The sequence below is a fragment of the Diceros bicornis genome, chromosome X (assembly GCF_020826845.1).
Source record: "Diceros bicornis minor isolate mBicDic1 chromosome X, mDicBic1.mat.cur, whole genome shotgun sequence".
Taxonomy (NCBI): Eukaryota; Metazoa; Chordata; class Mammalia; order Perissodactyla; family Rhinocerotidae; genus Diceros; species Diceros bicornis.
This window is the reverse complement of record NC_080781.1, coordinates 83,058,639-83,202,817: the sequence shown is the minus strand read 5'-3', so window position 1 is coordinate 83,202,817 and position 144,179 is coordinate 83,058,639. Positions and strand designations below refer to the sequence as shown.

The 144,179-nt window shown below is 34.7% G+C and overlaps 1 pseudogene; it reads left to right on the top strand.

The window, feature by feature from the left end:
* Positions 1–36,977: 36,977 nt before the first annotated feature.
* LOC131400308 (uncharacterized) lies at positions 36,978–127,664 on the top strand (annotated as a pseudogene).
* The last annotated feature ends 16,515 nt before the right edge of the window (positions 127,665–144,179 follow it).

Here is a 144,179-nt window from a genome sequence, read left to right as displayed (position 1 = left end):
ATATGAGTATGGTTACACCCTCCCTCTTTTGTCTACCATTTGCTTAAAGTACTGTCTTCTCCCTTCACTTTTTCAGGCTATGTTTGACATTAGAGCTGAGATGAGTCTCCTGGAAGCAACATATAGTGGCGTCTTGATTTTTAATCCATCCAGCCACTCTGTGCCTTCTGATTGGTGAATACAATCCATTTACATTTAGGGTGATTATGAATATATGAAGACTTATTATTGCGATTTTATCTTTTGTTTTTGTTTTGTTGCTGTATATCTCTATTGTTTCTTATATCACATGTTTTTTTCTGCCATTTCAGTTTGGCAGTTTTCTGTGATGTTTTTCTCAGTATCCTCTTCCTTTATGTTTTTTGTCTCTGCTCTGAATTTTTCTTTTGTGGTTACCATAAAGTTTGTATTAAGGGTGACGTCAGCATCATGGCGGAGTGAGCTTTCCCGTGAATTCTTCCCCCACAAGATACAACAAAAGCAACAGCCACAGACCAACAATGGAATCCCAGACAGTGAAAACCTAGAGCGGAGGGATCCACACTGCTGCACATCTGAGAGCGGAACGTGCTGCGCCCCTGGAGGAAGTGGGGAGAGGTAAGGAGAACTCCTCTCCCTCCCCATCAGATCAGCGATCCCAGTCCGCGTGGCTCCCAGAGAGGGGGGAGGGGCGGCCCTCGGCGGGAAAACTGTAGCTCTTCGGGCTCTCTCAACCAGTGGGAAACTCCCGCACAGAGGACTCAGAGGAGCCACAGGGCTACCATCAACATCTGAGTACCCCAGAGAGCGGATAAAGAGGGGCAAATGAGAAGCCTCCCACGTCAGGGACCCAGAGGGCAAAAGTGAGAGCTCCCCTCTCCCCAGAACCCGGAGTCTGCAGCTCGACCAGACCTAGCAATCCAAGGCAGACCTGAACAAACTGGACTGGACCCGTGGATCACAGCGGGAAAAAAAAACAAAAAAACAAAACTGCGGATCGCAGCAGAAAAACTGGGGCAGTGCGCAGGGGGCTTAGACTACACAGCCCTTTACCACCAGACAGTGGCGGCAGGTGGAAATTGCAACCAGAGACTTCCAGGATGAGGAAAATCAAAACCAACACAGGAACCACAATGCAAAAATATATGAAATCACCAGACCAGAAACAAAATGACAAGCACCCAGAAATCAACCCCAAAGACACAGAAATCCATAAACTAAATGACAGAGATTTCAAAATAGCTATCATAAAAACACTCAACGAAATACGAGACAACATGGACAAACATTTCAATGAGATTAGGAGTTTCTTCACAAAAGAGATTGAAGTCATAAAGAAAAACCAATCAGTGCTGATGGAGATGAAGAACACGATGGAGGAGATAAAGGAGAATCTGGAATATTTAAAGAACAGAGCTGACAATATGGAGGAAAGAATTAGTACTTTAGAGGATAAGAATACAGATATACTCCAGATGGAAGAAGAGAGAGAACTAAGACTAAAAAGAAATGAAGAAAGACTCCGAGAAATATCTGATTCTATTAGAAAATGTAACATAAGAATTATAGGTATTCCTGAGGGAGAGGAGAGGGAAAGAGGAACAGAGAGCCTATTCAAGGAAATAATAGCTGAAAATTTCCCAAATCTGGGGAAGGAGCAGGAAATACCAGTAAGCGAAGCCAACAGGACACCTATGTATATTAGCAGACAAAGGCCTTCACCACAACACCTAGTGATAAGGCTAGCCAGGGTCAACGACAAAGAAGCAATATTAAGGGCAGCTAGACAAAAACAAAAAATAACGTACAAAGGAACTCCCATCAGGTTCTCAGCGGATTTCTCAACAGAAACTTTTCAGGCTAGAAGAGACTGGAATGATATATTCAAAATACTAAAAGACAAAAACTTTCAGCCAAGAATACTCTATCCAGCAAAAATATCCTTCAAATATGATGGAGAAATAGTAACTCTCCCAGATAAACAAAAGCTAAGGGAGTTCATGGCCACGAGACCTCCATTACAAGAAATACTCAAGAAGGTCCTCAGGCCTGAAAAAAAGAAGAGAAAGGGAACACAAAGCTTGGAGGAAGGAGAAAAGTAGGTAGACAAAATCAGAGAAATAGTAGATCTTTACCGGAATAGGTTAGCAACCACTTAAATACTAAACTCAAAGATCAAAGGAAGAAATTCACCAAAAATAAATTTAACCTCATCACTGTAAACACACAGCCACAACACAAGATAGAATAAGGTATAACAAGAACAACTTAGAAGGGGAAGAGGAAAGTGACTGAATTGACTTAGTATAAGGAAATAGGAGGCTATCAGATAATGGACTATCTCATACACAAGATTTTTTGCCCAAACCTCAAGGTAACCACTAAATAAATAATCAAAGCAAAACCACATATGATAAACAAAGAGAAAACTAGAAGAATCATAAGACAGAGCAACCAAACTGAATTGGCAGTCCAAAACAAATGGGACAAGAAACAAAGGAAATGCAAAAGAACCAGAAAATAAGTGACAAAACAGCAACATTCAGCCCTCATATTTCAATAATTACCCTAAATGTAAATGGATTGAACTCTCCAATCAAAAGATACAGAGTGGCAGGATGGATTAAAAAGCAATACCCAACAATATGCTGCCTTCAGGAAACACATCTTAGTACTAAAGACAAGCACAGGCTCAGAGTGAAAGAATGGAAGACAATACTCCAAGCTAATGGCAAACAAAAGAAAGCAGGTGTTGCCATACTCATATCAGACAAAGTAGACTTCAAGATAAAACAGGTTAAGAAAGACAAAGAAGGGAAATATATAATGATAAAAGGGACACTCCATCAAGAAGACATATCACTTATAAATATATATGCACCCAACATAGGAGCACCAATGTACATAAAACAACTATTAACAAACCTAAAAGGAGAAATCAACAACAACACAATTATAGTAGGGGATCTTAACACCCCACTTACAGCAATGGGTAGATCATCCAGACAAAAAGTTAATAAAAAAATATTAGATTTAAATGAAAAACTGGACGAGATGGACCTAGTAGACATATACAGAGCACTCCATCCAAAAACAGCTGACTACACATTCTTCCCAATCGCGCATGGAACATTCTCTAGGATAGACCATATGTTGGGAAACAAAGCAAGCCTCAATAAATTTAAGAAGATTGAAATCATAACAAGCATCTTTTCAGACCATAAGGCTATGAAACTGGAAATGAACCAGGAAATAAAACTGGGAAAGTGACAAAAATGTGGAGATTAAACAACATGCTACTGAACAACCAATGGATCATTGATGAAATTAGAGGAGAAATCAAAAACTATCTGGAAACAAACAAAAATGATAACATGCCATATCAAACCATATGGGATGCAGCAAAAGCGGTCCTGAGAGGGAAACTCATAGCGATACAAGCCCACCTTAACAAACAAGAAAAAGCCCTAATAGGCAACCTTAAATTACACCTAACAGAACTAGAAAAAGAAGAACAAACAAAGCCCAAAGCCAGCAGAAGGAGAGAAATAATAAAAATCAGAGCAGAAATAAATGATATTGAGACCAAAAAAACAGTAGAAAGGATTAATGAAACAAAGAGTTGGTTCTTCGAGAAGATAAACAAAATAGACAAACCCTTAGCCAGGCTTACTAAGAAAAAAAGAGAAAAGGCTCAAGTAAATAAAATTAGAAATGAAAGAGGAGAAATTACAACGGATACCATGAAAATACAGAGGATTATAAGAGAATACTATGAGAAATTATATGCCAACAAATTGGACAATCTAGAAGAAATGGATAAATTCTTAGACTTATACAACCTCCCAAAATTGAACCAAGAAGAAATGGAGAATCTGAATAGACCAATAACAAGTAAAGAGATTGAAATGGTAATCAAAAACCTCCCAAAAAATAAAAGTCCAGGACCAGATGGCTTCTCCAGTGAATTTTACCAAACATTCAAAGAAGATTTAATACCCATCCTCCTCAAACTATTCCAAAAAATAGAGGAAGATGGAATACTTCCTGAATCATTCTATGAGGCCAACATCACCCTGATACCAAAACCAGACAAAGACAATACAAAGAAAGAAAATTACAGGCCAATATCGCTGATGAACATTGATGCAAAAATCCTCAACAAAATATTGGCAGACCGAATACAACAATATATTAAAAAGATCATACACCATGATCAAGTGGGATTTATATCAGGGATGCAGGGATGGTTCAACATCCGCAAATCAATCAACGTGATACATCACATCAACAAAACAAAGAATAAAAACCACATGATCATCTCAATAGACATAGAGAAGGCATTTGACAAGATACAACATCCATTTATGATAAAAACTCTCAATAAAATGGGAATAGAAGGAAAGTACCTCAACATAATAAAGGCCATATATGACAAACACACAGCTAATATCATACTCAATGGGAAAAGACTGAAAGCCATTCCTCTGAGAACAGGAACGAGGCAGGGCTGCCCACTCTCACCACTCCTGTTCAACATAGTACTGGAGGTTTTGGCCAGAGCAATTAGGCAAGAAAAAGGAATAAAAGGAATTCAAATAGGTAACGAAGAAGTGAAACTCTCACTATTTGCAGATGACATGATTGTATATATAGAAAACCCTAAGGAATCTGTTGGAAAACTGTTAGAAACAATCAACAACTACAGCAAAGTTGCAGGGTACAAAATCAATCTACAAAAATCAGTTGCATTTCTATATGCTAATAATGAACTAACAGAAAGAGAGCTCAAAAAGATAATACCATTTACAATTGCATCAAAAAGAATAAAATACCTAGGAATAAATCTTACCAAGGAGGTGAAGGACCTATACAATGAGAACCGCAAGACATTATTGAGGGAAATCCAAGATGACATAAAGAAATGGAAAGATATCCCATGCATGTGGATTGGAAGAATAAACATAGTTAAAATGTCTATATTACCTAAAGCAATCTACAGATTCAATGCAATCCCAATCAGAATCCCAATGACATTCTTCACAGAAATAGAAAAAAGAATACTAAAATTTATATGGGGCAACAAAAGACCCCGAATAGCTAAAGAAATCCTAAAGAAAAAGAACAAAGCAGGAGGCATCACAATTCCTGACTTCAAAACATACTACAAAGCAATAGTAATCAAAACAGCATGGTACTGGTACAAAAACAGACGCACAGATCAATGGAACAGAATTGAAAGCCCAGAAATAAAACCACACATATACGGACAGCTAATTTTCGACAAAGGTGCTAAGAACATGCAATGGAGAAAGGAAAGTCTCTTCAATAAATGGTGTTGGGAAAACTGGACAACCACATGCAAAAGAATGAAAGTGGACCATCTGCTATCGCCATTCACAAAAATTAACTCAAAATGGATCAAAGACCTGAAGGTGAGACCTGAAACTATAAAACTCATAGAAGAAAATATAGGCAACACACTATTTGACATTGGTTTTAAAGGAATCTTTTCGGATGACATGCCTACCCAGACTAGGGAAACTAAAGAAAAAATAAACAAGTGGGACTTTATCAGATTAAAGAGCTTTTATAAGACAAATGAAACCAGAATCAAGATGAACAAACAACCAACCAGCTGGGAGAGAATATTTGCAAAACATACATCTGACAAGGGGTTGATCTCCATAATATATAAAGAACTCACACAATTGAACAACCAAAAAGCAAACAACCCGATCAAAAAAGGGGCAGAGGAAATGAACAGACACTTCTCCAAGGAAGATATACAGATGGCCAATAGGCACATGAAAAGATGCTCAACATCACTAATCATCAGGGAAATGCAAATCAAAACAACACTAAGATACCACCTCACGCCCGTTAGAATGGCTATAATCACCAAGACAAAAAACAACAAATGTTGGAGAGGATGTGGAGAAACAGGAACCCTCATACACAGCTGGTGGGAATGCAAATTGGTGCAGCCTCTATGGAAAACGGTATGGGGATTCCTCAAAGAATTAAAAATAGAGATGCCCTTTGATCCAGCCATCTCACTACTGGGAATCTATCCAACGAACCTGAAATCAACAATCCAAAGAGGCTTATGCAGCCCTATGTTCATTGCAGCATTATTCACCATAGCCAAGAAGTGGAAGCAACCTAAGTGTCCCTCGACTGACGATTGGATTAAGAAAATGTGGTATATATATACAATGGAATACTACTCAGCCATAAAAAAAGACAAAATCGTCCCATTTGCAACAACATGGATGGGCCTGGAGCGTATTACGTTAAGTGAAATAAGCCAGAAAGAGAAAGACAAACACTGTATGATCTCACTCATATGTGGAATATAAACCAACACATGGACAGAGAAAACTGGACTGTGGTTACCAGGGCAGTGGGGGTGGGGGGTGGGCACAAGGGGTGGAGGGAGTCATATATGTGGTGCTGGACAAACAAAAATGTACAACCCAAAATTTCACAATGTTAGAAACCATTAAAACATCAATAAAAAAAAAAAGTTTTTATTAAGGTCTCATAGATAAGATAGTTCTTTTTCTGCTGATTGTATCTCATTTTCATTTGCCTGTAGAGGTTCTGTCCTTTTCCTCATTCTCTTCTATGTTTTAGTTGTCATAAAATATCTCCTTTTATGTTGTGAGTTTTTTTATTTTTTATTTATTGCAGTAACATTGGTTTATAACATTGTATAAATTTCAGGTGTACATTATTATTCTTCTATTTCTCCATAGATTACATCATGTTCACCACCCAAATACCAATCACAACCCATCACCACACACGTGTGCCGAATTATCACTTTGACCCTCCCCCCTCCCCCCTTTCCCTCTGGTAACCAGCAATCCAATCTCTGTCCCTATATGTTTGTTTATTGTTGTTATTATCTACTACTTAATGAAGGAAATCATACGGTATTTGACCTTCTCCCTCTGACTTATTTCGCTTTGCATAATACCCTCAATGTCCATCCATGTTGTCACAAACGGCTGGATTTCATCATTTGTTATGGCTGAGCAGTATTCCATTGTGTATATATACCACAGCTTCTTTATCCATTCGTCCCTTGATGGGCACTTAGGTTGCTTCCAAGTCTTGGCTATTGTGAATAACGCTGCAATGAACACAGGGGTGCATGTATCTTTATGTAATGGTGTTTTCAAGTTCTTTGGATAAATACCCAGCAGTGGAATAGCTGGATCATATGGTAGTTCTATCCTTGAATTATTGAGGAATCTCCGTACTGTTTTCCATAGTGGCTGCACCAATTTGCACTCCCACCAGCAGTGTATGAGAGTTCCCTTCTCTCCACAACCCCTCCAACATAAGTTGTTTCCCATCTTGTTAATTATAGCCATTCTGACGGGCGTGAGGTGATATCTCATTGTAGTTTTGATTTGCATTTCCCTCATAGTTATGATTTTGAACATCTTTTGATGTGTCTGTTGGCCATCTGTATATCTTCTTTGGAGAAATATCTGTTCAGGTCTTTTGCCCATTTTTTAATTGGGTTGGTAGTTTTTTGTTGTTGAGATGCATCATTTCTTTATATATTTTGGAGATTAAGCCCTTATCAGATGTATGATTTGCAAATATCTTCTCCCAATTGTTAGGTTGTCTTTTCATTTTGTTGATGGTTTCCTTTGCTGTGTAGAAGCTTTTTAGTTTGAGGTGGTCCCATTTGTTTATTTTTTCTGTTGTTTCTCTTGCCTGTCAGACATGGTGTTTGAAAAGATGTTGCTAAGACTGATGTCGAAGAGCGTACTGCCTATGTTCCCTTCTAGAAGTTTCACAGTTTCAGGTCTTACATTCAACTTTTTAATCCATTTGGAGTTAATTTTTGTGTATGGTGTAAGGTAAGGGTCTACTTTCATTTTTTTGCATGTGGTTATCCAGTTGTCCCAACACCATTTGTTGAAGAGACTTTCTTTTCTCCATTGTATGTTCTTGGCTCCTTTGTCAAAGATTAGCTGTCCATAGATGTGTGGGGTTATTTCTGGGCTTTCCATTCTATTCCGTTGATCTGTGTGTCTGTTTTTGTGCCAGTACCATGTTGTTTTGGTTACTATAGCTTTGTAGTATATTTTGAAATCAGGGAGTGTGATACCTCCAGCTTTGTTCTTTTTCTCAGGATTTCTTTAGCTATTCGGGGTCTTTTGTTGTTCCATATACATTTTAGGATTCTTTGTTCTATTTCTGTGAAAAATGTTGTTGGAACTTTGATAGGGATTGCTTTGAATCTATAGATAGCTTTAGGAAGTATGGACATCTTAACTATGTTAATTCTTCCAATTCAAGAGCATAGAATATCTTTCCATTTCTTTGTGTCTTCTTCAATACCTTTCAACAATGTTTTATAGTTTTCGGTGTACAGATCTTTCACCTCCTTGGTTAAGTTTATTCCTAGGTATTTTATCCTTTTGGTGGAATTGTAAATGGGATGGTATTCTTAATATCTCTTTCTGCTACTTTATTGTTAGTGTATAGAAATGCAACTGATTTTTGTATGTTGATTTTGTATCCTGCAACTTTACCATATTCGTTTATTACTTCTAAAACTTTTCTGGTGGATTCTTTAGGGTTTTCTATATATAAAATCATGTCATCTGCAAATAGTGACAGTTTCACTTGTTCCTTTCCAATTTGGATCCCTTTTATTTCTTTCTCTTGCCTGATTGCTCTGGCTAGGACTTCCAGTACTATGTTAAATAGGAGTGGTGAGAGTGGGCATCCTTGTCTGGTTCCTGTTCTTAGAGGGATAGCTTTCAGTTTCTCACCATTGAGGATGATATTAGCTGTGGGTTTCTCATATATGGTCTTTATTATGTTGAGGTACTTTCCTTCTATACTCATTTTATTCAGAGTTTTTATCATAAATGGATGCTGTATCTTGTCAAATGCTTTCTCTGCATCTATTGAGATGATCATGTGATTTTTATTCTTCATTTTATTAATGTGGTGTACTACGTTGATTGATTTGCGAATGTTAAACCATCCCTGCATACCTGGCATAAATACCACTTGATCATGGTATATAATCTTTTTAACGAATGGTTGTATGCGATTTGCTAGTATTTTGTTTAGGATTTTTGCATTGATGTTCATCAGTGATATTGGCCTGTAATTTCCTTTTTTTGTGTTGTCCTTGTCTGGTTTTGGTATCAGGGTAATGTCAGCTTCTAACTAACTAACTCTAGGGAGCTTCCCCCCCTCCTCAATTTTTTGGAAGAGTTTGAGAAGGATAGGTATTAAGTCTTCTTTGAATGTTTGGTAGAATTCACCAGGGAAGCCGTCTGGTCCTGGACTTTTATTTTGGGGGAGGTTTTTGATTACTGTTTCAATCTGCTTACAGGTGATTGGTCTATTCAAATTCTCTACTTCTTCTTGATCCAGTTTTGGAAGGTTGTATGATTCTAAGAATTTATCCATTTCATCCAGATTGTCGAATTGGTTGGCATATAATAGCTTTTCATAGTATTTTCTTATAACCTTTTGTATTTCTGAGGTGTCTGTTGTAATTTCTCTTCTTTCATTTCTGATTTTACTTATTTGTGCCTTCTCTCTTTTTTTCTTGGTGAGTCTAGCTAAAGGTCCAGCTAGCCAGGGGAGGCAGCCCACCCTACAGATTGGCCCCACCCAACAACAAGCCCTCAGGCCACTTGTGGGCCTGCATAGATTGGTGACTGGATTCTCTGCAGCCTGGCAACTGAGCCGACTTTAGCAGGGCAGGGTGTGCACAAGGCGCGGGTGGAGAGTGTGGGGCAGTGGCGGAGTGTGTGGGGCTCCCACCGTGGAGAGACTGGGTCCACTTGGGGAGGTCAGGGCATGCACACTGGGCAGGACTGTGTTGACTGTGTGTGGACCTGTGGGCAACAGGGCTTGTCAGCTGCAGAAGACTTGTGCTTCTCAAAGACCCACATAGGGGGTTTTCCCCACCTTCCAAAGCCTGAAACAATTGGGTGCTCCTGTGCCTGAGGCCAGCCCCACCCAGCTGCAATCCTCAGAGAGCTGACAAGAGACCTAATAGGCTAGAGGCTTACAGCAATTGTAAGGCCCTGAGCCTAACAACCTGCCACGCTGGGGGCCTACTCACTTAAAAGAAATACTGCAACACAAATGTGGTATTAGAACTTGCAGCCAACTGTGCTGGGGCTCCCCACACCTGATAAAGAGATTGAAGGGCCCACAACAACTACAAGCAGCTGAGCATCACAACAGCTGGCCAGGAGCATAACTCAGCCTCCCTGGGCGCCTACAGGGAAAGCAAACAGGCCACAACAGAAGGACACACGTAGCCCACATAGGGGTCTCCCCTGGAACATTGAGAACTGAGGGAAGCACACTGGAAGCCTCCTAAGGCATCACTTACATAAGGTCACCTATCCAAGTGCAGGAGACGTAGCTGACCTACCTAATATGTAGACACAAGCACAGGGAAAGAGGCAAAATGAGGAGGAAAAGAATACATTCCAAGTAAGGGAACAGGACAAAACACCAGAAAAGGAACTAAGTGAAACAGAAATGAGCGACCTACCTGACAGAGAGTTCAAACTAAGAGTGTTAAGGATGCTCACTGATCTGGGGAGAAGAATAGATGAACTCAGTGAGAATGTCAACAAAAAAATGGAAGATATAAAAAAGAATCAATCAGAAATGAAGAATACAATGCTGGAAATGAAAAATTCACCACAGGGACTCAAAAGCAGAGTAGAGGATACAGAAGAACAGATCTGTGAGCTGGATGAAAGACTAGAAGAAATTACCCAAGCTGAACAGGTAAAACAGAAAAGAATTAAAAAGAGTAAGGACAGTCTAAGGGACCGCTGGGACAACATCAAGCACACTAACATCCGTGTTATAGGTGTCCCGGAAGGAGTAGAGCAAGACAAGGGGGCAGAGAATCTATTTCAAGAAATAATAGAAGAAAACTTCCGTAACCTAAGGAAGGAAACAGACATCCAGGTACAGGAAGCACAGAGAGCCCCAAACAAGATAAACCCAAAGAGGCCCAAACCAAGACACATCATAATCAAAATGTCCAGAATTAAAGATAAAGAGAGAATCCTAAAAGCCACAAGAGAATGTCAAGTTACATAGAAAGGAAACCCCATAAGGCTATCAACTGACTTCTCAGCAGAAACCTTACAGGCTAGAAGAGAATGGCACGATATATTTAAAGTGCTAAAAGGAAAAAACTTACAGCCAAGAATACTCTACCCAGCAAGGTTATCATTCAAAATGGAAGGCGAGATCAAAAATTTCCCAGACAAGCAAAAATTAAAGGAGTTTGTCACCAAGAAACCAGTGCTACAAGAAACGTTAAAGGGACTGATTTAAGGGGAAAAGAGAAGACCACAAATAGGAAAAATTATCTGTTTCCATGATAAGAACATAATGGATACAAATGCACAAAAAAAAGGGTTAGATATGATATCAAAAACATAAAAGGAAGGAGGAGGGGAGTTAAAGAGTACGGCTTTCAGACAGAGGTCAAACTGAAGTGACCATCAATTCTGTATAGAAGAAGAAAGGAACAGAGAAGGACTACTAAAACACTGAGAAAAAAAAAAGTTAAAAAATGGCAGTAAGTACATACTTATCAATAGCTACTTTAAACGTCAATGGACTAAATGCTCCAATTAAAAGGCATAGGGTGGCTGACTGGATAAAAAAACAAGACCCATATATATTCTGCATACAGGAGACACACTTCAGACCTAAAGACACTCACAATCTGAAAGTGAAGGGATGGGAAAAGATACTCCATGCAAATGGCAATGAAGAGAAAGCTGGGGTAGCAGTACTCATATCAGACAAAATAGACTTTAAAACAAAAACTGTAAAAAGAAACAAAGAAGGGCATTACATAATGATCAAGGGAACAATCCAACAAGAGGATATAACGCTTGTAAATATCTATGCACCCAATGTAGGTGCACCTATATATATAAAGCAATTATTAACAGACATAAAAACAGAAATAGACAGTAACACAATAATAGTAGGGGACTTTAACACTCCAATTACACCAACGGATAGATCATCCAAACAGAAGATCAATAAGAAACATTGGCCTTAAACGACACACTACAACAGATGGACCTAGTAGATATATACAGAGCATTCCATCCAAAAACCGAAGAATACACGTTCTTTACAAATGCACATGGAACATTCTCCAGGATTCATCACATATTAGGCCACAAAACAAGTCTCCATAAATTTAAGAAGATTGAAATACCAAGCATCTTTTCTGACCACAACAGTATGAAACTAGACATCAACTATAGGAAGAAAATCACAAAAACCACAAATACGTGGAGATTAAACAAAATGCTACTGAACAACGACTGGGTTAACGAAGAAATCAAAAAATACCTGGAGACAAATGAAAATGAAAATACGACATGCCAGAATTTATGGGATACAGCAAAAGCGGTTCTAAGAGGGAAGTGTATAGTAATACAGGCCTATCTCAACAAACAAGAAAAATCTCAAATAAACATCTAACAATGCACCTAAAGGAACTGGAAAAAGAAGAACAAACAAAGCCCAAAATCAGTAGAAGAATGGAAATCATAAAAATCAGAGCAGTAATAAATGAAATAGAGACCAAAAAAACAATAGAAAAAATTAATAAAACCAAGAGCTGGTTCTTTGAAAAGATCAACAAAATTGACAAACCTTTAGCTAGACTCACCAAGAAAAAAAGAGAGAAGGCACAAATAAGTAAAATCAGAAATGAAAGAGGAGAGGTTACTATAGACACCTCAGAAATACAAAAGATTAGAAGAGAATACTATGAAAAGCTATATGCCAACCAATTCGACAATCTGGAAGAAATGGATAAATCCTTAGAATCATACAACCTTCCAAAACTGGATCAAGAAGAAGTAGAGAATTTGAATAGACCAATCACCAGTAAGGAGATCGAAACAGTAATCAAAAACCTCCCCCAAAATAAAAGTCCAGGACCAGACGGCTTCCCTGGTGAATTCTACCAAACATTCAAAGAAGACTTAATACCTATCCTTCTCAAACTCTTCCAAAAAATTGAGGAGGGGGGGAGCTCCCTAGAGTTAGTTAGTTAGAAGCTGACATTACCCTGATACCAAAACCAGACAAGGACAACACAAAAAAAGAAAATTACAGGCCAATATCACTGATGAACATCAATGCAAAAATCCTCAACAAAATACTAGCAAATCGCATACAACAATACGTTAAAAAGATTATACACCATGATCAAGTGGGATTTATGCCAGATATGCAGGGATGGTTTAACATTCGCAAATCAATCAACGTGATACACCACATTAATAAAATGAAGAATAAAAATCACATGATCATCTCAATAGATGCAGAGAAAGCATTTGACAAGATACAGCATCCATTTATGATAAAAATTCTGAATAAAATGAGTATAGAAGGAAAGTACCTCAACATAATAAAGACCATATATGAGAAACCCACAGCTAATATCACCCTCAATGGTGAGAAACTGAAAGCTATCCCTCTAAGAACAGGAACCAGACAAGGATGCCCACTCTCACCACTCCTATTTAACATAGTACTGGAAGTCCTAGCCAGAGCAATCAGGCAAGAGAAAGAAATAAAAGGGATCCAAATTGGAAAGGAACAAGTGAAACTGTCACTATTTGCAGATGACATGATTTTATATATAGAAAACCCTAAAGAATCCACCAGAAAAGTTTTAGAAGTAACAAACGTATATGGTAAAGTTGCAGGATACAAAATCAACATACAAAAATCAGTTGCATTTCTATACACTAACAATAAAGTAGCAGAAAGAGATATTAAGAATACCATCCCATTTACAATTCCACCAAAAGGATAAAATACCTAGGAATAAACTTAACAAAGGAGGTGAAAGATCTGTACACTGAAAACTATAAAACATTGCTGAAAGAAATTGAAGAAGACACAAAGAAATGGGAAGATATTCCATGCTCTTGGATTGGAAGAATTAACATAGTTAAGATGTCCATACTTCCTAAAACCATCTATAGATTCAATGCAATCCCTATCAAAGTTCCAACAACATTTTTCACAGAAATAGAACACGGAACCTAAAATGTATATGGAACAACAAAAGACCCTGAATAGCTAAAGGAATCCTGAGAAAAAAGAACAAAGCTGGAGGTATCACACTCCCTGATTTCAAAATATACTACAAAGCTATAGTAACCAAAACAACATGGTATTTGCACAAAAACAGACACACAGATCAATGGAATAGAATGGAAAGCCCAGAAATAACCCCACACATCTATGGACAGCTAATCTTTGACAAAGGAGCCAAGAACATACAATGGAGAAAATAAAGTCTCTTCAACAAATGGTGTTGGGAAAACCTGATAGCCACATGCAAAAAAATGAAAGTAGACCCTTACCTTACACCATACACAAAAATTAACTCAAAATGGATTAAAGACTTGAATGTAAGACCTGAAACCGTAAAACTTCTAGAAGAAAACATAGGCAATACACTCTTCAACATCGGTCATAGCAACGTATTTTCAAGCACCATGTCTGACTGGGCAAGAGACAATAGAAAAAATAAACAAATGGGACTACATCAAACTAAAAAGCTTCTGCACAGCAAAGGAAACCATCAACAAAATGAAAAGACAACCTAACAATTGGGAGAAGATATTTGCAAACCATACATCTGATAAGGGCTTAATCTCCAAAATATATAAAGAACTCATGCATCTCAACAACAAAAAACTACCAACCCAATTAAAAAATGGGCAAAAGATCTGAACAGACATTTCTCCAAAGAAGCTATACAGATGGCTAACAGACACGTGAAAAGATGTTCAAAATCATTAACTATCAGGGAAATGCAAATTAAAACTACAGTGAGATATCACCTCACGCCCGTCAGAATGGCTATAATTAACAAGACAGGAAACAACATGTGTTGGAGTGGATGTGGAGAGAAGGGAACTCTCATACACTGCTGGTGGGAGTGCAAACTGGTGCAGCCACTATGGAAAACAGTATGGAGATTCCTCAAAAAATCAAGGATAGAACTACCATATGATCCAGCTATTCCACTGCTGGGTATTTATCCAAAGAACTTGAAAACACCAATTTGTAAAGGTTCATGCACCCCTGTGTTCATTGCAGCATTATTCACAATAGCCAAGACTTGGAAGCAACCTAAGTGCCCATCAAGGGACGAATGGATAAAGAAGATATGGTATATATACACAATGGAATACTACTCAGCCATAAGAAACGATGAAATCCAGCCATTTGTGACAACATGGATGGACATTGAGGGTATTATGCAAAGTGAAATAAGTCAGAGGGAGAAGGTCAAATACCGTATGATTTCCTTCATTAAGTAGTAGATAATAACAACAATAAACGAACACATAGGGACAGAGATTGGATTGCTGGTTACCAGAGGGAAATGGGGGAGGAAGGATGGTGAAAGGGATAATTCGGCACATGTGTATGGTGATGGGTTGTAATTAGTATTTTGGTGGTGAACATGACGTAATCTATGGAGAAATAGAAGTATAATGATGTACACCTGAAATTTTTACAATGTTATATACCAATGTTACTGCAATAAAGTTTTGTCATTTTTGTTTATCTTTTCAAAGAATCAGCTCTTGGTTTTATTAATTTTTTCTATTGTTTTTTTAGTCTCCATTTCCTGGAGATTTTATTGACAGTATTTACTCTTGTAAAAATATTGGTATGAAGATCCTTTACTTAAATCTTTATGCATAGGTCTGATTATTTTTTAGAAAAAATACTTGGCTATGCAATTACTAGATCAAATTCTATGGACAATATGATCACAGATGCATAGTTCCAAATTTCCAAAATTTTACTGCCAACATCTGTCTATGATAGTATCTCATTTCCACATCAAAAATGGGAAGGTCATCAGGGTTGTGTAAAGGTAAATAATATTATATTGCTGTTCTGACTTACATTCATGTAATTATAAGTGAGATAATATTTACATTTCTTGAAAACTTGTATATTTCCTTTTGTGAATGGCTTTTTCCTGAATATTTTTTAGACATTGACGTTTATAATTAGGTGCTTGAAAATCAGGGCTGGCCTTACTCTTAGGACTAGTGGGTAGCATGCTACATATGTTCATTCATGTCAGGCTACTGGAAAATTTAACTGCCATAAAATAGATACACAATTGCTGTGGTAGTCATCTAAAATACTAAGATGATCTTGCAAAATTCCTGGTCTGTGGTGTATACACACTTCTGCCAACTGTTAAGTCAAACTCTAATATATATACTACTGTGAAAAGATTTAGCTAATGTAAGTAGCGTTCCAAATCAGTTGACTTTAAGATGGGGAGATTATCCAAGTGGGCCTGACCTAATCACATGAGCACTTTAAAAGTAGTGAGTTTCCTCTGACAGGTTACAAAAGAGGAAATTAGACGTTTGAAGTATGAAAAGAATTTGATGTACCATTGCTCACTTGAAAATGAAGGGGCCACATGGAAAGGAATATGGGTGGCTTCTGAGAACTAAGAGTGGCCCCTGGCTTACAGACTGCAAGGAAACAGGAACTTCAGTCCTATCACGGCAAGGAGATAAATTCTGCTAGCAAGAATGAGCTTGAAAGCATATTTTTTCCTAAGAGCCTCCACATAAAAACTCAGCATGGCTGACACCTTGATGAAAAGTGTCATCTAGGTGTCCAGGCCAAAATCCTATGTGTGATCTTTCAGTTCTGTCCATAGACAATTACAAAGACTTTACTGGAAGGTCTTATGGGGCAAGAGCTGCACTCCCCTTCTTAGACTTGGTGCATAGCCATTGCATTACAGTCTCTAGACGAAGTTGCAGTCAAGGTCTGAGGGCTCCTCGGTTGGCCATGCTCATATACATATCTGTATTCCTAGCCCAGATTCCTCCATTCAGAAGTCTCCTTATTGTGGGAAGACTGAGCTGATGAATTTTCGGGCACCTACACTGAGAATTCCTTATCAGGGGGCCTTGACCATCCTGACTCAGTACTTTTCCACTCCTAGCCATTTCTCCCCCCCCCCCATTCCCTGGGACCATACAATGTCAGGATCTTTTTGCTCAGGACCTTCATCAGTGAGAACAATTTTTCATACCTGTGTTGGATGTCATCTGACCTTCACCCAGTGCAGTTCTACAGAGAGGAATGAAATGAGGGTAGCCAACACTAGTTTCCTTTTTGGCCTCTTGCTTATGCTATTACAGTAAGTGAATTAAAGCTTGATTGTTCCTTTGATTTGGCTCACTGTCTAATTAACCAACTTAACTCCTGGCAGTTATTTTCATTCGATTTTAGATTTTGATGCCCTGAGCGCAAAACCTATTCACACTATGTTGAACTTCTGATCTACATAGCTGTGAGATAATAAATAAGTGCTATTTCGAGCCAGTAAGATTTTAATTTGTTATAAGACAATAGAAAACTAATACAACTACTCTTTGAATAATAATATTAAACTCAAGATTGTTGAGAGATATCACATAGGTAAAGCTCTTTGTATAGAGAAAGTATTCAAAAACTATTAGCTCACCTCCACTTCTTTCTGTGAAAATATAGCAAACAGCTGACTATATCATAAAATTCAAAGCTCCCTCCAAAATATTCTGTCATTGTATCTCTCTCATAAGTCATTCTTTTGAATATAAGTACTGAAAACTTCAGGTGATTTTTTTTTCCTAATGTGAAAAGGGCAAATCATCATAGGTGACTTTTAGGTCCTAAGTATTCTCAAGGATGTTTCTGGTGCTAAGGGAAAATAAAAAGTCACGTCAATAACATAATTACTGTAGATGAGTTTGGAGAAGAAATTTATGAAGCTAAGAAAAAGATAGAGAGGCACTACAAAGCTTCATCCAAGGTGATGCCAGTGAAAATGGTGGAGTAAAGAATTTCAAAACTTTTCCCTTCCATAAAAGTAAAAAATTGGCAAAAAAAAAAAAAACTGTATTTGTCAAACTTTTCAGTCTCTGGAATCTAACCAACAGCTTGCAGCAACCAGCAGAATGCTTAATCAAGAAAAACTGGCTGAATCTCAGTAAGACAATTGCCTAACTCAGAATCTCTCAGTGATGGAGTGGCTCCCTGGGGAAGCATATCCTGAAAACATTTACAGTCATATGTATTAGTCACTGCTACCTGGGGCAATGGATAACAGTTGGGGAAAACAATAGACTAACCAAAAAACTTGTAAAGAAAAGCTTAGAATGAGATGCTTTGTCCAATAAGGGCTTTTAAAAGCTCAAACATATTCTTAGGAATCTAGAAAGCCACATAGATGCCCAGGGTTGTGTATATCTTAAGGAAAGAGCTGAGAAGGCCCTAAACTCCCACCTGTCTGACCTTCATGGTCTGTGCAAGCAGTATGTGAAGGCTAAAGCAGATTCATAAGCTGTCTAAGTGTTGAAGGTGTGCCCCAACAAACACACAGAGCCCAACTGAAAAAACTGAGAGGTATTTTTGGTTTCACGTACTTAAGGATGTCTGTCTTAAATCATTAGCTGACTACTAATCTAACAGAACGTAGAATTCAGTATCCACACATGACAAAGAATACAGACATTACAAAATTAGTTCAGAAAAAAAATCACTAAACAAACAAGCCAAGTAACAACAACTACAATAAGGAGCAATACATCCCAGGATAGAGGAAGAATCAAATTTCAGGGTTGCCACATTGCAATATACAATATGACCAGTTTTCAGCAAAAAGTACAAGGAATTCAAAGAAAAAAGAAAATATGTCCCATATACAGGGAAAAAAGCATTTAATAGAAACTTTCCCAAGAAAGCCTTGATATTGGACTTAATAGACAAAGGATTTAAATTACCTATTTTAAATATGTTCAAATATCTAAAGTAAACCATGTCCAAAGAACTAAAATAAATCCTGAGAATACTGTCCTATGAAATAGAGACTATCAATAAATGGAGAATATCAATAAATTACCAATAGAGAAATCAACAACTAGAAATTATAAATAGATATTATGGAACTGAAAAGTACAATAACTCAAATACATTTATGGTCAATTGATTTTCTGCAAGGGTGCCAATGCCATTCAATGGGAAAAGAATAATGTTTCAATAAACAATCCTGGGACAACTGTATAACCACATGCAAAAGAATGAATTTGGATGCCTATCTCAAATCATATACAAATACTAACTCAAAATAGATCAAAGACCTAAACATACTAGTTAAAACTATAAAACTCTTAGTAGAAAACAGAGAAGTAAAACTTTGTAACCTTGGATTAGGCAACAGTTTCTTAAAATGACACCAAAAGCACAGGAAATAAAAGAAAAAAATAGATAAGTTAAAGTTGATCAAAATTAAAAATTTTTCTGCATCAAAAGATACTATCAAAAAAGTGAAAAGATTACCTAGAGATTGGAAAAAAAATATTTTTAAATAATATATCTGATAAGAGTCTACTATCCAGAATACATAAAGGACTCTTAAAACTTAGAAACAAAAAGGCGAAAAAAGGCATTACATAATGATTAAGGGGTCAATGCAACAAGAGGATATAACATTTGTAAATATATATGCACCCAACATAGAAGCACCTAAATATATAAAGCAAATATTAACAGACCTAAGGGAAGAAATTGACAGCAATACAATAATAGTAGGGGGCTTTAATAACCCACTTACATCAATGGATAGCTCATCCAAATGGAAAATCAATGAGGAAAACTCAACCTTAAATGACACATTAGACCAAATGGACTTAATAGATATATAGAGAACATTCCATCCAATAACTTCAGAAAATACATTCTTTTTGAATGCATATGGAACATTCTGCAGGATAGATCACATATTAGGCTACAAAACAAGTCTCAATAAATTTAAGAAGATGATTGAAATCATATAAAGCATCTTTTCAGAGAACAATGATATGAAACTAGAAATCAATCACAAAAAAAATTGGAAAAATTACTCATATTTCGAGATTAAACAACAAGCTACTGAACAATGAGTGGGTCAACAAAGAAGTCAAAGGAGAAGACAAAAAATACCTTGGGACAAATGAAAATGACAATACAACATAGCAAAATCTGTGAGATGCAACAAAAGCAGTTATAAGAGGGAAGTTCATTGCAATACAGACCTACCTCAAGAAAAATCTCAAGTAAACAATCAAACTTTACACTTAAAAGAATTAAAAAAAGAAGAGAAAATGAAGCCTAAAGTTAGCAGAAGGAAGGAAATAATAAAGATCAGAGCAGAAATAAATGAAATAGAGACCAAAAAACTATAGAAAAGATAAATGAAAATAAGTGTAAGTTATATAAAAAGCTAAAAAATTGAAAAACTTTTAGCTAAACTCACCAAGAAAGAAAGAGAGGGCTCAAATAATAAAATCAGAAATGAAAGAGGAGAATTTACAACCAAAAACACAAAAATTCAGAAGATCATAAGAGACTACTATGAACAATTATATACCAACAAATTGGACAACCTAGAAGAAATTGATAAATTTCTAGAAATATACAATCTTCTAAGAATGAATCAGGGAGAGAGAGAAAATCTAAATAGACTGATTAGTAGTAAGGAGATTGAATCTGTAATAAAAAACCTCCCAAAAAATAAAAGTCCAGGACCAGAGAGTTTCACTGGTGAATTCTACCAAACATTCAAAGAAGATTTAATATCTGTCCTTCGCAAACTCTTCCAAAAAATTGAAGAGGAGGAAATGCTTCCAAACTCATTTTACAAGGCCAGAATAACCCCGATACCAAAACCAGACAAAGATATCACAAAAAAATTAAATTGCATGCCAATATCCCTGATGAACACAGATGGAAAAATTCTCAATAAAATATTAGAAAACCAAATACAACAGTACATTAAAAGGATCATACACCACAAAAAAGTGGGATTCATTCCAGAGATGCAAAGATATTTCAACATCCAGAAATCAATCAATGTCATATACCATGTTAACAAAATGAAGGATAAAAATCATACAATCATCTCAATAAATTCAGAAAAAGCATTTGACAAATCAACGTCTATTTATGACAAAAACTCTCAACAAAGTGGGTATAGAGGTAATGTACTTCAACATAATAAAGGTTATATATGACAAACACACAGTTAACATTATCTCAATGGTGTGAAGCTGAAAACTTTTCCTTTAAGACCAAGAACAAAACAAGGATACCCACTCTTACCACTTTCATTTAATATAGTATTGGAAATCCTAGCCAGAGTGGTTAGGCAAGAAAAAGAAATAAAAGGCATTCAAATCAGAAAGAAAGAAGTAACACTGTTACTATTTGCAGATGACATGATACTATATATAGAAAACCCTAGAGACTCCACCAAAAAACTATTAGAATAACTGAATTCAGTAAAGTTGCAGGATACAAAATCAATATACAGAAATCTGTATATTGAAAAACAGTATGGAGAGTCATCAAGAAATTAAAAATAGAACTACCATATATTTCAGGTATCCCACTTTTGAGTATTTATTCAAAGGATACAAAAATACTATTTTGAAAAGATATATGCACTCCTATGTTCATTGCAACATTATTTACAATAGCCAAGACATGGAATAAACCTGTGTTCATTGTTCAATGAATGGATAAAGAAGATGTAGTATATATATATATAATGGAATACTACACATCCATAAAAAAGAGGGAAATCTTGCCATTTTTGGTAACATGGGTGGACTTTGAGAGTATTATGCTAGGTGAAATAAATCAGACAGAGAAAGACAAAAATTTCATGATCACTTATATTTGAAATCTAAAAAACAAAACAAATGAACAGACAAAACAAAAACAAACTCATAGATACAGAGAACAGATTGGTGGTTATCAGAGTGGAAGGGGGCTGGGGGGGTGAGTGAAATGGATGAAGGGAGTCAATTGTATGGTGATGATTGGTAACTAGACTTATGATGGTGATCACTTTGTAGTGTATACAAATACCCAATTATAATGATGTACACCTGAAACTTATATATGGTTATATACCAATTTTACCTCAGTAAAAAAAGACAAAAAAATTAAAAATGACCAAAGGAATCAAATAGACAGTTATCCAAAACAGATATGAAAATTACCAATAAGCATATTAATAGATGTTTAACATCATTCTTCATTAGGAAAATGCAAATCAAAACCACAATGAGATACCACTTTACACTCACTGGGATAAATAATATGAAAAAGCAGAAAATAGCAAGTGCTCATGAGGATTTAGTGAAATTGGAACCTTCATATATTGCTGGTGGGAATATAAAATGGTGTAGCTGATGTGGAAAATTATTTGCCTGTTCTTCAAAAAATTAAACATAGAGGTGTCATATGACCCAGCACTTCTACTTTTAGGCATATACTCAAGAGAATTAAAAACATATGATCCCATTGAAACTTGTACATAAATGCTCAGAGTACCATCATTGATAATAGCCAAAAAGGGGAAACAACCCAAATATCCATCAACCAATAAATTGATAAACAAAATGTAGTATAGTCATACAATTGAATATTATTCAGTCATAAAAGTTAGTGAAGTACTGACACTTGCTACAGCATGGATGGAGCTTAAAAAGTTTAGGCTAAGTCAAAGTAGGCCACATATTGTATGATGCCATTTTCCAGAATAGTCAAATCTATAGAGACAGAAAGTAGATTAGTGGCGCCCAAGGTCTAGGGGTGGTGCGAGGGTTGAAGTGGTGAATTTTATTTTATGTAACTTTTGTTTCAATTAAAAACACTTAATCAGAAATGTAGGGTCCAGCATGTTATTCATGTGTAAATTTATCTTCCAACCTTCCACATTAGCATCAAATTATTGATTATTAGAAGGGTTTATAATTTCAATATATATATAAAAATATAGGCAATGTGTAAATATATGTATTAATTTTATTTATATATATATATTTGTCTTGGAAAAAAAGCACTCCCACCACCCTGAATAAAGAATAAAAACATCAGTTTCTCAGGAAAATTTTTATAAGTTCGATCATAAATGAAGCTTTTTATTTTTCAAGTTAAAAAAATTAAGATAACATCTCAGAAAGTTTAAAAACTGCAAACTGTGTCCATCCATTAAATACTTCAAATATAATGAGTAAAAATGTATTATTTATGACAAATTTGCAGATGCTCCTATGAAAATCAGTAATTTGAACAGTATTTAGTTTTCAAGCACTTTAGAAATCATTGATCAAGTGTGAAATCTATAAATTACCTTAAGTTTATAAAGATAGAGAGAATATAAAGATTTAACTATGTGTGTTCCTTTTTCTGAGTTCATGTATGACATCTGCATATGTTTGGAGAATTAGGGATGTTTTGTGTGTTAACGTATTCACACACAATTATAATGCAAATAGAGATAATTTGTCTTATGTCTTTTATTATATTTACATCATTTTAAATATATACTCTAGTTTCTAAGTTTAATTTCCACAACCTTAATTTCTTTTCCCTAGTGGGATATACAGAATGCTTTGAATTTTCTGCTTTTGTAATAATATTGTACTTAAAGCCTGATGACAATCTCTGTCACCTCTTTATTTAATCATAAAGTGAGATAAAAGCATATGAATAACATAAAATTTAGTACAAATTTTATTTTTCTACTAAAAGTTATGGAAATTCCCTGAATCATAAAATCCTAGAATATTTGAGTTGAGAAATTATCATAAATATCATGTGGCAATCTAAGAATTCTCATTCTATAGATGAGAAAAAGAGTAAAGAGTCAATATTATCTGATTTCCTAGGACTCTTCAACTACTCCATAAGGCTCTTTTCAAACTTTCCATAAAAGTTTCTACAAATATTATTTACCACAACTTGAATCTCAAAACTCTTACGTTTAGCAAGCTGTAAGAAGCAAGTCACAGTTAAAAGAACATTGCCTCTTGATCAAGACAGACCTGGGTTACATTCTTGCTCAGGTATTTATTAGCTCTGTGTCCTTGGGAAATTTGCAGGAACTTTTATTTTATTTTTTTGTGTGTGGAAGATCAGCCCTGAGCTAACATCCATGCTAATCCTCCTCTTTTTGCTGAGGAAGACTGGCTCTGAGCTAACATCTATTGCTGATCCTCCTCCTTTTTCTCCCCAAAGCCCCAGTAGATAGTTGTATGTCATAGTTGCACATCCTTCTAGTTGCTGTATGTGGGATGTGGCCTCAGCATGGCAGGAGAAGCGGTGCGTGGGTGCGTGCCCCCAGGCCGCCAGTAGCGGAGCACGCACACTTAACCACTAAGCCATGGGGCTGGCCCCAAGGAACTTTTAGAATCCCACTCTTCTCATTTCTAAACTGGGAGTAATAGTAATTTTTCATTTTATGGTTATTTTGGAGATTATGGTAGATAATGTAGGCAAAGCACCTGGCACTTATCAGAGCTTCACTTGGGAGCTAGCATTTCACAAGTTCTCCTACTGCTGATCCATTCATACTTGTTTTGATCCACTGATATATAGAAGAAAGTTAGCCTCAAGGTTCATAGCCTAGCTCTTTTTTCAGGGTGGCATTAACCTTAGAACATTAACAGTGTACTAATGAACTCTTTTCCATGAGAAAAATCAATTATTGTTCAAGTCTGGCTCTATATTTTTGGCAGGTGTTCCTTATGTCCCCATCATTGACTGCATTGCAGTTTACTGGATATAGCCAATATATAGGTCCCTTTTATAAGAAAAAATGCTCATCCACATTCAAGTTACGTCCTTAAAGTCTAGAGGTAGTCAGACAACCTATTGCCATTTGTAAACCTCTTCACACAACTCGGCTAAATTTTTAAATTGAAAGTTTTACCATTAAATTTAGATGCTTACTCAAAAAGAACCAAGTTAAATTGTATATGCTATTTTGAAACAGTTTATCCATTATTTTGAATGAATTTCCTATGTTGTAACATCTTTTTCTCTTAGGGGATAGATTGCTACACTATTAAAGGGTTGATATGGTAACAATCAAGTTTGAGAAGAATTTAGGAAAATAAATAGTACCAAATGTAGGTGTTTGGGCCAATACTAGGGTAAAGGCACAACAGATGCAGTGAACAGGGGAGAGGATATAGAGAATGAGTCAAAATAAAACCACAAACATTTTTTACACATTTAAGATCTTTGTCACCACCTCTATTCTAAGCTCACTGAAATATTTTCTAGGGCCCCCTGAAATACCTACTTTTAAGAAAGTTTACTTTGACAGGGTCATTACAAAGACCATAAAATAAAAAGCTATTAAAATTATAATATACGCTTTTTACAATTCCTGTCCTGTGTTCTTCCAGTGTTCCAATATCCCTCACAGGGTTAGTAAATGCACACATACACACACACGCATATGCGCACACACACTCACAAACTACCAATTCAACAAGGTAGCCATTCCTTCCTAAAGTTAGGAGAGCCAAACTGACCACCAATAGTTTATGAGGCTCAGTTATGCTAAACTAGCAATTCTTCAAATATTGTTTATTTCTTCTTTTAATTATTAATCCTCTTAGTGTATTTAATTAAAAAGATGATCAAGAAAATTGTACATTTGTGGTATAAGCACATTTGTGGTCATATGATCCAGCGAGACCAGGGATAGTGCTGCCCATAGGCACAGGAGATAATTAGGAATCTTTTCTCCATGTTCATTTGAAAGTCTCCAAAGTAGTTTCAAAACCTATTTTTTAAAATGATATCTGGCAGATGCAAATTGTAAACTGACATATTGAATTTTAAACATTTAGCAGTGACGTAAAACAAAAATAATCTGAGGTATTCATGGACAAGAAACTGGTGCCTGTTCTGTGTAACAGAATTCTGATTTTATCAATACATTATGGTCTTTGACACTCTGTTACACTATATAACAATATGGGTAGGTATGTATTTTTATGTCTTCTTTTTGTTATGAATGATTTATTAATTTTGTTTTTAGCTACAAATTACATGAAGATGACAAAGGGATCTCTATAGGATGGGGTGCAAACCTTGGTAATTAAAACTTTGTAGAGTTTATCATATAGATCATAAACACAAAAAATGAAGTTCCACCGCAGCAAAATCATTTCTACCCTTTTAAAATTTGAGAATATTTAAATATTTTTGTTTTAATTATTGTCATGTAATATGTGTTTATATTAGTTGTAAAATATAGAACATCAAAATGAGAAAACAAAGATCACTCACAATCCAAAAATCCCATTAGGATGATATAACCACTGACAAGATCACACACACACACATACTTCTATTGCTATAATTAAATATATACCCATTTTTAAGGCTCTTGATACATATTGATCATATGTTCTCTAAAAGAGTTGAATTTATTTGAAAACCCACAAGCAATATATGTGTCTCTTTCTTCATACTTTCACCTAATCTGAGTAGTTTTTTAAATCTTTGCAAATTTAATAGCAAGAAAAGATATATTTTGTTTTGCCTTTCTTCAATCAGTAGTACTTGAACCCACAACTGAATATTCTCAAGACTTAGTCTTGGCATCCTACATTTAATGAAGAAAACTGCATAGAGTACAAAACTGCTAGGTAACAGGAAGAAATAGATCCAATTCATGTACTCTATCACTAATAATTAGCCATTTAATTGCCTTTCACTTCAGTTTTCTCAAGAATAACACAGGACTAATAATATCTATTCTGCATATATATTGAGTTGGTATGAGGATCAAATGAACACAAAGTGATCGATGTGAAACACCTTGGCAGTTCACCACACAAATGTTGATGTTATATCTATTCTCATTTTCCTCTTTGGCATGAGAAGAGACAAAGCCATACCTCTGATGGAGGAGAAGGAGTGCTCTGTCCAAGAATCTGAAAGATGATAAGGTTAATCAACTTTCCCCAAAACATCTATGAAGACACTGATAAGATCTGGGATTGGCATTTAGTATTTTCAACTCCATTTGTTTTTCTCAGCTCAGCAGACCATTATCCACACCTGTCTCTACTCCAAAAAACAAACAATAGAAACAAGGCTAGAAGCAGGGTATAAGAGACAGAAAGCAACTTCATAATAATTGATATCGATTTTGTCAGTTGAACAGCAATAAAAGAAGTGGTTTAAGGTGAGAAAAAAATCACCTGCAAGCACACACGCACCCACACACATATGCAAACGCGAGCAAGCAATTTTTATGATAGTGAGTGTTATAGCCATAGAAAAGATATGGTTTCCCTAAAGCTAATTATTGTTCCACAATCTTTTACATGTAAAAGACAAGAAGCTAAAAATTTGGGTGAAACACCATTTCTTCAGAAAATAAAACTACAGCTGCAGGCAAATTATGGTAAAACATGTTGAGATCATGGATATGTGTACATCCATACCCACATGTATTTCATAGAGTTAGCTATAAATCCCTAATCTGGACATTAAGATATCTGATGAATAAGTTTATCAGAGAAGAATTTTTGGTAGAAAGCCCATACTCATTAGCACCTAATTACTTCCTAATAATTATATCAATTATGAGATGACAGCCAAATCAGCTTTGTGCATTGTGAGATATTCTCATATCAGCCTCCTCAGTAGGCCTTTGTGAATGAAGATTGATAGAAAATATTAAGAACACACCCAAAACAATATTACTTGTTTCCATTTCATACCAGAGATTCAGCTCTCTCTGAAGTGATTTTACTGCATACTCAATATGTACTACAAGGAAGCTAAGATGTAAAATGGCCTCCATCTTACAAAATATTTTTTTTTTTATATTTTCAAGAAAGTTAAGACAACCAACAATAAAATAGCATCACTTCCAGTTATTTAAATCAGAGAAACATAACTCTTTTTCATGGGCTGGAATTTAAAGCAGGGGAGAATTTAGGTAGTTCCAAAGACGTAGAAAAATATATCTTCCATGAAAGGCAGTGTAGTATATAAGAGTATGGAGCCTGGTTGTCTGGGTTTGAATTCTGATTCTGCTACCTGCTGGATGTGCCTTGGTTTCCTTACCAATAAAATGGGAATAATAATAATAGCATATACCTCAAAAGGGTACTATGAGGATTAAATCAATTAATACATTCATAGCACTTAGAATAATGACTGAAGTGCTTAAGAAGTGTTTAATATTTATTATTACATGACACATACAGAAATCTGTGGGCTAATAAGGATAGGGAAATCATGTCTTCTTTCTTCAATGTGTACAATAGTCCTGTGGCAGGCACTTTATACCTGGTAGGCACAATCCCAGTTGTAATACCCCAAAACAATTTCTCTTCCCCTTGTATAACATTTTTTCTTTGTAGACATTTTTGTGTGCTAGAAAATGTATGAATTCTGGAATTGGAATACTATTCCCACCACTTACTAATTGTATAATCTCAGGCAATGATACTCACCTGTCAGGGTTATTTGAATCTTAAATGAGCTAATGTATGTAAAAACCCCTGACATAGACTAGTTGCTTTAACAAAATTAATTCTTCTTCCCCCTCTGGTAAGAGTGATCTTTACCAGTCTAAAATAGTGTCAGAATCCTTCTTGGTAGCTGAAGTTAACCTTTCCTCTGGCTTTTACACAAATAATGTGATTATATTGTCATTGCTTTGCAAGAGAAGCAATTAGTAGTGCGTTAATACACACATTATTTCACTCAAGTCATACAACAAAATGAAGTAAGCATATTTTTATTTTCCTTGTTTTACTGAGGAAAATAAATTCTGTAGTATATATATTGAAATATTGGTCCCAGTTTCCCCCTTCACTTTATCTATGTCCCTTGCCAAGTAATATTATAGTGCCCTCTTACTCTGATTCTAGGCATTACCATATGGCATGCTGATAAGACGTTAGCTTATAAGATGTAACCAGAGATTTGAAAAACACTTGCCTAATTGGGCTTACTTGCTTTTTCTCCTCCATGATTGCCATGAGAAGACGCCCGGGCTAAATTAATGGAGGATTGGAGCCACATGGCACAAAGGTTAGTCATCACAGTCATTTCATCTGAGGCCATTCTTCATCAACCAACATCAAGCTGATGCCCAGACATGTGAGCAATTTCGGTCAAGATCAGCAGAGCTGCAGAGATGACTCATAGCTGACTACAGGCCTATGCGCAAGCACTGCCAATAATTACCAAGCTGAACCTAGTTCAGCTAAAGCCCACCAATTTATGAGCTGAATAAATGTTTACTGTCTTATGAAACTGAGGTTTTGTGGTCATTTATTATGCAACACTATTGAAGCAATGGATGACTGATATAAACTCAAAGAGATAATACCGCTTGCTTAAGGACACACATTTGGTAAGCTGAGATTTGAACCTAGGTCTGTCTGGCTCCAACTCTCATACACTACAGCAAAAGAAACACATTCTAGTGTGACTTCTAAGGATATGGCTTTTTGGGAGTACACTCACTATGGTTCTCTGTCACTTTTTAGTCATAAAATAATTACTATTCTCTTTGTCAAAATATATGAAGACATTAATTGTTCTCTTCTATCAATATTAAAAAACAGCACAATCAATTCCTTGATGTTATAGAATAAATACCAAAGGAATCTGTTTAGTTTGGTCTGGAAAACTGAACTCACCATTAAGATGCAGTTAAAAAAAGCAAGAAGGTATCTTCTTTAAAGTTTTTCAAAGTTAGAGCAAGAATATTTTACACATATAAAAGGAACAGTCCATTGAGAATAATGCAATTTCAGCACACACAATACGTGCAAAAGATAATCTAATGATAGCTCCATCTAAGAAAAGTGAGCTTCTTTTCCTTCCTAGTTAAAATATTCTGCAACTCATGAACTCGATTCTTTCAAAGGATGTGTTACTTGAACTGTGGAAAGAAAGCAGAGCCATTTTATTTATTTCATTCAACAAATTTTTATGGAATATATACTATGTGCCAAGCATTGTACTTGGCACCAGGTTTATTACAAAATTCATATTCTGGACAAAAGTAGCCAAGAAAAGTTGCATTTTTTGAGGTTAGTGAAGGGATGAAATGAAATGACTATAAACTGTTTTATTGCATGTGTAATTTCTTTAGATTCATGATTGATTGAATTTTATGTGCATCATGCTAATTGATCTGTACAACAACTATGTAGAAAAAGGAATATTGTTTTTCTTATCTTACCTTTAAAAAAATTGAGGCTTAGCATTGTGATGTGGTTTTCTTAAGGTCCTACAAGTAATATATGTTATAAACTGAACTTGAAGCCTGTTCTTTAATTCTAGCCCCCTGGGCTCTTGACCTTAACATACAATTCTTTCTCAGAGTAACAGTGTAAAATAACATATAGAAAGGACAGGACTATTACCATATTTTATGGAATCTGACTGTAATGGTTAATATTATGTGTCAACTTGACTGGGACAGAGGGTGCCTAGACATTTGGTCAAATATTATTCTGGGTATGTCTGTGAGGGTGTTTTTGGATGAGATTAACATTTGAATCAGTAGACTGAGTAAAGCAGATTGTCCTCCCTAATGTGGGTGGTCCTCATCCAATAAGTTCAATTCTATTTTTTGAATAGAATAAAAGGCTGACCTTCCCACAAGTAGAGTAAGAATTTCCTCCTGCCTGATTGCTTTGAGCTGGGACATTGGATTTTTCCTGCCTTAGGACTCAAACTGAGTCTGCTCTCACTGGGACTCGAGCCTGCAGGCCTTCTGATTGGAACTCTACCGACGGCTATCCCGGGTCACGAGCTTGCTGACTACAGATCTTGGGACTTGTCAGCCTCCATAATTATGTGTTACAATTTCTTATAGTAAATCTCTCTCTCTCTCTTTATATACATATATATATCCTTTATTAAATGTATGTTAATGTATTTAATATGTAAATTTCCCATTGGTTCTGCTTCTTTGAACAATGCTAATACACTGCCATTGATTTGTAATGCACCTTTATTTTATGTGGCACTAAAAAAGACAAAAATATTCTTTAATAACAGTCTTGTGCCACACATGAGTTGGTCACAGCAGTTCTTTCATTGTTTTGGAATTTACTTCATCTCTTCCAATGACTTGAAAATTTATCCTGATGTAGCTCATATTGCTTGGTATATGATCAGCAGTACTGCTCTTGGAACCAGGCAAGCAAGATGTGTGCCTGGAGTCCTGTGATTCTGGGGCCCCATGTTTCGCAATCTTCCTCAAAAACATTTTAGGTCTCTTATGGTACCTGGGATAAGCCCAGACAAAAGTGCCCTATAGGCAGGGCACCTTGAGCTCAGACAGGGATCAGTTGGGCCTCAATCCCTATTTCTACCTTTTGGTTGACTCTACAGGCCTATATTCTAAGCACTGGATCAACAAGATGTCCCAAGGAGCTCAAAGACTCTCTACAGAATAGTTCCAGGGCTGCATGTGGCCAGGCCTAGGTTCCAACACTGTATCTGGGCTGCAAGTGGACTACCTTCTGCTGGCTAGAGTGGTATTTCTTTTATTGGATTGCATGTGATTCAGTTGCTGTTGCACTTGTGGTCATCATTACTTTGGCAAGGTATCAACCTTTGAGACAATCGTCAGAATTAAATATTCCATGTGGTACAATGGAAGATGTAGCAACAGGAGTAATGAAATAAAGAATAGTAAATAAAGTGGTATTAGGGAACTCCAGCATGGTGCTGACATTCTGAGCTTAGGTGACTTTCATATCTAACACAGGGCAAATTCAGGGTTGTAGGCTACTGAAGATCTACCATTGACCATTGGGCTTGAGCCGCAGGTAGGACCCCATGTATTAGCTCTTGCTCCTCTATATTCCTATCATAAGATTCAGTGTACGGCACTTGAAGTCAGTGGAGGTTAAGGAGGCACCCTTTTTTGCTGACACCTTGGCAGTAACTTCACCTTTTCCATAGGCCTTGCTCAACACATCAGGCAGTTCTTCAAGTGAGGCTGTGCTTATCTTGTCTAAGAGCTGTCAAAACATATGCTTCCTTTTGCCAGTGGGCCTTCCTGATTAATATCCTCTCTTGCCTTGATGTAGTGAGGGAGTGCTCTCCCAGATCAGTATTAATCCACACTGGATGAAAGATGGACATTCTTTTTATGAACGGAAATGTTCTTCTCACTCCACCCATGGGCCTATTACCCATTCCATCCTCTGCTGATGGTGTGTGGAAGACAGGGGTTTGATCACCATTGAAAGGAATCACATTCTAGGAATGTAGTGATTGTAGCCTTACAAGATGAAGAGAAGACATAATTGGAAGATGTATTGTTCTACAGTTATGCTAACAATTCCCAAATGGTACATTTAACATGAATAGAAAAGGAATTATCATTTATATTTTGTTGAATACTCTGAGAAAGACTTGCATTGGTAATTATCACTAACTTAGTATAGTAACAACATTTTAGAGAATCATTGGAAACCAGTATTTATAGGCATTACAATGAATGATGCAGCACCAAGTGTAATGATATAAAGATCATTAAATAAATGGGATTAGGAATATCAGAGGCAAGAAATTGATATTGTTTCAACACAAACATGTTCTGAAGTGCTATGATATTGTAGTAAAAGCACTGCTACTTTTTCCTCATAGTGAGAGATATGAAATTAGGCAGGAAGTGCACATTCAAAAATGAAGAACATGAAGAGATGGTTCTTGTACCTGAATAGAAAGAGATGGTGCCTGGACACTGTGAAGAATCTTCATATGCACTGATTGTACAATAAAGAAATATACAAATATTGCTTTTCTACTCATTATTCTAAATCTTCGTTAGTAAATTATTATATCTAATGTGAGTCCATGTATTTATAATAAATATTTAATCAAATTGTTTTTATAGAAGGGACCTCTTCCACCACACAAATTATACACTAACTCAAACATCCAAGGAGTAGCCCTAGTCGTAAATATTTTGCACATATATCAGTAATAAAACACAATACATCCTCATATATTTGTGGTAATCTTCATACCTTGGCTGTTGCTTAGTAAGCAGTTATGCAATTTCAGTCAATTCACCAAAAGTAATTTTGCTTAACAATTATCAAATTCACCAATAATCTTTTTCCACACCTTAAAGTGTACACAACTTTTTCTTTCAATGCTTTATCATGTTGTAATCGTTTTAAAAACTGAAAAGGCAGTTAAGCTCAAAAAGTGTAACACCAACAATCAACATGATTCAGTGGGATTGATAACAATATGAACAGCTTCGAACAAGTTTACACATGCATAGTCATTGAAGACTGCTCTCTGGATGACAAAAACACTACAAGATGCAGTGGATTGTAAATTACATTCTAATTTCAAATACAAGAAAATATGGAGGAAAATGTGCATCTTAAAATATAAGAAAATAAGATATTTCTGGGGCCAGCCACATGGCGTAGCGATTAAGTGCGTGCGCTCTGCTGCTGGTGGCCCAGGTTCGGATCCTGGGCGTGCACAGACACATCGCTTGTCAGGCCATGCTGTGGCAGCATCCCACATAAAGTAGAGGAAGATGGGCACAGACGTTAGCTCCGGGACAGTCTTCCTCAGCAAAAAGAGGAGGATTGGCATGGATGTTAGCTCAGGGCTGATCTTCCTCACAAAAAAAAAAAAAAGAAAAAAGAAATGTTAAAAAAAGAGAAAAAGATATTTCTAAGATGTTCTCTGTCAAAGGAGAAGAAGGCATATACATAGAATAGAGCCATTCATTTAGAATTCACATGCAAGCTTTCAAAGTCCTTGTCTTGAGCTATTTCACAACTTCCTTTATAAACATGTAGGCAGACTTCCAGTTTCTAGTCTAATAATTGAAGAGCTTAGAATTCTTCATTCCCATCTTGACAATAAGAAAAATAGGCTGAAAAAATTGAGTGTTAACAATTCTTCTTAGATCCATCAGAGAATAGAGGTCACTGGGCAAAACACTGAACCAAAAACTGGAGACATATGAATACAGAGAATCATAGCTTACAGGGAGCATAAGACACTAGTGGAGCCAGCAATTCATAGGAACACTTAAAAGATTATTGAAATTTTCTGGAGATTTATCAAGGACTAGCTTGAGATTTAGAAACTCTTGGGGACCCAGCTTTGGGAGGAGGGGTCAAATATTCATGAGTTTTACATCCAGGAGCCCCACTAGGTTCTCAAGGTGAAGGTCAGAGAAAAATCCTCGTGTGCTTCTAAACTGGGAAATATAAATAGTAACCATTTTGAAATATATAGTGTTGTGTTCTCTTTAACAATTGCCTACCCTCAAGGGAAACTATTTTACCAGAGTCAAACTGACCTATGGGAAGGGAAATACCCAATGCTATCACCTCTAGGCTTTCTGTCTCACCTAAGGCTGGAAAAAGCTGATAATCACTTGTGAATGTCAAATCGCAGGGTACAGGCTCACTGAAAGAAGGAGGCCTCTTCATAGCATTATAGAATGCTTCCCTACCACGACATGCATTACCATCACATCAATAAGGTTGCTGTATAATAATAGGAGTTAACAGCTGAAAGAAGTGCAAGATTCAGATTCTGTTGAAGAGGCATTGTCTAGGAAAACCCAAAGACAACAGTTCAGACAAAAATGAGGGCACTACAGAAAATTTTAACCTCTGACACCAAGAGCTTCAGCAAAGAGTAAATATGACCTTGGTCCTAGAGAGATAAACAATCACAAAACTTTACACTAAAGGCTTATTTACCTCAGTTCCTTTTACCTAGCACTTTATGTCTAGCTGTCAAAAAATAATGACATCATACTAAAAGGAAAAAACACAGTCTGAGGAGACAAAGAAAACATCAAAACCAGACTCAGATATAGCCAATTTTGAAATTATCAGGATATTTGAAATAACTATGATCAATATGCTAAGGCTTTAATGGAAAAAGTGGACAACATGCAAGAATAGATGCATAATATAAACAGAGAGATAGAAACTAAAAATAATCAAAAAGAAATGGCTAGAAATTAAAATACTATAATAGAAATGAAGGATGATTTTGATGGGCACATTAATAGACTGGACAAAGCCTAAGAAAGAATCAGTGAGTTTAAGGATATATTAATAGAAATGTCCCAAACTGAAAAGCAAAGAGAAAAAAGAATGAAAAAATTGGAACAGAATATCCAAATGTGGAACAATTACAAAAGGTGAAACATATACATAATGGGAATACTAGAAGGAGAAAAAGAGAAAGAAACAGAAAACATATTTGAAAAAAATAATGGACAAGAATTTCAGAAAGTTCAGAAAACACCAATCAGGAAAAATACCAAAATATCTACATCTAGACATATCATATTCAAAAAGCAGAAAATCAAAGAAAAAAAGAAATTCTTGAAAGAAGCCACAGGGGGAAAAAACTTTACCCATTGAGGAACCAGAATACAAATTTTATTGGACATCTCTTCAGACATCACACCGGAACAGCATGGAGTAAAATATTTAAAATGTTAAGGAACTATCAAACTAGGTTTTTATATTCAGCAAAATTATCACTCAATAGTGAAGGAGAAATCAAGGTTTTTCTCAAGCAAGTGAAAAAACAGAAAAAAATTTCGTCAGTGGACCTGACTAGAAAGAAATGTTAAAAGAATTTCTTCACAGAAAAGAAAAATGATATAGATCAGAAACTCAGACCTACATAAAGAAAGGAAGACAGTTAGAGAAGGTATAAATGAAGATAAAATACAATATTTTTTTTCTTATTCTTGATCTAACAAATTAGTTTTTTCAAAGGAATAATAGCAACAATGTATTTAGTGATTATAGCTTATATATAAATGAAATGAATGAAAGTAATGTTACAAAGGATGGGAGGGAGGAATTTGGAATACTCTGTCACAAGTTACCTGCATCAGCCAAGAAGACGTGTAGTGTTATTTGAAAGTGGACATACATTAGTTGAAAATGTATATTGCAAAACTTAGGACAACCACTACAAAAAGTAGAAAAAATACATAATTCATATACTAAGATGGAGAGAAAACTGAATTATATAAAATGCTCAATTAAAACAAAGAAGACAGAAAAAGAACAGAAAAAGAATAATTTAAGAACAAGGGCAATAAATAGAAAACAGTAACAAACGTGACAGATATTAATCTAACTATACAATAATTAATTTAAAAGTATACCATGGTAACACCAATTACAAAAACTACTTGTGTAGTTTTAATAATTTCAGACTTCAGAGCAGGGAAAATTATTAGAGACAAAGAGGAGCATTCCATAATGATAAAATATTCAATTTTGCAAGAAGATATAAAATCAGTAATGTGTGTGTGCCTAACAACAGAATATCAAAATGTATAAGACAAGGAGTGACATCAGCAAGGTAGCATATCTACAAACATTTATAGCAACCAAACACAGACTCCATCAAGAAAAATATATGTTCAAAATGGCAGGAAATGTTGTAGTGTTTTTACTTACTTTGCTCCACTGCCTCTTCAGTGTGGTGTGATGTGGTCAGTAGGAAGTGGTTCAATTACCAGTACCTTCTATTGAGCCAGAAGGAGCAGAGTGCAAATTGTAAAGTTCTGGCCTGTCTGTGGGGTGCCTGAGGCACTGGTTTCTGTCTCACCTGATTTGGAGTTTAGATAGGTAATGATGGCATAGTTTAGTTCTCAGACTGATGGAATCTTCAGAAGGCTGTGACAGGTGCCACGGTGCATGAAAACTGCAGGAGTACTGAAGACCCAAGGATAACTGGGGACAAGAGATTATGGGCAAAGTTATATAATAGAACATCTAAGGCCCTGGGAAGAAGCTGAGATAGACTCCTTGGGATATTAACACATTTAAAAACAGATGTATATATGGGAAATAATAATAATAAAACACATACAGGCCCAGACAGGATGTGTATCCAGAAAATATCTCAGGATACCTTAGGCCTTCACTTTAGACTGATCCCAAGGGTCAGGAGACCACTAATTAGTGAAGGACTTGCATGTCAGTCTGCAAAGACTGAGAAGGTTGTTTATGAAAATGCCCAATTTTCAACAAGAGATCAAAAGTGATACAAAGAAACAGGAAAACATGTCCCATTCCAAGGAAGAATATAAATCACCAGAAATCATCCCTGAAGAAACACAGGTATGTGACTTACTAAATAAAGACTTTAAAACAACTGTCCTATTTATGCTCAAAGACCTAAAGGAAAATATGGACAAAGAACTGAAGAAAATCAATAAAATGATGTGAAAAATGACAATATCAATCAAGACATAGAAATTACATATATAAAAGAACAAACAAATTCTATAGCTGAAAAATAACTGAATTGAAAAATTCACTAGAGGAATTCAACAGCAGACTCAGGCATAAGAAAGAATCAGCAAACTTGAAAACAGATCTTTTGAAATTATGAAGTTTGAGGAGCAAAAGGGAAAACAGAAGGCGAAAAATGAACAGAGCCTAAGGGACCTGTGAGACACCACCAAGTCCACCACTATATACATTATGGGAGGCCCAGAAGAAGAGAAGGAAAATGAGGAAGAGAGCTTATTTAAAGAAATCATAACATAAAACATCCAAAATTTGAGGAAATACATGGATATGCAAAAACAAGAAGCTCAATGAATGGCAAGTATAATAAATTAAAGAGGTGTTATAATAAAAGCATCAGAAGCAAAAGGGAAAGATAGAAAATTGAAGGCAGCAAGAGAAAAGCATATTATCACTTCAAACAGATCCCCAGTATGACTAAATGTGGATATCACAGTTGAAATCTTTCACTCTAGAAGACAATGGAATGATTCATTTAAAGTGATGAAGGAAAATAAAATACATTGTCAACCAGGAACTCTATATTGGGCAAAAATTTCCTTCAAAAGTGAGGGAGAAATCGACTTTCCCAGAAAAACAAAAGCTGATAGAGCTCATTACCACTACACCTGCCCTGCAAGAAACTCCTTCAAGTTGAAATGACAGCACAAGACAGTAACTCAAAGCCATATAAAAATATGAAATTTCCTGGTAAAGATAACTATATAATAAATATATACATTAAAAAAAAACAGTGCTACTTTAATTTAGTGTGTAACTCCACCTTTTCTTTTCTATAGTAATTAAAGCATAAATGCACAAAAATAATTATAAATCTATGTAAATGAGTCCACAAAATATTGAGATAATTATTACATCAATATCATAAAGCAGTGAGAAGCAGAGCTGTAAGGAGTAGAAATTTGTATGCGATTGAATTTAAATTTGTATTAATTTAAGATCATCATAATGTTAGAATGTTATATGTAATCCCCATCATAACCACAAAGAAAATATCCATAGAATATAAACAAAAAGAAATGAGAAGAAACTCAAATGTGTAACTACAAAAAATCAACTAAACAAAAGCAAGACAGTAGTGGAGATTTGAGAGACAAAGAACTATAAGATGCAGAAAACAAATATCAAAATGGCAAAAGTAATTTCTTTCCTATCAGTAATTAGTTTAAATGTAAATGGCCTAAACTGCTCAAAGTACATTGGAAAATTGGATTAAGAAAACAACAAGAACAGGATCCAACTATATGCTGTTTACAAGAGACTCACTTTAGATCTGATGACATGCGTAGGTTGAAAGTTAAAGGCTGGAAAATAATATTCCATGCAAATAGTACTCAAAAGAGATTGGACTGGCTATACAACTATCAGACAAAATAGACTTTAAGTCAAAAACTGTTACAAAAAGCAAAGAAGGATGTTATAGAATAATAAGAGAGTCAATTCACCAAGAAGATATAACAGGTATAAACATGTACACCAAACATCAGAGTTTCAAAATAATGAAGCAAGTTCTTATAAAATTGAAGGGAGAAATAGAGAGTTCTACAATAAGAATAATAGGAGACTTCAATATCCTACATTTAATAATGGATAGATCAACTAGAGAGAAGATCAATAAGGAAATAGATGACTAGAAAACACTGTAGACCAATTAGACCTGAAAGACAGAACATATCGCCCAACAACAGCAGAATACATACTTTTCTATTTGTACATGAGGCACTCTCCAAAATACATCATATGTTAGGTCACAAAATAAATTTTAATAAATTTGAAAGGACTGAAATCATATAAAGTGTCCTTTCTGATCAAAATATATTGAAACTAGAAATCAACAGCAGAAGAAAAAGTGGTAAATTCAAAAATATGGGAAATAAAAAACACATTTTTATACCCCTATTACATTAAAGAAGAAATAACAAGGGAATTCGAAAATATCTTGAAGCAAATGAAAATAAAAATACCAAAAGTTATGGGATGCAGTGAAAGCAGTGCTAAGAGAGAAATTGACAGGTGTAAAAGCCTCCATTAAAGAAAAAAATGGTCTTCAATCACAAACTGAACTTTACATATTAAGGAACTCAAAAAAGAAGAACAAACTAAACTCAAAACTAGCAGAAGGAAGAAAATAAGAAAGATTAGAGCAGAAATAAACAAAGTAGAGAATAAAAAAGTAGGAAAAAAATAAATGAAATCAAGAGTTGGTTCCTCAAAAAGATCAACAAAATTGACAAGCCTTTAGGTAGATAGACTGACTAACAAGAAAGAGAGAAGGCTGAAACAACCAAAATAAAAAATGACAGAGGAGGCATTGATGTCAGCATTGTGGCAGCATAAGACATCCCTTTTGTGTGTCCCATCAACAACAAAAATTTGGCATCCATCCACAGACAAAAGTGTCTTTGAGGGAGCTGTGGGATCCAGCACCATAAGCCAGGGGACCTGGAAGGAGTCTCACTCACTCACATGTTGGGTAATAGGCAGACAGACGTTGGTTCCTGCTGTGGACTATGCAGTGGACCATGGACTGGGTCCAGCCCCTCTTGGCCATAGGCTAGGAGCCCCTGGAAAACACTGTCTTAGACAATCACCTATGCATCTCTAGATAACCTTTGTGGATGTCCAGGTTTCCAGAGAAGTTCCAGCGTATGGTTGGAACAAAAAAATATGAGTTTGGATGCATTGGAGCAAGTAACAGTACCAGTTTGACTTTACCTGCAGCATACCTCCCCCAAAGCAGCATAGCTTAGGGTTAAAAGAAATATTCTTTGGCCTGTGATTTCTCCTGTGGGGAAAAGTAAGCATGTGTGAGCGAGCCTTTGGCTTCCACAGCTGTGCAGGATGCTGCCAAAAGACTCATTTCTCTCTTACCCCATCCAGAGTACTGAATCATGAGCTACAAGATGGGGGGGTGGTGGGTGGGAAGAGCATGAGAAAGCAGTAGACAGGACTCTCAGAAACATTAAATGGATACAGATCCTAGTAACTCCATTATGGATTCCATCAAGAAGCTCATCTATGAGCCACTGCAAACACCTCGCCTGCAGATGTCCCCAACTGGCTGACAGGTAACCTCAATGCTCCATGTGCCTCACCAAGACATTCCCTCACCCTGTGTCTGTCTGTGCACAGCCCCAATGGTGGCAGTGGTAAGAGTGGGCTTTGGCACATGCAGAGAGTTGGCCTGAATCTATGGGAAAGGGAGAGACCAAAATTTGCACTTTAGTGCCACCTTTGGGGAAACAAAAGAGAGGCTGTCAGCACTTGGTTTGGTGCAATGAAGATTCCAGAGGAGGCATAAAAACTAAAAAATTCTGCCACAATAGGGAGCAAGAAGCATGGAACAGATGTATATTTAGAAGGTCTGAGATGTCCTCAGATTCCTTAGCAAGACTAATGGATGGTAGCTCTCTCAAAAAGGCAGTTAGTAAAGACTGGAGGAAGTGACTGCTACTTAAAATGTGAAGACAGCAAGGAACAAGAAAAATCAAGGTAACGTGACACCACAAAAGTATCAAAATAATTATCTGGTCACCAAACCAAAAGACAGAAACACCTGCAATTTACCCAATAAAGAATGGAAAATAGCTGTTTTAAAGAAACTCAATGAACTACATAAAAACACAAAAAGACAATTAAATGAAATCAAGAAAACAATATACAAACAAAATGAGAAGTTTAACAACAAGACAGAAATCATAAAAAAGAACCAAACAGAAATTCTGGAGCTGACATAAACAATGAACAAAATGAAATGAAAAGTGCAAGAGAGAACATCAGTAGGAGAATTGATCAAGCAGAAGAAAGAATCTGTGAGATAGAAGAAAGGAAATTTGCAATTATCCAGTCAGAAGAGAAGAAAGTAGAAAGAATGAAAAAGAGTAAAGAAATCTTACATGGCTTATGGGATATCATCAAAAGAAAGTTTGTGAACGATTTGAGTTCCAGAAAAAGAAAAGAAAAAGGTCTGGAAAGCTTATTTAGGGGATTTCTGGGAAGATGGTGGTGTAGGAGGACTCTGAACTCACCCCCTTCCCATGGACACAACAAATCTACAACTACTCTTGGAACAGTTACCCCTGAGAGAGAATTGAAAACTAGATAAAAAGAACCCTCACAACAAAGGACAGTGCTGACTGAGGTGGAAGAGGCAAAAATTCCTTTCTGGAGAGGAAACAGTCACATTATAGCCATGGCACTTTACAACCAGGAGCAAACTTAAGGTACAAAACTTTTCCTGGAGGAGTGGGGGATCTGAGGAGGGGAGCTTTGCCACAATAAGAAGCTTTTGGACTCAGCACGACCGAGACAAGTGTCATAATATCTGGCTTTGCTGGCTATTAAGAACAATGGGGATTACCCCTAAAAAAGCTATCATCAGATGTAAGGGGAAAAAAGCCTGGTCTTAAAGGGCCCATGAACAAATTCACCCATTTCAGAAAGCAGCCAAAAATCACCAGAAGGAAAGGTAAACAGTCTTTTCATGAAAAGAGACTCACTTGGTAGGTTCTGGGCACATCTTGGTGAGAGGTGAGACCTCCCCAGGCAGGGACCACCTTCCCAGGGACTGAGACATTGGTGGCAGCCATTACTGTGACCTAGCACAGGCATGCTGACACAGACACTGGCAGACGTCATTGGAGTTCTTCTCCTGGCCTGTTAGCACAGAGGTCTGCCCCACCCACTAGAGCATGGATTTAATCCAGTTCAGCCAGGGCAGGCAGCCCATCCTAGGGACTGGCCCCACCCAAGAGCAAGCCCTCAGGCAACTTGTGGGCCCACATAAGTGGGGTGTGTGAGACTTCTACAGTGGGGTGAGTGGGTCTGCCTCTGCAAGGCAGGGTATGCATGAGGAGCAGGGGCAGCACAAGGGGCAGGTCTGCATTGATGGAGTGTGGGCGGCCTCTGCAGCAGGGTGAGTGGGTCTGCTTCAGTGGGTTGGGGCGTGCACACGGGACAGGACTGTGTTGATGGGGTGTGTGGGCTGGTGGGTGGTGGGGCTTGTCAGCAGCAGCAGACTTGTGCTTCTCAATAAGCCACATAAGGGATTGGACCCACCTACCAATGTCTGAAACAATTGTGTGCTGCCATACCTGGGGCTGGTCCCACAAAGCTGTATTCCTGAAAGAGCTGACAACAGCTTTGTAGTCTGGAGGCCTACAGTAATTGTAAGCTCCTGAGCCTAAAAACTAACCATGCTGGGGGCCTACTCATTTAAAGAGAAACTGCAAAATGTATGTGCCATTAGACCTTACAGCCAACTGTGCTAGGGTTCTCCATGCCTGATAAAGTGACTGAAGTGTCCATAGCAGCCACACACAGCTGAGCATTACAACTAGCTGGCCAAGGGACAGCCTAGCCTCTCCATGCACCTGCAGTAAAAGCAACTCTGCCACAACAGAAGGACACATGTAGCCCACACAGGGGACACTCCAGGAAAATTTGGAACTGGTGACAAGAGGGAAACACACTACTGGTCCTCATAATGCATCTCTTATATAAGGCCACCTCTCCAAGATCAGGAGATGTAGCTGATCTATGTAATACATAGATATAAGCACAGAGAAAGAAGCAAAATGAGGAGACAAGGAAGAAATTCCAAATAAGGGAACAGGACAAATCCACAGAAAAAGAACTAAACAAAACAGAGATAAACAACATACCTGATAGAGAGCACAAACTATTAGTCATAAGCATGCTCACTGATCTTGGGAGAAGAAGGGATGAATACAGTAAGAACTTCTACAAAGAATCGGAAAATTAAAAAAAAATATCAGAAATGAAGACTACAATACTGGAAATGAAAAAATTCACTACAAAGACTCAATAGGAGAGTAGATGATACAGAAAACAGATCAGTTGGCTGGGTGAAAGACTAGAGGAAAATACCCAAGCTGAACAGATAAAAGAAAAATGAATTAAAAAGAATCAGGACAGTCTAAGGGACACCTGGGACAACATCAAGAATGCTAACATCCATATTATAGGTATCCCAGAAGGAGAAGAGAGAGACAAAGGGGCAGAGAATTTATTTGAAGAAATAATAGCTGAAAACTTTCCTAACCTAAGGAAGGAAACAGATATCCAGGTACAGGAAGCAGAGAGCACCAAACAAGATAAACCCAAAGAGGCCTACATCAAGACACATTATAATTAAAATGTCAAGAATTAAAGATAAAGAGAGAATCCTAAAAGCCACAAGAGAAAGGCAAGAAGTTACATACAAAGTAAACTCCATAAAGCTATCAGCTGACTTCTCAGCAGAAACCTTACAGGCTAGAAGGGAGTATCACAATATATTTAAAGTGCTGAAAGGTAAAAATGTACAGCCAAGAATACTCTACCTATCAAGGTTATCATTTAGAATGGAAGGAGAAATACAGAGTTTTCCAGAGAAGCAAAAACTGAAAGAGTTTATCATCAATAAACCAGCCTTACAAGAAATGCTAAAGGGACATATTTACGTGGAAAAGAAAAGACCACATAGAGGGAAAAAAAAATATCAAAAAAAAAAACCCATAAAATCACTGGTAAAGGCAAATATAAAGTAAAGGAAGCAGATCAACCACCTATGAAGCTACTATGAAGGTCAAAAGACAAAAGAGCTAAAATTATCTATTTCCATGATAAGAGAAAATGGATACACATTCAGAAAAAAGAGTTAAATATGATATCAAAAACCTAAAATGTGGGAGGAGGAGGGTAAAAGAGCAGAGCTTTTAGCAAGAGCTCAAACTTAAGAGATCATCAACATAATATAGATTGCTATATACATAGGTTATTATATATGAACTTCATAGTAATTGCAAACCAGAAGCCTACAATAAATACACAAAAAGTCAAAGCAAAGGAAACCAAAAATAATTCTAAAGAAAGCCAACAGGGGCTGGCCTAGTGGTGTAGTGGTTAAGTTTACGTGCTCTGCTTAGGCAGCCCAGGGTTCGTGGGTTTGGATCCCAGGCATGGACCTACATACCACTCCTCAAGCCATGCTGTGGTGGCATCCCACATACAAAATAGAGGAAGATTGACAAAGATGTTAGCTCAGGGATTGTCTTCCCCAAGCAAAAAGAGGAAGATTGGCAACTGATGTTAGCTCAGGGCCAATATTCCACACCAAGAAAAAAAAAAAGCCATCAAATCACAAGGGAAGAGAGCAAGAAAAGAAAGGAACAGAGATGAACTAAAATAGAAAAAAAGGTAACAAGATGGCAATAAGTACATACTTACCAATAGCTACTTTAAATGTCAAAGGACTAAATGTGCCATTCAAAAGAGATAGGGTGACTGATTGGATAAAAAAACAAGACCTATATATATTCTGCAAAAAAGAGACACACTTCAGACCTAAACACACTCACAAACTGAAAGTGAAGGATTGGAAAAAGATACTCCATGCAAATAGCAATGAAAAGAAAGCTGGGATAGCAATAGTTATATCAGAAAAAATAGACTTTAAAACAAAAACTGTAACAAGAGACAAAGAAGGGGATTACATAATGATAAAGGGAACAATCCAACACGTGGAAATAACACTTGTAAATATCTATGCATCCAATATAGGAGCACATAAATAATTAAAGCAATTATTAACAGACGTAAAATAGAGAAATAGACGACAATAAAATAATAGTAGGAGACTTTAACGCTCCGCGAACACCAGTGGATAGATCATGCAAACAGAACATCAATAAGGAAACATTGGCCTTAAATGACACATTATGTCAGGTGGGCTTAGTAGATACATATGGAACATTCCAACCAAAAACTGAAGAATACACATTCTTTTCAAATACATATGGAACACACTACAGGATAGATCAGGTATTAGGCCACAAAGCAAGCCTCAATAAATTTAAGAAGATTGAAATAACACCAAGCATCTTTTCTGACCACAATGGTATGAAACTTGAAATCAACTACAGTAAGAAAATTGCAAAAGCCACAAATATGTGGAAATTAAACAAAATGCTACTGAACAACAATTGGGTCAATGAGAATATCAAAGGAGAAATAAAAAAATAACTGGAGACAAATGAGAATGCAAATAAGACATGCTAAGATTTATGGGGTAGAGCAAAATCACTTATCAGAGGGAAGTTTATAGCAATACAAGCCTACAGAACAAACAATAAATCCCAAATAAACTATCTAACAGTGAACTAAAGAAACTGGAGAAAGAAGAAGAAACAAAGCCCAAAATCAGTAGAAGGAGGAAAATACTAAAAATCAGAACAGAAATAAATGAAATCGAGACTAAAAAAGCAATAGAAAACATCAAGGAAACTAAGAGCTGGTTCTTTGAAAAGACAAACAAAATTGACAAAACTTTATCTAGACTCACCAAGAAAAAAGAGAGAAAGCTTAAATAAATAAAAACAGAAATGAAAGAAAGATACAAAAAGCTATATGCCAACAAATTGAATAATCTAGAAGAAATGGATAAATTCTTAGAAGCATATAACCTTGCATAACTGAATCAAGAAGAAATAGAGAATCTGAACAGACTGATCACCAGTAAGGAGATCAAATCAGTAATCCAAAATCTCCCAAAAATATAAGTCCAGGACCAGATGACTTCCCCGATGAATTCTACCGCATATTCAAAGAAGACTCAATACCAATCCTTCTCAAACTCTTCCAAAAAATTGAAGAGGAGGGGAAACTTCCTAACCCATTCTATGAGGCCAACATTACCCAGATACCAAATCAGACAAGGACAACACAAAAAAAGAAAATTATAGGCAATATCACTGATGAACATAAATGCAAAAATCCTCAACAAAATATTGGCAAATTAAATACAACACATTGAAAAAATCATACACCATGATCAAGTGAGATCTTTTTCCAGGAATGCAGGGATGGTTCAACATCTGCAAATCAATCTACAAGATACACTACATTAACAAAATGAATAAACAATGCATCATCATCTCAAGAGATTCAGAGAAATCATTTGACAAGATACAGCATCCAATATGATAGAAACTCTGAATCAAATGCTTATAGAAGGAAAATACCTCAACATAATGAAAGCCATATATGACAAACCCACAGCTAACTTCATTCTCAAAGGAGAAAAACAGAAAACCATCCTTCAAAGAACAGGAACCAGAGAAGGATGCCCACTTTTGCCACTCTTGTTTAACATAGTATTGGAAGTCCTAGCCAGAGAAATCAGGCAAGTACAAGAAATAAAAGGGATTCAAATTGGAAAGGAAGAAGTGAAACTGTCACTGTTTGCAGATGACATGATTTTATATATAGAAACCCTAAAGAATCCACTAAAAAACTTTTAGAAATAAACGAATATGGTAAAGTTGCAGGATACAAAATCAACACACAAAAATCAGTTACATTTTTATCCACTAACAGTAAAGTAGCAGAAAGAGAATTTAAGAATACAATCCCATTTACAATTGCAACAAAAAGATTAAAAATATTTAGGAATAAATTTAACCAAAGAGAGTCAAGACCTGTACACTGAAAACTGTAAAACATTGCTGGAAGAAATTGAAGAAGGCACAAAGAAATTGGAATATATTCCATGCTGTTGGATTAGAAGAATTAACATAATTCAAATGTCCATACACCCTAAAGCAATCTATAGATTCAATGCAATCTCTATCAAAGTTCCAATGACATTTTTCACAGAAATATAGCAAAGTATCCTAAAATTTATATGAAACAACAAAAGATCTAGAATACCAAAAGAATCCTGAGAAAATTAACAAAGCTGGAGGTATCACACTCCCTGATTTAAAAATATACTACAAAGCTGTAGTAATAAAAACAGCATGGTATGGGCACAAAAACAGACACATAGACCAATGGAACAGACTTGAGAACCCAAAAAGTAACTGATACATCTATGGATAGCTAATTTTTGACAAGGGAGCCAAGAACATACAATGGAGAAAGTCTCTTGAATAAATGGTGCTGGGAAAACTGGACAGCCACATGCAAAAGAATGAAAGTAGACCATTATCTTACACCACACACAAAAATTAACTCAAAATAGATTAAAGACTTGAATGTAAGACCTGAAACCATAAAACTTCTAGAAGGAAATACAGGCAGTACAACCTTCAATATTGGTCTTAGCAGCATATTTTCAAGTATCATGTCTGACCAGGCAAGGGAAACAATAGAAAAAATAAACAAATGGGACTACACCAAACTAAAATCTTTTGCTCAGCAAAGGAAACCATCAACAATATGAAAAGACACCCTAACAATTGGGAGAATATATTTACAAACTGTATACCTAATAAGGGGGTAATACCCAAAATATATAAAGAACTCATACGTCTCAACAACAAAAAAAAACTAGCAATGCAACTAAAAAATTGACAAAAGATCTGAACAGATATTTTTCCAAAGAAGATATACAAGTGGCCAACACACACATGAAAAGATCTTCAGCATCACTAATTATTAGGGAAATGCAAATCAAAACTACAAGTAGATATCATGTCACACACATCAGAAAGGCTATAATTAACAAGGCAAGAAATAACAAGTGTTGGAGAGGATGTGGAAAAAACAGAACTTTCATACACAGCTAGTGGGAGTGCAAACTGGTGCAGACACTATGGAAAAAGTATGGAGAGTCCTCAAAAAAATAAGAATAGAACTACCATATGATACAGTTATACCACTGCTGGGTGTTTATCCAAAGAACATGAAATCATGAATGCGTAAAGATACATGTCCCTCTATGTTCATTGTGGCATTATTCACAATAGCCAAGACTTGGAAGCAACCTAGGTGCCCACCAAGGGACAAATGGATAAAGAAGATGCAGTATATAACAAACACAATGGAATAATACTCAGTCATAAAAAAAGATGAAATCTTGCCATTTGCAACAACATGGGTGGAACTTTTGGGTATTATGCAAAGCAAAATAAGTCAGAGGGAGAAAGTCAAGTACCATATGATCTCACTCATAATAGAACATAAAAACAACAACAAACAAACACATAGAGACAGAGATTGGATTGGTGGTTTCCAGAAAGGAAAGGAGGAAGAAGGAGGTGATTAGGCACATGTGTATGGTGATGGATGGTAATTAGTCTTTGGTTGGTGAACATGATGTAATCTATAGAAAAATTGAACTATTATGATATACACCTGAAATTTATATACTGTTATAAACCAATTTTGCCTCAATAAAAAAAAATTTACAATAAAAAAAGAAAGCTTATTTGAAGAAATAACGGTTTAGAACTTCCAAAATCTGGGTAGAGATTTGGATTTTCAATTTCATGAAGCACATAAATCACCAAGCAAAACCAACTTAAAAATATCCTCTCAAAGATACATTAAAATAAAACAGTGAAATCAAAGACAAAAGGAGAATCTTAAAAGCAACAAGAGAAAAGAAGCTTGTAACTTACAAGGAAACTTCCATTAAACTATCAGCAGATTTCTCACCAGAAACTTGACATTCCAGGCGAGAGTGAAGTAATATATTCAAAGTGCCGAAAAGAAAAAAATTGCCAATCAAGAATATGTTACCTGGCAAAGCTGTCTTTCAGAAATGAAGGAGATACAAAGACTTTCCAAGATGAAGAAAAGCTGAGGGAATTTATCAGCATTAGACATGTCTTACAAGTAATGCTGAAAGGAGTTTTTCAAGCTGAAATGAAAGGATTCTAATCGCTAACATAAAAACATGAAAATATACACACAGTGGTGAAGGTAAGTATGTAGTCAAATTCAGAATACTGTAATATGGTGGAGTGTTAACAACTTAGCTCTAGTATAAAGGTTAAATGAGAAAGTATTAAAAATTACTATCGGTACAATAATTCTTTACAGAATACACAATATAACAAGAGGCAAATTATGCCATCAAAAACATAAAAGAGGGAAGAAAATGGTATAGTGTCTGTATGTGATCAAATTTAAGTTGTCATCAGGTAAAATAGACTGTTATATCTATAAGATAATACACAAAAGCCTCAAGGTAACCACAAGACAAAAACATATAGTAGATACACAAAAGATAAAGAGAAGGAAATCAAAGCATACCACCATGAGAAATCATGAATTCACAAAGGAAGGCAGCAAGAGAGAAGGAAAGGAACAAGGGAACTACAAAACAGACAAAAAACAATAAAATGGCATTACTAAGTCCTTACTTAACAATAAATACTCTAAATGTAAATGGACTAAATTCTCCAATCAAGAGACATAAGTTGCTGGATGGATAAGAAAACAAGACTCAACTATTTATGCCTACAAGAGACTCACTTACGCTTTAAAGAAAAACAAAGGCTCAAAGTGAAGGGACCAAAAAAGATGTCACTTGTAAGTGGAACCAAAAGAAATCAGGGTTAACTATACTTATATAAGACAAAAGAGATTTTAAGTGATAAATGGTAAAAAGAGACAAAGAAGGTCATAATATAATGATGAAGGGATCAATTAATCAAAAAGATATAATAATCATAAATATATATATACCCAGCATCACAGCACCTAAATATATTAAGCAAATACTAACTGATCCAAAGGGAGAAATAGACAACCATACAATAATAGTAGGGCAATTCAGTATCCCACTTTTAGCAGTGGATATATCATCCAGAGAGAAACTCAATAAGGAAACTTTGGGCATTTAGACTATACTTTATATACCAAATGGACCTAACAGACATAGAACATTCTATCTTACAGCAGCAAAATACACATTTTTCTAGAGTGCACAGGGAACATTATCCAGGATAGATCATATCTTAGGTCACAAAGCAAGTGTTAACAAATTTAAGAAGATTGAAATTATATCAAGTATCCTTTCTGACCACGATGATATGAGACTAGAAATCAATAACAGGAAGAAAAGTGGAAAATTCACAAATATGTGAAAATTAAGCAACACATCCCTGAGAAACCAATGGGTCAATGATGAAATCAGAAAGGAAATCAAAAGATATCCTGAAACAAACAAAAATTGAAAAACAACATGCCAAAACCTATGCAAAAACAGTTCTGAGGGAAATTTATAGTGATAAACTCATACACTAAGAAAAAAGAAAGATATAAAATAAACAAATTAACTTTACTTCTTAAGGATCTAGAATAAGAAGAACAAACTAAGCTCAAAGTTAGCAGAAGGAAGGAAATAACAAACATCAGAACAAAAAGAAATAAAGTAGAGACAAAAAATTAATGAACTAAGAACTAGAATTTTGAAAAGATAAAAAAAATTGAAAAACTAAGAATAAAGTGAGAATAATCAAATAAACAAAATCAGAAATGAAATAGGAGGCATTACAACTGATACCACAGAAATAAAAATGATTATAAGAGACCTCTATGAACAATTACACATCAACAAATTGGAAAAACCTAGAAGAAATGGATACATTCTTGGAACAATAAAACCTACCAGGACTGAATCATGAAGAAATTCAAAATCTGAACAGATCAGTATGGAGATTGAATCATAATCAAAAAAATTCCAACAAAGAAAAGCCAAGGACCACATAGTTTCCCTGGTGAATTCCACCAAATATTTGAAGAATCCTTCTTAAACTCTTCCAAAAATTGAAGAGGAGGAAAACCTCCAAACCCATTTTAGGAAGCCAGTGTTACCCTGATACCAAAGTCAGATAAGGATACTACAAAAAAAATAAATAAATAAAAACCTACCTCAGTATACCTGATGAATATAGATGCAAAAATTGTCAAAAAAATGTTAGCAAACTGAATTCAACAACATATTTAAAGGATCATACACCATGGTCAAGTGGGATTTATCCCTGGGGTGCAAGAATGGCTCAACATATGCATATCAATAATTGTGATACACATTAATAGAATGAAAGATAAAAATCATATAATCATCTCAATAGATGTAGAAAAAGCATTTGACAAAATATGACATCCTTTCATGATAAAAATGCTCGACAAATTGGGTATAGGAGAAAACATTCTTCAATATAATAAAGGTCATATATAACAAGCCCACAGCTAACATCATACTCAATCTGAAAGACTGAAAGCTTTTCATCTAATATCAGGAACAAGGCAACAGTGCTCATTTTTACAATTCTTATTAAACATAGTACTGGAAGTCCTAGCCAGAGCTACTGGGCAGGAAAAAAATAAACAAATCCAAATCAGAAAGAAAGAAGTAAAACTGTCTTTGTTTGCAGATGATATGATCTTACACGTAGAAAATTCTGAAACCTCCACCAAAAAGTCTTAGAACTAATAAACAAATTCAGTAAATTTGCAGGATACAAAATCAACCTACAGAATTCAGTTGCATTTCTATACACTAACAACAAACTATCTGAAAAAGAAATAAAGAAAATAATCCCATTCACAATATCATCAAAAGCAGTAAAATACATATGAATAAATTTGAGCGAGCAGGTGAAAAATCCATATACTTAAAAATATGAGACTTCGACGAAAGAAATTGAAGATAAACAAACGGAAAGACATCCCATGTTCGTTGATTGAAAAAAATTAAGATTGTTAAGTGTCCATACTATCCAAAGCCTTATATAGCATCAATACAATCCCTATCTAAATTTCAATGATATTTTTCACAGAAATAGAAAAAAAAATCCTAAAATTCGTATGGAATGACAAATGACCCCAAATAACCAAAGCATTCCTGATAAAGAAAACAAAGCCAGAGGCACCACACTTCCAGATTTCAAACTTGACTACAAAGCTATAGTAATCAAAACAGTATGGCACTGACATAAAAATAGACACATAGACCAATGGAACAGAATCGAGAGTCCAGAAATAAACCCTTGCATATATACCCAACTAATATTTGACAAGGGTGTCAAGATTACTAAATGAAGAAAATATAGTCTCTTCAGTATATACTGTTGGGAAAACTGAATAACTACATACAGAAGAATGAAAGTGGACCCCTACCCTACACCACTCACAAAAATTAAATTGAAGTGAATTAAAGTCTTAAACATAAGAACTGAAACCATAAAACCCCCAGAGGAAAACATTGGGGAAAATCTCCTTGATGTTGGCCTTGGCAATGCTTTTTTGTATAAGACATCAAAAGCACAAGTAACAAAAGCAAAAATTAGTAAGTTTGGCTACAACAAACTAAAAAGCTTCAGCACAGCCAAAGAAATAATCAACTAATGAAAAGGCAAACTACACAATGTGAGTAAATATTTGAGAATCATGTATCTTGTTGGGTGTTAATATCCCAAATATATAAAGAACTCATATAACTCAATAGCAAAAATCAAACAAGTGTGTAACATATGTACAACACTTATGCAAGATGTTAATAATAGTGAAAACTGTTGGGGCAGAGAGGAATTATATGGGAACTGTCTGCACTATCTCCTCAATTTTTCTGGACACCTAAAATTACTCTAAAAATAAAGCTTGTCTATTAATATTTTAAAAGTGCATATGTGTAAAGATAGTAATAATACAGAAAGGCAAATTTCTTTAAAATGCATAGTCAAGGATAAAATAACCTAATAAATAAGTAAATAAAGTTAATTAATTTAGATTAAAGAGAGATTAGGTTACTGGCATTGATCTTATTCTATTTGAATACATTTCACTGATTTTCTGAAGAGTGTGTTCATTGCTTTCAAGATTGTGACACAAAGTGATATGCATAAGTTTGCCTAGGTGATAAATTGACAGCTTCCAATAAGCCCCTTGCCATTTCTGAGGATATATATTATCCAATGAGATAAAAAACTCTTTATTCATAATAGCATTTTATTATTTTCAGAAAAAATATTACATACTATCTCAAACCTAGTTGCCTGCCTGTTCCTTGGAAAAGAAACTTTATTTCTTTAACTTTCTTTTTTATTGGCAAGATGTTTTGTTACTCTGCAATATTGTTGCAGGTTGCTGAGAAATTTATCTAGGTAAACATCAGAGACATTACTGTGTTGTTAAAGAATTGTGAGGTCTCTGCAATATGGTTAGACAGCTCTGCATAATCCTAACAAGATTTGGTTGTTTAATTTGATTACGTACTGTTATACAATTTTATGTACATGAAACTTGAACCTGGAAGTTATATTACCTTTAAGAGCCTTTAAAGAGCCTTAGTAAATTGTTAATTCAAATTCTTTTTTAAGGATTTCTTGCCCTTAGGCAACATCATGCTTTAAAACAAACTATAAAAAATTAGTGAACAGTTTAAAAAAATGGAAGAGAACAGTACTTATTCTGTTCTTGGAATTACCCTCTGTCTTATAAAACATATCCATCAGTTCCTCTTTTGTCTTCCATTCTGAATATAACTTTAGCATTCTTTTTGTGTTTCACTACTCAAAAAATTTATTTTCTTAGGTGATTTCCTCTATGATATGATGACTAATGATTATTTTTCCTTCACTATGTCTTCTTCAACTTCATGCAACTAATATCAGTGATATCTTCTTGTTACTTAAAATTCAAATGTATGATAATACTGACCCAACATTTTCTCCATCCTTTTGTTTCTAGCTAATATAACTGACCAATAAAGAAAATAATCTTTGTTTTATGGATTAGTAAATACAGTGCTTTCTGATTCTATCTTCTGAGCCCGTAGAAAGAACATATCATTAACTATTGTGTTACTGGGATAATGTCAATAGCAAGCTGTAAAGAACATCAACAGAATCATTTTGGTATATGAAGGCACAAATAAGATATACTACATAATATATTCAATCTATTGCTGGATACTAAAGCAGTTCTGTAATTTAAGGAGATTTAAGAGACCAGTTGTCAGAGGCAACTATGATTGATAACATTAGACAATAAAAAGATAGAACAGGTAAAATATTAATGTGGGAATTCCATTTTCAGTAACATGGCAGGCAAGTTATCCAAAATGACCATCCCTCTTAAAGCAAATAAAAAGTAAATATGAAAAATCATCTTTAAAAAAGTGTTTAAAACTTGGCAGCATGGAAAGAAATTATTATGGCAGTGGTTAAAGACAGACATCTAGAATGGTAAATGATGAACTTAAGCTGCTTTTGCTCTACAGAGCATTGTTGAACCCAACGAATGTTAATTTTAGTTTTCACACCCAGGGTGCAAGTATAGAACAAAAATCCCTGGATCCATATAAGATGGATAAATCCAATAAAATACTAGATTCCCCAACTGGAAAACTGAGAGCAAAGAAGTTACTGTCCAACTTAAAGCTTTGATAGGTCCAGTATGCATGTTATAATGTATGTGGTAATCAAAGAATTGAAATAGAGTTTTTAATGTTCATATTAGTGAAAATGAAATCAAAGGAGAAAATATAATAAAGTCAAAATAAAGTAACAAGGAGAGGAAAAGATGCATATTGCTTGCTAGACAAATAAAATAATAAAATAAGATAATATCTATAAATTCAAGTATAGTCAAATTATGTTAAACAACAAAAGATTAAATGCTCCAATTAAAAGATAAATTTTATTACTCAGAAATAATAAAACAAAAGTCTGGCTATATGCTGTTTAATGGAGATGTAGGTAAAATATGAGAACTCAGAAAATTAATAATTAAACGAATGAAAAAAACATAGGCTAGGAAAAGTCCAATCAAATTTGTGTAACCAGATTAATATCAGATAAAATAGATTGTAAAATAGAGGTATCTTTTGAAATAAAAATGGTCACAGTGAAATGACAAAAGTTTTATTTCTCCAGCTGTATACAACAGTTCTATGCTCTGCACCTTATAACATAGCTTCAAAATCTAGAAAGGAGGACAAATTGACACAATTACAAGGAGGAAGTTATAAATCAACAAAGAGGGTGATTATCACACACCTCTCTCAGTAATTGATAGAACAGCCAAACATATGAGTAGAAATATATACTTAAGTTACAAAAATATATTTGCCAAGTTGACACAGAATGCTGCAGTAAACAACTGCAGTATACATACACTATAAACATAAATAATATTTATAAAAATATACCTTATCTTGGACAATACAAAGATTTTTGACAAATTTTAAAAGAAGGAATCTTACAAAGCCGTATTTTCTAACACATTTCATTTAAGCTAGAAATCAATTATAAAAAACTAACTTGCAAACCACATGTTTGGAAGACAAGAAACAAACTTCTAAATAATCATTAGGTTTAAGAGTGTATCATAGTGAAATTTATAGTTTATAATCATTATGGAAATGAGTATTTATTTTGTACTGAATGATTAAAAAAAGCTTCTACATATCAAAAATTTGTGGGATGCAGTTAAAGTAGTGATCAGCAGGTAGACTACAATCAAATGTTTATACTAGAAAAGAACAAAAGACAGAAAATGAAAAAGCTAAATACTCATCACAAGTTAGAAATTGTATTTTAAATATAAACCCAAAGAAAATAGTAGGATGGAAAAAAAAAAGGTAAGAGCAGAAAATAATAATGCAAAATCAAGTACATATTATATTATATAATATAATAAATGAAATCAGTTTTGTTCAGATTTCAGTTTTATTCTTTGAAAAACTAATAAAGCCAAACTTCAGAAAAGACTTCTAAAATGTGAAAGAAAGATAAACAAACAATTAAAAGAGAGTCATAACAGTACATGCCTCTGACTTTATATAGGTAACAAATGGTCATTAAAGGCAAGTTTATTTAAAAAATCACACAAAATAAAAAGGAAATGGCTAAAAAGATATGTTATGAAAACTAGCTCAAGAATAAATAAGAAATCAGAATAATCTAACAGTTAATAAAGACATTTAAGCAGTAGACAAAAACCTTCCCAAATGAAGAAATCTTAAAAGTCAGGTAATTTTACTTTTGAGCTCTGTCCAATATTCAAGAAACAAATAACAGTCTTACATCATTTCTGATGGGGAATACAAAAAGAAACAATACTTAACTAATTCATTTTCATGAGGTTAACATTACTTTAATATCAAAAGTAAACAAGGGCATTAGGCAGACAACCATTTCTCAATCTTACTCATGAGTATAAAAGTGAAACTTCTAAACAAATTATTAAAATAAAATTTAGCAATACATTAAAAAATATCTACTACACCATCACCAAGTTGGGTTTATATCAAGAATACAATGCTGCCATATATTAGAAAGCTGTATCATACTAATGGCATTAACAATTTTTTCCCAATGTATTTCATTATTTATTTAGTATTTATTTTTATTAAGGTCACATTGGTTTATAACATTACATAAATTTCAGATGTACATCATTATATTTTGATTTCTGAATAGACTGAATCACGTTCACCACCAAAAGTCTGTTTGCTGTCTGTCACGATACACATGTGCCCCTTTCCTCATTCACACTTTCCCCATCCACTTCTCCTCTGGTAACCACCAATCTGGTCTCTGTATCTATGTGTTTGTTTGTTTGTTTATCTTCCACATATGAAGTCATACAGTAATTGTCTTTGTCTGTCTGACTTATTTCACGTAGCTTAATACCCTCAAGGTCTCTTATGGCTGAGTAGTATTCCATTGTGTATATATACCACATCTTCTTTATCCATTCATCCCTTGATGGGCACTTTAGGTTGCTTCCAAGTCTTGGCTATTGTGAATAATGCTGCAATTAACATAGGGCTGCATATCTCTTTTCAAATTAGTGTATTCATGTTCTTTGGGTAAATACCCAGAAGTGGACTCTGGATCATATGGTAGTTCTTTTTTTATTTTTTTGAGAAATCTTCCTACTGTTTCCCATATTGACTGCACCAATTTACATTCCCACCAACAGTGTATGAGGGTTTCCTTTTGTCCACATCCTTTCCAACACTAGTTATTTCTCATCTTTTTAATAATGGCCATTCTGACATGAGTGAGGTGATATCTCATTGTAGTTTTGATTCACATTTCCCTGATAATTAGTGATGTTGAACATCTTTTCATGCCTGTTGGCCATCTGTATATCTTCTTTGCAAAAATGTCTGGGGACCAGCCTGGTGGCATAGTGGCTAAGTTCACACACTCTGCTTTGGCAGCCTGGGGTTTGCAGGTTCCGATCCCAGGCGTGGAATGATGCACCACTCATCAAGCCATGCTGTGGCAGGTGTCCCACATACAAAATAGAGGAAGATGGGCACAGATGTTAGCTCAGGGCCAATCTTCCTCAGCAAAAAAGAGGAATATTGGAAACAGATGTTAGCTCAAGGCTACTCTTCCTCACCAAAAAAAAAAAAAGGAGAAAAATGTCTGTTTATATACTCTGCCCATTTTTTGATCAGGTTGTTTGTTTTTTTGTTGATGAGTTGTATGAGTTCTTTATATACTCTGGAAATTAACCTCTCAACAGATATAAGATTTGCAAACATTTTCTCCCAGTTGGTCTGTTGTCTTTTCATTTTGTTGATGGTTTCCTTTGCTGTGCCAAAGCTTTTTAGTCTGTTGTAGTTCCATTTGTTTATTTTTTCTTTTGCTTCCCTTGCCTGAGTAGACACGGTATTTGAAAAGATACTGCTAAGACCAATATCAAAAAGTGTGCTGCCTATATTTTCTAGGAGTTTTATGGTTTCAGGTCTTACATTAAAGTCTTTAACCCATTTTGAGTTAATTTTTGTGTATGGTGTAAATAGTGGTCTACTTTTGTTCTTTTTCCTGTGGCTGTCCAGTTTTCCCCACATTATTTACTAAAGAGATTTTCCTATCTCCATTATATGTTCTTGGCTCCTTTGTTGAAGATCAGCTGCCCATAGATGTGTGGTTTTATTTCTGGGCTCTCAATTCTGTTCCATTGATCTGTGTGTCTGTTTTTCTTCCAGTACCATGCTGTTTTGATTACTATAGCTTTGTAGTATATTTAAATCAGGGATTGTGATACCTGCAGCTTTGGTCTTTTTTCTCAGGATTGCATTGGCTATTTGGGGTCTGTTGTTGCTCCATATAAATTTTAGGGTTCTTTGTTCTATTTCTGTGAAGAAAGTCATTGGGATTCGGATTGGGATTGCCTTGAATCTGAAGATTGCCTTAGGTAATATGGACACTTTAACTATGTTTATTCTTCTAAACCATGAGCATGGAATATCTTTCCATTTCTTTTCCTTTTTTTATTTGTGAGGAGATCAGCCCTGTGCTAACATCTGCTAATCCCCCTCTTTTTTTTGCTGAGGAAGACTGGCCCTGGGCTAACATCCATGCCCATCTTCCTCCACTTTTATATGGGATGCTGCCACAGCGTGGCTTGCCAAACAGTGCGTCAGTGCACGCCTGGGATCCGAACTGGTGAACCCGGGGCCACTGCAGCGGAGTGCGTGCACTTAACCGCTTGTGCCACTGGCCTGTCCCCTCTTTCCATTTATTTATGTCTTCTTCAATTTCTTTCAACGTCATATAATTTTCACTGTATAGGTCTTTCACATCCTTGGTTAAATTTTTTCCTAGGTGTTTTATTCTTTTCATTGTGATTGTAAATGGGATTGTATTATTGATTTCTCTTTCTGCTAGTTTGTTTTTAGTGTATAGAAATGCAAATGATTTATGTACGTTGATTTTGTAACCTACAACTTCACTGTATTTATTAATTATTTCTAACAGTTTTTTTGGTGGATTCTTTAGGATTTTCTGTATATAGAATCATGTTATCTGCAAATAGTGACAGTTTTACTTCTTCCATTCCAATTTGGATACCTTTTATTTCTTTTTCTTGCCTAATTGTTCTGGCCCAAACTTCTAGTACTATGTTGAACAAGAGTAGTGATAGTAAGCATCCTTGCCTTGTTCCTGTTCTTAGAGGAAGAGATTTCAGTTTTTCACCATTGATTATGATGTTGTCTTTAGGTTTGTCATATATAGCCTTTATTGTGTTGAGATACTTTCCTTTTATATGCATTTTATTCAGGGTTTTTATCATAAATGGACGTTGAATCTTGTCAAATGCTTTCTCTGCATCTATTGAGAGGATCATGTGATTTTTACTCTTCATTTTGCTAGTGTGGTGTATCACATTGATTTGTGGATGTTGAACCACTCCTGCATCCCTGGAATGAATCCCACTTCATCATGGTGTGTGATTCTTTTAATGTATTGTTGTATTCAACTTGCTAATATTTTGTTGAAGATTTTTACATCGATGTTCATCAGTGATATTGGCCTGTAGTTTTCCTTTTTTGTGTTTTTTTGTGTATGTTATCCTTTTTTGTGTCTTGTCTGATTTTGGTATCAGGGTAATGTTGGCCTTGTAAAATGAGTTAGGAAGTATAACGTTCTCTTCAGTTTTTTTGGAAGAGTTTGAAAAGGATAAGTATCAAATCTTTGAATGTTTGGTAAAATTCACCAGTGAAGCCATCTGGTCTTGGATTTTTGCTTTTTTTTGGAGGTTTTTGATTACTGTTTCAATCTCTTTAATTTGATTGGTCTATTCAGATTCTCTATTCTTGATTCAGTGTTGAGAGGTTGTATGATTCTAAGAATTTATCCATTTCTTCTGGGTTATCCAATTTGTTGGTGTATAGTTTTTCATAGCATTCTCATAATAATTTATATTTCTGTGGTATCTCTTGTAATTTCTCCTTATTCACTTCTGATTTTGTTTACTTGAGGCTTCTCTTTTTCTTAATTAGTCTAGTTGAGGGCTTGTCAATTTTGCTTATTTTTCAAAGAACTAGCTCTTAATTTCACTGATCCTTTCTATTGTCTTTTTAGTCTCTATTTCATTTATTTCTGCTCTGATTTTTGTTATTTCCTTCCTTGTACTGATGTTGAGCTTCATTTGTTCTTCTTTTTCTAGTTAAGTGTACTGTGTGATTGTTTATTTCAGATTTGTCTTGTTTCTTAGAGTAGGCCTGTACTACATACTTCCCTCTTAGTATCGCTCTAACTGCATCCCGTAAGTTTTGGTATGCTGTTTTTTCATTTGTCTCTAGGTATTTTTTGATTTATCCTTTGATTTTCCATAGTTGTTCAGTATCACGTTGTTTAGTCTCCATGTGTTTGTCATTGTCCTTCTTTCTTCTTGCAGTTGATATCTAGTGTTATACCATTGTGGTTGGATAAGATGCTTGATATGATTTCAGTCTTCTTAAATGTATTAGACTTGTTCTGTTTCCCAAGAAATGGTCTATCTTTGAGAATGTTCCATGTGCACTTGAGAAAAATGTGTATTCTCCTGCTTTTAGAGAGAATGTTCTACATATAACTATTAAGCCTATCTGGTCTAGTGTTTTATTTAAGGTCAATGTTTCCTTATTGACTTTCTGTTTGGATAATCTATCCATTGATGTAAGTGGTGTATTAAAGTCCCCTACTATTATTATGTTGCTGTCAAATTCTGCCTCTAAGTTTGTTAATAGTTGCTTTATATACTTTTATGGTCCTATGTTAGGTGCATATTTATTAATAAATGCTATGTCTTCTTGGCAGAATGTTCATTTTATCATTATATAATGTCCATATTTGTCTCTTATCTTTTTTGGCAGGAAGTCTATTTTGTCTGAAAAATATGGCTACACAGGCTTTCTTTTGGTTGCCATTTGCTTGGAGTATCATATTCCATCCCTTCACTCTTTGCCTATGTATATTTTTTAAAGCTGAGATGGGTCTCCTGGAGGCAGCGTATCATTGGGTCTTGTTTTTTAATCTATACAGCCACTCTGTCTTTTGATTGGTAAATTCATTCCATTTACATTTAGAATGATTATTGATAAATGGATGCTTAGTACTGCCATTTTGTCTTTTGTATTCTGATTGTTCTATAATTCCATTGTTTCTTTTTTCTTGTATATCTGCCTGCCATTTCAGTTTGGTTGTTTGCTGTGATGTGTTTCTCAGTTTCCTCTTTTTTTATGATTTGTGACTCTGTTTTGATTTTTTGTTTTGTCGTTACCATGAGTTTTGTATAAAAGATCTCATAAATGAGATAGTCTTTTTTCTGCTGAAAGCATCTTATCTCCATTAGCCTATGCAGGTTCCATCCTTTTCCTCTTTCCCACCTATGTTTTTCTTGTCACAAATTATCCATTATTGTATTGTGAGTTTGTTACCAAATTGAAGTGGTTATAGTTATTTTTGATGCTTTCGTTCCCTTTAGCCTTTACATTATAATTGTTTAATAACCTATTCTGATGTAGAGTTGCAATTTTATGATTCTGTCTGCCTCCTTATCACCTTGCTCAAAGCTTTTGTATACCTTTGCTTCTTTGTTTCAGTTAGAAGAGCTGCTTTCAACATTTCTTGTAAGGCAGGTCTAGTGGTGATGAACTCCCTCAGTTTTGTTTGTTGGGAAAGGCTCTTTTTCTTCTTCCTATCTGAAGCATAACCTTGCTGGATAGAGTATTATTGGTTGATAGTTTTTAATCTTTCAATTTTTTGAATATATCATTCTACTCTCTCATAGCCTATAGAGTTTCTGCTGAGAAATCTGCTGATAGCCTAATAGGGGTTCCTTTGTAAGTTATTTTCTTCTCTCTGACCACCCTTAATCTTTCTTTGTCATTGATTTTTGATAGTTTTACTATAATGTGCCTTGGAGAAGGTCTTTTTGCATTGAGATAATTAGGTGTTCTATTATCTTCATGTATTTGTATATCCAGTTCCTTCCCCAGATTTGGGAAATTCTCAGCTACTATTTCTTTAGCTAAGCTCTCTGCTCCTTTCTCCCTCTCTTCTCTTTGTGGGATACCCATTATCCTTGTGTTACTTTTCCGCATTGAGTTGGATATGTCTCATAAAATATTTCCATTATTTAAAATCTTAGTTCTCTCTCTTCTTCCACCTGAATAATTTCTAGATTTCTGTCTTCAAGCTCACTAATTCTCTCTTCCATATGGTCTGCTCTATTTCCAATGCTTTCTGCTTTATTATTTTATCTCATTAATTGTTCTTCATCTCCAGAATTTCTGTTTTTGTTTTTTTTGTTTGTTTGTTTTGACTTTCAATCTCTTTGCTGAACTACTCTTTCTGTTCATTAATTTTATTCCTGAGCTCATTGAACTGTCTTTCTGAATTTTCTTGTAACTTGTTGAGTTTCTTCATGTTAGTTATTTGGAATTCTCTGGCAGTTAGATGGTAATCTTCTGTGACTTCAAGTTTAGTTTCTGGAGAGTTATCATTTTCTTTCTGTGCTGCCATGTTACTCTAGTTCTTCATGGTACTTGATGAGTTGTTCCTCTGCCAGTGCATTTGTGGTAGGAGACACATTTATTATTTGAGTAAATCTTTGGCCGCTTTGTGGTTACTTTGACTCTGAGTTGTTTCTGTTTGTAGTTGCCTGCACTTTTCACCCTCCAGTGATTGGCCAGTGGCATTGTCAGTTCACTCCTTGTGCTGCTTGTGCCTCTGAGGTTGCTGGTGTCTTGCTGCTTACCATATCACTGCAGTCATGGGTGTCACCACTGGGGTCACCAGGACACAAGCATCTCTACTGCTTCCGGGATCACCTGGGTCTCATGTACCCCCACTGGTTCTCCATGGGCTTGGGTGCTGCTTGTATATGCACAACCTGTGCTGCTGCTCCTGGGTTACCTGGGGGAGTTGGCAGCACTGCTGCCAGGAGTACTGGTTTCACAGGTGTTGCTGCTGCCAGGTTCCCAGGGTCTTGTATGCAGCCCCTGCTGCTGGTAGGGCCAGTATTGTGGGTACCACCACTGGGTGCTAGGTAATTGGTACTGCCATGTCTCTTGAAGCCTCAGGTTGCAGGTGCCACCCACCACTGCTGGAGGAGTGGGAGGGGCTGAGCCATGAGAACCACTGCTTCTCTGGCAGCCTCTGTTCTCTGGCATGGTAAACTTTTTGAAACCTCAGGTCGTGGGCACACTGCCACTGCCAATGGTATCTGCATTTTGGATGCAGCCTCCCACTGCTGGAAGGGCTGGTGTTGGAGCTTCTGCCATTAGAGGAGTGGGAGAGGGCTGGGTCACAGGTGTCTTGTAGTTCTCTGAGTCTCCGGTCACAGGCCAGCAGTGATTCCTGATGCCTCCAAGAGCATGGGTTGCCTGGATCCCTAGGGCCTCCATTTGTGGGTGTTACCTCAGTTCCTGGTGCCTTTGTTCACAGGCATGGCCACAGATCCTGAAACCTCTTCTCTCAGAAGCTGCCACTACTGCTCCCCTAGTTCCACTGCCTCCAGGAGTTCCAGTCCACGCACCTTCATATGTATAGATGTATGGATCTCTCAGGTGTTCTGGTGTGCTATGCGGAGTCCTTTGTTGATCAATGGATGTTCTACTGGTTGTAACTTAGAGGGGAGAGACAAAAGGAACAACTCGCTCTGCCATGATGCTATCACTTCTCGACGTTAACAAATTAAAGGAGAAAAAACATATGATCATCTCAGTAGATAAAGAAAGCATTTTTGATAGAATTCAACATATAATAATAGCAATAATAATAATAATAATAGAACTTTAGCAAACCAGTTTTGTATAGCAAACATAATAAAGGTGAATAGTGATAGCTTTACCTATGAGATCAAGACATAGATAACTTTACCCATTACTGCCGCATATATTCGATACTATAGATATATCTTAGCTAGAGCAAGTTGACAAAAATATAAATAAAATACAAAAAAATGGAAAGAATAAAATCTAATGTTTTTATTTATTTTTTTTGGTGAAGGAGATTGGTCATAAGCTAGGATCCATTGCCAGTGTTTCTCTTTTTGCTGAGGAACATTGTCCATGAGCTAACATCTGTGCCTCTCTTCCTCTATTTTATATATGGGACATTGCCACAGCATGGCTTGATGAGGATAAATATAAAAAAATACATATAGTATTATTATACAGCAAATTACAAAACATTATTGGAAGGATTTTAATGAAGACTAAAATAGAGAGACATTTAAAAATATATAATTATTAAGAGAATGTGATAATGATGCAGGGGTAGAATAATAGAGTAATAGAATAGAATTAAGAGATGATTAAACAGACGTGCTGATATATAAACCTTGAGATGATAATATTCATAGTAAAGATCAGTAAGGGAGAGGATGAACTTTTCACAAAATCATGTGTGGGCAATCTGCTATCCATAAGTGGGTAGAGGGGATCAAATTAGATTCTTTCTTCCCATCAAACACAAAAATTAATAGACTGGAGGCTTAAAGAGGAAAAATTAAATTATAATGCTTTTAGAGACTAACATAGGAAAATATTTTTGTGATTTCAGAATAGGGAAAGATTTGATAGGTAACGTGCCCACATACACACATGAACATATCCTTCCTCTTAAAAACAGAATAGATACATTTACATTACAATTAAGAATTTCTAGTTATCAAACATATTAAAAATACTGAACACCTATAAAAGTAGGTGAAGTTGTATGCAACATAGATAATTTACAAGGAACTAGTTTTCATATTATATATAGAACTTCTATGACTCGATAAGAAAAAATAACCCAAAAGAAAAATGGCCAAAAAGCTTAAACAGGTACTTTAAGAAGGGCAAATCTAAATAGCCAATAACATACAGAAAGATGCAGAATCTCATTAGTTATGAGGGTCAGGCTAAATAAAACTATTATCAGGAAACAGCACATAGCTATAATTTTGACAAAAAAAATTGGCATTACTTAATGATGGCAGGGATGTGAATAAACAGGAATTCTTACACTGCTGGTAGAGGATTAAACTGGTAGAACTTAGATGGAATATAATGGCCTTATTTAGGAACATTGATATTGCTTATTAAATTCAAACGTCTGCTTAACTTATTACCAAACAATTTCACTGCTAGATATATGAAGCAGAGAAAAATCTTGAATATATGCACAAGGAGACATATCCAAGGATGTTCATAGAAGCAATGTCCATAATAGCAAAACCTTAGAATGAACCAAGTATCCGTCAACAATAAAAACCATAATTATGTTGTAGTCAAACAATGGAATATTTTATGGTAGTATAAAATGAATAAATGGTACTGCTACACTCTTTAACATGGATGTCATTTGCAAACATGATTTAGAACAAAAAAAGTGTCACAGAAGAATGTATACAGAATGACTAAACTTTTACAAAATTCAAAAACACAAAAAACCTAACAATATACTTTTCAGAGATAAATATCTAGATGGTAAAACCCAAAACAAAAACAAGATAATAGTTCATCAAAATAGATGTTATGTCTGGGGAAGGGGATATTTTCAATGAGGAGTATTCAGGTTACCACTGCATGAGTGTTTATTTTATAATTTTTACTAGTTAAATTACATGAACATTTTATATTGTCTTCTATAAAAATACAAGTAATGTAAACTGTAACGTAATGAGTTTGAGTATTATACTATTTAACCATCAGTTTCATTTATTTGGAGTTGAGAGAGAGGAATGAGATACTCTAGAACACAGCAACAAGAAGCAACTTGGTAGGGAATCATATAGTGATGATAATGATGATGATGATAGATAGATACTAGATAATAGATATTTATTAAGTGTTTACTATATATAGGACATTCTAATTAAGGTATATGTTATCATTTGATCTCGAAAGAAAACTGTATGTTAGGTACTATTTTTATCTCCATTTTAGAAATGATGAAATGCAGGAACAGAGAAGTTAATCAAATTGTCTATGGTTTCACAACTAGCTAATGGAGCCTAAATTCTAACCAAGATAGGCTCCAGAGTCTATGCTGTTAAACCACCAGGAAAATGGCAGGGAATAGGGAAGATTAGAATAGCAAAAAGACTAGTAAATTGAAAGTGGATATGAAGAAAGAAAACAGAGCAATATCACACTGGATTTGAAAAATAGAATAACAATTAGAGAATTTCATCTTAAAGGAACAAACCTCTGGGGAAAAAAAATCTAGGTTTTACACAGAAATGAAGATACTATCTCAATAGATGGGCACAAACTATTTTCTCAGATGCTCAAAAAATATGTGAACTACTCCTTAATTTAGTTTCACGGACTAACGTCTAGAGACTACCTGTACCAAAATTTTCAGGAAATTCATGAATATTGATTCCTAGGCCTCACCCTTAATACTAAGTATTGAATCAGAATCCCTGGATCTTGTTCCAGAAAATCTCAATTTTTAACAAATTCCACACATATTTTTTACATGAAGTCAAATAATATTGCCACTCCCCTAACTTGGCCTCATGCCACAGTATTCCCAACTGAGCATCCAAAATGTGCGAGATAACTCTACAAAAATACATAAAATGTGAGGCTAAGATAACTAATTTTCAACTCTAATGTTATTTATTGGTATATTTTGCCAAATGATGCTTCTGTGTGAAGGCACATGGGGACTTTCTGGCTAGAAACAAAAATTCTTTGGTTTGAGCTAAAAACTATTTTATTGAAAAAAGAAACACTTGATTAGGGAAGGAGAGTGTCAAAATAGAATATCAGGTCATCACAGAGCTAAGCAGTTAAACATTCTTCTCACATTGTAGAAGAAAAATGAACAAAGGTAGGTATAGTTACTGGATGACCCAGTGTCAGTGTTCTAGACAGCTGCCAAAACAAGTGTCTGTGAGTTAATAAGTAGTTTCTTGAAATAAGGTCCTTACTCACTAATGTTTCCCTTAGAAGAAAGCACCTTTTTCTTCCCTGGGAGAGCAAGTTGCTATGAAGATGATGTCTTTTAATCTACTTTTGTTTATATTGAGCAAATCAAACTTTTGGACTTTGACAGAATAGAGAGGCTACATCAGATCCATATATAGAAAAATGATAGAAACATTGTCTTACTGGCTCCTCTCTCTCACCTTTAGCTTCATTGCAATATATTGGTTAATCACAATAGAACCGCATTGCCTAGGTTTGCATCTTGGCTCAGCTAATTATTACCTGTGTGACTGTTAGAAAATTACTTAACCTCCCAGTACTTCAATTTCTTCAACTCTAAAATGGGGATAATTTATTTAATAAAATTGCTGTTAGAGCCCCTGGTACATGTTCAGGGCTCAGTAAAATAATTTCTTTCTTTTGTATGTTCCAGCCATAAACTCTTCTTCCCTTAGGCCAAGACAATAGTTCTACCTCTAAGTAGAGTAGTTGAGATATGGAGGGCATTGAAAAGACACTTGCCCCCAAATATCTTTCCCATCACCTGCATCACTGTGATATTTCCATCATTTGTCATTCCTTGATTTCAATCTGGAAATGAATGTTACTATGATTGAAATTTTATGTTTGCTTTTCTGAATGGGGAAAATATCAACTAGCTAACATGTTCATAGAATGCAGAGCCCTGAGTCCATTAAACACATGAACATGAATTTTGACTTGGAGCAAAATAGACTTTCAACAATATACCAGAACAAGACAATGATGACCTCCTACCTCCCCCAACACATGCACACACATAATCACTGGAAGCACATAGAAATATTGGACAAAATAAGGCCATTTAAAAAATATATAGCAGACTTGAAAGAAGAAAAGGGAGGAGTAAGGAAAGAAGGGATAGAGAATGGAAAGAAGGGAAGAGGAATGGAAAGAGAAGAGGGAGGAAATAGAAGAAGAAAGAGAAGGGAAAGTAGAGAGGAAAAGAATGGAAGAGGGAAGAAAGAAGGGAAAAGGAAAGCAGAAAAAGAGAAAGTAATAATTCATGAGTTACAAGCTGGAACCAAAGCAATGTTAGTCTCCTACTTTATAAAACCTACCCACAGACCATAGCAACAGTCAGCTAGGATTTCACTGCTCAGAGAGGCACATCAATTGTGGCCCCCTGCTCACATGAGAAAGATCGCTGCATAAAGCTGGGAGTCTCAAATTCCTGCCTCATCTGTGAAGGAGCAACTAAAAAAAAATCTTTTCACTGATCTGAGGAAGTCTTAAGAAAGATTGCATTATAACCAAGAATATGAATTGGGAAATGAAAGGTTACCTATGAGAAATCAAAAGCCTAAACCTAGACCACAAGATGATTGGGTTGAAATTTGCTCTTCCCATGTGCTGTAGAGCTCCAGACTGAGAAAATATCTTATTCCAGGACAGATAAAACACCTTGAACTCTAGAAAAACACATGCATAGAAATGTTTCTACCGCCTAGGACACAAGTGATACCCATAGGAGAAACAAACACAAAAACACCACTATAAAATTCCTCTGAAAATGAACTCACAAAACTGATTTGAGATGAAGATGTAAGGATATACAAGTCTTAGTGGATTGCCCAGATGTCACTGGTAAACCTAGTAAAGCCAGAAAGAATCATCTAAGTTTCCTGAATGAGGAAAGGAAGTACATTGTAAACTACATAAAGGGGCAGCACATGAACTCAGCCTTCAGAGCCCTACTGACTGGGTTTGAAATTCTGTCCTTCACTCTTCTCATCTGTAAAATGGAGATAAAAATAACTACCTCATACATTTGTGATGAGAACTTCATATAATAATAATATACAGTTTAAAATATCCATTGAAGCAATAAATTCAAGTCACTTTTTTAACCACACTCTGTCACATACCCCCACGTCATCTAGCAAATTGCAAAACCTTGCCTGCAACCACATTGTCTCTTAACATTTATGTCTTTTCTACATTCTTGATCTCCTTGCCCAAGTTCAGAACATCCTTAACATCTCACGTAAATTAATGCAATATCTTGACTGATCTACCTGCCTTCAATGCATCTCTTGCTCAGTATATTTCATGCACCTAACCCAGAGCCATTTTTCTAAAACACTTTCTTCCTCAAAATTCTCAATAGATCCCACTGTAAATATAATGAAATTAGAACTCTTCAGCATAACCCTCAAGATCTTAGAAAATCTTTCCCCAAACAAACTTTACAATGTTATCACTTCTGCATTTATTTCCATATACTCCTTATGTTGCAAATGCACCAGTTATAAACCTTCACTTTATTATCCAGCAACGTATTTTCACTCAAGCTGAGAAATGGCACTTTTTCTTAGACATGCACGATATACTAATCTAAGCTCAGTTCAAATCATACCTCATGTTAAGTGATTTTTCCAGATTTTCTGAGTTGGAATTATCTCTCCTTTACTCCTTGTTCACTTATAACAGTTTGTCTATACCTCTATTATAGTTATCAGCCCAATCTGTATTTTTCAAATTACTTTTACATAGTTTTTTCACTCCTACTGGACTGTGAAATTCTTAGGTGTGGAAATATGCTCTATTTATCTTTACATCCTTGGTACTTGATCTACCCATAGTATATTTTTAATAAATATACTGAATTTCCTTATTTCATTCTTTGGCCTTGGGACAAGCATGATTCCCAAGAACATTTGACAATATTTCTACTTGAAAAAATTTTACCTGACACTTATATCTTTCTTCTCAAAGTCATCAATTAAGAATGACAAAAGGTGGGTTGTATGGAAAATACAATCACTTATCCTTTTAAAGATAGACTTTATCTTGATCCAGATTTTTTCCTTGCTATGAACCTCCCTGGGAATCATTTAACTTCTATAATAACCCACATTACAGAGTCTTGTAAGTCAGAAGGTATTATGTAATCTAAGAAAAATATGGACCCTAGCCAGATGAAAAGGAGCAAGAAAATTTGATACAGCAAGCTCTAAATATGAGCTATGTCTATTTCAGTTTTGCCTAAAGCTATCCCTGTTCAATACAAAAAAGACTAACATTGTCCTCGGGAAGTGTCCTAGACTTCATAATTTCAATGTCAGCCATGCTGTGACATGGTCTCCTAAAAATGATAGTGTTGATTTAGCATGAATTGAATAAAACAGTAACATTCAATGATTTCCAACCCAAATAAAGAAGATTAACATATAAAAATCTGTAAAAAATCTCTCCATACTATGAAGATGACTCTATTGTTGTTTGAGTACTTATGAAGACCAACTTTGCTATCTACATTTCCAAGTTTCAAATATCCAGAAATGATAGCTTGCAAACCAAAATGAATTATTTTCTTCTTTTAAATACTGATATCTTTCTTTTCTTAAATGTCACAGCTGATGTCTCCATTCATCTTTCATTATTTGTTCAAACAGTTGTTATTTTTATATTCTTTATTTAGACTAGATAGAGAAGATAGACAGGAAATAGGATGCAGGCAGAGAACTTAATTTTTCTCCCTATTTTTTTTTTGTAGAATAAAGTTAGAAAGTTCATTTGAATATATCCAGATCGATATGATTGGAATTTTCAAAACTGTAACATATTTGTACATCCTCAACAGCAGTTGTATAAATCTTCTAGTCTTCACCTGAAATACCATTGCTTTAGTATATTTCTTTTATATATAATATATATAATATATATTTTGTATATATATTATATATGTACATTATATATATATTTATAAATAATATGTACATTTATAAATAATGTACATATGTATATATATTTTGCTGGGAAAGATTGACTCTGAGCTAACATCTGTTGCCAAGCTTCCTCTTTTTTATTTTCTCCCCAAAGCCCCAGTGCATAGTTATATATTCTAGTTGTAAGTCCTTCATACTTCTTCTATGTGAGCCACCACCACAGCATGGCTACTGACAGATGAGTGGTGTGGTTCCACACCCAGGAACCGAATCCAGGCCGCTGAAGTGGAGCACACCAAACTTTAACCGCTAGACCATCAGGCTGGCTCTCTTTAATATATTTTAAATTACAGATTATGGAAAATTCCTCTTGGAAACATTCATGTACAGCATGGTAGGAACTAAAGGCTGAACTTATATACACTAAAAATACATGTGAAAATAATACTTATTTGCAAACATCACTTCATGTTATTAAGGCTAAACAATAGCCTTGAAATTAATAGTACAGCATGTGTTCATGACTTGTCCTTTGTGCTGTAAAGGAAGCTAAGAAAGCCAAAAATACTATGAAGCCCATTAATCCATACAGGTAAACGTCAGGTAATTGCACTTCAAAATAAATTATATAGTTGTTAAAGTATCTGCTTTCTATTTTTTGTACATAGACAGGAGTGTGATTTAGTGCAAAGGCCTCAAGATGAAGAGGCATAAAGAATTTGGCACTGTCACTTGCTACTTACCTACCTATGTGACTTTAGGTGAGTCACTTAGTTTTTTAAATCCCTGTTTTCTCTTTGATAAAGTGCAGATAATATATCCACCTGCTCATCATCACATGATTGTTGAAATCAAAATATATAATCAATAAGAATGCCTGGTTATTTTCATGTCTAAGTAGGAAGTTTCAGCTAAAAAATTTAATTACGAGAAGCAAACTAAAATAGTAGCTATATTACCAAGAAACTATATGCCAAGTCCATTCCTTGGATAGGATAGCTAAAATGGCTCCCTTATATCCTATGTTTGTGGACACTGGGGAGCAGGTCAAGCAGAGTTGAAACTTAGTTCTCTTTTCTTAACACAACTAGATTACAATTTTGAAGTTTCAGTCTTTAATTATATCACAAGACAATTATGAAAGATTCCAAATATAGATTTTTTGATTTCGTGATTATCTTGGGCAGCTGCCCTGGGTTAGTTGCCACAGGCCTCACTCCTTTCTGGAGATGGCCCTATTATATGATTTAAGGCAATGTAGAATTGTTTTGCAAAATAAACGTAGGAAAAGGCAATGTTGGAACAACAAAACATTTGGATCTAAGAACTGAGAATTTTAAAATTATGAAATAAAGTCATAACTCTATCAATCACTTTTAATATTCAGAAAGTTTATATTTTTCAATTTTCTCTTTATAATATATATTACTACTATTTCTCAAAGCAATGCTGATGAGCTAAAATAAACTTGATAAGCATAATGAAAAAAGGGGTCCAATACAAATTGCAAGCGTTTTAAAGATATAAAGAATATTTTATTTAGGTTGTTTGCATGTATGTGTTTTTTTTTTAAATAAAAATTACTATCTCATGTTTGAAACAAGTCTGAATGTCACTTCATAGTCACGGTAAGGTATACTTAATTTGAATTCCTAATGCACTAGAGGCATTTCTGAAGATTTAACTTGACTGCCCCCAAATCCTGCATTTTCAAAAGTAAAATAACTCGTTCAAAAGGAAGATAGCTGAAAACATTGTTGGAGTTGAATATTACCTCATTAGTTTGAAGTTAGGGTGGGCACCTAGCATGAAATTCAAATTCATGTGGCATTCATATTCAAATGTGAACTGAATGAGCTATTAAATGAAAATTGTTCAAATATGCTAAGAAGAGAATGAAGACAAAACAGAACGGCCTTGCCACATGAGTAACAGTGGAAAGAAAGTTAAAATGATATTCTTTCACTTGCATACTTATGTTTGAGCATTTGTAGTTTTAAATCACTTCTGGATAACACTGAGTTCCTGAGTTCTTTATTGTTTTCAGTTAATGAAATCATTTGTCTATCATTTCTATATATGCTTTGCATATTTTGTATCCTTTCTTCCTACCTATTACCCAAATGCTTTATCCCTTATGCCCAAGGAAGATTGGGGAAAGGGAGGTGACACACATTAACAGAGATACAGAAGGCAGGGACAAGATCTCTACACTTCAGATCTCCCCTTCTCTATTTAGTAAAAATAAAAGTCCTTGAGGGCAATAACGTCTAATTCATCCACATAACTTGTATTACTCCTCTCCTTCCAGCATCTAGCACAGGGCTTTGCATGCACAGAATGCTCATCAAGTATTTGTCTAATTGAATCTAGAGAGGAAAATCTATTTTCTTAGTCAGAATAAAATCATTAGCTAATATACACGCCATTTCTAAGAAATATTCAGACTGTGTACCCTAGTGCAAGTTTAATAATTTCTTCAAAAGGTTCATTCCTGTCTTGGAGCTGGGAAGTTCCAGCTTTCTTTATGTAGGCATTGGCTTTGGAGTCAGAAAGACACAAAATCAAGACCAGCTATACCCCTGGTAAAAGCTGTGTATGGACTCTAAAAAGTTCATCATTCTCTTTGAGTATCAGCTTTATCTACAAAATGGAAATAATAATGGTACCTACCTGATAGAAACACTAGGGATTGAGATGAAATGAGGTATGTAAATTGTTTAATGACATTCAATAGCAATGCCCAATAAGTAATAGCTATTTTTGTAATTATCATCATTTTCCCCAGATCATCTCATTGAAACTAAGTATTATTAATGTAGGGGGAAGAGGGAGAATCTCCCTCTGCCCTTTCCCTTAAGGTTCTTCTGGCTGGCCAAATAATCAACAAGACAGGTTAGCAGGAGAAAATAATACCAAGTTTAACAACATGTATACATGGGAGAAGCTCAGAAATGAGCAACTCGTCCCTCTGTCTCAGCTGCTTGCTTAAGTATTGCAGCTAAAGGCGAGGAGCGTGTTGGGGGTGGGTAGTGGCCTGGGACTTCAGAGGGCAGGAGGACAATTCTTTTCGGGGTCATCTATAGATAAGTGGTCAGGGAGAGACAGAGTTTTTTTGATAAAAGGGGCTTGGTGCCCCTCCCATTGTAACATCTATTTTACATTATCTTTATAGCCATCATGATAGAAGATCTGTTCCAGGAATGAGCCACCATGTCAGATTTTTTTTTAGGCAGTTAGTGGGGGAGGTCAAATGTCCTTATTGTCTTCAGCTTGAAATAATCTGCATACCAGAGTGGTGCTTCCTGGGGCAGCTTGCCCTGAGCACCATCATTAACATACCAAGACATTTTTTTACTATAACCAATTTCAGGTAACAATTTTTAAGAAATTTGAGCAATTAAACTTTCATACAAAGAAGAAGAAAACATGCTAATAAAGTGTTAGAGAAAGAAGGTGATATTTCATTAACTCAAAGCATTCAGATCCAACAAATACACTCCAACAACAATTTTAAAAGGTAGCGCTACAATTATCAAGAAAGTAAAATCATGTTAATAAGTACTAATTGCTGGGGAGTATTTCCCCACTTTACCTCTTTTTGAAGTTTTGCTAAGGGCATTTATTTATTTAGTTGTTTATTTATTAATTCAAAATGTATTTATTGAGTGCTTGCTATGTACCTGTCGGGGGAACAGGAAGAATCTCCCTCTGCCCTTTCCCTTAAGGTTCTTATGGCTGGCCAAATAATCAACAAGACAGGTTAGCAGGAGAAAATAATACCAAGTTTAATAACATGTATACATGGGAGAAACTCAGAAATGAGCAACTCGTCCCTCTGTCTAAGCTGCTTGCTTAAGTATTGCAGCTAAAGGCGAGGAGCGTGTTGGGGGTGGGTAGTGGCCTGGGACTTCAGAGGGCAGGAGGACAATTCTTTTCAGGGTCATCTATTGATAATGTGGTCAGGGAGAGACAGAGTTTTTGATAAAAGGGGCTTGGTGCCTTTCCTATTGTAACTTCTATCCTACATTATCTTTGCAGCCATCATGATAGAAGATCTGTTCCAGGAAGGAGCCACCATGTCAAATTCTTTAGGCAGTTAGTGGGGGAGGTCAAATGTCCCTCAGAGAAAACAATCAAGGTAAAGAGATATATTTCAGGGTGGCCAAATCTTGATCTCCCACATACCCATTACTGTTTGAAAGGTAGGAGTATACCAGTGTTCAGAATCAAAGAAGATAGCCACCCTCATGAAGCTTATATTCAATAATGGAGAGGTAAACAATAAGCAATAAAAAATAAGGCATATGTCAATTACATATTAGGTAATATGTGATAAGTGCTAACAAAAAGAGAGAAAGAAGGACAAGGTAAAGGATTTGGAGAGTATGGGCTGGGGTTGAGAGGTCAGGGGAGGGCTCACTGGGAAGAAGACATGTGAACAAAGATTTAAAGTGAATATAGATCTGTGTGTCTGTTTTTGTGCCAGTACCATGCTGTTTTGGTTACTATAGCTTTGTAGTATATTTTGAAATCAGGGAGTGTGATACCTCCAGCTTTGTTCTTTTTTTCTCAGGATTCCTTTAGCTATTCGGGGTCTTTTGTTGTTCCATATACATTTTAGGATTCTTTGTTCTATTTCTGTGAAAAATGTTGTTGGAACTTTGATAGGGATTGCATTGAATCTATAGATGGTTTTAGGAAGTATGGACATCTTAACTATGTTAATTCTTCCAATCCAAGAGCACAGAATATCTTTCCATTTCTTTGTGTCTTCTTCAATTTCTTTCAGAAATGTTTTATAGTTTTCGGTGTACAGATCTTTCACCTCTTTGGTTAAGTTTATTCCTAGGTATTTTATTCTTTTTGTTGCAATTGTAAATGGGATGGTATTCTTAATTTCTCTTTCTTCTATTTCGTTGTTAGTGTACAGAAATGCAACTGATTTTTGTATGTTGATTTTGTATCCTGCAACTTTACCATATTCGTTTATTACTTCTAAAAGTTTTCTGGTGGATTCTTTAGGGTTTTCTATATATAAAATCATGTCATCTGCAAATAGTGACAGTTTCACTTGTTCCTTTCCAATTTGGATCCCTTTTATTTCTTTCTCTTGCCTGATTGCTCTGGCTAGGACTTCCAATACTATGTTAAATAGGAGTGGTGACAGCGGGCATCCTTGTCTGGTTCCTGTTCTTAGAGGGATAGCTTTCAGTTTCTCACCATTGAGGATGATATTAGCTGTGGGTTTCTCATATATGGTCTTTATTATGTTGAGGTACTTTCCTTCTATACCCATTTTATTCAGAGTTTTTATCATAAATGGATGCTGTATCTTGTCAAATGCTTTCTCTGCATCTATTGTGATGATCATGTGATTTTTGTTCTTCATTTTATTAAAAGACCTGAACAGACATTTCTCCAAAGAAGATATACAGATGGCCAACAGACACATGAAAAGATGTTCAAAATCACTAACTATCAGGGAAATGCAAATCAAAACTACAATGAGATATCACCTCACGCCCGTCAGAATGGCCATAATTAACAAGACAGGAAACAACATGTGTTGGAGAGGATGTGGAGAGAAGGGCACTCTCATACACTGCTGGTGGGAGTGCAAACTGGTGCAGCCACTATGGAAAACAGTATGGAGATTCCTCAAAAAAGCAAGGATAGAACTACCATATGATCCAGCTATTCCACTACTGGGTATTTATCCAAAGAACTTGAAAACACCAATTTGCAAAGGTACATGCACCACTGTGTTCATTGCAGCGTTATTCACAATAGCCAAGACTTGGAAGCAACCTAAGTGCCCATCAAGGGATGAATGGATAAAGAAGATGTGGTATATATACACAATGGAATACTACTCAGCCATAAGAAATGATGAAATCCAGCCATTTGTGACAACGTGGATGGACATTGAGGGTATAATGCAAAGTGAAATAAGTCAGAGGGAGAAGGTCAAATACCATATGATTTCCTTCATTAAGTAGTAGATAATAACAACAATAAACAAACACACAGAGACAGAGATTGGATTGGTGGTTACCAGAGGGGAAGGGAGGAGGGAGGAGGGTGAAAGGGATAATTCGGTACACGTGTGTGGTGATGGGTTGTAATTAGTATTTGGGTGGTGAACATGATGTAATCTATGCAGAAATAGAAGTACAATGATGCACACCTGAAATTTTTACAATGTTATAAACCAATGTTACTGCAATAAACAAAAAATTAAAAAAATAAATAAATAAATAAAGTGAATATAGATACCCGCGGGAACAGTGCTCAGGGCAGGAGACCTGCTAATTTAAATTCTTGGGCAGAGGCATTCATGACATGTAAGAGGCAGCGCAAGGAGGCTAGTGAAGCAGCGTTTGCCAGAGAAAGAATAGGAGGGTATAGGGGAGAGGTGGGGAAGAGAGATTATGAATGGTCTTGCAGGCTTTTTCTCTCTGTCAAAGAGGATGGCATTGCAGGATATTGTCTCAGCAGTGTGTCTAGTATGAGGCTTAAATTTTATCAAAATTATAAGAAAGCTAGATTGAGTTCCACAAAAAAATGATCAAAATTTTATGTATTATTAGAATAGTTAACTAATGTAATTGAGATTTCATAATCTGCTAGAGTGATTTGAGGGAAAAAGAAAATTAGGACAGGTTTAGGAGAAGACATGTCACTAGGTGATACATTTGCCTGAGGGGAAAGAGACAATAATGAAGTCTAGCAAAAATATTTAATTTAGATTTGATTAAATAAATCCCTTTCCAAGCAGAGATAGGTATTAACATAGTTGACAGAAGATTTTAATATTTCTCTCAAACATTCTTTATAAGTAAATCAAAGTTTTTTAAAGTGTAGTTGAATTTGAAAGAGCAATGAAGATAAAGTCAAAACCAGAATCATAACTATAGCTCTAAAGTTATCCAATAGGGGGAAGAAAATAATGATCTTTTCAAACAGAAATAACAGTAAGCTATTAATTTATTGGTAAGTACAGAGTATCAAATTCCACTGAGCTTGCTACTATCCACCTTCCAGGAAATATAAAGAAATGAAGAGGGAAAAGTCTAGGGTACTCAAGAGGTTCTGGTTTACTGGGAGCACTTAGAAATGGGCAAATCTCTTTCTGCTTTAGATCAAGAACACCATGCTACATCTACTGCCAAGGAATTTCTAATTATAAATTGTAAACACTGGAGGCATCTTTGTAAGCCTGATATTCAGGTTACTCAAAGTTCTTTTAAAAAATTCAAGACTTAGTCTCACTTGGGAAATCTGTCAGCGGTGGAGTCTTGCCAGCCACTGCTATGATCCTTCCCAGTTCAAAGAAGAGTCACTGACTTAGTTAAATTTGCCCAGAGCTGAGGAGGCCTTTTTGCATGGGGTGAGGGCAAATGGATTTGGCAAAGACAGATGGCAAAACATCACAAAAATCACAACTGGATCATCAGAGCAACCAGTGATACCACAAGCAACTACTGAAGTCCTACAGAAGACTACCGTGAAATAGATTTTAAGTAGTCAAATGTCAAATGATAGCACCTGTTTATCAAGGAAAGCAATAATTTACAGAATAAAAGTTTCATATTTGCACACTTGTTAAAAATTCTTGGGGGAGGATAAACCAATGATTATATACCAGTCTGCTTAAAAAGCACCATTGATTCTCAATAAAAATGTTTAAGTTCAGGACTAATAGATACTTCTTTTCCATTAGAAAACAAATAAGTATATGGCTATAGAGATAGATAAATGGCAATTTAGGGAATAATAAATTGAGGCATATGTTAATGGGTGACCATCTGTGCTGTAAATCATGCTGGATTTGTATTTGTCTGAGAAAAGATTTTTAAATCAATGATCTTACAACTATCTGTTAGCACAGTAGATAAGATATTTTGTTTAATTCAATGGAATGTTAACCTAGAAATGACTAATGACTCACTCCTTTTGGGCCATGCATCTCATTGTTTTTCCTCTGACAAAGGTATTAAATGGTAGTTAATTAAATTCTTAGTTCCCACCTTGATGTCAGCCTCTGAATTAAGAAACTATGCTTAATATTTTCTTTTCAATTCACACACAAATATTTTTCTGATCACACTTTTCATGTCTAATTCAGACTTAAGAATTATGCCTATTGATACTTTCAGCCTAAGCATGCTAGTTAAGAGTAGGGACTTTGGTGAAAACAGTCTGGGCTCAAATGCCCATTCTATCATTTAACAACCATGTGAAATTGAGCAATTTATAAAATGTCAATGTACCTCTGATTTCCTATCAATAAAATGAAGATAATAATAGTACCTATCTTATATGTTTGTGAGGCTTAAGCAGTTTAATACATTATAAACACTGAGAAGAGTACCTGGCACTTGTAAGAACTTAGTAAACTTAGCTATAATAATAATAACTATAATCATCATCATCATCATCACCATTATTTGTAGTATATTAGCATAAAATATTAAATAGAATTAACAAAGAAATTTTAAAAATGTTATATTCAAATACAACAAATTTATTTATCACATAACATTCCATGGCAGGTATTCTAGTGTGATGGGCAGCTTTCCATCATGCAATCATTCGTGGGTGATGGCTCTGCCTCTTCTTTCTCAGTGCTCAGATTGCACTGAGCAGCACTATTCCAGGCTAAGGGCTGGGGAAGGGGAGGAGGAGCAGGAAAATCGGAAGTCCAGGGCAGGGCCAGAAATTTCTTCTTAAGCAAGTGAAGAAGTTACCATCGTTACTTTTACTCACATTTCATTGTCAAGAAACTAATTACTTGACCACACCTAGGTGTAAGGGGGCCAGGCAGTTGCTATCTCTAGCAGGATAAGCTGTTCAAGGAACAAGTCTAATACTATGGAAAAAGATGTGAAAAGATTTTGATATTCAGTTAACAGCTCTGTCACATATGTCTTGTGGCAAACTCCTAAGTAACACTGATTAGGCACAAGCTCATTTACAGTGTTTACATGTAGATCTGTGTACACATATATGTGAGTACATTTCCTCTTGACTTCCAACTGTTCAAAAGCTTTCTCAGTGACCATGGCCTTCTTTCTGCAAACCAGATGTGGTGGAGAATTAACACTCTCTGGAACAGCCATCATTCAATGACTAATGAAACTGATGTATAAATAGCTGAGTCATCACCCTTCCCCACCCTCATGAGACAACACTGAGGTAGGTGCCCTGTTTCATGGTGACACTGAATAATTATGTCACTGATTACCAACAGTCATAACATGGTTGATGCTGCCTGTTTTTCCTTCTCTGTCTTACTTCCTCACTGCCTTATAGGTATTTTGGGATATCATCTCCCAAATAAACTACTTGTACTCAAATCCTTGTTTCAGGATCTCTTTGTGGGAAAATTAAAACTAAGAAAGGGAAGAAAGGAAGTTGCAAAATTGACCGAGGTAATAGTTACTAGATATTGTATTGTCAGGAAGTTGAGAATAACTCAAAAACTGCCAAAATATTAACACATTAAAAATGACTGAAACAAAAAATTCTTACATAAAGTCTGGCCTTTCTCATTGGCAGGCTGCATATTTGAAAGAAATGGGTTAACAGCTTCCCTTATGTGATTCTAAGACTTATTACATTTGAAATATATTATTCCTATGAAACTTCCTTGCCATTCTTCATTTCCCTGCTCCTGCATACTATAAAAACCTGTACTTTCCAACATGATAGCCAACTAGCCATATGTGATTTTGAGCACTTGAAATATGGCTAGTTCTAGTTGAAATATGCTGTAAGTGTAAAATACACATTGGATTTTGAAGGCTTAATATAAAAAAATGTAAAATAGCTCATAAATAATTTTACATTGATTACATGTTAAATAACAATAGCTTGGTTATATTGGGTGAAATCATATAGATTATTAAAGTTTGTCACTTATTTATTTTTACTTTCTTCAATGTGACTATCAGAAAATTTACAATTACATATGTGGCTCATATTATATTTGGACAGTGCTGGTATATACTAATTGGGCTTTTTGAGTTTTCTTTGGAATGGACAAAGAATATATCTATTGAACACCTTTAAAAGCATTTGGCAAGCTTTTCAGAAAATAGATGATGATGGAACGAAATCCTTTAGTTTTCCTTAGATGAAGATATTGCCTTCAAAGGACAGAACACTAATTCTGCTCATAAAATTCCCAGAAATTTAAATAGGTATACTGTACCAAAAATACATAGGTCCATATAGCTATATGTTATCAGTTGTCATCCATCCTTATAAAGTTGTAATCAGAAAGTGCTAATTCAGTTACCTTTTAGATCCAAGTTGGTAGCTATATCATAAAATTATCACTACATAAATTTGTTGAGTGTACCTCAAAACTTTCTAATGACTTGGTTTTCACCAGTCATCAGTTCTTGCCAACATGGTTCAAAGCTTCAGCTATTTAGATAGAGTATCTCAAGAGAACAACAAAAACAAAAACAAAAGTCTATTAGTTAAGTCAGGGCTTTAAATATGTAATCACATGACTGAATAGAATAATGAGAAGATCCAGCCACTCTTTCCATTAAACTATTATCTTCTTGTCGATTCGCTTCTAAGAATAGAATTAAAAATACATGTGCAAGTGTTGATTAACAACAGCAACTACTCTACCAGTGGAAATTCTAATGATGAAGATACTGCATCAGAATAGATGACCCCATAGTTCCTTGACTCATCTCCTAGAAGCATGGGAATAACAAATTCATTTAAAGCAATGTTTTCAAATGTGGTATACAATGATAGCCTCGTTAAACTTAACAATATTTTTCTTAGAAAAAATAATTAAACATAGCTCTCTAGCATACCAATATAGATTAATACAGAGGATCCAAGAAAAATTGAAAAGAGAACTAATTAGTTTTAAAACTCAAACTCAGGCGTTCTAGACTCAAAATTCAAAACTCAATGATATTTTTTTAAACCACAATAACACAGTAATTCTGGTTAGGTTATTCGAGCCAGATGAGAACATAGATGTCCAAAGAGTAGGGGCATCAGACTAGTGGATAAGATTCACAAGGCTCAAGTAATATGATGAAGAGTACATATGTCTAATCCCCACTGCCAAAAGCACCTAATTGCCTATATTATCAGACCTACACCATCTTCTCTAGTTTGACCTGTGCTTATATTTAATTCTCAGTTATCCAAGCAGTCTACTCCCCAGGGAGCCTTGACAGTCAAAAATACATTTTATTCAAAGATGTTATGATCTAGAAGGAAGGAAAGAAAGAAGGAAGGAAGAAAGGAAGGAAGGAAGGAAGGAAGGAAGGAAGGAAGAAGGGAAGGGAGGAAGGAAGGGTGGATGGGAGGGAGGGAGAGGAGGAAGGAAGGGAGGAAAAAGAAGAGAAAAATTGAGTCCTACACTATTGCTATCAATCAAGGCTATAATAGACAATTCTACTTAGAATTCATAAATTCTAAGACTTTATAAGAATAGAAAAATGGGAACAACTTTGTCTGCAGTATTTTCTAAAGAGATATTGAGGCTTTTATAATTTTTCTGCAACAATAGGACTCAGGCAACTTTCATGTACAGCCAAATTTGCAGAGAAGTGTATAGATAGCATCTGCTTTATAGTGAATAGTAATGCAAAGTGTAATGTGATGCTATTTAACAAGTAATTTCGAAGATGAGTACTCCCCAAAGTACAAAAAAAAAAAAAACTTGATCATATTTTCTGGATATTATAGTTAAACGGCACAATAGAATCAGTTATTTACAACATAGTTTTTAAAAAACGTTTTCCAGTACATGTACTCTTATCTATGTAATATACCTTTAATTGGAGAAAAATATTCACTTATTTAAAAAATAATAACATTACCTTGACAAATATCTTAAATTATGGTCTCTATTCTCTTCAGACTCTCTCTAATGCATAACTTGATAACGTCTTCTCATAATGAATACTTATGGCTATTCAGTGGTCTTGATAAACATTAAAGTTTTTTAATGGCTAAAGGAATGAAAATATCTGCACTTTATTAAAAAGGAAAGAAAAGCCTGACACGACACATTGTTTTCTCTTTTATTTCACAACGGTAAAAAACATGATCCAGTTTAGTACACACTGATTTTGTCTTTGTACTTTCTACTTTACCACTTTTGACCACATTCTACTTTACCATTTCTTTTAGCAAAAGGAAACCACAAATGCCAGGAGTTAAAAATCACACATACATACACACTTATACATATACTTATATATTTACATCTGAATAAAAAAATTACATATGAGATTTTATTTTATTCTTATGTTTTCAAAAATTTCTGGAATGAGCTCATGTTATGTGAATAACAAGTTATTGTTTTCCAAATAGACAGCCATTTATGCACAGCATTTATTGAATAATCACCACCTTCCAACAGCAAGTTGATTCATCATCTAAATCATATAACAAAATTTTGATGGTTAATTTTATGTGTCAGCTAGAAGGAACCACAGGGTGGCCAGATATTTGGTCAATAATTATTCTGGGCGTTTCTGTGAGGGTGTTTTTGGATGAGATTAACATTTAAATCAATAGACTGAGAAAAGCATATTGCCTTTATTGGGTGGGCTTCATCCAATCAGATGAAACCCTAAATAGAACAAAAACTCTGATCCTTCCCCAAGTATGAGAGAATTCTTTCCTGTCTGACTTCCTTCAAACTGGGACATCAGCTTTTTTTCCTGTTTTTGGACTCAGACTGAAACATTGGCTTTTCCTAGGTCTCAAGCCTGTGAGACACTGGACAGGAACTCAAGCCAACAGACTTTGTCTCTCCTGGTTCTCACACCTTTGACTCAGACTAGAAATAAACCATAGGCTTTCCTGGATCGGTCTCCAGCTTGCTGACACAGCCTGCAGATCTTGAAACTTCTCAGTCTCCATAATCATGGGAACAAATTTGTAATAATAAATCTCTCTCTCTGTATGTATATACATATATATACAGATATATGTGTATACATATATACACATACATATGTATATAACTAAATTTTAAGGATGAGTTTTCTGAATTGGATCTGGGGTTTCTGGAATTGACTCACTAATCTAATTAGATTTAAAGACACTAAAGACTCTATTTTCAGTAGTAAAGAGAACACTGATAGTCCGTGGTATGATCTGATAACGGATATATGCAAAATATTACCATTGAATACTCTGAAAGAACCATTTATCAGAAGAAAGGGTCTGAGGGATTGTGTATATGATACTTTTTAATATCTTTGTAAAACTAATGAATATGAAATTGCTGGTTGCCCCTAATGTCACCAGGCAAGGTGGGGAAAGAAAAGGATGTGCTTAGGAATTTGAATTCCCAGTTGAATTGCTGCATAGATGACCTGAAAGCTTCTATGTGTGCCCTGAAGGAGACCCTTATGTACTATAGCCACAGGGCTGTTATTACTGAAAATCAAACTCAAAATCTTGTCCTATGACTGGCTGAACTTCAACACAAGTTGAACTTCCAGCTTCACAGTGTATTTACTGTTGAAGTAAGGGCATTGATTAGAAAGAAATGGAATCCTGAAAGTTGGAATGAGGACATGTGGGAAGAACCTAAATTCTGATGAGTCTTTGCTGTAGAAGCAATCTCTCCATCCCCAGTGGAAGCAGCCTTTCCAACTCCATCTAAGAGGATTAATCTTTCATTGCCTGAGAAAACTGTAATGTCCTCCACTGAGGCAGTTGCCTTGCAAGACAATGCTAATTATTTTCAAGACCCTCCCCAGCAACCCCTGTTTGCTTCCAAACCTATAACTAGACTCAAGTCACAGCAGGCCCCTAAAAGTGAGGTACAAAGTGTAATTGATGAGGAGGTATGCTATACTCCAAAAGAACTACATAAATTTTCTAATTTATACAGACAGAAGTCCAGGGAACATGTGTGGGAATGGATATTAAGGATGAGGAATAGTGGTGGAAGGAGCTTAAAGTTAGATCAGGCTGAATTTATTTAATATGGGCTTACTAAGCAAAGATTCCGCATTTGATGTCGCAGTCTAGAGTTAGAAAGGGCTCTAACAATTTCTTTGGTTGATTGGCTGGAACGTGGACCAAAAGGTGGCCCACAATGAGTGAGTTAGCAATGCTAGACCTGCTTTACTTTAATGTAGAAGAGATTCAAAGGCTTAGAGAGAGATTGGAATGTTAGAATGGATTAGTCATTTGAAGCCTACTCACTAACCCTGAGAGAGTCCAAAAGACACAACTTTTACCATGACCATTAGAAATAAATTTGTGTGGAGAATCAGAGGAGATTTAGCTCAGGATTGTATCACAGTGGGCCCACTGAGTACCCAAACACATCTTGGGGTTATTTCCGCAGTTCCAGAATGCATAATTGGAGTAGACATACTCAGCAGCTGACAGAATCACTACTCTGGTTTCCTAACCTGTGGAGTAAGGGCTTTATGGTGGAAAGACCAAGTAGAAGCCAGTAGAACTACGTCTACTTGAGTACATAGTAAACCAAAAGCAATACTGCATCCCTAGAAGAACTGCAGAGATTAGTACCAACATCAAGGTGTTGAAAGATATAGGGGTGGGTTGGTCATTCTACCACATTGCATTTGACTCACCTATTTTGCTTATGCAAAAGGCAAATGAATCTTGGAGAATGACAATGGATTATTATAAGCTTAACCAGGTGTTGACTCCAATTGCAGCTATTGTACCAGATGTGGTTTCATTGTTTGAGCAAATTAACTCATCTCTTAGTACCAGGTATGCAGCTATTGATGTGAAAAATACTTTTTTTTCCATATATATATTTTTTTTTTGAGGAAGATTGGCCCTGAGCTACCATCTGTTGTCAATCTTTCTCTTTTTTTAATTTTTTCTCCCCAAAGCCCCAATACCTAGTTGTAGGTCCTTCTAGTTCCTCCATGTGGGATGTCGCCCCAGCATGGCTTGATGAGTGGTGAGTAGGTCCACGCCTGGGATCTGAACCAGTGAACCCCAGGCCACTGAAGCAGAACACACAAACTTAACTGCTATGCCACCGGGCCAGCCCCTCTCCATATTTTTTAAAAAGGAGCAAGACAAGCAGTTTGCTTTCAACTAGCAAGACCAGCAATAGACCTTCACTTTCCTACCTGAGGATTTTATCTACTCTGTAGCCCTATATTATAATTTAGTACACAGGGATCTTAATCACTTTCCTCTTCCACAAGATATCATTCTGGTATATTATATTGATGACATTATGCTGATTGAACCTAGTGAGCAAGAAGTAGCATTTAGTTTAGACTTACTAGTAAGACATTTGCGTGTCAGAGGCTGTCAAGTAAATCTAACAAAAATTCAGATGCCTTCTACCTCCGTGAAATTTCTAGATGTCCCATCATGCGAAACATGTTTAGGTATCCCTTCTAAGGTGAAGGATAAGATGTTGCACCTGGTCTATCCTAAACCAAGAAAAGGCATAATGCTCAGCAAGCCTTTTTAGATTTTGAAGGCACATATTTTTTATTTGGGTGTGTTACCCTGGCCTATTTACTGAGTGACCCAAAAGCCTGCTAGTTTTGTGTGGGGTCCAGAACAAGATAAGGATTTGCAACAGGTCCAGGCTGCCATACAAGTTGCTCTGCCATTTGAACCATATGATCCAGCAGATGCCTATGGTACTTGAAGTGTCAGTGGCAGATAGGGATGCCGTTTGAAGCCTTTGGCAAGCCCTTATAGGTAAATTGCAGCACAGGCTTTTAAGATTTTGGAGCACAACCCTGACATCCTCTGTGGATAACTACTCTCCTTTTAAGAAACAACTCTTAGCCTGCTACTAGGCCTTACTAGAGACTGAATGCTTAACCATGTACTGCCATTTATCATGCAACATGAGCCCTCCATCATGAACTGAGCGTTATATGACCCATCAAGCCATAAAGTTGGGTGTGCATAGCAGCATTCCATCATCAAACGGGACTGATATATACATGATTGGGCCAGAGCAGTCCTTGGGGCACAAGCAAGTTACTTATCGAATGGCCATAGGTCCCCACTTCTGCTAAACTACATTCTTTTTTCTAGCCTGCACCAAGAGTGAACCCTAATGTAAACTATGGACTTTGAGTGATAATGATGTGTCAGTGTAGGTTCATCATATCAGTGTAGGTTCATCAATTGTATCAAATGTACCATTCTGGTGGGGTATGTTGGTGTGTGCGGGAGGAAGTACATGGAAAATTTCTGTACCTTCTTCTCAATTTTGCTGTGAACCTAAAAGTACTAAAAAATAAAGTCTGTTAAAAAATGTACAAGTGATTTTAGAACTGGATAATGGGTAGAGGCTTGAAGAGTTTTTTTGGTGCATGTTATAAAAAGTATAGATTGCTTTGCAGAGACTGTTGGTGAGAACATGTACATTAAAGGTGATTTTGGTTTGGTCTCAGAAGGAAAGGAGGAACATCTTATTAAATATTGGAGGAAAGGTGACACTTTTTATAAAGTGTCAAAGTACTTGGCCAAATAATATTTTAGTGTGTTGTGAAAAATAGAAATTGTAAGTGACAAAGTTGAATATTTAGTTGAGGAGATTTCCAAGCAAAGATTTGAAGGCCTAGATTGTTTCTCTTTATTGCTTATAGTAAAATGCTAAAGGAGAAAGATAAATGGAAGGAATTTTTAAATAAAAAAAGAACCATAACTTGAAGATTTGGAAAATTCTTTACCTAGCCATACTGCAAAAAGCAGAAAAGCATGTTTTGGAGAGAACACTAAAGGCATGGCTAGAAAATCAGATGATGAAGAAGCTATGGTTGTGACTCATGGATCTCAGCAGCCAACCCAGCAGAATCCAGAAACAGAAATGAGGTTATACCAAAAGAAACACTATCAGCTTGGACTAAAGGAGACAGAGACAGGACAAAATGAAGGAAGTCTGTTGGACTCCTGGGATTATACAGAATAGGATAATAAAACTATCCTCCTGTGAGCATGTCTTATTCGAAAAAATGAACGGATGACCTCAAAGCTGATTCAGAGATAAGTAGCACTGCCACTGCTAGAATGCCACTTCATGAATAGACCAAGGGACATGGCCTCAGGTGGGGCAAGCTGTCTCTTTCTTGGTTTCAAAGGGCAAGACCATCTCCTTCTTTTCAGCAGGCCAGGCTGCCGCAACCTAGGACCTCAGGGACAGTGGTGGCACATAGGGCCATAGGAGTGGCGTTACCATCCAAGGCCATGGGGCTAGAGCTGCCCCCTATGGCTGAGGTGGTAATGCTGCCACCTAGAGCCAAAGATGCAAAGCCACCACTTAGGTCTGAAGGGGATATTGTGCCACCTCAGTGGGCCTGGAAGTAGGGCTGCTATCCTGATAGGCCCAAAGGACAGTGGATTGAGCCAAAGATGATTATTCTTAAGACTTAAAACTAAATATGATTTGCCCTACTAGGTTTTAGATTTGCTTGGGACTTGTGACCCCTTTATTCTTTCCAATTTCTTCCTTTTTTTGATGGGAATACCTATCCTACGCTTGTCCCACCATTGTATTTTGGACAGAGACAACTTGTATGCTTTCGCAGGTTCACAGCTCCAGAGGATTTGGCCTCAGGGTGACTCATACCTCTAGTCTTGCCCACACTTGATTCAGATAATATCTAGATGAGACTTGGGACTTAGAGTTGATGCTAGAATGGGTTAAGAACTTGGGGCTGTTGGGATGGAGGTGAATGCATTTTGCTTGTGAAAATGATATGAATTTTTGGGGTCCAGTGGGCAGAGAATTATGGACTGAATTGTGTCCCCCCAAAAATTCATATGCTGACGTTCCTATCCCCAGTACTTCAGAGTGTAACCATATTTGAAGATAGGGCCTTTATTTAAAAAGTTAAGTAATTAAGGTTAATGAGGTCATATGGGTGGGGCTAAATCCATGTGACTGTATTTGGATATAAGGCCTTCAAAGAGGTGATTAAGTTAAAATGAGGCAGATAAGGTGACATCCTAATCCAATATGACTGTTTTCCTTGTAAAAAGAGAAAGAGACACCAGGGATATACTAACAAAGAAAAGGCCATGTGAGGACATAGCAAGAAGGTGGCCATCTGCAAGCCAATAACAGAGGCTTCAGGAGAAACTAAACCTGCAGATACCTTGGCTTTGATTTCTAGCCTCCAGAACTGTGATAAAAATCAATTTCTGTTGTTTAAGCCACTCAGTCTGTGGTATTTTGTTATGGAAGCCCTAGGAAAACAACACAGTGGTTAAAGGCTTGACTGTTACTTTCATTTTTGGCTTGTCGCTTTAATTGGCTACTTTGACACTTGACAGCCTAACTCTCTCCAGCTCATGAGAGCTTCTGAGGTTGCCTAACAGAGATTGAGGTAGATAAGCCATTTTTGAGTGGTTTTATGTTGATCTGGCTAGGAATTTAGGCTATTTTTGATGTTTGCAGTAGCCATAGACATGAGAGGCTCAATTTTCTCTAGTGTCCTTCCTTTTGTCTCCTGTTTGCTTTGAGTTGCCCTAGAAACTCCTTCTTAAATAAAGTCTATGTCTTGCAACTCTCTCAGCTATAATCCACTATTATTATATTGGTGCCCTGTGATGCACTGGCAAGTGATTGAGGAGGCGAAGCATTCTATAGCTTTATGATTAAATCTCAAGTTTTTAAGTTGACTTTATTCTCTGGCTGGCTATATTTTTAAAAAAAAATTTAAGTCTGTTTTTCTTCCTTTATGTGAGTCAGGATGTCTAGAGTAGACAGGAATTGTCTAATAGCCCTTCCCACAGATCAGATAAGGCTCTGATAAAGCAGTTTCCCCTGGTGCAGACCTTTATTATGGAGAACGTAATTCTCTAGGTGTATTTATAAATAGTTAATTTTCCTTTATCTCCTGAGAGAATTTTTCTCAGATATTCACCATGAGAAGCTGGTGGGGGTCCTGGTAGCAAAATTCACAAAGAAGTGTGGGGGAGGGCCTTAAGACCAGATCCTCAGGAATTTTAAACTCTCAAAATAGTCCACACTCAGTTTCCAGTAATTTGTCCATTACCATTTAAGTGTTCCTATTAGTTACTGGTTCCGTTAGCTTATGTTGCCAATAAGCTGTAATTGACTGTATTTGTTGGTATCTCCAGTTTTCAGAAAGATAGTTTGCCCTGAGATATCAATTTTTTGATACCTATAACTTCTTAGATATTGTTGAATTTCTGTTTATTCAGTGTTTTTCTAGTGACAACTTTCATGCATTTTATGTATCAGAGCACAAACCATAATTTTCTCTTTCCCTCTTCTTTGAATAATAATTTTGCTCTATATAGATTTCTTGGTTGGTGTTTTTATTTTAAACACTTTAAATATTTTATTTCACGGTCTTCTTGCTTGTATGGTTTCTGAATTGTAGTCCACTGTCATTCTTACACTTGTTCTTACAGGTAAGGCATTTTATATTCTTTGCCTTTTTTCTACCATATCTGAGTCTGTTTCTAGTGATTGCTTTATCTCTTCATACTGTATTTGTTTCTTGCCTTTCAGAATGCCTTGTACTTTTGTTGAAAACTAGACAAGTTATATTAAGTAATAGTAACTGAGTTAAATAGGCCTCTGGGTCTACAATTTATGTTAATCTTGCTAGAAGATGGGCTCTTTTAAATATTTGTTGTAGTTGTAGGTGCCAGAGGCTTCAAATTTCTCCTTTTTTTGTTTTCGTCTTCCCTCTTGAATTAGGCCATCCTTAAGTACTCCTCCTCATACAGAGTATGTGTCTTGCAACTCTTTCAGCTACAATCCACTACTATTAAGGTGGAACCCTGGTTGATGTGTTGGTAAGGTTTTTGGGTATGGGATTATTTTATTGTCTTTCAAATAAATATTAGTCTTTTAGTGGGCCTGCGTCACTGGCCTGTGACCCTCACAAGTGTTTCTTCTTGTATAGTTCCCTCTTCCTCCTTAGGTGAGACATTGGAGCCAGAGGAAGTTAGAATGAACAAAATGACCTTTCCTATGGATCTGGGACAAGGCTGTGACTAAGTATTTGCTCCTGAACAATAGTCCTGTGCTATGGAGAAGATGCTGAACATATATAACAAAGGATAACTCTTTCCTTCCCTCTGACAAAGCCATGAAGGGATATTTCTCAGATCTTTATTATGAGAACCTGGTAGGATTCTTGGAGGTAAAGCTCACAAATGTGTGAGGCTCTTGGGAGTTTCTCATTCTCACTATAGTCCACACTCAGCCTCCATCGATTTGTCAAAATTACCATTTAAATGTTCCTACAAGTTTGTGGCTCCAGAAGCTTCTGCTCCAGGTAAGAAGAACTTGTTTGTGATTCTGAATTCACCTGTTTGTACACATTTCAGGGAGGCAGTTTGCCTTGCATTCTCACTTCTCTGATGAATCCAAGAAAAGTCACTGATTTTCAGTTTTTCTAGTTTTTTCTTATTGTAAGGAGGTAAGCAACTACTGCTAAACTGTTTAAGTGTTGTAGCTGAAACTGGAAGTATCACATACAATTTTGTATACTATTTTTGCTCTCTACAGACTCCTAAGCCGATAGTTTTTTTTTAATTACTCAATACTTTAAAGGTGTTGCTCCACTGCCTTCTCACTTGCATTTTTTCTGCTGAGAAATCTACTGTCTTCACTATCTTTATTCTTCTGTATGTAATGTGTCATTTTCTCTTGCTGCTTTTAAAAAATATTTTCTTTGTCACTGGTTTTTAGAAATTCAATTATGATGCAAATTCATGTAGGTTTCCTCATGTTTCTGGTGCTTGTGATTCACTGAATTTCTTCAATCTGTGGTTTTATAGCTGTTATCTAATTTGGATAGTTGTCAGCAATTATTCCCTCAAGTATATATTCTGTCTCTTCCTCTCTGCCCACTTCAGCACTCCAACTACACACATATTTTGGGCTACTTGAAGTTGTCTCATATTTCACTTGTGTTCTTTTCATTTGATTTTGATTATTTTTGTTCTTTGTGTTTCATTTTATTACTACTTCTTGAAGTCCACTAATATTCATTTCTGCAATGTCTAATATGCCATTAATCCCATCCATTTTATTTTTTCATTACTACTCTGAGTAGTAAGCTGGGGAAATTATAGGGTTCAACTTGTTTGTTTCCTATCTCCTTTATCACATAGTGTCCTACATCTTGAAAAGCATTATTTCAAGTATTTCACCTGCCTCTGTTTTTGTTTTATTTAGGATCTATGGTAGATCTGGTCCCTGTTATACCATCTCATCCAAAAGTGAAAATTTCTATTGAGTTCTTATTTTTAATTATCGTGTTTTTAGTCTTTTATTTCCCCATTTGTTTCCTTTATATAATTTCTTAAAAATATTTGTCACATTTATTTTGAAGTCTTTTATTTAGCTAGTTTCAAAAATGGCTCACAATGGTCCTTGCTTCCTGGCATTCACACTTTTCTGTAGTCCCCTCCAACATAGAAAGGGGCTGATACTTGTAACCCATACCATAATTTGGAAATCATGGTGTTTGATTTCTAATGACAAGTCATAAAAACTTTGCAGTTTCTGGTTTGGTCTGTCTCATATTACTCATCTAGGGTAAATGTAACTGCTATATTATAAAGATACTCACAGGTTTATGAAGAGGTTTTTGTGGTGAGGAACTGAGGTCCCTGCCAAAAACCAGCACTAACAAGCATGTGAGTGACCCACCTTGAAAAAAGATCCATAGTCCCAGTCAAATCTTAAAATGACTGCAGCCCTGGATGAAATCATGACCACAACTCATGAGATCTCTTGGACAGGAACCTGCCAACTAACCCATTCCCAGATTTCTGTCCCATCAAAATTGTGTGAGATAATAAATATCTTTTTTTAAAATCTGGTACATTTTTGGGGTAATTTGTTGTGCAGCAATAGATAACATATATCCTCCGATAATATCAATAGGTCAATCTCATAAGGGTTTTCTTTTGTTTTTCAGTTATTTTGTTTTATTGTAGTGATTGTAGTGATAATTTCAAAGTCTGTATGGTTTTATTTTCCTCTATGTATTGTTTACTTTTGTTTCTGGTGGATAAGCAAGATTAAATAGGTCACTAGTCAGAATTTGAAACAATTCAAAGTTGAACTTTAGTCTTTTTGAGAGTTATTTTGTTTCTATTTCATGTCTACTTCTAGAGTGTGGCCTGGGAAGTCTCAACTGAAAGTGTGAGGTGTTTACTAAGGCTTCTCTTATTTGGTGAACACTGAACTCATCTTCTGTTATAGTAGCTCCATAAGGCACCCAGTGACTCTGGCTTTTCTGCTTCTCACTTTTGAATCAGCATAAGCCTTGAGGGGAGAAATCAATGCTGAGTGTCAGGCACTATTTTGGTCTTCCATTTACTCTCACATCTTGTCCTGTCAATTTTTTTGTGTGTGTGGGATCTCTTTAATTCATTGAAATAGATTATTTCTTTATTATGCCCATATTTTCTGGTCAGACTCATTAGAAGTTTTGGTCTGCTACAAACCAATCCTTTGTTATGGAAATCAAAAATATCTTCATTTATTTACAGTGTTTACAATATTCTGTTGTTAAAAGTTTTACTATATAATCTGTTTCCTTTTGATTTAAGTGTATAGTCTTTCAATTATTTAATAGGTGTATAGTTTTGTCTCATAATGATGTTTATGATCTTTATGATAGAATTATTCTCTAGGTTGATTGTGGCAATAGTTACAAGACTATATTTGTCAAAATTTACAGAATGGTACACCTCAAAAGGGTTAATTTTATTATATCCAAATTATGAGCCAATAAACCTGATTTAATAAAATAATACTAACGTCCAATATGGACTGAAAATATGCATTGTAGTATCATATTTATAGTATGATATTTTTATTTGTAAAAATCATATATTTTTGTTTTTGCATATACGGAAAACGTAAATGTAAAAAAATTTATCAAACACACACTTTGGGCTTAAAGTAGTTATGAAATGTGAAAATGAGATTAGAAGGTTTTATATATATATTTCTATGTTATCTGAATATTTTTATAATGATCTTTACATTCTATAGTTTTTTAATGAGAATTATATTACACTGGTTTGACAAACATAATGTGGTCCAAATGATACTGTGCCTGTTTTAGGCCTAAACCTCACAGAAATCTTGGCAGCATCTGGTCTTGCATTCTTGGATCGCAGTTGCCATGCTGTAAGAATGTCCAGAATAAATAACTGAATGATTAGAGGCCACAAGAGAAGTTCTGCAGGTTGAGAGGTTATCTTGGACTCTCTAGCCCCAGCAGAGTTCCCAGATGAATACAGCTACATGGACAACCCCAGCCAGTATTACGGGAACAGAAAAAACACTCAGCAGACTCTGACCTCAAATTTTAATCCACAGAATTATAGGAAATAAGTTCTTGTCACATTTAAAAAAATATATGAATTCTTAGCACTTGCATTCTTATGGGTAAGAGAAAAATAAGAAAACTAAGTGAAATATTAAAATTTTCAGATAGTGTTAAGTATAAAGGGAAAAGTTAAAGTGGGGCAAAGGCTGAGAAATGTGAGAAGGCTACAATTTTAAATGTAATAGCTGGAGAAAGCCTCAAAAAGAAGGTGATTTTTGAATCAAGATCTGAAAGATCAAGGGTGTGAGTCATATTGATCTATAGAAGTGTATTGCTTCATATGTTATTAAAAAAAACTTTGGTTTTTACTCTAATATTGGGATACAATAGAGAATTTTGAGCAGAGGTATGACACCACCCAGTTGAGCAAGTCAACTCTTCTCTTCAAAGTCTTTAAGGAACTCAGTTTCCTTACAACATCTTTAACACTGGTATCATCTGCATGGCCAAAGTTGGGTAACCGCCATGGTATGATGTTATGCAGCAAGTACAAGGAGGATTGGACAGTCATGTACCCAGCATCAGTTCTATTACTATGAAAGAAGGAGAGAATAGATTCTGGTGGACAGCTAGCAGTCTTTACCATAGAAGCCATTACCACATACATGGCAACTTAAGCCATAATACTGTATGAGATGAACAAAGCAATGAGTGTGAGATATATGAAGATAATATAAGTGAGCTAATATCAGAAAGCTTAAAAGATTCTACATCCCTGTGATCATAAAATTGTGATGAACCACTGACAGGTGGAATCTAAATAAGGTCTTGATAAAGAATAGATGGTATGAATGTGATTACTACTTGTCACAAATATGAGACCTTCTCCTTATATTAATGGTGTTATAATTAATATACTGCATAGAAATCAAGAATGTATTAAGCAGGGGTACCCTAGATTTGGACTTATTAGTTTCACATTGGGTGGGTAATGGATGGCTCACATTTAGGTGGGCTTTGAATAGAGAACTTAGAATAAGATAATATGAGTGCTAAATTAAAGAATTTGCACAAAACTTTGGAACTTAGGAAGCTCTTGGGAATCATATTTATTTTGGTATTGGTATGACCACAGCCATGGAAATAAACCATGGAGTTTGTTAATCCATCTTGCCTCACCTATTTTTCTCCATATTGGAGGGCTCTAAGAATAGCCAAGATCATTCCTTTGGTGGCTATTATAAAATTTAATCACAAAATTAATTGGGATATTTACAACTGTGAAAGTCTGCTGATTTAATTACTGTCTACACCTTGCTGCAAACAAAAATGAACCCAAGGAGTCTAAGACAAAAGTTGAGGGGGCAGATCAACATATTTTCTTCTTAAGCAGGGCAGAACGTACCTGTTTATTTTTCCTTAGTAATTTTTGTGGAGATCTGGGTTTACTTCACTCTCAAACTTGCTTCTCTTTCAGACCCCACCATTCACACTAGGATCATTTCCCAGAAGCATCATCCAGTTTCTTTGGAGAACAGATTTTGGCCGCTTAGTTGGGCACCAAAGCCATGGCTTGTAGCCATACTGTAAGAGAGGAGATAAACCCAGTGGGGCTAGCTGTTCTAAAAGAGTTTTTTAATTAATTATTTTGATAATTGCTCTATTTCCTACTCTCAATCCTTTATTTGTTTATTCTAAGCATGTAGCTTCTTTGGGGTTTATTTATTTGAAAGTAACCACTATTACCTCTAATATTTTGGGTTATTTCCTCTGTACTTTTCTCCATAAATGCAGTGCCATCTCCCTTGTAACTTCTAAGAATCTCTCTATAACTTGATCTGCAGAGGACATCCTTTCTGGTTCTTAAGAATGGTTATGTTTTTATTGATTGCTTTAAATGTTTTTCTATCATACTGAAGGGGAGTTTTGAGAGATTAAACACTAAAGCATCACTAGATTTGAATCTTGGATCCAACACTTAATAATTTGTGATCTTGGAAAAATTACTGAACGTCTAAGTTTCTTCAGTTCTAAAACATGATAATATTCACTATTCCAGGGGCATGCTTTTGAGGATTATGTGGGATAAGTAACCTGATCTCTAGCATACAATAAGTAGTCACGACATATAAATGCTATTATTATTTTTATCATTGTAAGACACATATTACAGACCAGTTCAAAAAAAAAAAAAAAAGACTAGAAACTAGCTGATTTTCTACTCTACATTTTTTTCAGAAAATCTCCTAATGTGTTATTAGTGTGCCAATTAGGTAGTTTACTAATCAATTTATTAACGTATGTGGATGAATTAGAAGTATGTAGAAAGAAATTGTGTAGATGACTACTTCAGATAGGTCTGTTCCACTTGCTGTGCTATAAGAGTTGTTAAAACAAAGATGTTAAAAGTGGGTTACTTCTACTTGTTATGTACAACCATCTGAAGGCCAAGATCAACTCAGTAGAAACACACACATATTATCAGAAGTAATTGGGCAAAATTGCAGTTTGAAACCAAATAAAATTGTAATTGTGCAAAAGGTCAGAAATATAGAAACTTGTAGCCCTGCACCAACGTATCTATTGAGCTAACAACAAGCAGTTGGTTGAAAAATATTTTTATATCAATCACTATTAAAACAAGAGAGGTCTTATCAATGTTTTGTTGAGTTTCCTGATCTTGTGTATGGTGGAAAAACCTAAGTTTCAGCATATATTTTATCTATATTTATTATAATAAAAACACAATTTACAATAAAATGCTCAATATTCTTGTTTTCATCATATGGGATTAATATAAGATAAATTTTTGTTTGGATCTGTGTGTGTATAAGGAATTATTCAGATTTGCATCAGTTGTATGTTTGAAAAGTATATATGTCCTTTTTTCTCCATAGAAAATTGGTTTATTACTTTTCATGCATTCTGAGGACTATTGTCAGGATATTAATAAAGTCTAAACACATGACTTCGATACACTAATATTTTTTTTTAAGTTTCCAAACACTTATGTTATTAAACAGGGACTGTGGAGATAAAGTGTTTTAATAAAACCACAGCGTGTTTTATCAGGGCAACTTGCTTTTTATTTTTCTTTACACATTCTATCCTATATAGCCTTCAGTTGGGATGCTGTCTTCACTTAAATTATTTCTAAGGGAACATGTTTTTATTGTAGAAAAGAATCATAAACTCAGTCAAAGATATGGTCATAAAGAAGAGTATAAATCTCAAGTCAAGGTATATTTTACAATATGGCAATCCTCCTTTAAGCAAGTTGGCTTTCAAATTCAACTTCATGCCAATAATTATCTACATACAAAAATTCTGCAAGTTGCAATGTAAGGCAAAGTCCTCCAACTACAGTATGCTACACAATGCATTCTCATTTACTCAAAACTTAATGATCTGGATCTCTCATTCAATTGGATATAATAGTTTATAGGTTTAGGAACAAAAGGAGTGCTTCTATGGGCTCCAAGAACTCATAGAGAGAGAGATGCCTAGGATAGGGACTATCTTATTCCAACAGGATAGAATTTTTCACTCCCTTTGCCAAGCAAATGAGTATCTTAAGCCATTTTTCTGGATTTGACATATAAAAAGAAAGTGTCTGGTTCCAATCTTTTGGGATATATATGGTTGTGCTGATTTTTATAAATGACTGAGAATATAGGTATCAGATATCTATAAGGATTTATTAGGCACTGATTGTGAGCTACTGTAGTGGTAGTTACCACACACAAGTTTCAATTTCTTCTAATAGAACTTTCAATCATATTGAGGAACAACACAAGGCAGTTACAATTTTGTAAAATTTTACAGACACATACACACATGTATGTGTGTGTATAGAGATGTACATATAGATATAGACATGCTATTAAGCTTCCTAATATAACTCAGCTATTCAAGTATTTAGAATATTGTCTTGTCTAGTTAAAGTACTATTTCATCTATCCAGAACTCAGCTATTTGGCAAAGCTACCTAACTGGAACAAAAATGAGAATTCAAAAGCAAGAAATAAACACAACAAAACAGAACAACATGAAATACATTTTGAACAGCAAAATATTATTTTGCGAAGTCTAAAACTTATGCACTTTGTTTTAGAAAGTTTTTTTTAAAGCCTGTTTTTAAAGACCATTTGATAAGTTATAGTTTTGTTTGCAAAGTTACAGTTGTGTTTTCGATGTGTGAAACTTAGTTAGATCTTGATTAGATAAGGCAATTTGTAACAATAGAGGAAATTGAACGTTATCTAGATCTGAGATAATGTTGAAAATTATTCTTAATGTTGTGGAGCTTGTATGTGATTTTTTTTTGAAATCTTTATATATTAGAAATATACTGAATATTTATGGTTGAAATGATATGTTTTTGTGATTGCCTTGGATTTGCTTTAAAATTGTCCAGCCAGAAAAAAAAATGGTGTAGGTGGGATAAATAGAATAAGAACAGTGGAATGTTAATAATTTGTTGAAGTTGGATGATATGTATATGAGGTTTCATAGTACAATTTTCTCTAATTTTGTGAATATTCAAAAATTTTTATAATGAGTTAAAAATAAGCAAGTTTATAGATTAAAAGAAAGAAACACAAATACTCTATATAGCACATTAAAATCAATAAAAACTGAGAAATAACAGGCTGACATCAAAGAAGAACAGAGACATTATCAAAAGGAAAGGCAAGAACTCAGAAAGCCCAGAAATTTGGGGGCATTTAAATTTGGGAGCATTTAATGAAACAGCAAAAAGCTGACATTACAATTTACTTGATTCTTTTAAAATGTGTATTTTTTCTTATGGACTACTGGGTAAAGTTGAACTTAGAACATTCTTTTTTTTGTTGTTTTTTAAAGGAATTTGTCATTTAAAAGTTACCAATTTCTTTAACTTTAGAGGTAGAAACAAAGTCACATTTTCTTTTTCAGGGAAAATGCTTGGTTCTGAGTCACTTAAATGTTCAATAAGTCAGCAATGATTGCATGACCTAGGTGTGTGTATTTGTGTGAATTTGTTTGTGTGTGTATGTGTTTGTATGTGAGTTTACAAAATCCACTCTTCCTAATATAACTCTGTATGCACTCCAGAAAGAACAGAAAAATGTACAAGAAGGCCAAAAATCTTTTTCACAAATAAAACATAGAAATTGATATGCTAGTTCTTTCTCTTTTAAAGACCATTTATTTATCAAATTATTTATTGAAGATCTGATATATGCTAGATACTTGACATACATTAGTGAAAAAGCAGACAAGAATCCCTACTCTTGTGGCGATCTCATTCTAGTGAGGAGAGATATAGAGAATATAGTCAATAATATGGATTGAGAGCGTGAGAAAGGATCTTCTTTAAGTGTAAAATAATAGGCCATAACTAGAAACAAGAAAATATATGAAAGAAAAAAATCTCACTGGTAAAGGCAAATAATTAGTAAAGGCAATGAATCAGCCACTTAAAAAGCTAATATGAAGGTTAAAAGACAAAAGTAGTAAAATCAACTATAACTACAGTAAGTAGTTATGGGATACACAAAATAAAAAGATGTAAAATATTACATCAAAAACAAAATAGGGAGGAGTAAAAATGCAGTGCTTTTAGAATGCATTCAAACTTAAGCAACTATCACCTTAAAATAGACGGCTGTATATATATAGGTCAATATATATGAATCACATGGTAACCACAAGCCAAAAACCTAAAATAGCTACACAAACAAAGAGAAAGGAATCCAAGCATAACACTAAGAAAAATCATCAAACCACAAGGGAAGAGACCAAGAGAAGAAGAAAGGAACAGAGAACTACAAAAACAACCAGAAAACAACTAAAAAAATGGCAATAAATACATACCGACCAATAATTACTTTAAATATAATGAACTAAATGCTTCAATCAAAAGACATAGAGTTGGGCCGGCCCTGTGGCCTAGCGGTTAAGTGCGCGCACTCCGCTGCTGGCGGCCCGGGTTCCGATCCCGGGCACGCACCGACCCACCACTTCTCCGGCCATGCTGAGGCCGTGTCCCACATACAGCAGCTAGAAGGATGTGCAGCTATGACATACAACTATCTACTGGGGCTTTGGGGGAAAAAATAAATAAATAAATAAAATTATAAAAAAAAAAAAGACATAGAGTAGCTGAATGGATTAAAAAAACAAGATCCATCTATATTCTGCCTACAAGAGACTCACTTCAGATCTAAAAACACACACAAACTGAAAGTGAAGGAATGGAAAAAGATATTCCATGCAAAAGGAAATGAAAACAAAGCTGGAGTAGCAATACTCATATCAGACAAAATAGACTTAAAAACAAAGACTGTAACAAAAGACAAAGAAGGGCATTACATAATGATAAAGGGATCAATCCAAGAAGAGGATATAACTTTCATGAATATTTATGCACCCAACATAGGAGCACCTAAATATATAACGCAAATATTAACAGACATTAAGGGAGAGATTGACAGTAATACAATAATAGCAGGGTACTTTAATACCCCACTTACATGAATAAGGAAACATTGGCCTTAAAGAACACATTAGAACAGATGGGCTTAGTAGATATATACAAAATATTCCATCCAATAGCTGTAAACTACAAGTTCTTTTCAACTGCACATGGAATATTCTCCAAGATAGATCACATGTGAGGCCACAAAACAAGTCTCAATAAATTTAAGAATATTGAAAACATTTCAAGCATCCTTTCTGGCCACAATGGTATAAAACTAGAAATGAATTACAAAAAGAAAACTGGAAAAAATATAAGTACATGGAGACTAAAAATATCCTACTAAACAACCAATGGGTCAATGAAGAAGTCCAAGAGGAAATCAAAAAATATGTTGAGACAAACAAAAATGGAAACAGAACTTTCCAAAATTGATGGTACAAAGAAAAAGCAGTTCTAAGAAGGAAGCTCATAGTGATACAGGTCTACCTCAAGAAACAAGAAAATCTCAAACAATTTAACATTACATCTAAAGAAACTAGAAAAAGAAGAACAAACAAAGCTCAAAGTTGTTAGAAGTTAGGAAATAATAAAGACCAAAGTTGTAATAAATGAAATAGAGACTAAAAAAAAATACAGAAGATCAATGAAATGAAAAACTGTTTTTTGAAAAGATAAACAAAATTGAGAAACCTTTAGCTAGACTCATCAAGGAAAATAAAAAAGTGCTCAAATAAAAAAAATTAGAAATGAAAGAGATGTTACAAATGACACCACAGACATACAAAGGATCATAAGAGACTACTACAAGCAATTATACATTAACAATTTGGAAAACCTAGATGAAATGGATAAATGCCTAAAAACACACAACCTTTAAAGACTGAATCATGAATAGAAAATTTGAATAGACTGATTACAAGTGATGAAATTGAGTTGATAATTTAAAAACTCCCAACAGACAAAAGTCCAGGAACAGATGGCTTCACAGCTGAATTTTTACCAAACATTTAAAGAAGATTTAATGACTATTCTTCTTAATTTATCCCCCAAAAATGAAGAGGAAAGAACATTTCCAAACTCATTTTATGAAAAGTTACCTTGATTATACCCTGATATACAGAATTACCCTGATTCCAAAACCAAAGACACCACACACACAAAAAAAATTACAGACCAATATCCCTGATGAACATAAATGCAAAAATCATCAACAAAATATTAGTAATCAAATTCAACAATACATTAAAAGGACCAAACACCACAACCAAATGGGATTTGTTCCAAGGATGCAAGGATGGCTCAACATCTGCAAATCAATCAACATGATACACCACATTAACAAAATGAAGGCTAAAAATCATATGATCATCTCAGTAGATGCAAAAAATTTTTTTGACAGAATTCAACATCTATTTATGAAAAAATCTCAACAAAATGAGTATGAAAGGAATATACCTCAACATAATAAAGGCCATATGTGACAAACCCAGAGCTAACATCATAGTCAATAGTGAAAATTTGAAAGCTTTTCCTCTAAGATCAGAAACAGAATAGGGATGCCCACTCTAACCACTTTTATTCAACATAGTAATGGAAATCCTAGCCACAGCAATTAGGCAAGAAAAATAAACAAAATTCTTCTAAATTGGAAAGCAAAAAGTAAAACTCTCACTATTTGCAGATGACATGATACTATGTATAAAACACCCTGAAGACTCCACCAAAAAACTATTATAACTAATAAATGAATTCAGTAAAGTTGGAGGATACAAAATCAGCATATGGAAATAAGTTGTGTTCCTATACACTTATAATGAACTATCAGAAAGAGTAATTAAGAAAATAATCTCATTTATAATTGCCTCAAAAAGAATAAAATACCTAGAAATAAATTTAACCAAAATGGTGAAAAACCTATACACTGAAAACTATAAGACATTGATGAAAAAAATTGAAGATGACACAAATAAATGGAAAGATACACTGTGCTCGTGGATTGGAAGAATTAATATTGTTAAAATCCCCATACTATGCAAAGCAATCTATAGATTCAATGCAATCCCTGTCAAAATACCAATGACATTTTCCATAGGACTAAGAACAAAGATCCTAAAATTTGTATGAAACTACAAAAGACCCCAATAGTCAAAGCAACTGTGAGAAAGAAGAACAAAGCTGGAGGTATCACACTCCGTGATTTCAAACAATACTGCAAAGCTATAGTAATCAAATCAGTATGGTACTGGCATGTAACAGATACATAGATCAATGAAATAGAATAGAGAGCCCAGAAATAAACCCACCCATACATAGTCAATTAATCTATGACAAAGAAGGCAAGAGTATACAATGGGAAGAAGACAGTCTCTTTAATAAATTATGTTGGGAAAATTGGACAGCTACATGCAAAAGAATGAAATTAGACCACCATCTTGCACTATTTACCAAAATGAATTAAAGATTTGAATGTAACACCTGAAATCATAAAACTCCTAGAAGAAAACATAGGCAGTCAGCTTTTTGACATCAGTCTTAACAGTATTTTTTTGGACCAGTCTCCTCAGGCAAGAGCAACAAAAGAAAAAATAAACAAATGGGATGACATCAAACTAAAATGCTTTTGCACAGCAAAGGAAATCATCACCAAAACCAAAAGGCAACCTACTAAATGGGAGAATATATTTACAAATGATATATCCTATAAGGGGCTAATATCCAAAATACATAAAGAATCCATACAACTTAATATGAAAAAAAATTAAAATTAGGCAGAGAATCTGAGTAGACGTTTTTCCAAATAGACACACAGATGGCCAACAGACACCTGAAAAGATGCTCAACATCACTGATCATCAGAGAAATGCAAATAAAAACTACAGTGAGATATCACCTCACAATTGTCATGATGACTATTATAAAAATGACAAAAAATAACAAGTGTTGGTGAGCATGTGGATATAAGGGAACCCTTGTACACTGTTGGTGGGAATGTATATTGGTGCAGCCACTATGGAAAACACTATGAAGATTCCTCAAAACATCAAAACATTAAAAATAGAACTACAGTATGATCCAGCAATTCCATTTCTGAGTATTTATCTGAAGAAAACAAAAACACTAATTCAAAAAGATATATGCACCCCTGTGTTCATTTTAGCATTATTTACAATAGTGAAGATATGGAAGCAATCTAAGTGTCCATCGATGGATGAATGGGTAAAGAAGGTCACACACACACACACACACACACACACACACAGGAATATTACTCAGCCATAAAAAAGAATGAAATCTTGCCATTTGTGACAACATGGATATACCCAGAGGGTATAATGCTAGTGAAATGTTAGTCAGAGAAAGAGAAAGAAAAATACCATATGATTTTACTTATATGTGGAATCCAGAAACCAAAACACATGAAGAAACAAAACAAAACAAAAACAGACTCAGCGATACAGATAACAAACTGGTGGTTACCAGAGGGGGGAGGAATGGGCAACATCAGTAAAGGGGATTTAGAGTTACAACCTTCCAGTTATAAAATAAATAAATCATGGGAATGTAAGGTACAGCATAGGGAATATTGTCAATACTATTTAACTTTGTATGGTGGCAGATGATAACTAGACTTATCGTGGTGGTGATTTCGTAATGTATATAAATGTCAAATCACTATGATGTACGCCTGAAACCAGTAGGATATTGTATTTCAATTATACTTCAGTAAAAAAATATAAAAAAGCCATAGAATACTCACTTTCTCACTGAATCTGAGGTATAGAGACTATCAAGTCCCAGTCATTCCAAGAAGTCAGAAAAAGAATTAAAAGTAGAACTACGTAAACAGGTGTACACTGAGAATTATTTCGACTATTCTGTATGTTTGAAAATTTTTGTAATAAAATATTAGGAAAAAAAGGATAAATAATAAATAAAGTGCACAAATGGTACTAGAAAAGTCATATAGATCTATGCGCCTTCCATGCCCACGGTATCATTTCGTTGTACCAGACAATACATTCTCTACAAAGTTATAGTTTTTAATATTTGCATTGAGTGAAATCTGGGCCTATATAGTGGCTTCAACTGGCTTGAAAGAAGAGTCACCTACAAGATTTGTGTTGTCTCCTTCATACAAACTGGAAGTTTCCTTTTTGAATACTGAAGTACATGTTAAAGACATGTGGAAGTTTATGCAATCTAAATCCACTGCAGTAAAGAGCATAATGTTTCTGAATATACATATTCCCAGAAAATGAGATAATTACTCAAAGTTAAAAAAATACTGCAGTAGTCATTTGGACAACTAAAACTAATGTTTCACAGATCTATTTTCTATAATATTAAAACACATGGCGAAAGTAAAGGGCTGGGGGAGGGAAGGAAAAGAAATCCCCAGAAGAAAGAATATTTTTGTTAATGTCTCAGTTTTGACACTTTATCAGTGTCCAAATATTTCCGTCATAAATTATTACTGAATTACTAAAATCTGTTTATATTTTAAAAGTAACCTTTGTTATTTTGGACACAAATAAATTATATGTACAAAGTTGTTTTGAGATCTGTTTATTTTTTTACTGTTCACATTAGTGTTGATGAATTAGTCAATTTCCAAAGCTGTGTGTTTTAGCAAACTTAAAGAAAAAAATATCATGGTAACCTTGAGAAAATCAGGCAGAAGAGACCAAGCTACACACAGGCCACAATTAAAGAGATATAAGGTAATATAAATTTACATTCTCAAACATTGTTCTTAAATAATATAAATGGAAGGGAAGAAGACAGAGTGGAAGTAAAGGGAGAGACCAAAATCCCTGCAGCATCTTCCAGTTATTTTCCAATCCTTGAATAAATATACTAGTGCAGTTTTCATGAATAATATGCATTCTTAGAAAATGTGAATTTTTAAAGTGAAACACATGTTATGTTTACCCCACGATGTTTCAAGCTGATATGTGACAATATGCAAATCTGTATTAGGCATAGCCATAATATCAGCTTCCTACCTTCCTTGAGAATTGGAACACAGCATGCTTGATATTGAAACTTTTAGTGATATGTCATATTATAAGTAATTTGAAAAGCTGGAAATACACGTGTGTATACGTGTGTAAACAAATTTGAAAAATAAAGCAACTCATGGCGCCATTAGCCAGGCTTCAGGTAATTCCCCCTTTGGCTTTATGGCAATGTGCCTAGTCCACAGAAATTGAATTGTCTTTCTCGAGCTATATTAACAAGCAATAATATGTAGGGCTTAAAAGTTTAGATGTTGTAGTCAGAGTGCTCGGGTTTTGAATAAGAATTATATGATTTATTATTAGACAAGTGACCTTGAGCAATTTATCCTTAACTGTTCTGAACTTCAGTTTCTTAACGTGAAAAATGGAAGATTTTGTTGCCTATCTTATAGAGTGGCTGCAAATATTAAACTAGATAGTATATGAGATATTATACAATGCAATGACTGATTTAACAGCTAGCATTCAATAAAAACAGTGATGCTGATGTAATACAGCTTCAGAAGGAGAATGTGCACAATATGTTTTCCAAACTTAATTCACAAAGCACTTCACCATGCTGAGCCTTGACAAGGTCTTCTCTACTCTGATCGCTCTGCCTTATATATATTCCAAACACAGTTTGCATGATGTAATATGTCTACCAGATATCTCTTTTTCTCAGTAGCTTAAGATATCATGTGTGCCTGTTTTATTTCTTTCACTCAATTGTTGGCTCCTTGAGGGTAGAAGATATATTTTATCTTTATTGTAGATTCATGCATAGTATAGCACCACATAAGCCATCATCTCTATCCATAAATGGTGTTTTAAAAATTTTGTTGCCGAGAAACTTCAAATTATCAAAAACAAGGTCTTAGAGGCTATTGCTTCATATTGCAAAGGATTTCAGAGAAAGAATGTAAATTTTTCTAAGGCTTGGGCAAAGAAGGCTGATAATTGTCTCTTAGATTATCTGGGTAAGGATAGGGTAGCAGAAATTGCTTATTTTTATCGTTAAATTCTTTAGGAATAAATTAATGTTTTATGACATGAAAATTATTCCTGATTAAAAATAATCTAAAGCATTATATTCTTATCTCAACCAAACAAATGTTATCATTACATCAAATAAATAGAATTTATAGGGTACAATAAAATGACTTTGTTTTCTGAACCGTTCACTCCACTGTCCGCCCAAAACTGGTCTGTGAGATCTGTTCTTCAATATTCTTCAGAAGAAGTTCCCAAGACTCTTCATGTAACTCAGAAGATTTTTATTTCCAAATATAAAATTTTCTTATCCTATGTTATATTAGAAAATTCCATACTCCATAAAAAATTTCTATTCTCCCTAAGGTCAGACATGTTTCTTGATTGATGTCTACAGTGGAAAAAGGGGCTTCCTTTCTATTTTTCCACTGTGCTTTTCCCACTCACTAGGATGTCTCAGCCTCCTCCAGAGTAAAAGGGGATGGAGGATTGCTGTAAAGGAAGAGAAGAAAAGGGTAGGAAGTTCTTATTTGATTGGGGATGTAAGCTGGCGTTATTTTTGTCTGCACAGGGTAGCAACTTAATATTATTTTATTTTACCATTAGTGACACTTTGTACATTCACAATGTTGTACAACCATCACCATTATTTAGTTTCAGAACTTTTTCATCACCTCAAAAGGAAACCTCGGGCCACCCCGTGGCTTAGCGGGTAAGTGCGTGCGCTCCGCTACTGGCGGCCCGGGATCGGATCCTGGGTGCGCACCGACGCACTGCTTCTCCAGCCATGCTGAGGCTGCATCCCACATACAGCAACTAGAAGGATGTGCAACTATGACATACAACTATCTACTGGGGCTTTGGGGGAAAAAAGGAGGAGGATTGGCAATAGATGTTAGCTCAGAGCCGGTCTTCCTCAGCAAAAAAAAGAGGAGGATTAGCATGGATGTTAGCTCAGGGCTGATCTTCCTCACAAAAAAAAAAAAAAAAAGGAAACCTCAAGTGCATTAAGCAGTTGCTCTCTATTTTCCTTTCTTCTCAGCTCTAGGTGACCACTAATCTGCTTTGTCTCTATGGATTTTCCTATCTGGATATTTCATAGAAATATTATCATACAATATAAGACATTTGTGTCTGGATTCTTTCACTTAGCATAATGTTTTCAAGATTCATCCATATGATAGCATGTATCAATAAATCATTCTTTTTATGGTTGAATAATATTCCATTTTATGGATATACCACGTTTTGTTTATCCATTCACTCACTGATGGACATTTGGGTTGTTTCTATCTTTTGGCTATTGTGAATAGTGCTAGGAACATTCATGTACAAGTTTTTGTTTGAACAACTGTTTTTAATTCTTCATTTACCTGCATTAGTTTGCTAGGGCTACAATAATAAAATACTACAGACTGGAGGGCTTAAACAAGAGAAATTTATTTTCTCACAGTTTGGAGGCTAGAAATCCAAGATCAAGGTATTGGCAATGTTGGTTTCTCCTGAGGCCTCTTTCCTTGGCTTGCAGAAGACTTGTCTTCTCGCTGTGTTCTCATATGGCTTTTCCTCTGTGCACTTGCAGTCCTGTTGTCTCTTTCTCTTTTTATAAGGCAACTAGGCCTATAGGATTAGGGCCCTACTCTTATTCCATCTTTTAACCTTAATTACCTCTATAAGGGTCCTATCACTAAATACTCTCACACTGGGTGTTACGGATTCAACACATGCATTTGGGGGAGACAAAATTCAGTCAATAACAATACTCCTGAGTGGAATTGCTGGATCATATGGCAATTCTGTATAACTTTTGAGTATCCACCAAACTGTTTTCTGTAGCTGTTGCACCATTTTACATTCCCACAAGCAATATATAAGGGTTCCATTTCTCCGCATCCTCACCGACTCATAATTTTTTGTTTTATTTTTTACTTTTTATTATAGCTATGCTAGTAAATGTGAAATGGTATCTCACTGCACTGTAGATCTGCATTTCCCTAATGACTAATGATGTTCAACATCTTTTCACAGGTTTCTTGGCTATTTTTACATCTTTGGAGAAATGTCTATTCAAGTCCTTTGCCTATTTTTTAATTAGGTTGTCTTTTTGTTGTTCAGTTGTAAGAATTCTTTATATTTTCTGTATAACCAGACACTTATCAGATATATAATTGCAAATATTTTTCTCATTCTGTGGATTGTCTTTATACTTTCTCAATAGTGTCCTTTAAATACAAATTTTAAAAAATTTGGTGAAGTCCAGTTTATCTTTTTTATATTGTTGTTTATGTTTTTGGCGTCACTTTTAAGAATTCATTGCTATATATAAAGTCATGAAGATTTACAGCTGTGTTATATTATAAGACATTTATGGGCTTAGCTCTTATATTTAGGTCTTTGATACATTTTAAGTTAATTTTTTATATGATTTGAGTGATGGGTCCAACTTTTTTCTTTTACATGTGGATATCCAGTTGTTCCAGCATGATATGTTGAAAGACCATTCTTTTACCCATTGGGGAATGGTCTTGACATCCTTGTCAAAAATCAATTGACCAGAGATATTTGATTTATTTCTGAAGTCTAAATTCTATTCCATTGATCTATATGTCTATCTTTATGCCATTACCACCCTGTATTTATTAGTGTAGCTATTTAGAAAGTTCCGAAATCAGATAAGGTGAGTCCTCCAATTTTGTTCTTTTGTTTCAAGTTTGTTTTTTCTATTCAAGGTAGCTTGCAGTTCCATGTGAATTTGAGGATCAGTTTGTCCATTTCTGCAAATAAGAAAATTGGAATTTTGGTAAGGGTTTTATTGAATCTGTAGATTAACGTGTAGAGTATTGCCACTTTAACAATATCAAGCTTTCAATCCATGAAAATGAGATGTTTTTCCATTTATTTTGTGTCTTTAATTTCTTTAACTTCTTTTAGCAATGTTTTGTAGTTTTCAGTGTAGAAGTCTTGCACCTCCTTGATTAAATTTATTCCAAAGTATTTTGTTCTGTTTGACGATATTGTGAATGGAATTTTTTTTAAATTTGCTTTTCATATTGTTCATTGTTGTATATAAAAATACAACTTATTTTTGCATATTAATCTGGTATCCTTAAATTTTTCTGAATTTGTTAGCTTATAGATATTTTGGAGATTCGAGATTATATGCATATACATGCATATATATATATTTTAAGATTATATATATACTCTAGAGTGAATATATATATATATACTCTAACCACTGAAGAGGCCTATAAAAAACGACCAGGCCAGTAATATTGAACATCTCCAGTACATAGACTGTAGCCTTGAAACATATTTTTTTCACTAAAAGAAAGCAGGATATTTTTGGAGAAATTTCTGAAACAAAGGCTGGAATAGGATATGTATGGTAAGCCTTGAATATCTGGTCTAAACAGATAGTGAATGCTAGGCATATAAAAAGAATGAAATTTGACTCTTACCTCATACCATATATCAAAATTAACTCAAAATAAATCAAATGCCTAAATGTAAGAGCTAAAACTATAGAACTCTTAGAAGAAAATATAGAATTTTGAACTTGGCAAAGAATTCTTAGATATGACACCAAAAGCATGAGTCATAAAAAAGTAAGCAGATAAATTGCACTTCCTCAAAATTTAAAACTTTTGTGCTTCAAATCACTATAAAAGAAGTGTAAAGACAATGCATGGAATGGAAGAAAATACTTGCCAATCATATATTTAAAAAGTGACTTTTATCTGGAAAATATAAAGAATCTTTTTTTTTTTGTGAGGAAGATCAGCCCTGAGCTAATATCCATGCCAATCCTCCTCTTTTTGCTGAGGAAGACTGGCCCTGAACTAACATCTATTGCCAATCCTCCTCCTTTTTTTCCCCAAAGCCCCAGTAGATAGTTGTATGTTATAGTTGCACATCCTTCTAGTTGCTGTATGTGGGACGCCACCTCAGCATGGCCCGACAAGCGGTGCATTGGTGCAAGCCCGGGATCCGAACCTGGGCCACCAGTAGCAGAGTGCACGCACTTAACCGCTAAGCCACGGGGCTGGCCCCAATATAAAGAACGTTTACAACTTAATGAAAAGACAAATGATTCAATATAAAAAAATGAGCAGAGGATCTGAGTAGATATTTCTCCAAAATGATCAATGTACCCATGAAAGATGCTCAACATCATTAGTCATCAATAAAATGCAAAACAAAATCACAATGAGATGCAATTTCGCATGCACTAAGAACACGTATCATATGATTCCGTTTATACGAAATGCCAAGCACGGCGATCTATAAAACCACAAGGTTGATTAGTGCTTGCTTAGGGCTGGGAGGATGGGGAGATAGGAAGGTTATATTTAAAGGACATAGGCTTTCTTTTTGAGGTGATGAAAATATTCTACAATTAACTGTGTGGTGATGGTTACACATCTGTAAATACACTAAAATCCAGTAAATTTCACACTTTAAGTGGGTAAATTGTATGATATGTAAACCATATCTCACTAAAGATGTTAAAAAACAGATAATGAGAAAGCTATCAAAAACTTCTAGGGTTATGTCAGACCGTACAGCAAACTTAGACTTCCACTTGTCAAAAATAAAGAAATTAGATCACCAAAATTAAAGTATTATAACAAGATGACTGGATATCAGTCAAAATAAAATTAAATTCCAGATTGAATATAGATTTAATTGTGAAGTCAAACAATGAAGTTCCTAAAATATAATATAGGAGAACACTGAGATTAACTAGAGATAGGAAAAGACTATTTACCCATTACATACAAAGTCCTAAGTATAAATGAAAAGGTTAATAAATTGGAATTCATTGAAATTAAGATCCTCTAGTCATCAGAGAACACAAGAAAATGAAAATGTAAGCCTCAGAGAAGATATTTGCAACATGTATAACTGGAAAGGGCTAATATTCAGTATACATATAAAGAAGTCGAAGAAGTTTACAAATCTATAAGAAAAAAACATAGTCCAATACAAAAATGAGCAAGAGTCATGAATAATCTCCTCATAAATGAGGATATTCCAATGACCCATAAACATATGAAGTATTATTGATTTCATTTTAATTAAAGAAATGTAAAATAAAACCACATTGAGATGTGACAATACACTTACCAGAATAGCTAAAAAAAAACAAAAACAAAAAAAAACTATGAGATGTATTGAAAATGTCAAGTGAAGAGAACTCGCATATAATGTGGTTAGAGTTTAAATTGGTACAACCATGATGGGAAACAGTTTGGCATATCTAACATGGAAGAGATCTATGATGTATGGCCTAGCAATGTTAATTTACAGAAAGAGATGTATACTAGAATGTTCTTAGCAGCTTTTAATAATAGCTCCAAATTGGAAAAACACCAAATATCCATCAACAAACAAACTGTGGTATCTTCATGCAAAGAATTACTACACTTAGAAGCAGAAACGTGAACAAAACTCACATATAAAATATTGAGAGAATGATATAAGATGCTAACATATGCTGTATGATTCTATTTGTATAAAGTGTAAAATACAGCAAAAACTAAATCATATCTTGAAATATAGATGCTTAGTTGTTAAAAGAATAAAGATACTCAAAGTTATATTCACCATAGAAAGCAGGATATGAATTCCATATGAAGCTGATTTTCTGGCAGGAGAAAGTGTAGAGATTGTGAAAGAACACAAGTGGGTCTTCTTAGTATTGGCAATGTTTTATTTATTTATTTTTTACTTGTTTTGTGGTTAGACAGGTATTGACTTGAGATAAATCAGTGAACTTTATATTTTATTAATTTTAATGTGTTGTATATTATGTAATAATAAAGATTAAAATAAAGAAAAAAATTTTAAATACAAAACAAAATAGTAAAATAAATTTAATATTTTTCTTCAAGACTTTTTTTTTAATGTGACACCGACAGCAAAGAGTAAATGCTATTTGACCTATTAATCATCACTCTTTCTATAATATGTTGGCCATTAACAGAGTATTGGGGTTGAAAGGCCTACGAAAGTTTGGAGAAGATAAATGATAGTATCTACAGGACAAACACATAAATAATGTGAGTATCTAAATAGTTCTATTAATATCCAGATACCTAAATGCCTCATAATATTTTGGATTCATGAGTAATATCTTAAAAATAATTATTTCTAATTAATGTCTGAAAATTTTTCTTTATTTTAATGGCAATACTATGTAAAATTTTGTAAACTCTTTCTATATAAAGACGATTAATCAAAATTAATTTTATATTAATTTATAGAAGATGAGAAATACAGGAGAAAACATTTCAAGCGTAATACAATCAATTCTACAGTCTTAGATTTTCCAAGTAGCTGGTTAATAAATCCTCTTTTCCTTCTCATTGACAAGAAAATAGCACATAATTCTTAGCATATTAGCCAAAAGTTATAAGAGTTTACAAAATCTTATGAAAATTGATTTGATTTCAAGCCTGGTCACATTGAAGGGAAAGTGCTTCAATGAGCCACACATAGCATTTCTTGGAGTATTGATAAATATTTGCAGTACACCTTCTCAAAATGTTAGTCTAGGGTCTTTTTTTTTGGCAAGAAAGTCAAGATAACAGATTTCAGGCTACTAATCCCGAACTAAGCTCATGCTTAGGATGACTGAAAATGTAGGACTCTTATTATATCCATCAATGGCTTTCTACATCTAGCCAAAAGTATTTCCTTTCTTGTTTAAATATGAAACAAACCATTGGATTAATACATATAACTATTTATCATTAATTTGTTTTTCTTGGTGAATGCCTGCTCTTCTTTTTTGACTATTAAGATACCTTACCTTACTTTATACAGACAGTTCAAGAAACGATCAGGAAAAGCATTTAGCAGCTAACATGATATCCTTCTGTAGCAATGTCAATAAAATTGAGGGCAACTATTACTATACTGGACTAAAGCTCTGGAGTCAAGTATTTTCTAAAGGAATAAATTGTTTTTAATTTGAAGACAGCTTCGTAAAGAGCCAACTTACAAAGATAAGAGCAGGTATTAGGAAAACCAATACAGGACAGTGTAATACCGGATAACAACAGGAAGCAATTATTACTATTAGGCCTCATGGTTCATGGGAGTGAAGAGTTACTGAGAGTCACTGTGGATAGCTGTGTGGAGGTGTCTTTCTAACATTGTGGTCTTTGGAAGAAAAATTAAGTAAATGAATAGATAGCAACCTAGACGTTAACAAACTAGGGGAAATGACCTCAATACAATTGCACCTTTCAATTTCCTGTTGCTGCCTCCAATAGCCAAACTCAAAGGGAAGCCAGAAGGCAAGGAAGCACTTTAATGCAGTGCCTACTGGTCATCCTACCAGGGCACAAAGTAGAGTGGAAAAAGGAGTGGGGTGCATGTAAAGTGGAGAATTAAAGCTATCCTACACACAATGCATAACTGGATCCAAGAGATCTCATGTTGTCAGTAGTCTGTCTCTTTCTGTCTCTTGATCTTCTTCTCCTCTGTGTTGGCATAATTTTCAGGAAGATTCTCCCTACTTGTTGGCACAATGATTTTTCACTATTTTTATTCTACTAGTTTATCAACCTCTACAGTCAAAAGTGTCTTTTTCCAGTATGCTACAACAGAATTCCCAGAGAGGACCCAGTTCTGTGCACGTTTCTCAACCAATCTTTGTGATTAAGGAAATACAGTGCTATGCCTGTCCACCAAAACACTGTTATGAGATCACGCCAAGGGCTTAGAGGGATGGGAGAGAGGGTAACTCAACCAGAACTATGTGTGTTGGGACAGAATGGAAGTTTCTCAAAACAAAATGCAGGCACTATTGCCAAATGAAGGAAAAAGGGATGGTGAGTAGGCAAAAACAATATTTATTACATTTTCTATTCCTGCTCATCATCTTTTGCTCACTGTGCCTAAAATAAATATTCTAGGAATAGTAAGATGAATTTATCTTTTTGATATGGGGCTTGGGTATTTCCATGTTTTATAAAAGCTCCCTTAAATGATAATGATTTGAGGTGAAGATTAAGAATCAGTAATATAGTTATTCACCCACAAACTTCAAAAATAATTAAATTGATGGAAGCCATATTTATTCTCAGTAATAAACTATCTAATTTCAATCCAAACAAAATCTTCTGATAAAGAAATTATTATTTCAATAAATAAGGAAACATGTTTATGCCATAAGGTTAAAATGTAGCTATTAGCAGCTAATAAAAGGAGCTGCAGTAAAAAATTTATAAAGTACATATCACTGAGAGTACAGACCTTTTTGGAAATATAGGCTCTAACATGACACACATTGTTTTCTTAATTTTAATGCAATTTTGATTTTTGTTTTCCTTTTAAGTCTTTAATTCTATTTAACAAGTATATTTATTAAGTACCTATTAGTACAAACAACTTTACTAGGTACTATAGGGAGTATAATTGACAACACACACATAAACATACACACATACACAACAAGATAGATTAATAAAAACATGGTATAGGAATGTTAGTGAGGGAGACATTAATTTTTATAAAGTGAATCCCAGAGATTTATTGAAGGAAATGGGATTTTAATTGATCTTACAAAAGAAGGGTAAGATTTTCAGAGTTGATACAGTCTATATTCAGAGGATTTTATACAAATTTCAGCCTTAGATAAACAATAAATATCTAGGAAATGAATGTGTGTATACATGAATGAACGAATGCATAATGATGTTAAAGAATGATATTCATCAGGTAAAAAAAGATGACAAAGATAGGGAACTGGGAAACAAGAGAGTATATTTGGAGAAGAGTGAAGATTAAGACAACTAGAATATATTTTTCTAGGTACTTGAGATGTAAGATGTTAATGATAAACTGAATTTGTTTTTACATTTTATTTCTTCATCAAGATAGTGACATTAACTTGGAACATTTCTTGTGTAGCTGGTTGTATGTTCCTGAATGTATTTATTCTTAGACTTTTCTCAAGACAGCATGTAGATTTTTTTTTTCTCTAACATGAACAAGAAACACTTATCCTTTAAATACTCCCTTAGGTTACTAATAACGGAGAGAGGATGTAATTGTGAATACACTGAGAAAATTGTTAGCTAAAATGGCATTTTATAGCAGGCCTATCACAAGCTTTATCCAATTTCTTGCCTCAGTATGAAGAGAAGCACCACCAGACATTTGATTGCCTCCCCATATCTTAAGACATAGGCTTCCATTTCCTTTTTTAGTACATTGCAAAGTTTGCTCTTGTGTTCTTCATCCATTCAATCTCTGTTATGGCAGCACTATCAAAGTTTGACACTTTGTATTAGTGAGATACACATTTCTCAAGAATGCATCTAGTGATTTAAACCTCAACATTAGCAAACTGCTAACTAAAAACACAGAATGTCTCCAAATTGTTATCTTTTCGTTGTAAGAGTATCTAATGCCTAGTTCCTTCAATTCCATGGACAATTTGTCCTTCCCATTTCTCTTCAATTCTCAGGACTTCCTAAACACTAATTCATATTTAAAATTGCCAAACCGGTTTAATAACTACATAATGATTTAGAAATTCCTACTAATTCTAAAGAACACAATAGCAAGGCAGGCATAGAACAAACTATCACGTTTTACCTTTATAGTAAAAAAAAAATGAAATATAGATTAAATAATTGTATCGGGACTAAGACCCACCGTCAATTGTCCATGATTTTCTCATCTATCTATCTATCTATCTATCTATCTATCTATCCATCTATTATCTATCTATCTATCCAGACCCTACTTCTTCTGTAACAAAGAAGTTAAAGTAGTCATAGTTAGTGAGATTTCTTGTTTTAGTCAACTATATATTTTTTCCATTTTAATGAGACATATCTACAGTCAGTCAGAATAAGCAAAAACATTGTCTTTCTCCACTTAATTTTAAATAAGCAGAATTTAATTCCTTGCTATGAGCCTCCACTTTGAAACAAGATATACATTTATTTACATATCTACTTGTCTGAACATCTCTGTGGTCTTTCATAGTGTAGTGAAAGGCATTTTAAAGACTGTCTTTTTTTTCTTGATTTTTAAATGATGAACCACTGATTTATTTCCAGCTTTATTGAGCTATAATTGACGTATAACATAGTGTGAGTTTAAGCTACACAATGTGATGATTTAATACACTTATATATAGCAAAATGATTACCACCATAATAGCTCATACCAGTATCACATCATATAATTACCATTTATTTTTTATGGTGAGAACATTTAAGATTTACTCTCAGTAATTTTCAAGTATACAATACGGTATTATTAACTATAATCACTATGCTGTACATTAGATCACCAGAACTTATTTATGTTATAACTGGAAATTTATACTCTTTGACCAACATCTCCCCTTTCCCTCACCCTCCAGCTCCCGGTAACCACGATTCAAGTCCTGTTTCTACGAGTTTGGCTATTTTAGATTCCACATATAAGTAACATCACACAGTATTTGTCTTTCTCTGTTTTATTTTACTTAGAATAATGCCCTCAAGTTCCATCCATGTTGTTGCAAATGGTAGAATTTCCTTCTTTCTCATGGCTGAATAATATTCCATTGTATATGTATATATACCACATCTTCTCTTTACATTTACCAATTGAGGGGCACTTAAATTGTTTCCGTATTTTGGCTATTGTGAATAATGCTGCAATGAACCTTAGGAGTGCAGATATCACTTTGAGATCCTGTTTACATTTCCTTTGGAAATATATCCGGAGGTGGCATTGCTGGATCATACGATAGTTCTATTTTTAATTTTTTGAGAAACTTCTATACTGTTTTCTATAGCAGCTGCACCATTTTGAATTCCCACCAACAGTGTACGAGGATTCCAATTTCTCCACATTCTCGCCAATGCTTCTCACATATCTGTTTGATGATAGCCATTCTAATAGGAATGAGGTGAAATCTCATTGGGATTTTGATTTGAATTTCCCTAATGATTAGTTATGTTGAACACCTTTTCACATACTTGTTGGCCCTTTGTGTGTCTTCATTGGAAAAATGTCTATTCAGTTCCTCTGCCTATTTTTCAATCAAATTATTTGTGTTTTTTTGCTATTGAGTTGTGTGAGTTCTTTATATATTTTGGATATTAACTCCTTATCAGATATATTATTTGCAAACATTTTCTCCCATTCTGTAGATTGCCTTTTCATTTTGTTGATGGTTTCCTTTGCTATGCAGTAGCTTTTTAATTTGATATAGTCCCACTCGTTTGTATTTGCTTTTGTTGCCTCTGCTTTTGATGTCAAATACAAAAAATCATTGCCAAGATTGATGTCAAGGAGCTTACCCCTGTGTTTTCTTCTAGGAGTTTTACGGTTTCAGGTCCTACACTCAAGTCTTTAATCTATTTTGTGTTGATTTTTGTGTATGGTATAACATAGTGGTCCAGTTTTATTCTTTTGTATGTGGCTATCCAGTTTTCCCAGCACCATGTATTGAAGAAACTATCCTTTCCCCGTTTATATTCTTGGCTCCTTTGTCATAAATTGACTATGTATACAAAGGCTTATTTCTGGGTCTGTATTCTATTTTATTCACTTATAAGTCTGTTTTTATGCCAATACAATATTGTTTCAATGACTATAGCTTTGTAATATAGTTTGAAATCAGAAAGTGTATTGCCTTTCACTATTTGGAGTCTTTTGTGGTTCTATACAAATTTTAGGATTATTTTTTCTATTTCTGTAAAGAAATGCCATTGGAGTTTTGATAAATATTGCGTTAAATCTGTAGATTCCTTTGGGTAGTATGGACATTTTAACAATATTAATTCTTCCAATCCATGAGCATAGAATGTCTTTCCATTTGTTGATAACTTTTTCAATTTCTTTCATCAATATCTTATAGTTTTCAGTGTACGTATCTTTTACCTCCTTGGTTAAATTTATTTCTAAATATTTTATTACTTTTTATGCTATTATAAATGAGATTGCTTCTTAATTTCTTTTCCTGATAGTTAATTTTTAGTGTATAGAAATGCAACTAATTTTTGTATGTTGATTTTGTATCCTGCAACTTTACTGAATTTGTTTATTAGTTTTAACAGTTTTTTGGTAAAGACTTTAGGGTTTTCTACATATAATATCATGTCATCCACAAATAAAGACAATTTTACTTCCTCTTTTCCAATTTGGATGCCTTTTATTTTTTTGTCTTTCCTAATGGTTCTGTAAGGACTTGCAGTGCAATGTTGAAATAAAGTGGCTAGAATGGACATTCTTGTCTTGTTCCCGATATTTGAAGGAAAGCTTTCAGCTTTTCACTACTGAGTACAATGATAGCTGTGGGCTTGTCATATATGGCCTTTATTATGTTGAGGTACGTTTCCTCTAACCCAGTTCATTGAGAGTTTTTATCATGAAAGGATGTAGAATTTTGTCAAAAGATTTTTTATAACTATTGAGATGATCATATGATTTTTATTCTTCATTCTATTAATTTAGTGTATCACATTGATTTGCAGAGTTGAAACATCCTTGCATCCGTGGAATAGATCTTGGTTGATCTTGGTGTACGATCCTTTTAATATACTGCTGAATTTAGTTTGCTTATATTTTATTGAGGATTTTTGCATCTTTATTCATCAGGGATGTTGGCCTGTAACGTTCTTTTCTTCTGATGTCCTTGTCTGGTTTTGGGATCAGGGTAATTCTCACCTAGTACAATGAGTTTAAAAATGTTCCTTCCTCTTCTATTCTTTGAAAGAGTTTGAAAATGATTGGTATTAATTCTTAATTAAATGTTTGGTGGAATTCATTAGTGAAGCCATCTGGTCCTGGACTTTTCTTTCTTGGGAGGATTGTGATTACTGATTCTATTTCCTTACTATTAATTGTTCTGTTCAGATTTTCTATGTCCTTATAACCACTGATTTTATGAGTTTTTATTTTTTTTTTGTTTGCTTTTGCTCTATAGGAGATAAAAAAACCTGACTTTAAGTAAGCACAAAATATGGGAGGGAAAAGCTACATTTTAGAATTAATAGCATAAGAAAGTTTGCATACTAACTCATTTTCTTTCATTTATTTATCCCTTATTCCTCACTAAAATGTAAAAATCTTCTACTGGGCTTATTATACTGTACTGTAATATGCAGGGAAATGTCTTTTACCAAAATGAGCAGCCTCTATTAGAGTAAACACACCCCTTACACTTACCTTGAAATCAAGTCCTATTTCATAAATTCAAAGTCCTTCATGTGACAAGATATAATTCTCTGTTTGTAATAGAGATAGACTTAAAGTGTTATATACAAATAAAGGTGCTTAGGCTGCATGAGGGAGCTAATTAGTGATTGTGGACAAAAGACTCCTCTTTTTATAATTCAATTCTGACAAAGAGACTCAAATTGAAACTCAGTTTTTGAAATACAGTGTTTTTCTTTAAGAAACTCAATACAATATTTATTACAATAATTTCTTTCTGATGGATCATTTAGAACTTATCAATTTGCTTTGATGTTTAGAACTCTTGTTAACAACCTTTCAAGAAGAATTACCAGGTGTAACTTCTGTTATAGCAGAATAGGCAAACACTCTCCTCAGCAAAACAAGAATAAAAAACAGTAAAAATTATTTTCAAAAAAGCAAGCATTTTAAATACCTGTTAATTTTCCTAAGGGCATGCAGCAAATGGAGAAACATTCTTTCAGTAATACTAAATCTCAGTAAGAACAGCATTAGTCTGTGGCATTTGAGCAATGACCTGGTCCATTTTCCTGCCTCCCAGCGTGGTGTAAAGAAGCTCTATACTAAGAGTGTACAACAGGAAGATAGGGGCTTCCTCTTCCCTCAGCTCCCAGTCTGGGCCTATAATTTCATCCTGGGCCTATAATTTCATCCTGGGAGGGACAGGCTGCTGGCTTTTGCCATATTCCACAACCTGTATTGCAGAAGCTCTATTCTGGGCACACATGGCATAGAGGACTGGCCTCCCTTTGCTACCTAGGCCATTCTTATTGGACAGAAGTTCTACTCCAGGAAAAGCAGATCAAGAATCTTGAGTCCAAATCCACTCCAACCAGAGCTTGTTTGTAGAGTGGAAGCTCTACAACAGCAGAGGCAACCCAAGAAGACCAAAGGATTTACCTCACACAATGCTCAAATAATACAGTACGGATATAACTTCAGATGAATCAGGTCCCCACCCCAACTTCAAGACAGTGTTACAGGAGTTCTGCCCAGGGAGAAAGGTAAGATGTAGGAGCTAATAGCTTAGCAGCACTGCCTGAGGAGACTGATTTTATTTGAAACAGAGAGTGGAGAACTATATGCCTGAGGGCATGATTATAAATAATAGAGATTTTAGTGGATAGTGTTGAAGAGGAGGATGATAGCTTTTTGGTAAAGCAAAATGGCAGAGCACTCAGAAGCTTAATGAAAAGAGCTAGGGAAAAAGACATCCAAGAAGATCCCTCCTAGGATCGAAGTCAATTATGGGTGTTGGGAAGGCTGTACACAAACACTAGACTGCACCTACTGAGGAGCAATTAGAGCAAGATATGGTGCAGAACTGAAATTATTCCCCAAGCCACACACAGACCCATAAACACATGGAGGAAGACACACAGGTGCAAGAGGTTTAAAAATAGTCTGTGGCAAAATATTGAACAGTAAGCTACTTTGACTCAGGGAAGACTCCTAAAATGCCAGACTTAAAAGCAATATCATAGTCATCTCTGCCTAAGGGAGTACCCTCAGAGGAGCTATCAGAAAGAGAAACTCCAAGCTACTAGTCTCTGCATGAATATGGGGCAAAAATAATATGTAACATAAACTTCCTTACTTATGATAATTAGCCACACACATCTAAAGGTAAAAATATAACAGGTTAAGAGGGCTGAAGCCCAACCTTTGATGAATAAGTGGCATAACTGACCTAGGGGTGATGCCACATAGCCAGGCTAAAAGATTCAAATGGGAAAAACATCAGTAAGGACATCAGAAGCTACTCATTGTTGGGAAAATAGACTTTGCAGAATTAATTTGGCCAAGTCACTAAGCAAATGAACAATAACAACAAAAAATAATAAAATTACAACATCCCCCTTTCCTGTGTCTTTGAATAGCTCATAATTTTTAGTTGAAACTGGACATTTTAGATAATACAAAGAAAAATATGAGATATTCAAAGATATAGGAAAGTGAAATTCATACACAGGGAAAAAGCCAGGAAATAGAAAGTCTTTGAGGTACACAGATGCTGCAACTTAGACAAAATCTTCAAAGCAGCTATTATAAATATATTCAAAAAACTAAAGGAAAATAATGCTAAAAATGTTGAAAAATTTGCGATAGCAATATTTCATCAACTAGAAAATATCAGCAAATAGAAATTATATAAAAGAACTAAATGGAAGTACTAGAATTGAAAGGTAAAATAAATGAAATGAAAAATTCATTAGAGAGTTCACTAATGTATGCATAATGGATGTAACAGAGGAGAGAAGAGAAAGCAAGAGACAGAAAAAAATATTTGAAGAAATAATGGCTGACAGCATCCCAAATTTGATGATAAACATTCATTTAGACATCCAAAAAGCTCAGCAAGCTCCAGGTATGATAAATGCAAAGAAATCCACATTTAAATGCTTCATAGTAAAAATGCTGAAAGACAAAGATAAAAACCTTAAAAGTGACAAAAGAAAAATAATTTATCATGTACAAGGTAAGAATAACGTCTGACCTCTTAAGAAACAACAGAGGCCAGAGGACAGTGGGACAAGATATTCAATGTCGTGAAAGTAAAAAAAAAAGAGTCAACCAATTAACCAAGAATTTTATATCAAGCAAAAGTATATTCCCAAAATGAAGGCAAAATGAAGCTATTTTCTGATAAACAAAAATTGAGAGAGTTCATTCGTAACAGACCTGCCTTATGATAAATAGTAAAGAAAGTTCTTCAGGCTGAAAGCAATAATAACCAGAGAGTAATTATAACCCACACATACATAAAAAAAAAGCAGTGGTGAAGGTAATTATGTAGTTAATTACAAAAGTAATTGCATATACAAAAGTTTAATTGCATATTTCCCTTGTTCTCTTAACTGATTTAAAAAGCAACTGCACAAAACAATAGGTATATGATTGTATTGTTGGACCTATCATATATAGAAATATAATATTTGTGATAATAACACAAGGAGGCAGATGGGAACAAAGCTATATTTTATTAAGAATATGACAACAGATGCTAACATATATCCAGATAAAGAAATGAAGATAGGTAGAAAGAATAAATAAGCAAACTCTGAGTATATACTAGCTTTTCTTTCTTCTGTCAGATTTTTAAAAATATACAATTATATAAAATAATATATGTCATAATCAATACAAAGTTAACAATTCTATAATTCCATATATATAAAATGTTCACAATAGGCAAATCTATAGAGACAGAAAGTAGAATAGTGGTTGCCTGGGGTTGGTGGGGATAAGCATATTGGAGGTGGTGGCTAAGAGGTGGGGAGTTTCTATATGGGTTCATGAAAGCATTTTAAAATGGACTGTGGTGATGGTTGTACACATCTCTGAATATACTAAAAGCCATTGAATTGTATACTTTAAGTGGGTACATTGTGTAGTGTATGAATTATATCTCAATAAACCTGTTAAAATCATAATAAAAATGAAGTCTGGAGATTAAGACGTTATTAACCAAATGTAATATGTGAAGCTTGTTTGAATAATTATTCACATAAACCAATTATGTATATCAAAAAAGGAATATCACACAAAAAATGGTGAGAGAATGGAGTTATATAGGAGTAAGTTTTCTGTATTTCAATCTATATTTCGATGGAATTGATTTGGTATATATTGAAGTAGACTCCGACAAGTTAAGATATATATTATAAGCCTTAGAGCAACCACAAATATATAACTAAAAATACTTTAGTTAAAAATCATGAATGGAATTAAAATTTACAAAAAGAAATTTCACTAAATTCAAGAGGCAATGAAATAGGATTAAACAAAAATATATGTCATATAAAAAATAAAAAGCAAAATGGCATATGTAAATCCAGCCTCATCAATAATAATATTAAATGGAAATATTTTAAAGAATCCTATCAAAAGACAGAGATTGTCAGATTGGTTAAAACAAATAGTTGAAATTGTATGCAGTCTACATGAGACATACTTTAGATATAAAGATACAGATAGGTTGAAAATACAAGGAAGGAAAAAGATATACCTTGCAAACCACAATCATAAAAGAGCTGGAGTGGCTATAATAATAATCACATAACGTTTATGTTAAAGATAAAAATGTTACAAGGGTAAAATGGACATTTCACAATGATACAATCATCAATCCATTAGGAAGATATAATGTTTATAAATACATATGCAAGTAACATCCCCAAAATACAGAAAGCAAAAACTAAAATAATTGAAGATAGAAATATACAAAGCTGCAATAATAACTGTAGACTAAATACTTCATGTTCAATTATGGATAGAACATATAAACAAAAGATCACCAAGGAAAAAGAAGATTTGAACACTATAAAATAACTAGACCTAATATCAGACAACTACACTTTTTTTTTCATGTACATATGGAACTATTTCCAGGATAAACTAGGCCATTAAACAAACTTCATAATTTCAAAATGACTGAAATAATACAAAGCATGTTTTCTGACTGCAGTGAAATTAAATTAGAAATCAATAGTAGAAGGAAGTTTTGGAATTATATGAATACGTAGAAATTAAACAACACACTCCTAAATAACCAAAAATCCAAAAAGGAAATCATAAGGGCAATTAGAAAACACTTTGAGATGAATGACTGAAATAATGAAGTTGAAAACTCAACATATCAGACCTACGTTGAGGCACCTAGAAAAGTACTCAGAGAGAAATCTGTAGCTATAAATGCCTATATTTAAAAAAAAGAAGGTATCAAATCAACAACTTAAACTCTCCCTTAAGAAACTGGAAAAAGAAGAGCAAACAAAACCCAAACCAAGCAGAAGGAAAGGAATAATAAAGTCTAATGTGGAAATAAATAAAATAGAGAATAGAAAAGCAATAGAGAACATCAATGAAACTAAAAGTTAGTTTTTTGAAAAGATCAACAGAATTGTTAAACCTTTAGTTAGAATGACCAAGAAAAAAGTAGAGGAGACTCAAGTTATTAAAATCAAGAATAAAAGAGGGCATATCACTGAAATCCTTAGAGAAAAAAAGGACTGTATTGTAGCCAGAAAAACCCGGGACCCTGTCTCCATAGCCAAATCAATGACCACAATGACCAGGGATCAGGGAAAAGAAAAATGGTTTAATTTTGACAGCAAAATAAGGCTGCGATGGGCTCATGCTCCAAAATCCACAGTCCTCCCGAGGCATTAGGAGTTGGGGTTTTAAAGGTTGTGAGGAATGTAGCTGTTTGTAGGGAGGGAGAGCCTGTGGCCTTACTGGTCTGCGCTTTCCCACCAGCCTGTGTTTGGCCTTGTAAGGTTGCTGGCAGGGAGGAGGAGGGCAAGATAAGGGAACCACAAGTGGGTGTCCTTCAACCCTCTCCCTGGTGGATGGTGGATTCAGTGCCAGGAACCAGGAGTTGGGGAGCTTCAGCTTCTTGATAATTTCAAGATATCAGTCTCCCTGTAACAAATCTCAGGAACTGGTAATTAGCCAGAATTTCAGTCTGTAGCCACCTGGGCTTTTAACAATTTATTACCTCCATTTGTCTTGTGGAATTCAGGGACACAAAGGATAAAACAACCAATATCTACATGTGAATGTAACTTAGAGAAGCAGGGAAAAGGTGCTTTTGGTTTTTAACCCCATATATGCTGGGTTCAATGTAGGGAAACAGATATCAGGGCTGGCATCAGTACGAGAATATTATGAACAATTGTATGCCAAAAATTTATATAAAAAAATAAAATAAAGTGCTGAACAAAAACCCTCAAATTATCAAAATTGACTCAAGAATAAATAGAAACTAGAATAAACCCATAACAATGAAGAGATTGAATTAGTAATCAAAAAACTTGAAGGACCAGATAGCTTCACTGATGAAATCAAGGAAATATTTAAAGAAGAATTAAAATTGGTTCTTCACAAATTCTTCCAAAAAGTAGAAGAGGTGAGAGGACTTCCCATTATATATTATATATGAGTTCAGTATTTCCCTGATACTAAAACCAGGCAAAGATATAACAGGAAAATAATACTATAAACCCATATCTCTTATGAATATAGACACAAAATACTAAAGAAAATACTAACAAACCAAATCAAGTAATATATAAGAAAGATTACACACCACGATCAAGTGGGATTTATCCCAGGATTGAAAGCCTGGTTCAACATATTGAAATCAACATAATATAAAATATTAAAATAATGAACAAAAATCGACGTGGCTATCTTAATAGAAGCAGAAAAAAATCTGATAAAAGCCTACACCGTTTCATGATAAAAACATTCAGCAAACTAGGATTAAAACAAACCTTCTCAACCTGATAAAGGACATCTATGAAAAATCCACAACTAATATCACAAAGACGAAAGACCAAATAATTTTGTTATAGGACCAGAAAAAATACAAGGAAGTCTACATTCACCACTTTTTTTTTCTTTTAATTTTTTGTTTATTGCAGTAACATTGGTTTATAACATTGTATAAATTTCAGGTGTACATCATTATACTTCTATTTCTGCATAGATTACATCATGTTCACCACCCAAATACTAATTACAACCCATCACCACACGGGTGCCAAATTATCCCTTTCGCCCTCCTCCCTCCCCCCTTCCCCTCTGGTAACCACCAATCCAATCTCTGTCTCTATGTGTTTCTTTGTTGTTGTTATTATCTACTACTTAATGAAGGAAATCATATGGTATTTGACCTTCTCCCTCTGACTTATTTTACTTTGCATAATACCCTCAATGTCCATCCATGTTGTCATAAATGGCTGGATTTCATTGTTTCTTATGGCTGAGTAGTATTCCATTGTGTATATATACCACATCTTCTTTATCCATTCGTCCCTTGATGGGCACTTAGGTTGCTTCCAAGTCTTGGCTATTGTGAATAACGCTGCAATGAGATATCACCTCACGGCCGTCAGAATGGCTATAATTAACAAGACAGGAAACAACAGGTGTTGGAGAGGATGTGGAGAGAAGGGAACTCTCATACACTGCTGGTGGGAGTGCAAACTGGTGCAGCCACTATGGAAAACAGTATGGAGATTCCTCAAAAGATCAAGGATAGAACTACCATATGATCCCGTTATTCCACTGCTGGGTATTTATCCAAAGAACTTGAAAACACCAATGCGTAAAGATACCTGCACCCCTGTGTACATTCACCACTTTTATTCAACATTGTACTAGCATCCAACAAGAGAAATATGAGAAGTAAAAACAAACAAACAAGTAAATAAAAGGCATCCAATTTGGAAAGAAAGAATTAAAACACTCTATTTTTCTATATATAGAAAATCCCAAGGATTTCACTAAAAACCTATTCAAAATAATAAAAGCTTCCGCAAAGCAAAGGAAAAAAATCTATAGAATTAAATGGCAACCTACAGAATTGGAGAAAATATTTGCAAACCATATATCAAATAAGGGATTAATTTCCAAAATACAAAGGGGACTCACACTCAATAGCAAAAACAAACAAATGAAAAAACAAATAATACAATTGAAAACTGGGCAAAAGATTTAGATAATTCTCCAAAGAAGATATACAGGTATATATAACGGTGCTCAACTTCACTAATTATCAGGGAAATGCAAATTAAAACTGAATGAGATATCACCTCACATCTATTAGGATAGCTATTATCAAAAAACCAAAAGATTTTTCAGCTTCCAGCTGGGAGGAGGCCAAGGTGTAACTTTCTTCAGTAGTCTCGAATCCAGGGTCATCCGACACCAGCAGTCTCCACCGTGCCACCTGAGTTCTACCCCAATGAAATCAAAGTTGTGTACCTGAGGTGCACAAGTGGGGAAGTTGGTGCTACATCTGTCCTGGCCCCCAAGAGGGGGACCCCTAGGTCTGTCTCCAAAAAAGGTTGGTGACGACATCACCAAGACAACTGGTGATTGGAAGGGTTTGAAGATTACAGTGAAACTGACAATTCAGAACAGACAATCTCAGAATGAGGTAGTACCTTCTGCCTCTGCCCTGATCATCAAAGCCCTCAAGGAACTGCCAAGACACAGGAAGAAGTAGAAAATCCTTAAGCACAGTGGAAAGATCATGTTTTATGTGATTGTCAACATTGCCCAACAGGTGCAGCACCAATCATTAGCTAGAGAACTCTCTGGAACCATTAAAGAGATCCTGGGGACTGCCCAGTCTGTGGACTGCAATGCTGATGGCAGCCACACTCATGATGTCATAGATGACATCAAAAGTGGTACAGCAGAATACCCAGCTTGTTAAGAACTACAAAAGAAAATATTTCAATAATGGATCATTTGACAACCAAAAAAATAAGAGGATAACAAGTGTTGGTGAGGATGTGAAAAAATTGAAATCCCTGTACACTGTTGGTGGAAATGCACCCTGATTTCAGACTTTTGGCCACAAGAACTGTAGTTGTTTATTAGCTACCCAGTCTGTGGTATTTTGTTATAGCAGCCTGAACAGACTAAGACACTCATGTTCATTGCAGCACTATTCACAGTAGCCAAGAATGAAAACAATCCAAGTGTCCATTGACAGATGAAAGAATATGTGTATATACATGTAATGCAATATTTTTCAACTTTAAAAAGAAAAGGAAATTGTGCCATTTGCAACAACTTGGATAAACCTGGAGGACATTATGCTAAGGGAAATAAGTCTATCACAGAAGGACAAATACTGCCTGATTCCACTTAGCATGAGGTATCTAAAATAGAAATCATAGAAGCAAAGAGTACAATAGTGGTTTTCATTGGCTGGTGAAAGGTGGAAGTGGGGAGTTGTTTAATGGGTAGAAAGTTTCAGTTACACTAGATGCATAAGTTCTAGATATCTGCTATATGACGTAATGGCTGTGGTTAATGATGCAGTATTGTGCACTTGAAAATTTGTTAAGAGGATAGATCTCATGTTAGGTGTTTTTACCACACACAAACAAAACAAAACAAACAATTTATAAATAAGAACATAAAGGAACTTTGGGAGGTGTTGGATGTATCTATTCTCTTGATTGTGGTGATGATATCACAGATGTTTGCATATGTCCAAACTCACCAAATTTATACATTAAATATATGTAGTTCTTTGTATATCAATTATACCTCAGTAAAGCTGTTAAAAAAAAGAAATAAAGTAACAAAAATGTATACACATACATAAGTATTAAGGTCATAAAAGACAAATAAAAACTGAGGAATTTTCCCAGATTGGAGCAGAGATTAAGTATAACGGCAATTAATGTGATATTTAATTCTCGGTATGATTCCAGACCGGAAAGAGTACATTAGGAGGACAATTAGTAAAATCTGCTTAAGATCTGTAAGTTATTTAATGGTACTGCACAAATGTCAATGTCCTGGTTTTATAAGTTGTACTGAGCTTTTGAAACATGTTAACAACGAGAAAAGGTGGGCTAAGGCAAATGTGAATCATTTAGACTATCCATACAACTTTTTGTAAGTCTGAAATTATTTTGAAGTAAAAATTTGAAAATAAAAAATCAATACACAATCATCGATTGTATTTCTATATATTTGCACTGAGCAATCACAAAATAAAATTTAAAGCATTTTTTTTACAACAAAGTCAAAAGAATAAAATGCTTAGGTATAAATTTAGCAAAAGAAGTACAAGACTTGTATACTGAATACCAGAAAATAAATAGAAGTCATACTGTGTTCACGGATCAGAAGACAATTTTGTTACAATGGCAACACTCCCTAAATTGATCTACAAATTAAATTTAATCCTAATCAAAATCACATCTGACTTCTTTGCACAAATTGTCAAGATGATTCTAAAATCATATGGAAATTCAAGATACCTAGAATAGTCAAAACAATCAGAAAAAAAAAACAAAATTGGAGATAGACTTCTTGATTTCATGACTTACTACAAAACTACAGTCATTGAGAATTTGTGATACTGGCATAAATGTATAGATATAGATCAATAGATGAGAATTTAGAGTACAAACACAAACCTTTACATTTGTGGTCAATTGATTTTTGACAAGTATAATAGGACAATTTAATGGGGAAAGAAAAATCTTTTCAGCACATCATGCTGGGACCACTGGATATCCACATGCAAAAGAATGAATATGGACCTGTACCCCACATCATTCACAATAATTGACTCAAAATGGATCATAGATTCAAATGGAAGAGTTAAAATATAAGCATTTTAGAAGAAACATAGGCATAAATTTCTATGACCTTGGGTTAGCTAATGATTTCTTAGATACAACATCAAAAGCACAACCAACAAAAAAAAAAAAAAAGAAAAATTTAACCTTATCAAAATGAATAAATTTTGTTCTGCACACAATACCATTGAGAAAGTAGAAAAACAACCCAAAGAAGATGAGAAAATATTAACAGATCATATATCTGAGGCACTTTTACTCATAGTGTATAAAGAACTTTTACAAATGTGTAATAAAAATTATAACCCAATTAAAAATGGCAAAGGATTTGAATAGCTTTCCCAAAGAAGATACACAAATGGCAATAAGCACATGAAAAGAAACTCAATATCATTAATCATTAGAGAAATACAAATCAGAAACACAAGGAAATACTGCTTCACATCCACTGGGACAGCTTAAATAAAAAAGAAATATAATAACAAATGTTGGCAACAATGAAGAGAAATTACAACCCTCATACATTGCTTATGGGAATGTAAAAGGGTACATTTATAAATGTTTGAAAGACAATTTAGCTGTTCCTAAAAAAATTAAACATAGAGTTACCATATGACCTAGCTATTGTTCCTTTTAATATATATCCAAGTAATGAAAACATGCATCCACAGAAAATTTATACACACATGTTTATAGCAACCTCATTTATAACAGCCAAAAAGTGGAAACAATACAAATGTCTATCATTTGATGAATGAATAAATAAAATATGTAATATTTATTCAATGGAACATCATTTGGCAATAATAATAATATATTTATACACGTGATAACATGGATGAAACTTGAACACATTATGCTAAGTAAAAGAAGCCAGACACAACAGACCCTATATTACATGATTCCATTTATATAAAATGTCCAGAATTGGCATATCCACAGAGACAGAAAGTATATTAGTGGTTGCCAACGGCTGGAGAGAGGGGGACAATGGGGAGTGGTTGCTTAACGGTACAGGGTTTCCTTTTGGGATCATGAAAATGTTCTAAAATTGATTGTGGTGATGGTTGCATAACTCTACAAATAAGTAAAAATAATTGAAGTATTGATTTTAAATCAATGAATTGCATGGTATGTGAATTATATTTAAAAAAAACTTAAAATGCATATGCTCTAAAAAAATGTATAAATTTCAAAACCAGAGATAACTTTTATTAAAGTTGATCATAAGACTTTAAAAAAATGATTTACACAATAAGGCTCATCAGAAAAGTCCATTTTCTTTTAAAAACATTATTTTCTAAAGATTTTCCTTCCCATTTAAATTCTATCTTAGAGATTATTTGAATACTTGAGATTCAGCATATCAGCTTAGCACATTGCATACAGAAAGGCCATTTGGAGAACCTTAAATTCATAGTCTCCTGAAAGGAGAAGTGATTGAAAAATGTGCACTTACTTAAGGAAGGGATAAGAAAATTAATTCTCTAAATTAACACTTTGATTGTTTAACTTCTCATAGCTTCACTTTTATATCACTAAGTCAGCCTGGAACCTGTCCATATTGAGTAAATGAAATAAAGACTGGAAAATGTTCATTATTTTTCAAAGAAATAAGATAAATGAGCTGATGTATGTCTAGAACATAAAAGTAGTTTTTAATGCCTGACATTTGCAGACAAGGAAAAATGAAAATAAAAATCAAAATTGTTTATATGTCTGTAAAGCTCATTCCCTTTGCTGAACAATTATTTTCTTTACTACTTCAGCACACGGGATACTGCAATGCAGCTGATGACTTTTGAAGACTCAAAACTTCTGAGAAATATATCTATGTTTAAGGTTTCTATTCCTTAGGAGAAAAATAATGAATATCACTGCATTTTCTATAATTTAAAACTGTTCTTTCATCTATACATGTCATATTATGACTCTCATTGTCCCAATGGAATACTAATGGAAGGAGGAAAAAATAAAACTATAATCCAGAAAATGCATTGTCATAATAGGCACAAACTAAGGAAAGTGAACTGCTGAAAGTTTTAATTGTTGGAAGTTTCTTTATGACTGAGATGATTAAGCGAGGGTCAGGTTCTTTTGCTGCTGGACAGAATCCCTGCAGATACCTTCCTGGAGCCAATGTTAGTCAGAACATAGGACTGATTTAGCATTGCTGTCACCTATTCACCAGAAACTCAACACATATTTATGATTTCATTTGATGTAAGTCACAGCCCTGCACTCAGTGATAACAATGAAGGGTTGTTGCTGATCTGAGAAAGGATAACAGCATTCAAGGGCATTCAAAAGAGGAAAATCTTCTCAAGGTATTAACCATTTCCAGTGATCCTTTTTCTCAAGTATCTCTTTCATAATAAAATAGGTATACGTCAGAAAGATAGTGACTCTAACAACGAAACTTTCCCCTCCTTCCCGAATTGACTGGCATATTGCTTTGAGACTGCCAATTTGATTACAGTTGTACCTGTCATAAATTACATCTCTAGCAGCTGCTAAGTCAGGCAGACAGAGCATAGATTGTAGCACCAGGATCGAAACAGGTATTAACATTGATCTTCATGACACTTGATTGACATGACTGATTTTCTCCCTTCCTAAGTTATACATGTGAAGTGACTTAGTAATCATCAATACTACCCCACCTCCACACTCAAGAAATATACATCTCTAAAGAAGATACACAGAGCCATGTATGCCAAGCATTGGATCTGAGGAAAAGAGAAACTTGTACTATAATGTCCTCGATAAAAAACATAACATCAAAAGCATTTAATTTCTGGTTTAAGCAAATTCAGTTCAAATGAGAAAATATGGCTGTCCTTTATTTCCCTCAATTACAGGGTAGTCATAAAAAAGTTTTTTCTTCCTACATGATAATACCACCAGACACTTGGCATTACAATTCCTCTTATGCTGAGTGGGAAGGGGTTTCCTTTCCACTCAGCATAAGAATACACAATGCAACTTGTTAATATGACTAATAAATGTAGCCTGTTATTTTAACTACACATTTGTATCATCTCAAAATGTGGTTTGCTGAGTAAACTTGGAATATATTACTATTATTCAAATAAGTAGTGTAGGGTAACCCAATTCACCTCATGAAATTATTTAGGTTGAAAGATAAAAAAACTGACATTAGAAAAATCTTTAAGTTTTAAAGACTAAAAGCACTCAGGATGCTACACAGGTTTTCCTTAGAATTCAATGAAGACTAAAAGAATTTTAGTCATGAATTGGAATCCAAGGTGGTGTAAACAAATTTAGGGAAGTATGTTTATTTCTTAGTAGTATTGATAGTTTGTACCATGCGATCTATCTTTTGTGAATATACCGCTTTGCCTTGGGTTCTCAATTGTTTTTATTGATAGCCATATCATTTCCATCTAAGAAAAGGATAAACATTTAAAGGAGAGCAAAAAATACATATTGAGCACGCACAAAGCTGAGTTTTCAATGTGGGAAAACAAAATGAGTATAGGATATGATTCAAGATTTTAAGGAATTTTTATCTATTCTTTTTACTTTTTTGTATTTATCACCCTACAAACCAAATAGAACAGTAACTTCCACAAGAGAAAGCTTATATTATATATTAAATCTCGTCTATTATATATATGTGTATTATTTATATACAGAACAAGATAACTTTTGCTTATGGTACTAATTCCTCTAAGGAAAATCACTAAAAGATCCTTTTGAAAGATTCACATAGTAGGTGCTAAAAGTCCACATTAGCTAGGAGTATATGAGGCTACTATGTATGAAAATTTAAGTGAAAAGTTAATCAGATTATGTTCTGGTTTTCAGTCTGACATGTAAGAAACTCGGAAGTTGTCACTACATCCTAACAAGTACAAAGCTGAACAAATTGAAAATCAACAACTCATCATAGATCCACCAGAAAAGTGCTGTCATGGGACAAACCACTCTCCCCAAGTTTAGAGAGACAGACAGGTGAATACAAAGAATCACAACTTAAAAAAAGGTCGACTCCCATGACTAGAACCCTTCACAAGAATTATTACCAGGGTGGGAAAACTTAATCTGTAATTGAGGAATTACTGGAGGCTCAGTGTGGACAAGTCTGAGAATTAACTTCAGGAGGGCCCAGTTGTGAGGACTTTTGTTATTTTTACCTCCAGGAGCTCAGTCAGGTTCTCACAGTGATGATCAGAGAAAAGTTCCCTTGTGCTTCCAGGAGGAAGAGGGGAAAAGTAACCATTTTGAAATACACCAGAGTATCGGTTCTTCCTAAGAAGGCTTGCCCTCAAGAGAAACTATTTACCAGAGCCTAACCTATTGCACTTTACCAGAGCCTAACTAACCTGGGGAAAGAGAAATACCCAGTGCCAGCCCACTCTAGTCTTCCTCATAGGGCAAAGGAAATACCCAACTCCAGCTCCCTTTAGCCATCATGTCCCACCTAAGTGGAAGTGGCATAAACTAAAGAGCACTAGTGACATTCACAGCCCAGGGGCACAGGCTCACTAAAACACTGAGATCTAATCATGAAATATAGAATGCTTCCTTCTTTCTACACTTTACCATATCATTAGAACCCTATTTACCATAGTACCTTTTCCCCAGCACATTATGTCCACTTTTCAACAAAAATACTAGGCATAACAAAAGGCAAAAAACACAAAACAGTTTAAAGATACAGAGCAAGCATTAGAACCAGATTCTTATATTTCAGAGATATGGAAATTATCAGACCAAAAAATTTAAAACAACTATGCTTTAAATGCTAAGGACTTTAATGGAAAAAGTAAGTAGCATGCAAGACCATACAAGTAAAGTAAGCAGAGAATGGAAATTCTAGGAAAGAATCAAAAAGAAATGCTAGAGGTAAAAATCAGCATAACAGAAATAAAAAATGTCATTAATGGGCTCATTAGTAGACTGGATACAGTTGAAGAAAGAATCTTTGGGCTTGAGGATATGTCAACAGAAATTTCCAAAACAGAAAAACAAAGAGAAAAAAGACTGACAAGGGGCTGGCCCGGTGGCATAGTGGTTAATTTTGCTTGCTGTGCTTCGGCAGCCCGGGTTTGCAGGTTTGCAGACCTATGCATGGCTTATCAAGCCATGATGTGCCACAAGTCCCACATATAAAGTATAGCAATATGGGCACAGATGTTAGCCCAAGGCCAATCTTCCTCAGCATATAAAGGAGTATTGGCAACGGATGTTAGCTCAGGGCTAATCTTCCTCACCAAAAAAAAAAAAAAAAAAAAGATTGACAAAAAAAAAGAAACAGAATATCCAAAGACTGTAAGGAGTAACATATGCATAATTGGAATACCAGAAATAAAAGAAAGAATGAAAGGAACAGAATAAATATTTGAAGCAATAATGGCTAAGAACTTGCCTCACCAAAGAAGATACACAGATGGCAAATAATCATATGAAAAAATGCTCCACATCATATATCATCAGGGAAATAAAAATTAAAACAAGGATGAGATATCACTACACTTCTATTAGAATGGCCCAAATCCAGAACATTTACACCACCAACTTCTGGCAAGGATGTGGAGCAACAGAAACTCTCATTCATTGCTGGTGAAAATGCAAAATGGTATAGCCACTTTGCAAGACAGTTTGGCAGTTTTGTACAAAACATACTCTCACCATACAATCTAGCAATAGCACTCCTTGGTATTTAACTAAAGAAGCTGAAAACTTAGGTCCACATAAAAACCTACTCACAGATGTTTATAGCAGCTTCATTAGTAATTGTCAAAACTTAGAAGCAACCAAGAGTCCCCATCAGTAGGTTAATGGATACTGTGGTACATCTAGACAGTAGAATATTATTCAATGCTAAAAAGAAGTGATCTATCAATCCATGAAAAAATAGAGAGGAAACATAAATGCATTTTACTAAATGATTAAAGCCAATCTGAAAAAGCTACACACTGTATGAATCCAACTATAAGACAGTCTGGACAAGGCAAAATTATGGATATAAAAAGATCAGTAGTTGCCAGGGGTTGAGAGGGGAGAGGGATGAATAGGTAGAGCACAGAGGATTTTTAGAACAGTGAAAATATTCTGCACAATTCTATCAAGATGGATACATGTCATTATACATTTGTGAAAACCCATAGAGTATACAACAACAACAGTAAAGCCTAAGGCAAACCACGGACTTTGGGTGATAATGATTTGTCAATGTAGGTTCATCCAGTATAACAAATGTACAACTGGTGGGGGATGTTAATAGTGCGGGAGACAATGCATGTGTAAGGCTAGGCGTAGGCATATGTAAAAATCTCTGCATTTTCAACTTGATTTTGCTGTCAATCTAAAACTGCTCTAAAAATAAAGTCTATTTAAAAAAGTTAATTAAAAATATAGGGGATAATCACATTTTCCAATATTTCTGTATATTGCATATATTTTATTACTTCTTATTCAGGAGCATTTGTTGAATGCCTATTATGCAACAGGAGCCATGTTAGGCATTGTGAGTAAAATAGTAAGCATAATCCCTCCATCATGAAATGTACTACCTAGTGTTGTCATTTCAAACAAATATATCTATTTCTGAATTTCAATTCTTCACTTTTGTCTATTGCATTTAAAAATAATGAAAATTTGTTTTCATTTTCCAGAATACCAATGTATTATTTCAGAAGGTTTTATGGAAAATTAGGTGATACAGTAATACAAGAAACTAATTGACTTGATTTTTCATTTTGAGTTAATGTATTTGTAAATTTTTTCTTTCAGAATTTTATTCTAATGAAATTGATTTAATTACTGTTATTGCTTTCTTCAAGTCCCAACAATCATGACATATGACATCATTTTGTAGCAATTCCATCCTGTCATTTCACAAGTAATTTAAAAAAAAATTCTTAAACTGGAATACAGTCTTTCTTTCAGATTTACAAGTGTAATTCTCTAAGGTCATTTTAATGATATTACAATAAAACTATCCTTTAAACATGTGAACAACGTAACAACCACCTTCAGGCTTAATGTATGCAAGGGGGAAGTAACCATTATTGCATAGATGTTTGTCTTTTTGCCACTTAAATACAGCAATCAGACCACAGTTAACCTTGAAAAGTCCAGGTAAACACTTATTTCAAATAATAATCTCTATTTAGTATTAGTTATACAAAACTATCCCACTACATTCCCATTTTTTTCCTACCTTCTTTTATCCCTCTGGCTCACTCTGATATCTAAATTTAGTCCTCTTGTTTACCCTAATAATACATATCTAAGCTACCATTTATTGAACACAGCAATATTATAAAGTAAAAACCATTGCATATTCTTTATAGATGATAATTTTAATTATAGTCAGTGAAGTTAATTACTTTCCCAAGACCACATAATGTTAAAGTGGTATAATAAGAACTTAAACTGAGATTTGTATGACATGAGTATCTATCTTCTTTTCACTACTGTACACTTTTTAAATTTTGACTATTTTTTATGGATTACTAATTTTACTTCACTATAATTTAAAATTACACTAATTTCTGACCATCTTATGGAATACTTTGCTTTTCTGGACACCAAGAATTGGAAACTATAGTGATATGGATCTTCAGTCATGTAAGAGACCCAATGGATTATATTCTATATTTCATTGAATTCTGTATCTTCACACTACAACTGAGTGGAAAGAAGTACTAGCAGCCCATTTTTTGAAAAGCCTGTTTGTGAGGCTATGGCAATGCTAGATGAACTGGTCAGACACTTTGAAATCCTTAGTCTGCTAGAATTTATAGATTTTTTTTTTTTTTTGGTGCAGAAGGATTGGTCCTGAGCTAACATCCATTGCCAATCTTCCTCTTTTTACTGAGGAAGATTAGCCCTAAGCTAACATCTGTGCCCATCTTCTTCTGTTTTGTATATGGGATGCTGCTACAGCATGGCTCGATGAGCAGTGTGTAGGTCCATGCCCGGGATCCAAACCTGCGAACCCCAGGCCACTGAAATGGAGCACATGAACTTAACCACTACACCACTGGGCCAGCCCTAGAATTTATAGAATTATTTTAGAATTAAAAGTTCAGCTGTGAACTTTTCATGCCTCCTTATTTCTATGGCAATATATATTTTTTTATACCAGGACAGAGAATAAAGGAGAAAGAGTACGTGTAATAATAATTACAAGACCTACCTCTGCATATAATGGGAAAAACCTACATGGCACAGCTGAAGAAGAAATGCTAGGAAAAAGAGGAGTTTGTTCTCCTGACTGCTTAAACCTTGGAAAAGGACTTTGGTTTTACCTTTGACATTTGAAGACCTGGTAGTTTTCACTCCCATCCTTACAACAAGTAAAAAGGCTGAACTATCTGAAAATCAATGATTTTTATTAGGTCCAGAAGAATTGAGGTCACTTAGAAAACTGCCACCATGAAATCTGGAGAGACAGGCAAGTACAGAAAATCCTAACCAAGACCAGTTTACCGGAAACAGAAGCTGTTAGAGCCATAAATTGTAGAAACATTTAAATGGTGATTTTGACAAATTGATGGGAATGTAGTGTACACTAGTTTAAGAATGAGAAATTCTTGGATACCACAGTCTTAGAAGCTCCCCACACTTTCATGTATTTTAACACCAGGAACTCCACCAGGTTCTCATGGTGAAGAATCAAGAAAAACTCTCCTGTTCCTGGCAGAGAGAGGGGGAAAAGTAGCAACTGCCAAATATGTCCAGAGCAGTCTCTATAACAAAGTCCAATACACTAAGAGAAACAATTTTTTGAGATCCCTATCCAATGTAGTAGAAGGGAAAATACCAAATTTTAAGCCTCCTCTAGACTTCTTGTGTCACCTAAGGGAGAAAAAAAAGCTGAGAAACACTTGTGAATGTCACATCAAGGGACAAAGACCCATTAAAATATTGAGAATTAATCTTAAGATTTTAAAATGCTCCCCATTTGCCTATACCTTACTACCACATAAGCAGGACTCTAGAATAATGAAAATGGATTACAGAGGAAAAATCTGTAAGGGTAAGAATCAGTTTAAGAAGTTTTTAGGGAACCCAAAGACAATAGGGGAGACAAAAACAAGGGCACTAGGAAATTTCAAGTCTCTGATACCTATAGCTACAGCAAACATTAAACATAAGCCAACTCCCACCCAGATTAACATAAAAGATCACTCTAAAGACAGTTTAGCTAGGTTCTTATTACCCTATTACCTATATATCACCAGATTCAGATATGGCAGACATTTTGGAATTGTCAAACTAGGAATTTAAAATAACTGCTATTAATATGTTAAAGGCTGCAATGGAGTAGATAGAAAGCATGCAAGAACAGATGGACAATTTAAATAGAGATATGGAAGCTCTAGGAAAGAAACTAAAAAAAATATTAGAAATCAAAAACACTGCAACAGAAATGAAGAATGTCTTTGATGGGCTCCTCAGTAGACTGGATATGAGCAAGGAAAGAATCAATGAGCCTGAAGATATGTCAGAAAAAATTACCAAATTGAAATAGATAGAAAAAAATGAAAAGAAAGAACAGAATATCCAAGAACTCTGGAACAATTTCAAAATGAGTAACCTATGCATTATTGAAATGCCAGCAGAAGAAAGAAATAATGATTAGAAAAATATTTGAAATAATAATGACTGACATTTCCCAAACTCAATGGCAAATACCAAATCACAATCCTAGGAAGCTCAGAGAAAATCAAGCAGGATACCTATAAAAAAATATATACCTAGGCATATCATATTCAAAATACATAAAACTAAAAAAAAAGAATAATTTGAAATCAGGTAGAAAAAAATGCCTTACCCTTAGAGGAACAAAAATGAGAATTATATCAGACTTTTCTTTAGAAACCATGCAGTCAAGAAGTTAGTGCAGTGAAATAAAACAAAAACATCAATCCAAATTTCTGTATGCACCAAAATTTTTTTCCAAAAGTGAAGGAGAAATAAAGACTTTGTCAGACAAAAAAATTTGCCAGACAAACAAAAAGGGGAATTCATTGTCAGGAGATGTGCCCTGCAAGAGATGATAAAATATGTTCTTAGAGGAGATGTAAAATCATGGACCAGAAACATGGATCTACATAAAGAAAGGAAAAATGTCAGAGAAGGAATATATGAGGTAAAATAAAATATTTTAATTTTCTTATTCTTAATCTAATATATCATTGTTAAATGTAATAACAATAACAATGTATATTCTATGGATAAGTGAAATAAATGATAATATTATAAGGGAGAGAAGGGAGGAATTGGGAATAGAGTGTTACAAGGTACCTGCACTGCAAATGAAGCAGTACAGTGTTATTTGAACATGGATGTAGATTACTTGTAAATGCAACAACTAAAAAATAAAAAAAGTATAAGTTAAGAGCAGAGACAAAATGGTATCACATACAATGTTGAATTAAAATAATAGAAGGAAGAAAAAAAGGATAATAAAAAAGAAAGAACAAGAGCATTGAATAGAAAACAGTTGTAAATATATTAGATATTCAATAAAATATATCAATAATCAATTTAACTGTGCATGGTCTAAATAAACCAATTAACAGGGATTGTTAGAGTTTATTAAAAACACACACTTGAAATCCAACTACATGCTGCCTAAAAGAGGTCCACTTTAAGTATATAGATAAGTTGAAACTAAAAAAATGGAGAAATACATACAGTGCTAACACTAAAAAAAAGCTGGAGTAACTATATTAATTTCAGACAAAGACAACTTCAAACAAAATAAATATATGAAGAAAAGACAATCAATTCTTCAAGAAGACATAGCAATTCTTAATGTGTATGTAACTAACAACAGGATGTCAAATATATGAGACAAATAATGATAGAACTGCAAGGAGAAATACACAAATCCACTATTTTGGTTGAAGATTTCAATATCATTTTTTTAGTAATTGATAGATGAAGCAGACAGAAAATCAATAAGAAATAGGTGACCTGAAAAACACTATCAATAAACATGTTCTAATTGATATTTATGAAATACATCATTCAAAAAAGCAGAATATACATTATTTTAAGCTCACATGGCACATTCACCAAGGTAGACCACATTATAGGCATATGAAACACATATGAACATATATAAAAGAATAGAAAACATAAAAAAATTTATTCTCTGACAAAAAGTTAATTAAACTATAAACAGAGAGACAGCTGGAAATAAAAAGATTTGGAAATTAAACATAACACTACCAAATGACACATAGTTCAAAGAGGAAGTCTCAAGAGAAATTAAAATCAGTTTGTTAAAAGACTAAATTTCAACTTACCAAAATTTGTGGGATGCAGAAAAAACAGCGCTTAGAGATAAATTAATAGAATTTACTGCATACAGTAGCAGAAAGAGAACTAGAGTTAATTATCTAAGATTATGCCTTAGAGAACTAGAGAAAGAAGAGCAATTTAATCTTAAAGTAAGTTGAAGAAAAGAAATTATCAAAATTAGATTAGAAATCAATGAAACTGAAAACAATAGAGAAAATCAACAAAATAAAAGGTTGGGTATTTGAAAACAAACAAAATTGATAAACATCTGACTAGGCCAACCAAAAAAAAAAAAAAGAGAGAGAGAGAGAGAGAAGGCAGAAAATACCAATATAGAAATAAAAGAGGGGACATCATTACTGAGATCATGGACATCAAAAGATAATAAATGGAGCCAGCCCTGATGGCCTAACAGTTCAAGTTTGGCTTGCTCCCCTTTGGCGGCCTGGGTTTGGTTCCCAGGCGTGGAACCATACCATTTGTTTGTCAATAGCCATGCTGTGGTGGTGGCTCACGTAGAAGAACCAGAAGAACCTACAACTATGTACAACTATGTCCTGGGGGCTTTGGGGGGTGCGAAGGAAGAATAAAGCAGGAAGATTGGCAACAGATGGGCAAATCTTCCCCTAAAAAATAACAACTCTATGTCTAAAAATATGGTAGCTTAGATGAAATAGATAAATTCCTTCAAAGACACAAATTACCAAAACTCACAAAAGGAGAAAGATGTAATCTGAAAAGGCCTATATCTATTAAAAATTAAATCAATAATTAATAATTTTCCAAAAAGTAAGAAACAGATTTAGATGACTTGATTGGTGAATTCTACCAAACATTAGAGAAAGGAATTATATCAATTCTCTACAGTCCAGAAAATAGAAACAGAGGGAACACTTTCTAACTCATTCTATGAGGCCAGCATTACTCTAATTTCAAAACCAGAGAAATATGTTACAAGAATGAAATACTACAGATCAATATTCCTTATGAACATAGATGCAAAAATCCTGAATGAAATAATAGCAAATTGAATCCAACAATGTGAAAAAAGAATTATGCAGCATGTCAAAGTAGGATCTATTTGAGGTATGCAAAGCTGGTTCATCATTTCAGTACCAATTAACATAATCCAACACATTAACAGTCAAAAAAAATCATATGATCATATCAATTAATGCAAAAAAGTTTCTCTCTAAATCTAATACTCATGCATGATAAAAAACTATCAGCAACCTAGGAATAGAGAGGAACTTCATCAACTTGCTAAAAACATCTACAAATATCCTACAACTAACATCATTCTTAATAACTGGATACTTTCACCCTAAAATTGAGAATACAGCAAGGATGTTCCTTCTCACTACTCCTGTTTAACATTGTACTAGAAGTCCTTGCTTGTGCAATAAGACAAGAAAAGGAAATATAAGATATACAAATTGGAAAGAAGAAATAAAAACAACTTTGTTTGCAGAGGATATGATTGTCTATGTAGAAAATCGCAAAGAATTGACAAAAAACTTCTGAAACTAGTAAATATTTATAGCAAGGTTGCAGGATACAAGATTAATACTCAAAGTAAATTTTAATATAATTTGCAATTGCAAATAATGTATAAATCCAACAAAAGATTCACAGGATTCATATACAAAAATGTATACAATACTGATGAAAGAAATAAAAGAAAATCTAAATAAATGGAGTGAAATTTCAGTTTTGTTTGTGGATTGGAAGACTCAATATTTTTAAGATATTTATGCTTTCCCACTTGATCTATATATTCAATGCAATCCCAATAAAAATACCAGCAACATATTTTGTAGATAGTGACAAACTTGTTGCAAAATTTATGTGGGAAGGCAAAGACCCAGAACAGCTGACACAACACTAAAAAATAAAGTTGGAGTACTGACACTGCCTGACTTCAAGACTTACTATCAAGCTATAATAATAAATACAGCAATACAACGTGGTATTTGTGAAGAAAAAAATAGACATATAGATCAATGGAACAGAGTAGAGAGCCCAGAAACAGACCCACACAAATATAGTTGTCTGATCTTTGACAAAAAAGCAAAGGCAATTCAATGGAGAATAGTCTTTTCAATAATTGACGTTAGGACTATTCAACATCCACATTCAAAAGTGACTCTAGACACAGTCCTTGCAACTTTCAAAATAATTAATTAAAAACGTATCATGTACACAAACATAAAAGTCAATAGTACAAAATTTCTTAAGAAACCTACAAAAAATCTTTGGTTTGTTGATGAGTCTTTACATACAATACCAAAAGCATAATCCATGAGTTAAAAAAAAAATAATGAATTAGAGTTTTTCAAAGTTAAAATATGTCTACTCTGTGAATGACACTTTTAAGTGCTTTAAAAGAAAAGCCAAAGACTGGGAGAAAACATTTGCAAAACACATATCTGATAAAGGACTTGTATCAAAAATATGCGAAGTACTCTTAAAATTCAACAATAAGAAAAAAAAGCACTATTTAAAAGTGGGCTAAGATCTGAACAAATATCTCTCAAAAGATGAACAGATGGCAAATAAGCATATTTAAATGATTCTTGTTATTTTCCATCAGGAAGTTGAAAATTAAAAAAACAATGTGTACCATCAAACACCTATTAGAGTGTTTTAAAAAATACTGACAATAACAAATGCTGGAGAGGAGGCAGGCCAGAGCAATAGGAACAATAATTCATTGCTGGTGGGAATGCAAAATAGCAGAGGTACTTTGGAAAATGTAGTTTGGCAGTCTCTTACAAAACTAAACATAATCTTTCCACTGATCCAACAATTGCACTCCTAGATATTTGTCTCTGTACTTGAAAACCTATATTCACACAAAAACCTGCACACAATGTTTATAGCAGTTTTATTTATAATTGCCAAAAACTGGAAATAATCAAGGTATCCTTTAATAGGTGAATGGATAAACGAACTGTGGTTCATCCATAAAATGTTTATTAATCAGTACTAAAAAGAAATAAGCTATCAAATCATGTAAGGACAGAGGAATCTTAAATGCTCATTGTTAAATTAAAGAAGCCAGTATGAAAAGTGTACATATTGTATGATTCCAATTGCATTATATTCTGGAAAAGGTAAAAGTATAGAAACAGTAAAGTACTCGGTGGTTACCAGGAGTTTGGGGGTAAGGGAGAGGGATGGATAAGTAAAGATCAGGGAATTTGGGGGACAGTAAAATTATTCTGTTTGATGTTGTAATGGTGGATAAAAGGTATTATGCAGTTGTCAAAGCCATAAAACTTTACAGGATAAAAAGTAAAGCTTAACACTTCTGCAAATTAAAAAATATA